Consider the following 125340-nt stretch of genomic DNA (forward strand, 5'->3'; position numbering starts at 1 on the left):
ACACACTTGTTCCGACAAGCATATGCGCTACCTTAGGCCACTTCCCTTTGTACTAAGACCAAATTGCACTCCTATTAGGTATCCTAAAACACAAAGCTTCTATATATTTGTTGCATACGACCCCTCCTCCTGTTCCCCCCCCCCCCCCCTATTCCCTTTAGATTGTAAGCTCGCAAGGGCAGGGCTCTCTCCCCCTTTTGTGTCTTGGTAACCATTATACATTTTATTCATCATGTTAATTTTATCACTGTCATTACCAATTCTATAATTTGTATTTTGTATCATTCTTTGTATTTTGTCACTAATTATGTATCTTGTATTTTGGTGTACACCATTGTCTGTATTATTATGTACCACATGTGTGTTTCTTACTTCTCCTGAGTACGGCGATACCACATGTGTGACACTTTTTTGCAGCCTAGGTGCGCTAAGGGGCCCAACGTCCTATTCACAGGTCATTTTGAGGCATTTGGTTTCTAGACTACTCCTCACGGTTTAGGGCCCCTAAAATGCGAGGGCAGTATAGGAACCCCACAAGTGACCCCATTTTACAAAGAAGACACCCCAAGGTATTCTGTTAGGAGTATGGTGAGTTCATAGAAGATTTGTTTTTGTCACAAGTTAGCGGAAATTGACACTTTGTGAAAAAAAAAAACAATAAAAATCAATTTCCGCTAACTTGTGACAAAAAATAAAATCTTCTATGAACTTTTCATACACCTAACGGAATACCTTGGGGTGTCTTCTTTCTAAAATGGGGTCACTTGTGGGGTTCCTATACTGCCCTGGCATTTTAGGGGCCCTAAACCGTGAGGAGTAGTCTTGAACCCAAATGTCTCAAAAGTGGCTGGATGGTGTAATGGTTAAGGGCTGTGCCTCTGACATGGGCGCCCAGGGTTCGAATCTCGGCTCTGCCTGTTCAGTGAGCCAGCACCTATTCAGTAGGAGACCTTAGGCTAGTCTCCCTAACACTGCTACTGCCTATAGAGCACGTCCTAGTGGCTGCAGCTCTGGCGCTTTGAGTCCGCCAGGAGAAAAGCGCGATATAAATGTTATTTGTCTTGTCTTGTCTCAAAATGACCTGTGAAATCCTAAAGGTACTCATTGGACTTTGGGCCCCTTAGCGCAGTTAGGCTGCAAAAAAGTGCCACACATGTGGTACCGCCGTACTCAGAAGTAGTAGTATAATGTGTTTTGTGGTGTATTTTTACATATAACCATGCTGAGTGGGAGAAATATCTCTGTAAATGACAAATTTTTGATTTTTTTTTACACACAATTGTCCATTTACAGAGAGATTTCTCCCACCCAGCATGGGTGTGTGTAAAAATACACCCCAAAAAACATTATACTACTTCTCCTGAGTACGGTGATACCACATGTGTGACACTTATTTGCAGCCTATGTGTGCTAAGGGGCCCAACGTCCTATTCACAGGTCATTTTGAGGCATTTGGTTTCTAGACTACTCCTCATGGTTTAGGGCCCCTAAAATGCCAGGGCAGTATAGGAACCCCACAAGTGACCCCATTTTAGAAAGAAGACACCCCAAGGTATTCCGTTAGATGTATGGTGAGTTCATAGAAGATTTTATTTTTTGTCACAAGTTAGTGGAAAATGACACTTTGTGAAAAAAACAATAAAAATCAATTTCTGCTAACTTGTGACAAAAAATAAAATCTTCTATGAACTTGTCATACACCTAACGGAATACCTTGGGGTGTCTTTTTTCTAAAATGGGGTCACTTGTGGGGTTCCTATACTGCCCTGGCATTTTATGGGCCCAAAACCGTGAGTAGTCTGGAAACCAAATGCCTCAAAATGACTTCAGTGGTATAAGCATCTGCAAATTTTGATGACAGGTGGTCTATGAGGGGGCGAATTTTGAGGAACCGGTCATAAGCAGGGTGGCCTCTTAGATGACAGGTTGTATTGGCACTGAAGTGCAGGAAGCGCAGGATGTTCTCAAATCATGACCTGGACATGGCAGCAGAGAACATGGGCATGTGATTGATGGGTGTCTCAGGGGGTGATTAGAGGGGAAAATAGATGCAATCAATGCACTGGGGAGGTGATCGGAAGGGGGTCTGAGGGGGAACTGAGGGTTTGACCGCGTGATCAGGAGCCCACACGGGGCAAATTAGGGCCTGATCTGATGGGTAGGTGTGCTAGGGGGTGACAGGAGGTGATTGATGGGTGTCTCAAGGTGTGATTAGAGGGGGGAATAGATGCAAGCAATGCACTGGCGAGGTGATCAGGGCTGGGGTCTGAGGGCGTTCTGAGGGTGTGGGTGGGTGATTGGGTGCCCAAGGGGCAGATTAGAGTCTTATCTGATGGGTAGCAGTGACAGGGGGTGATTGATGGGTGATCAGTGGGTGATTAGATGGCAGAACAGATGTAAACAATGCACTTTGGAGGTGATCTGAGGGTGGGTCTGCGGGCGATCTGATGGTGAGGGTGGGTGATCAGATGTCCGTAAGAGGCAGGTTAGGGTCTGATCTGATGGGAGGCAGTGACAGGTGGTGACGGGGTGATTGCCGGGTGATTGACAGGTGATTACAGGGGAGAATAGATGTATACAGTACACGGGGGGAGGTCTGGGGGGTCTGAGGTCGTTCTGAGGGTGTGGGTGGGTGATTGGGTGCCCTAGGGGCAGATAGTGGTCTGATCTGATGGGTAGCAGTGACAGGTGGTGATTGATGGGTGATCAGTGGGTGATTAGATGGCAGAACAGATGTAAACAATGCACTTTGGAGGTGATCTGAGGGTGGGTCTGCGGGCGATCTGATGGTGAGGGTGGGTGATCAGATGCCTGTAAGAGGCAGGTTAGGGTCTGATCTGATAGGTGGCAGTGGCAGGTGGTGATTGATGAGTGATTGACGGGTGATTGACAGTCGACTGACAGGTGATTACAGGGGAGGATAGATGTATACAGTACAGGGGGGGGGGTCTGGGGAGGATCTGAGAGTGTGGGGGGGGGTGATCAGGAGCCCCAAGGGCGCAGTTTAGGACCTAATAAAAAAAATAGCGCTGTCAGATAGTGACAGGGAGTGATTGATGGGTAATTAGGGGGGGTGATTGGGTGCAAACAGGGGACTGAGGGGTGGGCAGGGGGGGGTCTGAGGGGTGCTGTGGGCGATCAGGGGGCAGGGGGGGGGGAAATCGGTGTGCTTGGGTGCAGACTCGGGTGGCTGCAGCCTGCCCTGGTGGTCCCTCGGACACTGGGACCACCAGGGCAGGAGGCAGCCTGTATAATACACTTTGTATACATTACAGAGCGTATTATACCTTTGTATGCGGCAATCTGGGCGCTAGTAACCCGCCAGCGCTTCCGAACGGGGAGGGACATACAAGCTCCATCATAAATGCATTGTGTACAAGCCGTGCTAGGAAATGAAAGTCTTTCTCCCGTGTCTTCCCTCCACTGCCGGGTACTCCTAGGGAGTCTGTGTCATGTGACCAAATGCCAGAAGCCAGACACTAGGGGCACCGAGTGATTGGCATATGTGACGTGGCACAGGCACCCCAGGAGAAAGGACAGGGAGGAGGAATGCCAGTAGACAGGTGAGTGTAAGCTTTGCTGCCTACACATCGCTTGTCACAAAATGGAATGCGGCTAGCAAAGTGCTTCTGACTTGCAACCAATCGAGCAATATCTTCCATCCGGCACGATTCACCGAATCGATCGGGAAGCATTTGTGACATCAATTTCTAGCAGATTCCATCAAATGATCAAATTGGCCAGAAATCAAAGAAAACAATTGTATGGCGTGTTTTAGTAACCCGATTCCAGCTGACCTATCAGCAGATAGTGGCTTTAATTTGCAGGCACAGCTGAGATCTGATTCTCCACTATGAATAGCTGTGCTGTGCAGCCATTGTAGATCTCATGACAGAACTTTTACCCAGAAACCTTTGTCAGACTTCTTGTAAAGCCCTCAGTGTTGAATCCTTCGTGTTGTAATCCTGTTTTATGATAACCGGTCTGCAGCTGTGAGGGCAGAACTTGTTGTCCGTATTCTCGTTGCCATGGAATCCTCTATAAAGCAGAAAGTTCACAGGAGTTTAATGGGTGAAGCTTGTGTTGTTGAGAGGTGGGAACTAGTCGCAGTTTACATATCCTATACAATAATTTCCCTGTGTCTCTGCGTCCCCTGTCCCTGTGTCCGTGCTTTTTCACTGCTGCGCATGTGTAGCACGCGAGCGGACGTTGGGACAGGAGGAGCACGGGGCTAGGGGGGCGAGCGGCTGGGCGGCGGGCCGTGCAGCTGTGTATGTGTGCGGCGGGGAGCGCTGACCGGCAAGCAAGGCATGGAACGCCGACGTGCACCTTAGGGTTGCGTCACAGCCCTAGCGCCCGTTATTTAATGGGTGGGCTAAATAGCTAATACTGTATAATTAATGTATTGTATCTTTATATTCTTCAGCTGCAGAGAGCACTGTGGCCCAAACACTAGGAATCCAGCGCAGGAGATTTGGGTGCAGCCGGCGCCACCATAGATGGTAATAGGAATTACAGCTATAGCTGCCCACAGTGAGTAACATAGGCGCTGTCAGAAGATTACATATAAAACGCTGTAATTCGTCCGCCAGCAATAGCTGGAAGCGGAATTACATCATTCCCCTACTATCCATGTGGACCTGGAGGCAAGAACGGATCTAGACCAAGTTGCGCCTGGGGCAAGGTCAGGTTTTGGCGCCTAAACTGCCATTCCCCATCCAAATTTTGCCGCCTTTTTAAGAATTCAACAAACTGCGCCTGGGGCAAGATACCCGCTTGCCCCCACACCCCCCCCCTAGATCCGTCCCTGCCTGGAGAGGGAATAGTAACTAACACCACCAAGACTTGTGCAGGAGCTGGGTAAGCCGTCTATTCAGCACCCAAGTCTCCTGGTGGCGATTTCTCTCGTACGCCTGTGGCCTAGGGTTTATTTCCACTAGGAGCCGCGGCCGTTTCCAATTGGCAGGTGGTGGGCTTTTGGGCGTTCTGGATTGTGGTCCTAGAGTCATGCCTCCGGGTGTAGACCAATGTTCAGAGCAGACCGGAACCAGCCTGTGGGCCGTGCATGAACCAAGGAAACCCATTATTTATGCACTTTTAGTGCCCGTTTCCACTATCGCGAATCTGCATGCGTTTCCTGCATGCAGATTCGCACAGCCAATACAAGTGGATGGGCCTGTTTCCACTTGTCAGTTTTCCTGAGTGTTTTTCTGTGCAGGATTTTTCTACACGGCAGAGCCCTCAGAATTCGCCTGCGTGTGGAATGCATGCAAATCTCCGCTAATGTATTTAATAGGGAAATCGCCTGCGGCTTTGGTATGCGAATTTTCATGCGAATTCGCATGGAAATCAATGGAAAAGCACACCGGCACTGCCATGGTTAAATTTGCATACAGCGTCATCCATGCGAATTTTCATGCGAATTCGCACGAAAATTTGCATACAACCGCATGCGAAATTCGCATCCGCATGCACATTTTTACAGTGGCGATTACCACCGCACAAGTGGAAACGGGCCCTATTGTGTTATGTTATTATGAGTGGTGATCAATATATACAGTATGATCATTCTGCCCCCCCCCCCCCCCCCCCCCCACACACACACAAAGTGCTATTTTTTAAAACATACAATTTATTAGAATTCATGCTTAAAGTTACAAAATAAGGACAGCTGTGAAAGATACTGATGGTAACAAACTAATATAGTTTTTTCAGCCTGACACACATTTGCCTGGCACATGTCCTCTTCCCCAGAGCCAGAAGTATACTCACCTAAAAATAGCTAAATAGTTCAGCCATAGCAACTCAGACCAAGTCACACAGTCATGTAGACAAAAGGAGAAGTTACTGCTGGGAAGGAGTAATTACCTCAAAATCAAGAGGTTTCATGCAGGATACAGAGAACTTGGCCCATATGCAATTAGGGCAGGGGTCGGCAACCCGCGGCTCTTTTTCCCCTTTGCCGCGGCTCAGTCCCGGCTCCGGTGCTGCAGGGCTGCCCATTCTGACACTACACCGGTAGTGGGTGTCAGTGGTTGCGGCGCGCGTGTGACGTTTGCGCGTGTGACGTCACGTGTGCTGCCGCTGGCCGGCAGCCTATCAGAGAGGCCGCCAGACCAGTGCAGGGCTTTGGGCGGCCATTTTCCCGTAGCCCTGCAGTGTAGTGCAGGCAGGACGTGACGTCGGGAAGGAAGGAAGAGGAGCCGAGGGAGTTGCGCGCCACAAGGAGGTCGGGACCGGAGGTCGGGACAGGAGGAGATCGTGACAGGAGGTCTTCTTACTAGGTGAGTAAATGGGGTTTTCTTTTTAGATCTGCTGAAGGATTTGTGCATATTGGGGACATATCTGCTAACGATTTGTGCATATTGGGGACATATCTGCTAACGATTTGTGCATATTGGGGACATATCTGCTAACGATTTGTGCATATTGGGGACATATCTGCTAACGATTTGTGCATATTGGGGACATATCTGCTAACGATTTGTGCATATTGGGGACATATCTGCTAACGATTTGTGCATATTGGGGTCATATCTGCTAACGATTTGTGCATATTGGGGTCATATCTGCTAACGATTTGTGCATATTGGGGTCATATCTGCTAACGATTTGTGCCTATTGGGGTCATATCTGCTAATGATTTGTGCATATTGGGGTCATATCTGCTAACGATTTGTGCATATTGGGGACATATCTGATAACGATTTGTGCATATTGGGGACATATCTGCTAACGATTTGTGCGTATTGGGGACATATCTGATAACGATTTGTGCATATTGGGGACATATCTGCTAACGATTTGTGCATATTGGGGACATATCTGCTAACGATTTGTGCATATTGGGGTCATATCTGCTAACGATTTGTGCTTATTGGGGACATATCTGTTTTATAATGGTTTTGCGGCTCCCAGTTTTTTTTCTCTTTTCGGAAACGGGTCCAAGTGGCTCTTTCATTCTTAAAGGTTGCAGACCCCTGAATTAGAGTTTTCTCCCAGGAGATCATTTTCATCTTCTATTTAGAATACCTTTTCAGCCCTTTGCAATTGAAAAAGTACCATAAAGTAGGTGGAAAAATCTGTCAAAATTATTTTAGTCAAACACTCGTGTCCAGAGGACTATCCCCTATGGGTACAGTGATGTGAAAAACTATTTGCCCCCTTCCTGATTTCTTATTCTTTTGCATGTTTGTCACACTTAAATGTTTCTGCTCATCAAAAACCGTTAACTATTAGTCAGAGATAACATAATTGAACACAAAATGCAGTTTTAAATGATGGTTTTTATTATTTAGTGAGGAAAAAAAAACTCAAAACCTACATGGCCCTGTGTGAAAAAGAAATTGCCCCCTGAACCTAATAACTCTTTGGGCCACCCTTAGCAGCAATAACTGCAATCAAGCGTTTGCGATAACTTGCAACGAGTCTTTTACAGCGCTCTGGAGGAATTTTGGCCCACTCATCTTTGCAGAATTGTTGTAATTCAGCTTTATTTGAGGGGTTTTTAGCATGAACCGCCTTTTTAAGGTCATGCCACAACATCTCAATAGGATTCAGGTCAGGACTTTGACTAGGCCACTCCAAAGTCTTCATTTTGTTTTTCTTCAGCCATTCAGAGGTGGATTTGCTGGTGTGTTTTGGGTCATTGTCCTGCTGCAGCACCCAAGATCGCTTCAGCTTGAGTTGACAAACAGATGGCCGGACATTCTCCTTCAGGATTTTTTGGTAGACAGTAGAATTCATGGTTCCATCTATCACAGCAAGCCTTCCAGGTCCTGAAGCAGCAAAACAACCCCAGACCATCACACTACCACCACCATATTTTACTGTTGGTATGATGTTCTTTTGCTGAAATGCTGTGTTACTTCTATGCCAGATGTAACGGGACACGCACCTTCCAAAAAGTTCAATTTTTGTCTTGTCGGTCCACAAGGTATTTTCCCAAAAGTCTTGGCAATCATTGAGATGTTTTTTAGCAAAATTGAGACAAGCCTTAATGTTCTTTTTGCTTAAAAGTGGTTTGCGCCTTGGATATCTGCCATGCAGGCCGTTTTTGCCCATTCTCTTTCTTATGGTGGAGTTGTGAACACTGACCTTAATTGAGGCAAGTGAGGCCTGCAGTTCTTTAGATGTTGTCCTGGGGCCTTTTGTGGCCTCTCGGATGAGTTTTCTCTGCGCTCTTGGGGTAATTTTGGTAGGCCGGCCACTCCTGGGAAGGTTCATCACTGTTCCATGTTTTTGCCATTTGTGGATAATGGCTCTCACTGTGGTTCGCTGGAGTCCCAATGCTTTAGAAATGGCTTTATAACCTTTACCAGACTGATAGATCCCAATTACAGTACTTTTGTTCTCATTTGTTCCTGAATTTCTTTGGATCTTGGCATGATGTCTAGCTTTTGAGGTGCTTTTGGTCTACTTCTCTGTGTCAGATAGTTCCTATTTAAGTGATTTCTTGATTGAAACAGGTGTGGCAGTAATCAGGCCTGGGGGTGACTACAGAAATTGAACTCAGATGTGATAAAACACAGTTAAGTTATTTTTTAACAAGGGGGGCAATCACTTTTTCACACAGGGCCATGTAGATTTGGAGTGTTTTTTTCTCTCTAAATAATAAAAACCATCATTTAAAACTGCATTTTGTGTTCAATTTATGTTATCTTTGACTAATAGTTAACGGTTTTTGATGAGCAGAAACATTTAAGTGTGAGAAACATGCAAAAGAATAAGAAATCAGGAAGGGGGCAAATAGTTTTTCACATCACTGTATATAGAAAAGTAGTAACTTTTTCTTGTCAATACTAAAATAGTAGAGGAGGGGGGTTCCTGTGTATGAAAACACCACTGCGAAGGTCTGATAAATCAGACTACCAATCATAAGATGCCTGCAGGGGTCTTTGCTTATCCCCCTCCACTTAATGACATATATAAAGTGGGGTGTAGCTATCCCGCAGCAAACGATTAGTGTCCTCACACAGTATAAGGTATATGTTATATATAATATAGCAACTATTTTTGAAGTTGTATCTCGTGGGAGCCATATTTTTTCATTTTCTGTCTGCTGTGCACGATCTCATATCTGTATGTCTGTTAGAAGCCAGTCTGGCAGTAGGCTTTGGAAAGAATTGTCACCTGGATACTGGGTAAAGTAGGAAGCAATCTTGAAAGGGGAAAATCTGTGGCTTTCTGTGAATCTAATTTAAATTGACCAGCTAAGTTCAATAGCCACGGACACCTGGACATTGTGTCATATTTAGTCAGCCTAATTGAGTCAGCTTCTGGCTAATTGATAGTCGGGGCTTCTCTGGCTACCTATATAGGATGTCATAACTGGCCACTCACACTGGGAGGTGCCTTTGGCTACCTATATTGGAGTCAAGGGTTTTAATGGCCTCGTCAAATTCCAGACCTCAATCCAATAGAAAATCTGTGGTCAAAGTAGAAGATTGCTGGAGCACTTTTGCCATGAAGAATGGGCAAAAGTCCCACTAGCTCCTAAACACTTATTGTAAGCGAATTATTGCCTCATAATTGACTCAAAAGGCGGCTCCACAGATAGTTATGCATGCTGAAGTTTTCAGTTATTTTTTCCTATGTGTTGTTTGCTTCACAATAAGCCAAATAACAAATCTCCAAAGCTGTAGACAAGTTCTGCCAATAACATGGTGCAAACTCTCACACAGTCCATTATTTCCAGGTTGTGAGAAAACAAAACATGAGAAATGCAAAGGGGAGGGACGGGGAGGGAGGGAGGGGGTTGGGTGTGGTTTGAATACTTTTGCATAGTTAAGAAGATAACATTTCTTATTTTTAAATTGATTGGAACCGGCCATTGTTGAAGGGATTTCTTCTCCTCCGTGAGGCTTCTGAAGAGTTCGGTATTTCATCAGATGATCCCAGTTGCTTATTTGGCTGTTGAAATGTTGTTTCTCTGTAGACTGTGGTTTCCTACTTTCAGATTTCAGTGAAGTGTATGTTGATTTTATTGAAAGAGAAAACTTAGACAGACTGGTTTCAAGGACCACAATCGCAAAAAAAAACGTAGGCAGTTAAGATCTGACAGAACCGACAGGTTTTGAACCAGTCCATTTCCTCATGGGGGATTCTCAGGGTTTTCTTTGTTTTCAACAGCATTTCCCAAACAACAGTTTAAAGAGACTCTGAAGTCTCTGAAAAATTAGGTTTTTACTTTAAAAACCTCATTAACATTATTGCCCCTCTTAAAACACCCTAAATCACCCCAAATTCCCTGGGGTCCTTCCACATAGAGGCAGAGCATTTGGCTGCAGCTCTGCCTCTACACGTGTCCATCAGCACGGATCTCCGCCTCTCCCCGCCCCTCTCAGTCTTCCTTTACTGAGAGGGGCGGGGGAGAGGCGGAGATATGCTCTGAGTGACGCACATAGAGGCAGAGCATTTGGCTGCAGCTCTGCCTCTACACACGTCCATCAGCACTGATCTCCGCCTCTCCCCCGCCTCTCTCAGTCTTCCTTTACTGAGAGGGGCGGGGGAGAGGCAGAGATATGCTCTGAGTGACGCACATAGAGGCAGAGCATTTGGCTGCAGCTCTGCCTCTACACACGTCCATCAGCACTGATCTCCGCCTCTCCCCCGCCTCTCTCAGTCTTCCTTTACTGAGAGGGGCGGGGGAGAGGCGGAGATATGCTCTGAGTGACGCACATAGAGGCAGAGCATTTGGCTGCAGCTCTGCCTCTACACACGTCCATCAGCACTGATCTCCGCCTCTCCCCCGCCTCTCTCAGTCTTCCTTTACTGAGAGGGGCGGGGGAGAGGCGGAGATATGCTCTGAGTGACGCACATAGAGGCAGAGCATTTGGCTGCAGCTCTGCCTCTACACACGTCCATCAGCACTGATCTCCTCCTCTCCCCCGCCTCTCTCAGTCTTCCTTTACTGAGAGGGGTGGGGGAGAGGCGGAGATATGCTCTGAGTGACGCACATGGAGGCAGAGCATTTGGCTGCAGCTCCGCCTCTACACGTGTCCATCAGTGCGGATCTCCGCCTCTCCCCGCCTCTCTGTCTTCCTTTACTGAGAGGGGCGGGGGAGAGGCGGAGATACGCTCTGATTGACGCACATGGAGGCAGAGCATTTGGCTGCAGCTCCGCCTCTACACGTGTCCATCAGTGCGGATCTCCGCCTCTCCCCGCCTCTCTGTCTTCCTTTACTGAGAGGGGCGGGGGAGAGGCGGAGATACGCTCTGATTGACGCACATGGAGGCAGAGCATTTGGCTGCAGCTCTGCCTCTACACGTGTCCATCAGTGCGGATCTCCGCCTCTCCCCGCCTCTCTCAGTCTTCCTTTACTGAGAGGGGCGGGGGAGAGGCGGAGATATGCTCTGATTGACGCACATGGAGGCAGAGCATTTGGCTGCAGCTCCGCCTCTACACGTGTCCATCAGTGCGGATCTCCGCCTCTCCCCGCCTCTCTCAGTCTTCCTTTACTGAGAGGGGCGGGGGAGAGGCGGAGATATGCTCTGAGTGACGCACATGGAGGCAGAGCATTTGGCTGCAGCTCTGCCTCTACACGTGTCCATCAGTGCGGATCTCCGCCTCTCCCCGCCTCTCTCTGTCTTCCTTTACTGAGAGGGGCGGGGGAGAGGCGGAGATATGCTCTGATTGACGCACATGGAGGCAGAGCATTTGGCTGCAGCTCCGCCTCTACACGTGTCCATCAGTGCGGATCTCCGCCTCTCCCCGCCCCCTCTCAGTCTTCCTTCACTGAGAGGGGCGGGGGAGAGGCGGAGATACGCTCTGATTGACGCACATGGAGGCAGAGCATTTGGCTGCAGCTCCGCCTCTACACGTGTCCATCAGTGCGGATCTCCGCCTCTCCCCGCCTCTCTGTCTTCCTTCACTGAGAGGGGCGGGGGAGAGGCGGAGATACGCTCTGATTGATGCACATGGAGGCAGAGCATTTGGCTGCAGTTCCGCCTCTACACGTGTCCATCAGTGCGGATCTCCGCCTCTCCCCGCCTCTCTGTCTTCCTTCACTGAGAGGGGCGGGGGAGAGGCGGAGATACGCTCTGATTGACGCACATGGAGGCAGAGCATTTGGCTGCAGTTCCGCCTCTACACGTGTCCATCAGTGCGGATCTCCGCCTCTCCCCGCCCCCTCTCAGTCTTCCTTCACTGAGAGGGGCGGGGGAGAGGCGGAGATACGCTCTGATTGACGCACATGGAGGCAGAGCATTTGGCTGCAGCTCCGCCTCTACACGTGTCCATCAGTGCGGATCTCCGCCTCTCCCCGCCTCTCTGTCTTCCTTCACTGAGAGGGGCGGGGGAGAGGCGGAGATACGCTCTGATTGACGCACATGGAGGCAGAGCATTTGGCTGCAGTTCCGCCTCTACACGTGTCCATCAGTGCGGATCTCCGCCTCTCCCCGCCTCTCTGTCTTCCTTCACTGAGAGGGGCGGGGGAGAGGCGGAGATACGCTCTGATTGACGCACATGGAGGCAGAGCATTTGGCTGCAGCTCCGCCTCTACACGTGTCCATCAGTGCGGATCTCCGCCTCTCCCCGCCTCTCTCAGTCTTCCTTTACTGAGAGGGGCGGGGGAGAGGCGGAGATATGCTCTGAGTGACGCACATGGAGGCAGAGCATTTGGCTGCAGCTCTGCCTCTACACGTGTCCATCAGTGCGGATCTCCGCCTCTCCCCGCCTCTCTCTGTCTTCCTTTACTGAGAGGGGCGGGGGAGAGGCGGAGATATGCTCTGATTGACGCACATGGAGGCAGAGCATTTGGCTGCAGCTCCGCCTCTACACGTGTCCATCAGTGCGGATCTCCGCCTCTCCCCGCCTCTCTGTCTTCCTTCACTGAGAGGGGCGGGGGAGAGGCGGAGATACGCTCTGATTGACGCACATGGAGGCAGAGCATTTGGCTGCAGCTCCGCCTCTACACGTGTCCATCAGTGCGGATCTCCGCCTCTCCCCGCCTCTCTGTCTTCCTTCACTGAGAGGGGCGGGGGAGAGGCGGAGATACGCTCTGATTGACGCACATGGAGGCAGAGCATTTGGCTGCAGCTCCGCCTCTACACGTGTCCATCAGTGCGGATCTCCGCCTCTCCCCGCCTCTCTGTCTTCCTTTACTGAGAGGGGCGGGGGAGAGGCGGAGATACGCTCTGATTGACGCACATGGAGGCAGAGCATTTGGCTGCAGCTCTGCCTCTACACGTGTCCATCAGTGCGGATCTCCGCCTCTCCCCGCCTCTCTCTGTCTTCCTTTACTGAGAGGGGCGGGGGAGAGGCGGAGATATGCTCTGATTGACGCACATGGAGGCAGAGCATTTGGCTGCAGCTCCGCCTCTACACGTGTCCATCAGTGCGGATCTCCGCCTCTCCCCGCCTCTCTGTCTTCCTTCACTGAGAGGGGCGGGGGAGAGGCGGAGATACGCTCTGATTGACGCACATGGAGGCAGAGCATTTGGCTGCAGCTCCGCCTCTACACGTGTCCATCAGTGCGGATCTCCGCCTCTCCCCGCCTCTCTGTCTTCCTTTACTGAGAGGGGCGGGGGAGAGGCGGAGATACGCTCTGATTGACGCACATGGAGGCAGAGCATTTGGCTGCAGCTCCGCCTCTACACGTGTCCATCAGTGCGGATCTCTGCGGAGATACGCTCTGAGTGACGCACATAGAGGCGGCAGCAAAATCCACAACCAAGAAAGTCCTGGATTTTGCCGGGTGAGTCGGGTGATTTATGGCGTTGTCAGCCGCGGGGATGTGGCGATTTAAGAGAGGCAATAATGTTAATGAGGTTTTTAAAGTAAACAACTCATTTTTCAGAGACTTCAGAGTCCCTGTAACTGATACCAGCCGGCCTCCCTAATCGCTCACTCACTATGTGGTCAGTTAGACTTTGCAACGGCTGTTCAGGAAATGCTGTTGAAAACAAAGGAAACCCTGAGAATCCCCCATGAAGAGATGGACTGGCCTAAAACCTGTCAGTTTTGTCAGATTTTAACTGCCTACGTTTTTTCGTGATAGTGGCCCTCTCAGCCTTAGCATCATGACTTGGACAGGTTAGTGTTACACGGGAGATATTCTAGCAGTAAACAGTTGATAGGTGTGAGCCAGAGACAGTGGAGCATCTACTCCCGTCGTGCCTTCTGCCAAGACCAGACTAAGGGCTCGTTTCCACTACAAGCAAGCAAATTTGCATGCTATTTTCTGCACGTGAATTTGCATGCGTATGTGACTTTGCGTGCGCTTGCGACTTTTTTTCATGCAAATTCACATGCAGAAGCGCATTTTTTTTAATGCAAACCGTTTGAAACAAAAAAACCACAGCAAAAACACAAACAGTAGTGGTAGTGGTTCACTAGCGCCGGGGGGCTCAGGATAGGAGACAGCAGCTGAGCAGGAAAAAGGGCGCATGCGGCAAGTGGAGCAGAATAGTGGCATTTGGGCACCCACAATGCCTGATACATAGCGGGCGCTGAATCAGTGCCCGCTATATATTGGGCACCCAAATTTCCGCTCTGGCACCCAAAGACCGCTATTTTCTATTGGTGCCTATGGGGGCGCAAATTTAGTCCACTTGCCGCATGTGCCCTTTTTTTCCTGCTCAGCTGAAACGACCCAGAATGAATTCACACAGGAAGCTCACACAGGAAAGAATTCATGCAGGAAGCTCACACAGGAAAACATTCATGCAGGAAGCTCACAAAGGAATGAATTCATACATGAAGCTCACACAGGAAGCTCACACAGGAAGCTCACACAGGAAAGAATTCATGCAGGAAGCTCACACAGGAAAGAATTCATGCAGGAAGCTCACACAGGAAAGAATTGACACAGGAAGCTTACACAGGAGGCTCACACAGCAGGCTCACACAGGAAAGAATTGACACAGGAAGCTCACACAGGAATGAATTCACACAGGAAGCTCACACAGGAGGCTCACACAGGAAGGTCACACAGGAGGTTCACACAGGAATGAATTCACACAGGAAGCTCACACAGGAAGCTCACACAGGAGGCTCACACAGGAGGCTCACACAGGAGGCTCACACAGGGGGCTCACCCAGGAAGCTCACACAGGAGGCTCACACAGGAAGCTCACACAGTAAATTCACACAGGAGGCTCACACAGGAATGAATTCAAACAGGAGGCCCACACAGGAGGCTCACACAGGAGGCCCACACAGGAAGGTCACACAGGGGGCTCACACAGGAAGTTCACACAGGAGGCTCACACAGGAAGGTCACACAGGAAGGTCACGCAGGAGGTTCACACAGGAGGCTCACACAGAAAGGTCACACAGGAGGCTCACACAGGAGGCTCACAAAGGAAGCTCACACAGGAGGGCTCACTCAGGAGGCTCACACAGGAAGCTCATACACAGGAAGCTCACACAGGAGGCTCACACAGGAAGCTCATACACAGGAGGCTCACACAGGAGGCTCACACAGGAAGGTCACACAGGAAGGTCACACAGGAAGGTCACACAAGAGGCTCACACAGGAAGCTCACACAGAAAGCTCACACAGGAGGCTCACACAGGAATGAATTCACACAGGAGGCCCACACAGGAGGCTCACACAGGAAGGTCACACAGGAGGCTCACACAGGAGGGTCACACAGGAGGCTCACACAGGAGGCTCACACAGAAAGCTCACACAGTAAATTCACACAGGAGGCTCACACAGGAATGCATTCAAACAGGAAGCCCACACAGGAGGCCCACACAAGAGGCTCACACAGGAAGGTCACACAGGGGGCTCACACAGGAAGTTCACACAGGAGGCTCACACAGGAAGGTCACACAGGAAGGTCACACAGGAGGTTCACACAGGAAGGTCACACAGGAGGCTCACACAGAAAGGTCACACAGGAGGCTCACACAGGAGGCTCACAAAGGAGGCTCACACAGAATGCTCACACAGAAAGCTCATACACAGGAAGCTCACACAGGAGGCTCACACAGGAAGCTCACACAGGAGGGCTCACTCAGGAGGCTCACACAGGAAGCTCATACACAGGAAGCTCACACAGGAGGCTCACACAGGAAGCTCATACACAGGAGGCTCACACAGGAGGCTCACACAGGAGGCTCACACAGGAGGCTCACACAGGAGGCTCACACAGGAAGGTCACACAGGAAGGTCACACAGGAAGGTCACACAGGAAGGTCACACAAGAGGCTCACACAGGAAGCTCACACAGAAAGCTCACACAGGAGGCTCACACAGGAATGAATTCACACAGGAGGCTCACACAGGAAGGTCACACAGGAGGCTCACACAGGAGGGTCACACAGGAGGCTCACACAGGAGGCTCACACAGGAGGCTCACACAGGAAGGTCACACAGGAAGGTCACACAGGAAGGTCACACAGGAGGCTCACACAGGAAGGTCACACAGGAAGGTCACACAGGAAGGTCACGCAGGAGGTTCACACAGGAAGCTCACACAGGAGGCTCACACATGAGGCTCACACAGGAGGCTCACACAGGAGGCTCACACAGGAGGCTCACACAGGAATGAATTCAAACAGGAGGCTCACACAGGAGGCTCACACAGGAATGAATTCAAACAGGAGGCTCACACAGGGGGCTCACACAGGAAGCTCATACATAGGAAGCTCATACACAGGAAGCTCACACAGGAGGCTCACACAGGAGGCTCACACAGGAAGCTCATACACAGGAAGCTCACACAGTAGGCTTACACAGGAAGGTCACACAGGAAGGTCACACAGGAGGCTCACACAGGAAGGTCACACAGGAAGCTCACACAGGAAGCTCACACAGAAATGAATGCACACAGGAGGCCCACACAGGAGGCTCACACAGGAGGGTCACACAGGAAGCTCACACAGGAGGCTCACACAGGAGGCTCACACAGCAAGGTCACACAGGAGGCTCACACAGGAGGCCCACACAGGAGGCCCACACAGGAGGCCCACACAGGAGGCCCACACAGGAAGCTCACACAGGAAGGTCACACAGGAAGGTCACACAGGAAGTTCACACAGGAGGCTCACACAGGAAGGTCACACAGGAAGGTCACACAGGAAGGTCACACAGGAGGCTCACACAGAAAGGTCACACAGGAGGCTCACACAGGAGGCTCACAAAGGAGGCTCACACAGAATGCTCACACAGAAAGCTCATACACAGGAAGCTCACACAGGAGGCTCACACAGGAAGCTCACACAGGAGGGCTCACTCAGGAGGCTCACACAGGAAGCTCATACACAGGAAGCTCACACAGGAGGCTCACACAGGAAGCTCATACACAGGAGGCTCACACAGGAGGCTCACACAGGAGGCTCACACAGGAAGGTCACACAGGAAGGTCACACAGGAAGGTCACACAGGAAGGTCACACAAGAGGCTCACACAGGAAGCTCACACAGAAAGCTCACACAGGAGGCTCACACAGGAATGAATTCACACAGGAGGCTCACACAGGAAGGTCACACAGGAGGCTCACACAGGAGGCTCACACAGGAGGCTCACACAGGAGGCTCACACAGGAGGCTCACACAGGAAGGTCACACAGGAAGGTCACACAGGAGGCTCACACAGGAGGCTCACACAGGAAGGTCACACAGGAAGGTCACGCAGGAGGTTCACACAGGAAGCTCACACAGGAGGCTCACACATGAGGCTCACACAGGAGGCTCACACAGGAGGCTCACACAGGAGGCTCACACAGGAATGAATTCAAACAGGAGGCTCACACAGGAGGCTCACACAGGAATGAATTCAAACAGGAGGCTCACACAGGGGGCTCACACAGGAAGCTCATACACAGGAAGCTCATACACAGGAAGCTCACACAGGAGGCTCACACAGGAGGCTCACACAGGAAGCTCATACACAGGAAGCTCACACAGTAGGCTTACACAGGAAGGTCACACAGGAAGGTCACACAGGAGGCTCACACAGGAAGGTCACACAGGAAGGTCACACAGGAAGCTCACACAGGAAGCTCACACAGGAAGCTCACACAGAAATGAATGCACACAGGAGGCTCACACAGGAGGGTCACACAGGAAGCTCACACAGGAGGCTCACACAGCAAGGTCACACAGGAGGCTCACACAGGAGGCTCACACAGGAGGCTCACACAGGAGGCTCACACAGGAGGCCCACACAGGAGGCCCACACAGGAGGCCCACACAGGAAGCTCACACAGGAAGGTCACACAGGAAGTTCACACAGGAGGCTCACACAGGAAGGTCACACAGGAAGGTCACACAGGAAGGTCACACAGGAAGGTCACACAGGAGGCTCACACAGGAGGCTCACACAGGAAGGTCACACAGGAGGCTCACACAGGAGGCTCACAAAGGAGGCTCACACAGAATGCTCACACAGAATGCTCACACAGGAAGCTCATACACAGGAAGCTCACACAGGAGGCTCACACAGGAAGCTCACACAGGAGGGCTCACTCAGGAGGCTCACACAGGAGGCTCACACAGGAAGCTCATACACAGGAAGCTCACACAGGAGGCTCACACAGGAGGCTCACACAGGAAGGTCACACAGGAAGGTCACACAGGAAGGTCACACAGGAGGCCCACACAGGAGGCTCACACAGGAAGGTCACACAGGAGGCTCACACAGGAGGCTCACACAGGAGGCTCACACAGGAAGGTCACACAGGAAGGTCACACAGGAGGCTCACACAGGAAGGTCACACAGGAAGGTCACACAGGAGGCTCACACAGGAAGGTCACACAGGAAGGTCACACAGGAGGTTCACAAAGGAAGCTCACACAGGAGGCTCACACAGGAAGCTCACACATGAGGCTCACACAGGAATGAATTCAAACAGGAGGCTCACACAGGAGGCTCACACAGGAATGAATTCAAACAGGAGGCTCACACAGGGGGCTCACACAGGAAGCTCATACTCAGGAAGCTCATACACAGGAGGCTCACACACAGGAGGCTCACACAGGAGGCTCACACAGGAGGCTCACACAGGAAGGTCACACAGGAGGCTCACACAGGAAGGTCACACCGGAAGGTCACACCGGAAGGTCACACAGGAAGGTCACACAAGAGGCTCACACAGGAAGCTCACACAGGAAGCTCACACAGAAAGCTCACACAGAAAGCTCACACAGGAGGCTCACACAGGAGGCTCACACAGGAAGATCACACAGGAGGCTCACACAGGAGGCTCACACAGGAAGCTCACACAGGAGGCTCACACAGGAGGCTCACACAGCAAGGTCACACAGGAGGCTCACACAGTAGGCTCACACAGGAGGCTCACACAGGAGTCTCACACAGGAAGGTCACACAGGAGGCTCACACAAGAAGCTCACACTGGAGGCTCACACAGGAGGCTCACACAGGAAGCTCACACAGGAAGCTCACACAGGAAGCTCACACAGGAAGTTCACACAGGAGGCTCACACAGGAATGAATTCAAACAGGAGGCTCACACAGGAGGCTCACACAGGAATTAATTCACACAGGAAGCTCACACAGGAAGGTCACGCAGGAGGCTCACACAGGAAGGTCACACGGGAAGGTCACACAGGAGGCTCACACAGGAAGCTCATACACAGGAGGCTCACACAGGAAGCTCACACAGGAGGCTTACACAGGAGGCTCACACAGGAGGCTCACACAGGAAGCTCACACAGAAGCTCACACAGGAAGGTCACACAGGAAGGTCACACAGGAGGTTCACACAGGAGGCTCACACAGGAGGCTCACACAGGAAGGTCACACAGGAGGCTCACACAGAAAGTTCACACAGGAGGCTCACACAGGAAGGTCACACAGGAAGGTCACACAGGAGGCTCACACAGGAAGGTCACACAGGAGGCTCACACAGGAAGCTCACACAGGAAGCTCACACAGGAAGCTCACACAGGAGGCTCACACAGGAGGCTCATACACAGGAGGCTCACACAGGAGGCTCACACAGGAGGGCTCACACAGGAGGGCTCACACAGGAGGGCTCACACAGGAGGGCTCACACAGGAGGGCTCACACAGGAGGCTCTTACACAGGAGGCTCTTACACAGGAGGCTCACACAGGAAGGCCACACAGGAAGCTCACACAGGAGGCTCACACAGGAAGGTTACACAGGAGGCTCACACAGGAAGCTCACACAGGAGGCTCACACAGGAAGGTCACACAGGAGGCTCACACAGGAAGCTCACACAGGAGGCTCACACAGGAAGCTTACACAGGAAGCTCACACAGGAAGCTCACACAGGAGGCTCACACAGGAGGCTCACACAGGAGGCTCACACAGGAATAAATTCAAACAGGAGGCTCACACAGGAGGCTCACACAGGAAGGTCACACAGGAAGGTCACACAGGAGGCTCACACAGGAAGCTCATACACAGGAAGCTCACACAGGAAGCTCACACAGGAATCTTACACAGGAAGGTCACACAGGAGGTTCACACAGGAGGCTCACACAGGAAGGTCACACAGGAGGCTCACACAGGAAGCTCACACAGGAAGGTCACACAGGAAGGTCACACAGGAAGTTCACACATGAGGCTCACACAGGAGGCTCACACAGGAGGCTCACACAGGAATGAATTCAAACAGGAGGCTCACACAGGAAGCTCACACAGGAGGCTCACACAGGAAGCTCATACACAGGAAGCTCATTCACAGGAAGCTCATACACAGGAAGCTCACACAGGAAGCTCACACAGGAAGCTCACACAAGAGGTTCACACAGGAATGTTTTTCGAAGGGGGTAGGAGGCGCCCGTATAGTGTATTCAGTGTTCCCTTTATACAAAGAGACTCCACTTGATGAATGGTTAAGAGGGTTTATTTAGCACAATAGACAACGCGTTTCACTGTCCAAGCCGCTTCCTCAGGTCGATTACAGGTGCTTTTAAAACAAATAAGTGAAATCAATAAAAACAATAAAACATAGTAAAAAAACACTAAAAAAACACTAGAAAAAGGCGCTCAGAGTGTAAAACATAGGTACTGACATATGGTAATATAGATGTTCATAAAATAATAAATTAGGTTATAACAACAAACTATTAGAATCCATGGGAACCAGTACTAGGTCATAGTAGTATACATATAAAGGATACAGAGATTCATTGGTGTAAATAACTAAGACGCTATCCGTTGGTATGATAGGTGGTAGTAGAAAGGGGGTATATGTATAGCTTCTAGATGATGGTGGGACCTATATCGAGAGTAGGATGTGTATATGAGAGTATATGAAAAGATCTGGATGGTCCAGGTGAGGGGGGGCGGGGTTTAAGGTGTACTCGTATGCTCACTGATAATGTAGGGAAAGCTGTTCCCATTGTAGCTGAGTGGGTGGAAACGGGTCTGACCTGGTACAGTCATAGTAAGTAACTCCACAACTTCACACAGGAAGGTCACACAGGAGGCTCACACAGGAAAGTCACACAGGAGGCTCACACAGGAGGCTCACACAGGAAGGTCACACAGGAAGGTCACACAGGAGGCTCACACAGGAGGCTCACACAGGAAGCTCACACAGGAGGCTCACACAGGAGGCTCACACAGGAAGCTCACACAGGAGGCTCACACAGGAGGCTCACATAGGAGGCTCATACACAGGAAGCTCATACACAGGAAGCTCATACAGGAGGCTCACACAGGAGGCTCACACAGGAAGCTCATACACTGGAAGCTCACACAGGAGGCTTACACAGGAAGCTCACACAGGAAGGTCATACAGGAGGCTCACACAGGAAGCTCACACAGGAAGGTCACACAGGAAGCTCACACAGGGGGCTCACACAGGGGGCTCACCCAGGAAGCTCACACAGGAGGCTCACGCAGGAAGCTCACAGGAGGCTCACACAGGAGGCTCACACAGGAATGAATTCACACAGGAGGCTCACACAGGAAGCTCACACAGGAGGCTCACACAGGAGGCTCACACAGAGAGTGTGAAGATTAATTCCATTCATTTTTTTAAATAATGTCACAAAACTTCTGCATGTAAAACTGTAATTTTTTTGAGTGATAAGAAGACACCCCTTCCAAATCAAATATGTATGTTCATTGGTGTCATGGACCGCTTTGAACACAAGTGCTGTAGAGACCATCGTTCCCCAACGTTTCCCTATGTCTTTCTCACATACAAATGCTCCAGATTAACCACTTCAGCCATCAGTGTCGTTTCACCTTATGCATCCGAGCAACTTTCACCTCCCATTCATTCACCAATAACTTTAACACTACTTATCACAATGAATTGATCTATATATTGTTTATTCCGCCACCAATTAGGCTTTCTTTGGGGGGTACATTTTGCTAAGAATTATTTTATTATAAATCCATTTTAACAGGAACATTAAGAAAAAAAAATGGAAAAAATTCATTATTTCTCAGTTTTCGGCCATTATAGTTTTAAAATAATTCATGCTACCATAATTAAAACCCATGTATTTTAATTTCTAATTTGTCCCGGTTATTACACTGTTTAAATTATGTCCCTATCACAAAGTATGGCGCCAATATTTTCTTTGGAAATAAAGGTGTCAGCCTTTCATATGGGGACTTCGATCAATGCATAGGAAGTTTGTTCCCATTCACTGATCTCCAGGATAACAGAAGGCAGCGGGAGCGCGCGTGATCACAGCGGCAGCAGTGAAGCCTATCTGGACGGATATATCCGAGATGGGTTTAAGTGGTTAAGGTAAAACATAAAATATGAGAGTGGACTGGGGATCACTTCGCAAACATCCTTGGACAGCACTTTGAGAATTACCACTGCATACCATCTAGGACCAGAGCTTTCGTAGGGGCAACCTGCGCAATTGCCACCTGTTGACCCTTACAGGGGAGGGGGGAAAGTGAGTCAGAGAGGGTCCCATGCAATTTGTGCCCAGGGTTCAATAGTGGCTAGAATTGGCCCTGATACCATCAGCAAACCATCAAACCCTTCTGCTCGCTAAACTTCCCCTGTGCAAAAAGCTGTGCAGATGTTAGATCAAATTAGTATTACTTTTACCTGAAAGCCCTCATAGTAATTTACCACCATATATGTTTGTTACAGAAAGAGCGATCTATTTTCCTTATTCTTAATCCACAGAGTCCTCTGAAGCCTTTATGAGAACTCTCTGAGCATCCTCTACAGACTCCTTCAGGAACCCCTGGAGCATGGCGTTTGTGGTAGCAAAAGCAAGACCTCCGGCAGCCAAGGAACCAAGTAGTGGAATCTTGTTTAGGAAATGTTCAGCTAAAACGACTGTTCCCATGGTGCCTTTAGTGAGCATCTTAATGACAATCTCTTTGTTTATTTCTCCAACCACTAGAGGCGATTTGATGGAGGACTTTAGGTCTTCTATACTTTTCCCTGACGTTCTGGATAATCTGCCAAGTGATTCATCATCTAGACCAAAAACTCTCTGATATTCTCTCATAGCCTTCACCAAGATGGTGACATCACAAGCAAAGCCCAGACCTGGTATTGGAATCGCTGCAGCAGTGCAGGAAAGCAAGGCTTTCTTCCATATCTGTTGTTTCAAGGCTTCTCTCTTTCTTTCCAGCACGGACCTGGATATATTTGGTAGGGAGAGCAGGAAAACAGTTCTCTTGTGACTTGGCAATTCCTTCTCTAGAGACTCTTGTAAGAGGTCAAAGTCATACTTGTCCTTGTCCAAAAGGCTGAGAAGGAACAATTTGGGGTCATTAATATCTTCTTTAGCAAAATTCTCAGTGCAGTCGGCCCTTATTTTTTTCAGCAACGCCTCTTCATCAAAACTTTTGGGTTTTCGTTTTTTTGTTGAATAGATATCTTCGTCAACTTTTGATCGTACGAAATAAAACTTCTTCCCCATCTGCTGGATGGCAAGAGCTAGCTGGAGGTTGCACTCTTTGAATCTTTGAGATGAAATGATAATGAAGAAGTCATAGAAGGAGAAATTAACAGCCTCCAAGTAGTCTTCTGCCTTAAAATTGGGTGTTCCTATACCTGGGAGGTCCCACCACTTCACGTTTTCATAGTCTGGATGTGAGTAAGCAGTGGGCTCTGCTGTGGTCTCTACCACCCCAGTCTCAGCTGCACCTTCATCTTCATCACTCAGACCACGGATGACATTGACGAACGTGGATTTTCCGGTACCCGATTCTCCTGTTATGGCGATATTTAATGGAATGCTTCCTAATTCTTCTAAACGTTGTTTAATCTTCTCAACAGCTTTGCTGAAGTTGACTTCATCTATGGCTGACCTAATCTCTTGTATGTCTTTATCTTCAAGAAGAACCCATTCCTCATCAGGATCAATTTCCTCGGTATCAAAGCCCTGGTGAAATATAAAATAATAATAATGATAATATGATTAGAGAATCGCAACAAGAATTCACGTAGAGGAACATGATCATTTTATCAGGTGATTGATTTATAGTTCTCTGATTGGCTGGTATTGATCAACCAACACAGGAAGTAAAAGTGAAACCTACCTATTGAAATCTTTTTATGATATACATGTGATATATACTGAAGGTTTGTATGTATTAGCTACTGTTATAGAGACAAGCGCTCCATACAATCACTCATGTTGAGGTTTATAAATCTTGTGCACATTCGCATACTTTTAGTCATTTGAGTTGGTTAGATCACCTATGACACTTGTATAGCGGAACCATTTTTTATTTTTCTGTACACTACTGTGTAGAAGATGTTGTATGGTAGACCATGGTTTTATGTGGGTCCTGGGCGAAGTGTCCTCTGGCACTCTGTCCTCTGGCACTCTGTCCTCTGGCACGCTGTCCTCTGGCACTCTGTCCTCTGGCACGCTGTCACTCTGTCCTCTGGCACGCTGCCCTCTGGCACTCTGTCCGCTGGCACTCTGTCCGCTGGCACTCTGTCCGCTGGCACGCTGTCCTCTGGCACTCTGTCCTCTGGCACTCTGCCCTCTGGCACGCTGTCCTCTGGCACGCTGTCCTCTGGCACGCTGTCCTCTGGCACTCTGTCCTCTGGCACGCTGTCACTCTGTCCTCTGGCACGCTGTCCTCTGGCACTCTGTCCTCTGGCACTCTGTCCTCTGGCACTCTGTCCTCTGGCACGCTGTCCTCTGGCACTCTGTCCTCTGGCACTCTGTCCTCTGTCCTCTGGCACTCTGCCCTCTGGCACGCTGTCCTCTGGCACGCTGTCCTCTGGCACTCTGTCCTCTGGCACGCTGTCACTCTGTCCTCTGGCACGCTGCCCTCTGGCACGCTGTCCTCTGGCACTCTGTCCTCTGGCACTCTGTCCTCTGGCACGCTGTCCTCTGGCACTCTGTCCTCTGGCACTCTGTCCTCTGGCACTCTGTCCTCTGGCATTCTGTCCTCTGGCACTCTGTCCTCTGGCACGCTGTCCTCTGGCACGCTGTCCTCTGGCACGCTGTCCTCTGGCACTCTGTCCTCTGGCACGCTGTCCTCTGGCACGCTGTCCTCTGGCACGCTGTCCTCTGGCACGCTGTCCTCTGGCACTCTGCCCTCTGGCATTCTGTCCTCTGGCACTCTGCCCTCTGGCACTCTGTCCTCTGGCACTCTGTCCTCTGGCACGCTGTCCTCTGGCACTCTGTCCTCTGGCACGCTGTCCTCTGGCACGCTGTCACTCTGTCCTCTGGCACTCTGTCCTCTGGCACTCTGTCCTCTGGCACGCTGTCCTCTGGCACGCTGTCCTCTGGCACTCTGTCCTCTGGCACTCTGCCCTCTGGCATTCTGTCCTCTGGCACTCTGCCCTCTGGCACTCTGTCCTCTGGCACGCTGTCCTCTGGCACTCTGTCCTCTGGCACTCTGTCCTCTGGCACTCTGTCCTCTGGCACGCTGTCCTCTGGCATTCTGTCCTCTGGCACGCTGTCCTCTGGCACGCTGTCACTCTGTCCTCTGGCACTCTGTCCTCTGGCACTCTGTCCTCTGGCACTCTGTCCTCTGGCACGCTGTCCTCTGGCATTCTGTCCTCTGGCACGCTGTCCTCTGGCACGCTGTCACTCTGTCCTCTGGCACTCTGTCCTCTGGCACTCTGTCCTCTGGCACGCTGTCCTCTGGCACGCTGTCCTCTGGCACGCTGTCCTCTGGCACTCTGTCCTCTGGCACTCTGTCCTCTGGCACTCTGTCCTCTGGCACGCTGTCCTCTGGCACGCTGTCCTCTGGCACTCTGTCCTCTGGCACGCTGTCCTCTGGCATTCTGTCCTCTGGCGCTCTGTCCTCTGGCGCTCTGTCACTCTGTCCTCTGGCACTCTGTCCTCTGGCACTCTGTCCTCTGGCACTCTGTCCTCTGGCACTCTGTCCTCTGGCACTCTGTCCTCTGGCACTCTGTCCTCTGGCACTCTGTCCTCTGGCACTCTGTCCTCTGGCACTCTGTCCTCTGGCACTCTGCCCTCTGGCACTCTGTCCTCTGGCACTCTGTCCTCTGGCACTCTGTCCTCTGGCACGCTGTCCTCTGGCACGCTGTCACTCTGTCCTCTGGCACTCTGTCCTCTGGCACTCTGTCCTCTGGCACTCTGTCCTCTGGCACGCTGTCCTCTGGCATTCTGTCCTCTGGCACGCTGTCCTCTGGCACGCTGTCACTCTGTCCTCTGGCACTCTGTCCTCTGGCACTCTGTCCTCTGGCACGCTGTCCTCTGGCACGCTGTCCTCTGGCACGCTGTCCTCTGGCACGCTGTCCTCTGGCACGCTGTCCTCTGGCACTCTGTCCTCTGGCACGCTGTCCTCTGGCACGCTGTCCTCTGGCACGCTGTCCTCTGGCACTCTGTCCTCTGGCACGCTGTCCTCTGGCATTCTGTCCTCTGGCGCTCTGTCCTCTGGCACTCTGTCCTCTGGCGCTCTGTCACTCTGTCCTCTGGCACTCTGTCCTCTGGCACTCTGTCCTCTGGCACTCTGTCCTCTGGCACTCTGTCCTCTGGCACTCTGTCCTCTGGCACGCTGTCCTCTGGCACGCTGTCCTCTGGCACGCTGTCCTCTGGCACTCTGTCCTCTGGCACGCTGTCCTCTGGCACGCTGTCCTCTGGCACGCTGTCCTCTGGCACTCTGTCCTCTGGCACGCTGTCCTCTGGCATTCTGTCCTCTGGCACGCTGTCACTCTGTCCTCTGGCACGCTGCCCTCTGGCACGCTGTCCTCTGGCACTCTGTCCTCTGGCACTCTGTCCTCTGGCACTCTGTCCTCTGGCACTCTGTCCTCTGGCACTCTGTCCTCTGGCACTCTGTCCTCTGGCACTCTGTCCTCTGGCACGCTGTCCTCTGGCACGCTGTCCTCTGGCACGCTGTCCTCTGGCACTCTGTCCTCTGGCACGCTGTCCTCTGGCATTCTGTCCTCTGGCACGCTGTCACTCTGTCCTCTGGCACGCTGCCCTCTGGCACGCTGTCCTCTGGCACTCTGTCCTCTGGCACTCTGTCCTCTGGCACTCTGTCCTCTGGCACGCTGTCCTCTGGCACTCTGCCCTCTGGCACTCTGTCCTCTGGCACTCTGTCCTCTGGCACTCTGTCCTCTGGCACTCTGTCCTCTGGCACTCTGTCCTCTGGCACGCTGTCCTCTGGCACGCTGTCCTCTGGCACTCTGTCCTCTGGCACGCTGTCCTCTGGCATTCTGTCCTCTGGCACGCTGTCACTCTGTCCTCTGGCACGCTGTCCTCTGGCACTCTGTCCTCTGGCACGCTGTCCTCTGGCACGCTGTCCTCTGGCACGCTGTCCTCTGGCACTCTGTCCTCTGGCACTCTGTCCTCTGGCACTCTGTCCTCTGGCACGCTGTCCTCTGGCACTCTGCCCTCTGGCACTCTGTCCTCTGGCACTCTGTCCTCTGGCACTCTGTCCTCTGGCACTCTGTCCTCTGGCATTCTGTCCTCTAGCACGCTGTCACTCTGTCCTCTGGCACTCTGTCCTCTGGCACGCTGTCACTCTGTCCTCTGGCACGCTGCCCTCTGGCACGCTGTCCTCTGGCACTCTGCCCTCTGGCACGCTGTCCTCTGGCACGCTGTCCTCTGGCACGCTGTCCTCTGGCACTCTGTCCTCTGGCACTCTGTCCTCTGGCACTCTGTCCTCTGGCACGCTGTCACTCTGTCCTCTGGCATTCTGTGCTCTGGCACGCTGGCACTCTGTCCTCTGGCACTCTGTTCTCTGGCACTCTGTCCTCTGGCACTCTGTCCGCTGGCACTCTGTCCGCTGGCACTCTGTCCGCTGGCACTCTGTCCGCTGGCACTCTGTCCGCTGGCACTCTGTCCTCTGGCACTCTGTCCTCTGGCACTCTGTCCTCTGGCACGCTGGCATTCTGTCCTCTAGCACTCTGTCTGTCCTCTGGCACTCTGTCCTCTCTCCCTCAGCATTCTCCAATGTATTGCCTGATGAAGCAGGGCTGTGACCTGAGAAACGCGTTGCACGTTTGGAGTATCTAATAAACGTTACTGTGAACCATAGTAACGTCTCGCAGTCTGTTTTCTCTACGAGGGAGGTAAGTCCACCAAAACTTCCCCCTTTTAAACTGTTTTTAAACACTTTTATCCTTTTTTGGCGCCTCTGTTTACCAATTTGTAAAAGTGAAACCTGACCACATGATCCTACCTAGCCAATCAGACAAAAATAAAGCAGGATACATCCTAGGAGAATCAATGATCATAGATATTTTCCATAGTAGTGATCCTTTCAGTTGGATCAGTGTCATTTGATGCCTATTGTTTACTGAAAGACCTTCAAGCTAGTTTCCTGCAGTGCGAAGCTGCTCTCATGTCTCCCCTTCCCTCTCCATTCAGCAGTACATGATGCTCGGTTGGGAGGTGAACAGCATGTCTATACAATGTTCTTTCCCAAACTGTGATCTCCACAAATCACTTAAAGAGACAGACTCACTTGTCCAAGAGAATCCATTGCAATAGACTGATCTAAAGAATGGACTTGCATGAGATGATCCCACTGGTCTGTTCACACTGCAGGCTGGATGTAACAGCAGAGCCATATCCAGTGCTGTAGTTAAAGCGGATCCGAGATGAAAAACTAACTATAACAAGTACCTTGTCTATATATATCTTATCTAAAGTTTAGATAGTTTACACAGCAAATCTAGCTGCAAACAACTTCAATAGAATATGATTATTTCTTCCTGTGATACAATGACAGCAGCCATGTTGTTTGTAAATATTACACACAGGCAAGCTTATCTGCATCTTCAGCACTCAGTCTAATCCCCCCTCCTCCTCCCTCCTCTCCTCTGCCTCTGAAATCTCTGGCTAGTAATACCTCCCCCTCCTCCTGCCCAGACTGAGCTCCCATGAGCCCTTGCTACTGTCTGAAAATGCCAAGGCTCTCTGAAAAGCTGTGGGCGAGGCTTGTTTAGTTTATAGGGAATTAAAGTATTAAAACAAAAACAAAAAAAGTATTTGGCTTGAGGAATGCCCTATAAACAATAGGAAAGGAACACAATTATGCAATGAGTAAAAGTTCATCTCGGATCCACTTTAATGTACACTAACTGTTGACTTTGACTTCAGTATAATGACCGGGATAAATGATATCAAACTGAAGAATCATATTAAAGGCCACTGAGCACCCGCAACTGAAAATATATAAAATGAACCCACCCATAAAAGAAGTACATAATAGAGGGAAAGAAGGGTGCTGCTGTGGGGAAGGGGGGGATTGGGAGATCATTGGTGCTTAGCTACAGGGTGCAGCTCCTCTGGCCCCGCCCATATGAGATCCGCCATCTTCCCCAGGAGAGAACGTAGCTGTGCCGCATTTTAAAGTTAATTCCCCCTCCATGATCGCCGCAGCCCTGAATAGCAGCAATGTTATACTGCGCTGGGCACATAAGGGTATTCTGCGCCCCGCGCACGCACAGTATAACATTGCTGTTATAGTGGCCCTCCCCCCATCCCGCCGCACACTATTGCATTGTTCCCTTGGGTGCTTCATTTCATATATATTCAGTTACTGGTGCTCAGTTGTGGGCGGCTTCCAAGGTTTTATGAACATTTGCTCTCCCAGCACAATACTTAAAATAGTCCTTATTTTCTGAAATACTCTAATGTCCAAGTACCTTTTTGCAAAGTCCAAACTCACACCTCCCAACTTTTTGAGATGAGAAAGAGGGACACTTAAGCCACGCCCCTGCCACACCCCTGATCACGCCCCCATCACACCCCTAGTCACGCATACCATAAAGATTTCATAAGATAAAATATGTTTTATAATTCAAACCACACTGGTCCTCTCTATCCTGGGTCATTTTCCTTCATAGTAACATTTTACAATTAGTAATATATCAATTTAAAGGATGGGAATAAAGTTTACAGTCAAAAAATTTTTGCAGAGAAATATATATATATATATATATATATATATATATATATATATATATATATACAGAAAGAGGGACAAATGAGGGAGAAAGAGGGACAGAGGGACAGGGCTCCCAAAGAGGGACTGTCCCTCCGAAAGAGGGACAGTTGGGAGCTATGCAAACTACTGGCCAAAAGGCCTGTGTGCCAAATCTCCTTCCAGGACTTTCAGTTTCCGCCCTACACACCACAGCATCGTTCATCAACCGCCCCCCATGCTGGATATGGCACAGGGGAATGATGATGCAGCAACCTCACAGGAACCCCAATGTGACAATATTGGGGTTCCCAGTGGATATAATAGGGACGGCAGCTTAGACTTTGGGGGAACAAAAAGATACATTTGTAGATACGCTTTTTCCGTGACATAAAGAGTTTCTTACCGGAGTCTCCATATCCCGAGATGTCCCGGTATGATCCGGAAATAACTGGAAGAGAGAGAGAGAACAAAGTTTTGAGGGTGTTGTCACTTCCTGTTTGTAAAGTTAGGGCAATGTGTATTCTCTGTGTGGACAACCTCTTCCATATACAGCAGCCGCATGTTTTATGTACCCAACAATCCTCATTCCAAGTATAGCAGCCCCATGTAGCATTCTCCCATTTCATGTGCATCCCACCCATGTTCTGTTCAGCCCTGCCCATGTTCTGTTCAGCCCCGCCCATGTTCTGTTCAGCCCCGCCCATGTTCTGTTCAGCCCCGCCCATGTTCTGTTCAGCCCCGCCCATGTTCTGTGCAGCCCCGCTCATGTTCTGTGCAGCCCCGCTCATGTTCTGTGCAGCCCTGCTCATGTTCTGTGCAGCCCCGCTCATGTTCTGTGCAGCCCCCGTCATGTTCTGTGCAGCCCCCGTCATGTTCTGTGCAGCCCCCGTCATGTTCTGTGCAGCCCCCGTCATGTTCTGTGCAGCCCCCTTCGTTTGCACCATTCCCATCCCAGTGACAGTGCGGCTGGTCTTCCATGGCCACGCATTGTCCTCCTCTGTGTGCAGCCTCCTCTCTTAGCCTTGGCCTATGTTGCCTCTAGAGAAGACCTGCCCTGAGTAAGATCTCTCTTTCCTCGCATGCTACCTTGCTGACTGCAGGAGGTCTGATGAGAGTAGAGAGATCATCCCTGGAATCTCCGGCTGTTTATCTCTGAAAACAGAAGCTGGTTGATGATTTCCAGAGTTGCCTATAATATCCGGTCCGGCCTTCGTGGTCACAGCGACCAAAGTTCCTCAGTGAGACCTCTGAGCATTTCCTTCAACTTTAAGGAACAAAAGGAAAGAAAAACAAAACAGAAACAAGTTTGTAGAATCCTTTAAGGCTTACAGTATTCTACAAACTTGTTTCTGTTTTTTCCCCCCTATTTTTTTAAATACAGAGCGCAGCAGAAATAGATGTAACCCAGAGTGCTGCAGCATTACACGAGCTTCATTGTGGTGGCAGAATACAGATAGGTGCCCACCAGGGGGTGTTACTTAGAATCACTGCCCCCCCAGAAAACTTTCGCTAGGGTCTCCCCTAAAACTTGTAAGGCCTCATTCCCAGAGAACATACTGACTCATTCTGTGTTCAGTTCAGCACCAGATGATGCCAGTAATACATTATTTATTACTACACTAGTCGACCTAAGCCCATTTTAAAAACAGGCTCTAGGTCTGTCACCAACGCACGTCAGCGCGCATGGACACGCTCCCACCCACCGCGCACCTGCACACGCCTGGCGCACACGCCCGCCCAGCCCCCTGGCCTGTCCTCATCCTGTTCCAACGGCTGTCAGTGCAGCGCATGCGCAAAAGCACTGACACAGGGACAGGACGCAGAGACACTTGTATATTATTATATAGGATTTCTACTATTGACTTCCCTGTTACCTATGCCTAACACTAATCCCTCTACCTACAACTAACACTAACCGCACTAGTAATACCTTATACTAACCCCTATACCTAACACTAATCCCTCTACCTACAACTAACCGCACTAGTAATGCCTTATACTAACCCCTATACCTAACACTAATCCCTCTACCTACAACTAACACTAACCCCCACTAGTAATGCCTAATACTAACCCCTATACCTAACACTAATCCCTCTACCTACAACTAACACTAACCCCACTACTAATGCCTTATACTAACCCCTATGCCTAACACTAATCCCTCTACCTACAACTAACACTAACCCCCACTAGTAATGCCTAATACTAACCCCTATACCTAACACTAATCCCTCTATCTACAACTAACACTAACCCCACTACTAATGCCTTATACTAACCCCTATGCCTAACACTAATCCCTCTATCTACAACTAACACTAACCCCCACTAGTAATGCTTTATACTAACCCCTATACCTAATACTAATCCCTCTACCTACAACTAACACTAACCCCCACTAGTAATGCCTAATACTAACCCCTATACCTAACACTAATCCCTCTATCTACAACTAACACTAACCCCCACTAGTAATGCCTTATACTAACCCCTATACCTAACACTAATCCCTCTATCTACAACTAACACTAACCCCCACTAGTAATGCTTTATACTAACCCCTATACCTAACACTAATCCCTCTATCTACAACTAACACTAACCCCACTAGTAATGCCTAATACTAACCCCTATACCTAACACTAATCCCTCTACCTACAACTAACACTAACCCCCACTAGTAATGCCTAATACTAACCCCTATACCTAACACTAATCCCTCTATCTACAACTAACACTAACCCCACTAGTAATGCTTTATACTAACCCCTATACCTAACACTAATCCCTCTACCTACAACTAACACTAACCCCCACTAGTAATGCCTAATACTAACCCCTATACCTAACACTAATCCCTCTATCTACAACTAACACTAACCCCACTAGTAATGCCTAATACTAACCCCTATACCTAACACTAATCCCTCTATCTACAACTAACACTAACCCCACTAGTAATGCTTTATACTAACCCCTATACCTAACACTAATCCCTCTACCTACAACTAACACTAACCCCCACTAGTAATGCCTAATACTAACCCCTATACCTAACACTAATCCCTCTACCTACAACTAACACTAACCCCACTACTAATGCCTTATACTAACCCCTATGCCTAACACTAATCCCTCTATCTACAACTAACACTAACCCCCACTAGTAATGCCTAATACTAACCCCTATACCTAACACTAATCCCTCTACCTACAACTAACACTAACCCCACTACTAATGCCTTATACTAACCCCTATGCCTAACACTAATCCCTCTATCTACAACTAACACTAACCCCCACTAGTAATGCTTTATACTAACCCCTATACCTAATACTAATCCCTCTACCTACAACTAACACTAACCCCCACTAGTAATGCCTAATACTAACCCCTATACCTAACACTAATCCCTCTATCTACAACTAACACTAACCCCCACTAGTAATGCCTTATACTAACCCCTATACCTAACACTAATCCCTCTATCTACAACTAACACTAACCCCCACTAGTAATGCTTTATACTAACCCCTATACCTAACACTAATCCCTCTATCTACAACTAACACTAACCCCACTAGTAATGCCTAATACTAACCCCTATACCTAACACTAATCCCTCTACCTACAACTAACACTAACCCCACTAGTAATGCTTTATACTAACCCCTATACCTAACACTAATCCCTCTACCTACAACTAACACTAACCCCCACTAGTAATGCCTAATACTAACCCCTATACCTAACACTAATCCCTCTATCTACAACTAACACTAACCCCACTAGTAATGCCTAATACTAACCCCTATACCTAACACTAATCCCTCTATCTACAACTAACACTAACCCCACTAGTAATGCTTTATACTAACCCCTATACCTAACACTAATCCCTCTACCTACAACTAACACTAACCCCCACTAGTAATGCCTAATACTAACCCCTATACCTAACACTAATCCCTCTATCTACAACTAACACTAACCCCACTAGTAATGCCTAATACTAACCCCTATACCTAACACTAATCCCTCTACCTACAACTAACCGCACTAGTAATGCCTTATACTAACCCCTATACCTATGCCTAACACTAACCTCTATACCAGGGGTATAAAATACACATAATGAGGCGGTGTTTCCCCAAACAACACATAATGTGAAAGCGGTTTCCCCAAAATACACACAATGGGCCTGATTCACAAAGCGGTGATAACTCAGTTATCACACCTAAAAGACTTAAGACGTGATAAGCTTTGCACCACTGAGTTAACACTGCTTTGTGCTCTTTATCGCGCGCAATTGCGCAATTCCGCGCGCAGCGCCCATAGGGTTTAATGGGCGCATCGCGCGCACTGCACCGTGCGCCGCGGGATTTCGCGCGAGTTTCATTTTATCACGCCTAAACTGAGTTTAGGCATGATAAAGGGCTTTTCACAGGCGTGCAAACACTTTGCACCGCTTTGTGAATTAGGCCCAATGTGGCAGCATTTCCCATCAAATACACGTAATGCAGCAGCATATCTTTAGATTGTAAGCTGGCAAGGACAGAGCTCTCTCACCCTTTTGTGTCAGTTCAGGCTGCACATATGGGAGGTCAGAGCAGGCTGCACATATGAAAGGTCAGTCCAGGCTGCACATATGAAAGGTCAGTCCAGGCTGCACATATGGGAGGTTAGCGCAGGCTACACATATGAAAAGGTCAGTCCAGGCTGCACATATGAAAGGTCAGTCCAGGCTGCACATATGGGAGGTCAGTCCAGGCTGCACATATGGGAGGTCAGTCCAGGCTGCACATATCAGAGGTCAGTTCAGGCTGCACATATGGGAGGTTAGCGCAGGCTACACATATGGGAGGTCAGTCCAGGCTGCACATATGGGAGGTCAGTCCAGGCTGCACATATGGGAGGTTAGCGCAGGCTGAACATATGAATGGTCAGTCCAGGCTGCACATATGAAAGGTCAGTTCAGGCTGTACATATGAAAGGTCAGTCCAGGCTGCACATATGAAAGGTCAGTCCAGGCTGCACGTATGAAAGGTCAGTCCAGGCTGCACATATGGGAGGTCAGTCCAGGCTGCACATATGAATGGTCAGTCCAGGCTGCACATATGAATGGTCAGTCCAGGCTGCACATATGAATAGTCAGTTCAGGCTGCACATATGAAAGGTCAGTTCAGGCTGCACGTATGAAAGGTCAGTTCAGGCTGCACGTATGAAAGGTCAGTTCAGGCTGCACGTATGAAAGGTCAGTCCAGGCTGCACGTATGAAAGGTCAGTCCAGGCTGCACGTATGAAAGGTCAGTCCAGGCTGCACGTATGAAAGGTCAGTCCAGGCTGCACGTATGAAAGGTCAGTCCAGGCTGCACGTATGAAAGGTCAGTCCAGGCTGCACGTATGAACGGTCAGTCCAGGCTGCACGTATGAAAGGTCAGTCCAGGCTGCACGTATGAAAGGTCAGTTCAGGCTGCACGTATGAAAGGTCAGTTCAGGCTGCACGTATGAAAGGTCAGTTCAGGCTGCACATATGAAAGGTCAGTTCAGGCTGCACATATGAAAGGTCAGTCCAGGCTGCACATATGAAAGGTCAGTCCAGGCTGCACATATGAAAGGTCAGTCCAGGCTGCACATATGAAAGGTCAGTTCAGGCTGCACATATGAATGGTCAGTTCAGGCTGCACATATGAAAGGTCAGTCCAGGCTGCACATATGAAAGGTCAGTCCAGGCTGCACATATGAAAGGTCAGTCCAGGCTGCACATATGAAAGGTCAGTTCAGGCTGCACATATGGGAGGTTAGCGCAGGCTGCACATATGAAAGGTCAGTTCAGGCTGCACATATGAATGGTCAGTCCAGGCTGCACATATGAAAGGTCAGTCCAGGCTGCACGTATGAAAGGTCAGTCCAGGCTGCACGTATGAAAGGTCAGTCCAGGCTGCACGTATGAAAGGTCAGTCCAGGCTGCACGTATGAACGGTCAGTCCAGGCTGCACATATGAATGGTCAGTTCAGGCTGCACATATGGGAGGTTAGCGCAGGCTGCACATATGAAAGGTCAGTTCAGGCTGCACATATGAATGGTCAGTCCAGGCTGCACGTATGAAAGGTCAGTCCAGGCTGCACGTATGAAAGGTCAGTCCAGGCTGCACGTATGAAAGGTCAGTCCAGGCTGCACGTATGAACGGTCAGTCCAGGCTGCACGTATGAAAGGTCAGTCCAGGCTGCACGTATGAAAGGTCAGTTCAGGCTGCACGTATGAAAGGTCAGTTCAGGCTGCACATATGAAAGGTCAGTTCAGGCTGCACATATGAAAGGTCAGTTCAGGCTGCACATATGAAAGGTCAGTCCAGGCTGCACATATGAAAGGTCAGTCCAGGCTGCACATATGAAAGGTCAGTCCAGGCTGCACATATGAAAGGTCAGTCCAGGCTGCACATATGAAAGGTCAGTTCAGGCTGCACATATGAATGGTCAGTTCAGGCTGCACATATGAAAGGTCAGTCCAGGCTGCACATATGAAAGGTCAGTCCAGGCTGCACATATGAAAGGTCAGTCCAGGCTGCACATATGAAAGGTCAGTTCAGGCTGCACATATGGGAGGTTAGCGCAGGCTGCACATATGAAAGGTCAGTTCAGGCTGCACATATGAATGGTCAGTCCAGGCTGCACATATGAAAGGTCAGTCCAGGCTGCACATATGAATGGTCAGTCCAGGCTGCACATATGAATGGTCAGTCCAGGCTGCTCATATGAAAGGTCAGTCCAGGCTGCACATATGAATGGTCAGTCCAGGCTGCACATATGAATGGTCAGTCCAGGCTGCACATATGAAAGGTCAGTTCAGGCTGCACATATGAAAGGTCAGAGCAGGCTGCACATATGAAAGGTCAGAGCAGGCTGCACATATGAAAAGTCAGTTCAGGCTGCACATAAGTGATCTGCAATTAGCCTCTTGGATGATCTACAAGTCTCTGCAACAAGTAATCTGTGACTAGCCTTTGCGATGAGCTACGAGCTCTAAATAATGGACTCACTTTTTTCTGGAATCAGATCGGGTGATGCTGACGTTAGCCCCTATTTTTTGCAGAAACCGCAGCCACACTCAGGACAGCATCACGCGTGTCTCGGTGTGGCGTGTGCTCAGCAGACACAGCGGCTGCATCACGCGTGTCTCGGTGTGGCGTGTGCTCAGCAGACACAGCGGCTGCATCACGCGTGTCTCGGTGTGGCGTGTGCTCAGCAGACACAGCGGCTGCATCATGCGTGTCTCAGTGTGGCGTGTGCTCAGCAGACACAGCGGCTGCATCACGCGTGTCTCGGTGTGGCGTGTGCTCAGCAGACACAGCGGCTGCATCATGCGTGTCTCGGTGTGGCGTGTGCTCAGCAGACACAGCGGCTGCATCACGCGTGTCTCGGTGTGGCGTGTGCTCAGCAGACACAGCGGCTGCATCATGCGTGTCTCGGTGTGGCGTGTGCTCAGCAGACACAGCGGCTGCATCATGCGTGTCTCGGTGTGGCGTGTGCTCAGCAGACACAGCGGCTGCATCACGCGTGTCTCGGTGTGGCGTGTGCTCAGCAGACACAGCGGCTGCATCATGCGTGTCTCGGTGTGGCGTGTGCTCAGCAGACACAGCGGCTGCATCATGCGTGTCTCGGTGTGGCGTGTGCTCAGCAGACACAGCGGCTGCATCATGTGTGTCTCGGTGTGGCGTGTGCTCAGCAGACACAGCGGCTGCATCATGCGTGTCTCAGTGTGGCGTGTGCTCAGCAGAGCACTGCCTGGCCATCCTCACTCTCACACAGCTCTGCATTTGCCAAACAGGAAATTCCAGAATCTGTTTCAGGAGCTCACAGAGGCCTGTAATAGACCAGCCCCTCCCCCCTCTATTATTAACTGAAGAGGACCTGCATAATCATCTGACCAGTGGTTGAAACTGAAATGTGTGCAAATCTCCCAACTTTTTGAGATAACAAAGAGAGACATCTATAGAGAGGCCCTGTAGTGACATATAGCAGAATGCAGCTAAGAGGCCCTGTAGTGACATATAGCAGAATGCAGCTAAGAGGCCCTGTAGTGACATATAGCAGAATGCAATAAAGAGGCCCTGTAGTGACATATAGCAGAATACAGTAAAGAGGCCCTGCAGTGACATATAGCAGAATGCAGTAAAGAGGCCCTGTAGTGACATATAGCAGAATGCAGTAAAGAGGTCCTGTAGTGACATATAGCAGAATGCAGTATAGAGGCCCTGTAGTGACATATAGCAGAATGCAGTAAAGAGGCCCTGTAGTGACATATAGCAGAATGCAGTAAAGAGGCCCTGTAGTGACATATAGCAGAATGCAGTAAAGAGGCCCTGTGGTGACATATAGCAGAATGCAGTAAAGAGGCCCTGTAGTGACATATAGCAGAATGCAGTGAAAAGGCCCTGTAGTGCCATATAGCAGAATGCAGTAAAGAGGCCCTGTGGTGACATATAGCAGAGTGCAGTAAAGAGGCCCTGTAGTGACATATAGCAGAATGCAGTAAAGAGGCCCTGTAGTGACATATAGCAGAATGCAGTAAAGAGGCCCTGTAGTGACATATAGCAGAATGAAGTAAAGAGGCCCTGCAGTGACATATAGCAGAATGCAGTAAAGAGGTCCTGTAGTGACATATAGCAGAATGCAGTATAGAGGCCCTGTAGTGACATATAGCAGAATGCAGTAAAGAGGCCCTGTAGTGACATATAGCAGAATGCAGTAAAGAGGCCCTGCAGTGACATATAGCAGAATGCAGTAAAGAGGCCCTGTAGTGACATATAGCAGAATGTAGTAAAGAGGCCCTGTAGTGACATATAGCAGAATGCAGTAAAGAGGCCCTGCAGTGACATATAGCAGAATGCAGTAAAGAGGCCCTGTAGTGACATATAGCAGAATGCAGTAAAGAGGCCCTGTAGTGACATATAGCAGAATGCAGTAAAGAGGCCCTGTAGTGACATATAGCAGAATGCAGTAAAGAGGCCCTGTAGTGAAATATAGCAGAATGCAGTAAAGAGGCCCTGTAGTGACATATAGCAGAATGCAGTAAAGAGGCCCTGTAGTGAAATATAGCAGAATGCAGTATAGAGGCCCTGTAGTGACATATAGCAGAATGCAGTAAAGAGGCCCTGTAGTGACATATAGCAGTGCAGGCCAGTGATTGCGATTCAGGCAAAGAACAAATCCCACAAATTGATAAGGAGCACAGCAATGTACATGTAAATCCCAGTGCTGTTGTGATTGGCAAAACACAAGCCCTTTTTTGAGTGGATTGCAGCAAGTGGAAAAGCACCATAAGAGCTGACAGAAGAGTTCTCACATAGAAGAGACCAGTGAAGAGGGGGATCCCTGCTCCTCATAGCAGTCCTGCTGAAGGATGAGAAGCTTTCACATAATGAAAGTAGCATTTTTGAGGGTTTTTTTTTAAACACAAAATGTATTAAAAGATTTGATTCTACCTGCATGAAGAAGGACTATACGGGTAGCAGAATGTCAGAATTTTTTTATATAATGGTTTTGTTGTATTTTTGACAAATTTTAATTGAACAATAGTCAACCTAAATACAGAAATTGATCACCATAGGAGAAGCAATCAGGTAATACAGGACAAATGCAGGAGAAATTTAAACATGAACAGACATCACTTCCATAAAAGGACCCGCAATGGAGCAGGAATAATCCAAAAAACATCCAGAGGATAAATCACAGAAATCTAAGTGAAGATCTAGACAAAATCATGGATATGGATCAACCAGCTCAGACTTCAGCCAATAGTATGAATGAGTACCACAGAGCCACCTACATAAGTCCTGGGGGCGGAGCAATACGGGGTGCAGAGGTTGCGACCGCATCGAGGCCCATGGGCCAGAGGGACCCCAAAGGGCCCTCTCTCAACTGCAGTATTAGCTCTCTATTGGTCCTGTGCTGATCATAATCACTTCTATAGATACTTTGAAAAGTGGTAATCAATAACAAGCTGTTCCCATCCCCTTCTTGCACCATTGGCAGGTTTTGGTGCGCCGTATCAATTGTTATGTATAGAGTGCATGGGGGGCCCCAACGTAAAACTTGCATCGGGGCCCACAGCTCCTTAGCTACACCACTGATGAGTCCCCAAAAACTTTAAAGGGAACCAGAGAGGAACGGGGGGTTGAAAAAAGAAAATGATTTTATACATACCTGGGGCTTCTTCCAGCTCCATAAGCCTGAATCGCTCCCACGCCGCCGTCCTCAGCTTCCTGGATCCGCCGGTACCGGGCCCGTCACTTCCGGCGGACGCGGCCAATTGTCCGCATCACAGGGGCTCCCTCCATACATGTACGCATGCGGCAGCGCAGTAAGCAGCCACATGCGTATCTGTATGGAGAGAGAGCACCCTGTAATGCGGAGAATTGGCCGCGTCCGCCGGCCGACTTGCCGACTCGTGGCAATGACGGGACCCGGTGGTGGCGGATCCAGGCAGCGGAGGACGGCGGCGTGGGAGCGATCCGTGCGTATGGGGCTGGAGGAATCACTGAGCTTATCACTGTGTACAGCCCTTGGTCCAGCAGCACTGCAGCACAGTCTCTAACTGTCACACTATGAGACACCAATCAAGCTAATTAACGATTACTATAGAGTAGTGAAGGGGTTAATCACTGAGCTTATCACTGTGTACAGCCCTTGGCCCAGCAACAGCACTGCAGCTGTACAGCACACACTCTAACTGTCACACTATGAGACATCAGTGAAGCTAAATAACGATTACTATAGAGTAGTGAAGGGGTTAATCACTGAACCGCTTTAGGTTTATCACTGTGTACAGGCGGCACTTGCTAGGCCAGCAGCACTGGAGCAAGTCTCTCAGTGACCAGCCAGCCAGCCACACAAGCAAGGACGATCTGTCTCATCATGGCAGCCCTCCTTATTGCACAGGGGGGCTGGCCAGGGTTCCCTTCTGTGATTGGGTGCCAGGGTTTAGGCTGGGAGCCCTCTGATTGGCTCAATGAGGGCAGGTGGGGCTGGCCAGGGTTCCCCACTGTGATTGGTTGCTAGGGCTTCTGCTGGGAGCCCTCTGATTGGCTCCAGGACCTCATCTCCTTAGTTACAGTATTTCGAATCCGGATATCCGCAATATCCGCGTTATGCGCCCAAATATCTGCCGATAGCTATCTATAGAATATTGAATCTGATCCAGATAGCATAAAAATGGTTGGATATCCGGAATCCGGATGAGCACCACTGTGTACCGGCGGATCCAGGCAGCGGAGGACGGCGGCGTGGGAGCGATCCGTGCGTATGGGGCTGGAGGAAGCCCCAGGTATGTATATTGAATCCTCTCTGGTTCCCTTTAAAGGGACTCCAAGGAGTAGTTAAAAACAGTGGTGCTCATCCGGATTCCGGATATCCAACCATTTTTATGCTATCTGGATCAGATTCAATATTCTATAGATAGCTATCGGCAGATATTTGGGCGCATAACGCGGATATTGCGGATATCCGGATTCGAAATACTGTAACTAAGGAGATGAGGTCCTGGAGCCAATCAGAGGGCTCCCAGCAGAAGCCCTAGCAACCAATCACAGTGGGGAACCCTGGCCAGCCCCACCTGCCCTCATTGAGCCAATCAGAGGGCTCCCAGCCTAAACCCTGGCACCCAATCACAGAAGGGAACCCTGGCCAGCCCCCCTGTGCAATAAGGAGGGCTGCCATGATGAGACAGATCGTCCTTGCTTGTGTGGCTGGCTGGCTGGTCACTGAGAGACTTGCTCCAGTGCTGCTGGCCTAGCAAGTGCCGCCTGTACACAGTGATAAACCTAAAGCGGTTCAGTGATTAACCCCTTCACTACTCTATAGTAATCGTTATTTAGCTTCACTGATGTCTCATAGTGTGACAGTTAGAGTGTGTGCTGTACAGCTGCAGTGCTGTTGCTGGGCCAAGGGCTGTACACAGTGATAAGCTCAGTGATTAACCCCTTCACTACTCTATAGTAATCGTTAATTAGCTTGATTGGTGTCTCATAGTGTGACAGTTAGAGACTGTGCTGCAGTGCTGCTGGACCAAGGGCTGTACACAGTGATAAGCTCAGTGATTAACCCCTTCACTATCACTCCACTATTGTTAACTCATTAATGTGTTAGTGTGCACTAGTGTCTTCTCCTCTGCTGTCTGACTGTCACTCGGCACTCGGCACATGTCACTTGGCACGTCCCATATCTGGGTATCCGGATCAATTCGGATTTTAAAAAGTAGTATCCGTGCATCCCTGGTTAAAAACAAAATGGGAACTTACCTGTGGCTTTCTCCAGCCCAGAGATGAAACCAGCTCAGCGGAGGTCATAGCCAAAGAAATGGTGATCAAACCTTAATGACTAAAGGGGCCCATACCCTAGTCGATTTCAGCCATCGATCGATCGACTCTACAGAATTGATCAGTCGATCAGAAATCGATTCTATTAAATTCCTCATTCGATCGATTTGAGGTTGATTTGATCTATCTGACAGGATGGAACATCTAGGTGGATCGGCTGCTGGCAGCAGATCGATGGCCCATGGAGTTGCATTAGATCTAATGGTCCAATAATGCATTAGATCGATTTTCAATAGATTTCCAATGGATTTCATTCTGAAATATATTGTAAATCTGTTCCTAGTGTGTGGCCCACATCAGATAGATTCCTGTCATATTGGACTTGACAGGCATCTGCCAGGAATCTATCTGATGGTCGAATCTGCTGCAAATCTATAAATGTATGGCCACCTTAAAATGTGTGAAGAGCATAATTGAGACTTGTTTTCTAAGCGCAGTATCCAGGAACCCCAGGTGGCAAAAAATCCCATCAGATTTTCCTGAAGTTCTGTAGATAAATGCTCCGCCAGCATAGTTTCTGTAGAGGCGTAACTAGAAATCACTGCGGAACTTTGGATGCCCCCCCCCCTTCCCCCGCTTTCTGCACAGGTGAACTGAGAAGTGTTATTCAGTTGGCTAGTGCACACTGTAATGAGTTTGTCAATGTGTTTTTGCAGATAAAAACAGACAGTGTCTTCTCTGTTGGGAGGTGTGGTGTGTGGCATTCGGAAAGGTAAGTAATGAAGAGTCATTTGAATGGGAACCCATAATCAAGTCATTTGGCGTCACCTTTTATTTAATAAACAGAGATTTGTTGTTCCTAATCGTTATCAACAGAATCTCCAGTAGCCTTTACAAGAACCCTTTGAATGTCTTCTACAGATTCTTTCAGGAAACCCTGTAGCATCCTATATGTGGTGGCAAAGGCAAGTCCCCCGGCACCCAAAGAGCCGATCACTGGAATATAGTTTAGAAAATGTTCTGCTAATATCACGGCCCCTGTGGCACCCTTAGTGAGCATTTTAATCACAATTTCCTTGCTTATTTCTCCAACCACTAATGGGGATTTTATCACCGATTTCAAATCTTCAATGCTTCTCCCGGATGTTTTTGATAATCTGTGAAGTGACTGCTCGTCCAGACCGAACACTCTCTGATATTCTCTCATAGCCGTCACCAAGATAGCGACGTCACAAGCAAAGCCCAGACCAGGGATTGGAATGATGGCCGCACTGCAGGAAACCATGGCCTTCTTCCATATGTCTTGTTTCAAAGCATCTCTTTTCTTTTCCAGCACGGATAGGGATAGATCTGGCAGAGAGAGCAGGAAGGTCTTTCCCTTGTGACGTGGAAGCTCTTCCCCTAGAGTCTGTTGTAAGATTTGAAAGTCATATTTATTGATCTCCAGTGACTCAATAAGAAAAACTTTTGGGTCCTCAATGCCTAACTTAACGAGGTTGTTAGTGCAATCCTCCTTTATCTCTTGCAGTAACACTTCTTCATCAAAGTCGTTGGGTGTTTGTCTTCTCATTGAACTTATGTCTACATCAATTTTTGATCGCACAAAATAAAACTTCTTTTTCATATCTTGGATAGCAAGAGCCAGCTGAGCATGGGACTCCCGGAACCTTCCAGATGCAATGATAATAAAAAAGTCATAGCGGAAAAAACAAATTGTTTTCACGTAGCTCTCTGCCTTGAAGTTGAGTGTTCCTATACCTGGAAGGTCCCACCACTTCACGTTTTCATAGTGTGGATGTGGATAAGGAGTGGGATCCATAGTGGTCTCCACAGCCCCGACCTTAGCAGCACCTTCGTCTTGAGCGGTGAGGCCACGTATGGCATTGATGAACGTGGACTTTCCACTCCCCGATTCACCGGTTACAGCTATGTTTGTTGGAGTCCTTGCTAATTCTTCTAAACGTTGTTTTATTTTTTGAACTGCTCTACTGAAGTCAACGTCTTCTATGGCAGATCTGATCTCTTCAATTTCTTCCATTTCAATTTCATTACATTCATCATTCAGGTCGAAAGTGTCATCAACCTGGTGAAATGTAAAGTAATAGCAATCATGATAATATCATCTAATTACCGATGTGAGCTTTCTAAAAATCGTTATTCATTTATGACAGCCGAAGAGTGGACAATACTACAGTAAAACAATGCGTCTAATTTACTAACTAATTTATTCTGACTTGAAGAACATAGGAGACCATTAAAGTGGGATTATACCCCCAAACTAACTTTTCAGTAACTACTCTTAGTTACAGATAATCAGTAAGATGCAAATACATCATATTAAACCTTGGTGGGACTTGATTGGTTCATTTTAAAAGGGAAGGTTCAAGGTTCAACGTGCGCCCATGAGGCGCACGTTGGAGCGCAGAAGAAGCCCGACCTGGCAGCCGGCCTGGCCAGGTCGGGTCGGCCACCGAAGAAGACTGGGAGCCTGCGGGGCCACGGCTAGGGCACGTCCTGGCTGCCACGGGCTGGAGGAAGCCCCATGTAAGAGGATGTGGATTTTTATTTTTTTTAGGTCGTGCCTGAACCTTCCCTTTAACCGCTTCCGGCCCTTGATAATTGAAATCTATGCCGTGTTTGGGACCTGTTATCCTGGCCAGGGTATAGATATCAATTACCGTGCCGGACCCTCCCGCCGCTGCAGCCCTCTCTGCTGTCGCTATGACAACAGAGCTCTGTGAGCCAGTCAGGAGCCGATTGTAATCATTGCGATTGGCTCACATTGATCACAGGGTCAGAAGCCAATGACCGGCTCATGGAGCTCAAATGGGCTGCAGCGACAGGACAGCGGCATGAACGGCAAGAGAGATGGGTCCGTGTGTGGCATGAGGTCAGTGAGCCCCACCAGGCGAACACATGGCGTGTTTGATTCGCCCTCTATACATTATAATGGAGCAACACTTTGACCCCTTTTTGTTTTTCTTGCTATTGTATTGCTGTTCTGTGTTCAGTGCACAAGTTAGCTGTTGGAGACAGGTCTGCTGGTCCTAGTAGTGCACCGACCATAACCCAATAATCCTTCACCACCACTACTGGCATCTAGTATCCACTACTGCCCCCTGTATAAGGCCTCGGTGCAGAATAATTGTTGCTTTGGTCTCTTTACTGTCATTGAACTACCTCCGCCTGACCGTAGGGGCTGGAAAACCGTGATCGCCTGCACTCCTGCGAACGTGCGCACAAACACGGTGGTCGCTACACATCAATATATAAAAACTGCCATTGAGAGGACTAACATTTATGTCCTGGAGGTGTCAACTAGTGAAAACAATGGATTTGCTCACCTGACATAATCACTAAAGGTCTTTGCGTTTGTTTGTGGTGCGTTCAACGCAGCTTTTCGTCTGTCAGTGTGAACCAGGCACAACCTTTACACTACCTTATCGCACTGTATGCACGCCGGACGTTTTAAAGCACTTAACTTGGAAATGTACTGTGATTTCTGCCCTTTAGAGATTAAAACACGACTCTGTGTCAAATACGTAATTTTTGGTGGGCCTTTTGCCCTGGATCCCCCTCCGGCATGCCACGGTCCAGGTGTTAACAACTTTTCCATCATTTTTGTGACCAGAAACAGTCCCTGTAGGTTTTAGATTTCGCCTGCCCATTGACGTCTATGGCGGTTCGCCAGATTCGCCTGTTCGCTAACATTTGCGGAAATTCGCGTTTGAAGTTCGTGAACCGAAAATTTGATGTTCGGACCATCACTAATCTAAGGAGGAGGACTAAGAAGGACCATTGCTCTATTGTCTATATCTATCGTATAAAACTATTACGCTGTATTGGGGTCTCATCGGCCCTGTGTGTAATTTCTTTTCTCTTCTGGAAGGTAACTGGTCAGTGTTTTATAGGTTTGTGATGAGGGGTTTGTCATCAGAACAGTAACTGGAGAGGGGGGGCAGGAGACATCTGTTATGAGTGTTATAAGCTTTATCTGTTACTGGGGTCCACCATGGGATCTTTTTTTTAACTGGCTAGTTGTTATTTTGGGATATGTATAAGCTGACCTATTGCCATCCTTTCTTCTTACAGGCTATGCAGCTTCAGCTTGGACACAACCGATTCCACGTGAGACAACCCCTTATTTCTGGAGGTCCCAACATTGGTGGAATGTCAGTGTTTGCCAGAGGCGCTGGTTTCCGTGGATCCACCTCTGCAGAGATGAGAAGACGTGTGAGAGTCTTACCTGTGTGGACATTCTGTCTGGTCTCTGAATAATAACAGCGGTGGATGATAACCCTTCTTGTCTTCAGCAGAAAACACTGGAAAAGAGAAGAAACAATGGACTGTCACTCACCTGGCCTGACTGAAGAGAAAGTCATTGTGAGCAGCGCTCATGCAGGAAAAACCAACCACCAGAGTCCATATACTATGCAAAGTATGCAAAGATGCAAATCCAGGGCTGCAGGCTGTGGGCCTAATGCCTCCACCAAGTCAGCAGGAATGGAACCTCTCCTTCTCCCCCCCCCCCCATCAGTTTGCACCTCATCGATGTAGCGCCCCTGATTGGACGTGAATTGCTTGTGGCGTATACACCACCCCTCACCACTCCGTCAATCCTTCACCCTCCATGTCGCTCTGTAGCATGGCCAGCACACCTCCACCAAGTGAGTGACGAGACGGATACCTCCATATAGCATAAACCTCACCTATAACACCACTAATGCTACAACCACGAGGCTTAGCTCACAGGAGCCATACAACCCCCACACGACCCCCATACAACCTCCATACAACCTCCATACAACTCCCACACAACCCCCACACGACCCCCACACGACCCCCATACAACCCCCATACAACCCCCATACAACCTCCATACAACCCCCATACAACCTCCATACAACCCCCATACAACCTCCATACAACCCACATACAACCTCCATACAACCCCCATACAACCTCCATACAACCCACATACAACCTCCATACAACCCCCACACAACCCCCATACAACCTTCATACAACCTCCATACAACCTCCATACAACCCCCATACAACCCCCATACAACCCACATACAACCTCCATACAACCTCCATACAACCTCCATACAACCCCCACACAACCTTCATACAACCCACATACAACCTCCACACAACCAACATACAACCCCCATACAACCTCCATACAACCCCCACACAACCTACATACAACCCACATACAACCCCCATACAACCTCCACACAACCCCCACACAACCCACATACAACCCCCATACAACCTCCATACAACTTCCATACAACTTCCATACAACCCCCACACAACCTACATACAACCCCCATACAACCCCCACACAACCTCCATACAACCCCCACACAACCCACATACAACCTCCATGCAACCCCCACACAACCCACATACAACCTCCATACAACCTCCATACAACCCCCATACAACCCCCACACAACCTACATACAACCCACATACAACCCCCACACAACCCCCACACAACCCACATACAACCCCCACACAACCCCCACACAACCCACATACAACCCCCATACAACCTCCATACAACTTCCATACAACTTCCATACAACCCCCACACAACCTACATACAACCTCCATACAACCCCCACACAACCCACATACAACCTCCATGCAACCCCCACACAACCCACATACAACCTCCATACAACCTCCATACAACCCCCATACAACCCCCACACAACCCCCACACAACCCCCATAGAACCTCCATACAACCCCCATACATCCCCCACACAACCCACATACAACCCCCATACAACCTCCATACAACTTCCATACAACTTCCATACAACCCCCACACAACCCACATACAACCTCCATGCAACCCCCACACAACCCACATACAACCCCCATACAACCTCCATACAACCCCCACACAACCCACATACATCCCCCACATGGCCCCCATACAACCCCCACACAACTGGACTAAGTCTGGGTTCTCATTGATAACAGTCCATGCGGCACAGAGCAGAGTGAACCAGCTCACAGTCCATTGTGATGTAACGTTCACGTCCAGGGCGGATGCGCAGCAGCGTTGGTGGCTATGGGCAGCACATCCTCCTCCTCCTGAACACTGCAGCCAGTCAAGACTCTGCGTTCTGTTTTTTTATTAAAGAGAACCTGTAACAAAAAAAAACCCTCTTGGGGAAACTTACCTCTGGAGGGAGGAGCCTCAGGGTCCCAATGAGGCTTTCCCGACCTCTGAAGCTTGGAGGAATCCAGCGCTGGCTCCCCAGAAACCTCCCCCAACAAGCCTGACAAGCGGTGATATATTTACCTCTCCGGGATCTGGCGCAGGCTCAGTAGCGGCTCTTCCTTCAGGAAATGCGGAAATAACCGAGTCTGATCTCATCCGCTCTACTGTGCAGGTGCAAAGGACTCACTTGTGCACAGTAGAGTCAATCTGATCAGGTTCGGCTATTTCCATCTTACCTGAACGAAGAGCAGCTACTGCGCCTGCGCTGGATCCCGGAGAGGTGAATATTTCCCTCGCCGCACTTCGGGGGGTCCCGGCGCTTGAACGGAGGGACGGAGGAGGACGGGGGAAGCCTTCGCTACGATCCAGAGACTTCCCCCTCCTGAGGTCAGTATCCCCCAGAGAGGTTTTTTTTTACATTACAGATTCTCTTTAAGAAGTGGAAGCAAATCCTTTTTTTTAACAAAAAGATCCACTTCCTGCCTTCCTCAGAGTTGCAAAAAAAACTACCCAATCGGTGCGTTGTCCCAGCAAGTAGAAACAGAGCCTAAAGCTCTCCGACAGGTCAGATGTTAGAGACTTACAGTAACTGACTCAGGAGCAATCTGTGTCTTTCAGTCTAAGGCCTCTTTCAGTGGGACGTTAAAGTCGCACATTAGAAAATGTTCCAACGCAGACTAACGGACAGCAATAGGAAGTCTATCCGACATTCACAGTGCACACGTTGTGTTTGTGTGTAACGTGTAGCAATATTTAGAAAGTGCTCCATGCTGTGCGTTTAGCAATACATTTGCTGCGTTACGCGTGTTGCACATGCTTAGTAATGTGTTTTGTTTTTTTGTTTTTAAATGTAACGCATGCACCGTTTTCGTTCCATCAGTATGCGATGAAAACGGCGCACCAAGAGACGTAGTACAAAATAACGTGCAATTTTATAACCTACACGCGCTGCGTTAGGGACACGTTGTGCGACCTTAACGTCGCATCAAACGCAACATCTTCGTGTAAAAGAGGCCTTAAGGTTTCCTCTTTCCTGAGACAATTGGTGAAACTTTTGAAAGGAAAAAAAAAAACGTAACAACACATATAAGAGAAACCATTGCAGGGTCCCTCTCACAAGAGATCTGCTGGCCGGACGGACACCAAGGTTTGGCATCATTCCATATACAGGAAATTACTGGAGTTCTATTGGTCATGATTATAAACACAGCAGGCCACACACTACAGCTACATACCCACTGAAAGTAAAATTGTGTAAATCACTCGAGGAACGATTGCTCCATGACCTATCCTTCATGATATCTATACGACGTGTTGACTGGCGATACGGTAAACAATCTGCTCGTTAAGCTATGCGGAATGTGTGACAAACACTGCAGACTTCCCAGACACATCGTTTAGTAATTGTTCATAGCTCTGTTCACACTGCTGACTATGAACGAAGATCCACCAAAGCGTCTCATAATTATAAAAACAGGGAACACCAAGAGCCCCAATAGTGTAATTCGTACTGGACAAGGTGGCAATAAGTTTGTATTGCTAAATACTCACAAGTCAGGGTCACCAGCAGGCAACCACTGTAAAGGCAGGTGGGGAGATTGTCCTGACCCCACTCAGGATTAAGAAGTCGCTCTCTGTAGACAGGAAGAAAGGGTAGCAACCCTCCACCAAGGGTGGACTCAAAATTGTATACAATGAACAGAGGCGCCAAAAGTATAAGATTAGATTAAATGAGCTTAAAAACCAACTTAAATGGCAAAATTGAAGGAGGAAGTGGTGGTCTTACCTCCCTCAAGCAGACACGACAACGACTGCGATTCAGACAGTCAAACACATTTATTAGGAACTCCAAAAAGAAATGCAACGCGTTTCGCAGGTTCAACCCCGCTTCATCAGGCAATATAGGGAGGAGTATCAAACAATCTGCACAAGGATTCAAATTAAGAATGACAGAGGCGCTTAATTTGAATCCTTGTGCAGATTGTTTGATACTCCTCCCTATATTGTCTCATAATTATGGTGATTTGAATCGCACGAGAATCATCGTAGATTGTTTGTCTTGACACGTCGTTTGCTCGTTTTCGCTCTGAACTATTCGCCTTTCGTTTTGCTCTATTTTCCCCAATGAATACGAGGCATTATAGATTCTTGGCAGATCAGGTGAACAATTGATCTCTATAAACACCAATTGTTTTAGTTAGCTGTTAGAACACACTTTTACACAATTTTTATGTCTACCCACATACGAAAGAGAAGCCCCCCTTTCTTTGCTGGGAGCATCGCCCCCAATACTGACATTAATGGTCAGCTCAGGCAGTCGTCCTGACAAGTTACATTTAGCTGGCCGCCGATCGCGTTCCTGTTTCCGGTAGCATTCTACGCATACGCAGTTCCCCAAGACTGAAACGGTTCTTGCACAGAGCGCACGTTATTGATAAGATCGACAAACTGAAGTCAAATGTCAACTGATATGGTTATTTTAAGGAAGGATATAGTTGCTTTGACACATGACTTAAAGGACAACTGAAGTGAGAGCTATATGGACGCTGCCATATTTATTTACCCTTAAAAAATGCAGATTGCCTGGCTGTCATGTTGATCCTCTGCCTCTAATACATTTAGCCATAACCCCTGAACAAGCATGCAGAGCAGGTGCTCTGAGTGAAGTGTGGCTAGATTAGCTGCATGCTTGTTTCAGGTGTGGTTCTGACACTACCTCAGGTAAAGAGTTGTTTAAATGGAAATAAATATGGCAGCCTCCATAACCCTCTCACTTCGGTTGTCCGTTAACAGCTTGAAGAAGGGCTAGTATGCTTGAAATGGCGTGCTGTCACTGGGGCCGGGCTTTACAGGCGGGATGTCATTTTTAACCATGTTCTCAATAAAGAGCCATGTTTTACAGAAGTTGTGCCTGCCTGAAATCATCCCGGAAAAAGGATCTGTGTAAACTGCAAAAAGTCAAAATCACAGCGCAATTTCCAGTCACAAAAGGCTCTAAGGTAAAGCTTAACTATGGAAATAATGCATAGCGACAGCAGAGACAGTCCCTACTTACACACGCCTATAGTTACAAATCAGACATACAGACAGTCCCTACTTACACACGACTATAGTTACAAATCAGACATACAGACAGTCCCTACTTACACACGACTATAGTTACAGATCAGACATACAGGCAGTCCCTACTTACACACGACTATAGTTACAAATCAGACATACAGGCAGTCCCTACTTACACACGACTATAGTTACAGATCAGACATACAGACAGTCCCTACTTACACACGACTATAGTTACAGATCAGACATACAGGCAGTCCCTACTTACACACGACTATAGTTACAAATCAGACATACAGGCAGTCCCTACTTACACACGACTATAGTTACAGATCAGACATACAGGCAGTCCCTACTTACACACGACTATAGTTACAAATCAGACATACAGACAGTCTCTACTTACACACGCCTATAGTTACAAATCAGACATACAGACAGTCCCCACTTACACACGACTATAGTTACAAATCAGACATACAGGCAGTCCCTACTTACACACGACTATAGTTACAAATCAGACATACAGACAGTCCCTACTTACACACGACTATAGTTACAAATCAGACATACAGACAGTCTCTACTTACACACGACTATAGTTACAGATCAGACATACAGACAGTCCCTACTTACACACGACTATAGTTACAGATCAGACATACAGGCAGTCCCTACTTACACATGACTATAGTTACAAATCAGACATACAGACAGTCCCTACTTACACACGACTATAGTTACAGATCAGACATACAGGCAGTCCCTACTTACACACGACTATAGTTACAAATCAGACATACAGACAGTCCCTACTTACACACGACTATAGTTACAGATCAGACATACAGGCAGTCCCTACTTACACACGACTATAGTTACAAATCAGACATACAGACAGTCCCTACTTACACACGACTATAGTTACAAATCAGACATACATACAGTCCCTACTTACACACGACTATAGTTACAAATCAGACATACAGACAGTCCCTACTTACACACGACTATAGTTACAAATCAGACAAACAGACAGTCCCTACTTACACACGACTATAGTTACAAATCAGACATACAGACAGTCCCTACTTACACACGACTATAGTTACAAATCAGACATACAGGCAGTCCCTACTTACAGACGACTATAGTTACAAATCAGACATATAGGCAGTCCCTACTTACACACGACTATAGTTACAAATCAGACATACAGGCAGTCCCTACTTACACACGACTATAGTTACAAATCAGACATACAGACAGTCCCTACTTACACACGACTATAGTTACAAATCAGACATACAGGCAGTCCCTACTTACACACGACTATAGTTACAAATCAGACATACAGGCAGTCCCTACTTACACACGACTATAGTTACAAATCAGACATACAGGCAGTCCCTACTTACACACAACTATAGTTACAAATCAGACATACAGGCAGTCCCTACTTACACACAACTATAGTTACAAATCAGACATACAGGCAGTCCCTACTTACAAACGACTATAGTTACAAATCAGACATACAGGCAGTCCCTACTTACACACGACTATAGTTACAAATCAGACATACAGACAGTCTCTACTTACACACGACTATAGTTACAAATCAGACATACAGACAGTCCCTACTTACACACGACTATAGTTACAAATCAGACATACAGGCAGTCCCTACTTACACACGACTATAGTTACAAATCAGACATACAGACAGTCTCTACTTACACACGACTATAGTTACAGATCAGACATACAGGCAGTCCCTACTTACACACGACTATAGTTACAGATCAGACATACAGGCAGTCCCTACTTACACACGACTATAGTTACAAATCAGACATACAGGCAGTCCCTACTTACAAACGACTATAGTTACAAATCAGACATACAGGCAGTCCCTACTTACACACGACTATAGTTACAAATCAGACATACAGGCAGTCCCTACTTACACACGACTATAGTTACAAATCAGACATACAGGCAGTCCCTACTTACACATGACTATAGTTACAAATCAGACATACAGGCAGTCCCTACTTACACAAGACTATAGTTACAAATCAGACATACAGACAGTCTCTACTTACACACGACTATAGTTACAAATCAGACATACAGACAGTCCCTACTTACACACGACTATAGTTACAAATCAGACATACAGGCAGTCCCTACTTACACACAACTATAGTTACAAATCAGACATACAGGCAGTCCCTACTTACACACGACTATAGTTACAAATCAGACATACAGGCAGTCCCTACTTACACACGACTATAGTTACAAATCAGACATACAGGCAGTCCCTACTTACAAACGACTATAGTTACAAATCAGACATACAGGCAGTCCCTACTTACACACGACTATAGTTACAAATCAGACATACAGACAGTCTCTACTTACACACGACTATAGTTACAAATCAGACATACAGACAGTCCCTACTTACACACGACTATAGTTACAAATCAGACATACAGGCAGTCCCTACTTACACACGACTATAGTTACAAATCAGACATACAGACAGTCTCTACTTACACACGACTATAGTTACAGATCAGACATACAGGCAGTCCCTACTTACACATGACTATAGTTACAGATCAGACATACAGGCAGTCCCTACTTACACACGACTATAGTTACAAATCAGACATACAGGCAGTCCCCACTTACATACGACTATAGTTACAAATCAGACATACAGGCAGTCCCTACTTACACACGACTATAGTTACAGATCAGACATACAGACAGTCCCTACTTACACACGACTATAGTTACAAATCAGACATACAGGCAGTCCCTACTTACACACGACTATAGTTACAAATCAGACATACAGACAGTCTCTACTTACACACGACTATAGTTACAGATCAGACATACAGGCAGTCCCTACTTACACACGACTATAGTTACAGATCAGACATACAGGCAGTCCCTACTTACACACGACTATAGTTACAAATCAGACATACAGGCAGTCCCCACTTACACACGACTATAGTTACAAATCAGACATACAGACAGTCTCTACTTACACACGACTATAGTTACAGATCAGACATACAGGCAGTCCCTACTTACACACGACTATAGTTACAAATCAGACATACAGACAGTCTCTACTTACACACGACTATAGTTACAAATCAGACATACAGACAGTCCCTACTTACACACGACTATAGTTACAGATCAGACATACAGGCAGTCCCTACTTACACACGACTATAGTTACAAATCAGACATACAGACAGTCCCTACTTACACACGACTATAGTTACAAATCAGACATACAGGCAGTCCCTACTTACACACGACTATAGTTACAGATCAGACATACAGGCAGTCCCTACTTACACACGACTATAGTTACAAATCAGACATACAGACAGTCCCTACTTACACACGACTATAGTTACAAATCAGACATACAGACAGTCTCTACTTACACACGCCTATAGTTACAAATCAGACATACAGACAGTCCCTACTTACACACGACTATAGTTACAAATCAGACATACAGGCAGTCCCTACTTACACACGACTATAGTTACAAATCAGACATACAGACAGTCCCTACTTACACACGACTATAGTTACAAATCAGACATACAGACAGTCTCTACTTACACACGACTATAGTTACAGATCAGACATACAGACAGTCCCTACTTACACACGACTATAGTTACAGATCAGACATACAGGCAGTCCCTACTTACACATGACTATAGTTACAAATCAGACATACAGACAGTCCCTACTTACACACGACTATAGTTACAGATCAGACATACAGGCAGTCCCTACTTACACACGACTATAGTTACAAATCAGACATACAGACAGTCCCTACTTACACACGACTATAGTTACAGATCAGACATACAGGCAGTCCCTACTTACACACGACTATAGTTACAAATCAGACATACAGACAGTCCCTACTTACACACGACTATAGTTACAAATCAGACAAACAGACAGTCCCTACTTACACACGACTATAGTTACAAATCAGACATACAGACAGTCCCTACTTACACACGACTATTGTTACAAATCAGACATACAGGCAGTCCCTACTTACAGACGACTATAGTTACAAATCAGACATATAGGCAGTCCCTACTTACACACGACTATAGTTACAAATCAGACATACAGGCAGTCCCTACTTACACACGACTATAGTTACAAATCAGACATACAGACAGTCCCTACTTACACACGACTATAGTTACAAATCAGACATACAGGCAGTCCCTACTTACACACGACTATAGTTACAAATCAGACATACAGGCAGTCCCTACTTACACACGACTATAGTTACAAATCAGACATACAGGCAGTCCCTACTTACACACAACTATAGTTACAAATCAGACATACAGGCAGTCCCTACTTACACACAACTATAGTTACAAATCAGACATACAGGCAGTCCCTACTTACAAACGACTATAGTTACAAATCAGACATACAGGCAGTCCCTACTTACACACGACTATAGTTACAAATCAGACATACAGACAGTCTCTACTTACACACGACTATAGTTACAAATCAGACATACAGACAGTCCCTACTTACACACGACTATAGTTACAAATCAGACATACAGGCAGTCCCTACTTACACACGACTATAGTTACAAATCAGACATACAGACAGTCTCTACTTACACACGACTATAGTTACAGATCAGACATACAGGCAGTCCCTACTTACACACGACTATAGTTACAGATCAGACATACAGGCAGTCCCTACTTACACACGACTATAGTTACAAATCAGACATACAGGCAGTCCCCACTTACACACGACTATAGTTACAAATCAGACATACAGACAGTCTCTACTTACACACGACTATAGTTACAGATCAGACATACAGACAGTCCCTACTTACACACGACTATAGTTACAAATCAGACATACAGGCAGTCCCTACTTACACACGACTATAGTTACAAATCAGACATACAGACAGTCTCTACTTACACACGACTATAGTTACAGATCAGACATACAGGCAGTCCCTACTTACACACGACTATAGTTACAGATCAGACATACAGGCAGTCCCTACTTACACACGACTATAGTTACAAATCAGACATACAGGCAGTCCCCACTTACACACGACTATAGTTACAAATCAGACATACAGACAGTCTCTACTTACACACGACTATAGTTACAGATCAGACATACAGGCAGTCCCTACTTACACACGACTATAGTTACAAATCAGACATACAGACAGTCTCTACTTACACACGACTATAGTTACAAATCAGACATACAGACAGTCCCTACTTACACACGACTATAGTTACAGATCAGACATACAGGCAGTCCCTACTTACACACGACTATAGTTACAAATCAGACATACAGGCAGTCCCTACTTACACACGACTATAGTTACAGATCAGACATACAGACAGTCCCTACTTACACACGACTATAGTTACAGATCAGACATACAGGCAGTCCCTACTTACACACGACTATAGTTACAAATCAGACATACAGGCAGTCCCTACTTACACACGACTATAGTTACAGATCAGACATACAGGCAGTCCCTACTTACACACGACTATAGTTACAAATCAGACATACAGACAGTCTCTACTTACACACGCCTATAGTTACAAATCAGACATACAGACAGTCCCTACTTACACACGACTATAGTTACAAATCAGACATACAGGCAGTCCTTACTTACACACGACTATAGTTACAAATCAGACATACAGACAGTCCCTACTTACACACGACTATAGTTACAAATCAGACATACAGACAGTCTCTACTTACACACGACTATAGTTACAGATCAGACATACAGACAGTCCCTACTTACACACGACTATAGTTACAGATCAGACATACAGGCAGTCCCTACTTACACACGACTATAGTTACAAATCAGACATACAGACAGTCCCTACTTACACACGACTATAGTTACAGATCAGACATACAGGCAGTCCCTACTTACACACGACTATAGTTACAAATCAGACATACAGACAGTCCCTACTTACACACGACTATAGTTACAGATCAGACATACAGGCAGTCCCTACTTACACACGACTATAGTTACAAATCAGACATACAGACAGTCCCTACTTACACACGACTATAGTTACAAATCAGACATACATACAGTCCCTACTTACACACGACTATAGTTACAAATCAGACATACAGACAGTCCCTACTTACACACGACTATAGTTACAAATCAGACAAACAGACAGTCCCTACTTACACACGACTATAGTTACAAATCAGACATACAGACAGTCCCTACTTACACACGACTATAGTTACAAATCAGACATACAGGCAGTCCCTACTTACAGACGACTATAGTTACAAATCAGACATATAGGCAGTCCATACTTACACACGACTATAGTTACAAATCAGACATACAGGCAGTCCCTACTTACACACGACTATAGTTACAAATCAGACATACAGACAGTCCCTACTTACACACGACTATAGTTACAAATCAGACATACAGGCAGTCCCTACTTACACACGACTATAGTTACAAATCAGACATACAGGCAGTCCCTACTTACACACGACTATAGTTACAAATCAGACATACAGGCAGTCCCTACTTACACACAACTATAGTTACAAATCAGACATACAGGCAGTCCCTACTTACACACAACTATAGTTACAAATCAGACATACAGGCAGTCCCTACTTACAAACGACTATAGTTACAAATCAGACATACAGGCAGTCCCTACTTACACACGACTATAGTTACTGATCAGACATACAGGCAGTCCCTACTTACACACGACTATAGTTACAAATCAGACATACAGGCAGTCCCTACTTACAAACGACTATAGTTACAAATCAGACATACAGGCAGTCCCTACTTACACACGATTATAGTTACAAATCAGACATACAGGCAGTCCCTACTTACACACGACTATAGTTACAAATCAGACATACAGACAGTCCCTACTTACACACGCCTATAGTTACAAATCAGACATACAGACAGTCTCTACTTACACACGACTATAGTTACAAATCAGACATACAGACAGTCTCTACTTACACACGACTATAGTTACAAATCAGACATACAGACAGTCCCTACTTACACACGACTTTAGTTACAAATCAGACATACAGGCAGTCCCTACTTACACACGACTATAGTTACAGATCAGACATACAGACAGTCCCTACTTACACACGATTATAGTTACAAATCAGACATACAGACAGTCTCTACTTACACACGACTATAGTTACAAATCAGACATACAGGCAGTCCCTACTTACACACGACTATAGTTACAAATCAGACATACAGACAGTCCCTACTTACACACGACTATAGTTACAAATCAGACATACAGACAGTCTCTACTTACACACGACTATAGTTACAGATCAGACATACAGACAGTCCCTACTTACACACGACTATAGTTACAGATCAGACATACAGGCAGTCCCTACTTACACACGACTATAGTTACAAATCAGACATACAGACAGTCCCTACTTACACACGACTATAGTTACAGATCAGACATACAGGCAGTCCCTACTTACACACGACTATAGTTACAAATCAGACATACAGACAGTCCCTACTTACACACGACTATAGTTACAGATCAGACATACAGGCAGTCCCTACTTACACACGACTATAGTTACAAATCAGACATACAGACAGTCCCTACTTACACACGACTATAGTTACAAATCAGACATGCATACAGTCCCTACTTACACACGACTATAGTTACAAATCAGACATACAGACAGTCCCTACTTACACACGACTATAGTTACAAATCAGACAAACAGACAGTCCCTACTTACACACGACTATAGTTACAAATCAGACATACAGACAGTCCCTACTTACACACGACTATAGTTACAAATCAGACATACAGGCAGTCCCTACTTACAGACGACTATAGTTACAAATCAGACATATAGGCAGTCCCTACTTACACACGACTATAGTTACAAATCAGACATACAGGCAGTCCCTACTTACACACGACTATAGTTACAAATCAGACATACAGACAGTCCCTACTTACACACGACTATAGTTACAAATCAGACATACAGGCAGTCCCTACTTACACACGACTATAGTTACAAATCAGACATACAGGCAGTCCCTACTTACACACGACTATAGTTACAAATCAGACATACAGGCAGTCCCTACTTACACACAACTATAGTTACAAATCAGACATACAGGCAGTCCCTACTTACACACAACTATAGTTACAAATCAGACATACAGGCAGTCCCTACTTACAAACGACTATAGTTACAAATCAGACATACAGGCAGTCCCTACTTACACACGACTATAGTTACAGATCAGACATACAGGCAGTCCCTACTTACACACGACTATAGTTACAAATCAGACATACAGGCAGTCCCTACTTACAAACGACTATAGTTACAAATCAGACATACAGGCAGTCCCTACTTACACACGATTATAGTTACAAATCAGACATACAGACAGTCTCTACTTACACACGACTATAGTTACAAATCAGACATACAGACAGTCCCTACTTACACACGACTTTAGTTACAAATCAGACATACAGGCAGTCCCTACTTACACACGACTATAGTTACAGATCAGACATACAGACAGTCCCTACTTACACACGATTATAGTTACAAATCAGACATACAGACAGTCTCTACTTACACACGACTATAGTTACAAATCAGACATACAGGCAGTCCCTACTTACACACGACTATAGTTACAAATCAGACATACAGACAGTCTCTACTTACACACGACTATAGTTACAAATCAGACATACAGACAGTCCCTACTTACACACGACTATAGTTACAGATCAGACATACAGACAGTCCCTACTTACACACGACTATAGTTACAAATCAGACATACAGACAGTCTCTACTTACACACGACTATAGTTACAAATCAGACATACAGGCAGTCCCTACTTACACACGACTATAGTAACAGATAAGTAGAGACTGTCTGTATGTCTGATTTGTAACTATAGTCGTGTGTAAGTAGGGACTGTCTGTATGTCTGATTTGTAACTATAGTCGTGTGTAAGTAGGGACTGTCTGTATGTCTAATTTGTAACTATAGTCGTGTGTAAGTAGGGACTGCCTGTATGTCTGATTTGTTACTATAGTCGTGTGTAAGTAGAGACTGTCTGTATGTCTGATTTGTAACTATAATCGTGTGTAAGTAGGGACTGTCTGTATGTCTGATTTGTAACTATAGTCGTGTGTAAGTAGGGACTGCCTGTATGTCTGATTTGTAACTATAGTCGTGTGTAAGTAGGGACTGCCTGTATGTCTGATCTGTAACTATAGTCGTGTGTAAGTAGGGACTGCCTGTATGTCTGATTTGTAACTATAATCGTGTGTAAGTAGGGACTGTCTGTATGTCTGATTTGTAACTATAGTCGTGTGTAAGTAGGGACTGTCTGTATGTCTGATTTGTAACTATAATCGTGTGTAAGTAGGGACTGTCTGTATGTCTGATTTGTAACTATAGTCGTAGACTATAGTTACAAATCAGACATACAGACAGTCCCTACTTACACACGATTATAGTTACAAATCAGACATACAGACAGTCTCTACTTACACACGACTATAGTAACAAATCAGACATACAGGCAGTCCCTACTTACACACGACTATAGTTACAAATTAGACATACAGACAGTCCCTACTTACACACGACTATAGTTACAAATCAGACATACAGACAGTCCCTACTTACACACGACTATAGTTACAAATCAGACATACAGACAGTCTCTACTTACACACGACTATAGTTACAAATCAGACATACAGACAGTCCCTACTTACACACGACTATAGTTACAAATTAGACATACAGACAGTCCCTACTTACACACGACTATAGTTACAAATCAGACATACAGGCAGTCCCTACTTACACACGACTATAGTTACAAATCAGACATACAGACAGTCCCTACTTACACACGACTATAGTTACAAATCAGACATACAGACAGTCTCTACTTACACACGACTATAGTTACAGATCAGACATACAGACAGTCCCTACTTACACACGACTATAGTTACAGATCAGACATACAGGCAGTCCCTACTTACACACGACTATAGTTACAAATCAGACATACAGACAGTCCCTACTTACACACGACTATAGTTACAGATCAGACATACAGGCAGTCCCTACTTACACACGACTATAGTTACAAATCAGACATACAGACAGTCCCTACTTACACACGACTATAGTTACAGATCAGACATACAGGCAGTCCCTACTTACACACGACTATAGTTACAAATCAGACATACAGACAGTCCCTACTTACACACGACTATAGTTACAAATCAGACATACAGACAGTCTCTACTTACACACGACTATAGTAACAAATCAGACATACAGGCAGTCCCTACTTACACACGACTATAGTTACAAATCAGACATACAGACAGTCCCTACTTACACACGACTATAGTTACAAATCAGACATACAGACAGTCCCTACTTACACACGACTATAGTTACAGATCAGACATACAGGCAGTCCCTACTTACACACGATTATAGTTACAAATCAGACATACAGACAGTCTCTACTTACACACGACTATAGTTACAAATTAGACATACAGACAGTCCCTACTTACACACGACTATAGTTACAAATCAGACATACAGACAGTCCCTACTTACACACGATTATAGTTACAAATCAGACATACAGGCAGTCCCTACTTACACACGACTATAGTTACAAATCAGACATACAGACAGTCCCTACTTACACACGATTATAGTTACAAATCAGACATACAGACAGTCCCTACTTGCACACGACTATAGTTACAAATCAGACATACAGACAGTCCCTACTTACACACGATTATAGTTACAAATCAGACATACAGACAGTCTCTACTTACACACGACTATAGTAACAAATCAGACATACAGGCAGTCCCTACTTACACACGACTATAGTTACAAATTAGACATACAGACAGTCCCTACTTACACACGACTATAGTTACAAATCAGACATACAGACAGTCCCTACTTACACACGACTATAGTTACAAATCAGACATACAGACAGTCCCTACTTACACACGACTATAGTTACAAATTAGACATACAGACAGTCCCTACTTACACACGACTAAGGTTACAAATCAGACATACAGACAGTCCCTACTTACACACGACTAAGGTTACAAATCAGACATACAGACAGTCCCTACTTACACACGACTATAGTTACAAATTAGACATACAGACAGTCCCTACTTACACACGACTATAGTTACAAATCAGACATACAGACAGTCTCTACTTACACACGACTATAGTTACAGATCAGACATACAGGCAGTCCCTACTTACACACGACTATAGTTACAAATTAGACATACAGACAGTCCCTACTTACACACGACTAAGGTTACAAATCAGACATACAGAGTTGTCTTCATGCACAAAATATACAATATTGGTGTTATTACTTGTTGTTGTTACACGTTGCAATATTTTATAAACGGTATAAGTAGTTTACAACCGATTAAAAGCATGTGGAAAACCCCATAAAACATAATTTATACTGTAGGTCCAAATCCAGAGGTGTTTGAAATAAAATACAGGAGCTGTATGTAAGTAGGGGACCATCAATTTACACCCAATCTCCAAGTACAGAAGCTGTGTGTAAGTAGGGGACCATCAATTTACACCCAATCTCCCAGTACAGGAGCTGTATGCAAGTAGGGGACCATACACTTACACACGATCTCCCGCAGACGTCCTGTGCCCGCGCCGGTCCGCACCGATCCTCCGTTTCCCCGCCACCTGCGCTGCCCTCGCCGCACGTGTCCCTACTTACAAACGACTATAGTTACAAATCAGACATACAGGCAGTCCCTACTTACACACGACTATAGTTACAAATCAGACATACAGGCAGTCCCTACTTACACACGACTATAGTTACAAATCAGACATACAGGCAGTCCCTACTTACACATGACTATAGTTACAAATCAGACATACAGGCAGTCCCTACTTACACAAGACTATAGTTACAAATCAGACATACAGACAGTCTCTACTTACACACGACTATAGTTACAAATCAGACATACAGACAGTCCCTACTTACACACGACTATAGTTACAAATTAGACATACAGACAGTCCCTACTTACACACGACTATAGTTACAAATCAGACATACAGGCAGTCCCTACTTACACACGACTATAGTTACAAATCAGACATACAGACAGTCCCTACTTACACACGACTATAGTTACAAATCAGACATACAGACAGTCTCTACTTACACACGACTATAGTTACAGATCAGACATACAGACAGTCCCTACTTACACACGACTATAGTTACAGATCAGACATACAGGCAGTCCCTACTTACACACGACTATAGTTACAAATCAGACATACAGACAGTCCCTACTTACACACGACTATAGTTACAGATCAGACATACAGGCAGTCCCTACTTACACACGACTATAGTTACAAATCAGACATACAGACAGTCCCTACTTACACACGACTATAGTTACAGATCAGACATACAGGCAGTCCCTACTTACACACGACTATAGTTACAAATCAGACATACAGACAGTCCCTACTTACACACGACTATAGTTACAAATCAGACATACAGACAGTCTCTACTTACACACGACTATAGTAACAAATCAGACATACAGGCAGTCCCTACTTACACACGACTATAGTTACAAATCAGACATACAGACAGTCCCTACTTACACACGACTATAGTTACAAATCAGACATACAGACAGTCCCTACTTACACACGACTATAGTTACAGATCAGACATACAGGCAGTCCCTACTTACACACGATTATAGTTACAAATCAGACATACAGACAGTCTCTACTTACACACGACTATAGTTACAAATTAGACATACAGACAGTCCCTACTTACACACGACTATAGTTACAAATCAGACATACAGACAGTCCCTACTTACACACGATTATAGTTACAAATCAGACATACAGGCAGTCCCTACTTACACACGACTATAGTTACAAATCAGACATACAGACAGTCCCTACTTACACACGATTATAGTTACAAATCAGACATACAGACAGTCCCTACTTACACACGACTATAGTTACAAATCAGACATACAGACAGTCCCTACTTACACACGATTATAGTTACAAATCAGACATACAGGCAGTCCCTACTTACACACGACTATAGTTACAGATCAGACATACAGGCAGTCCCTACTTACACACGACTATAGTTACAAATCAGACATACAGGCAGTCCCTACTTGCACACGACTATAGTTACAAATCAGACATACAGACAGTCCCTACTTACACACGATTATAGTTACAAATCAGACATACAGACAGTCTCTACTTACACACGACTATAGTAACAAATCAGACATACAGGCAGTCCCTACTTACACACGACTATAGTTACAAATTAGACATACAGACAGTCCCTACTTACACACGACTATAGTTACAAATCAGACATACAGACAGTCCCTACTTACACACGACTATAGTTACAAATCAGACATACAGACAGTCCCTACTTACACACGACTATAGTTACAAATTAGACATACAGACAGTCCCTACTTACACACGACTAAGGTTACAAATCAGACATACAGACAGTCCCTACTTACACACGACTAAGGTTACAAATCAGACATACAGACAGTCCCTACTTACACACGACTATAGTTACAAATTAGACACACAGACAGTCCCTACTTACACACGACTAAGGTTACAAATCAGACATACAGAGTTGTCTTCATGCACAAAATATACAATATTGGTGTTATTACTTGTTGTTGTTACACGTTGCAATATTTTATAAACGGTATAAGTAGTTTACAACCGATTAAAAGCATGTGGAAAACCCCATAAAACATAATTTATACTGTAGGTCCAAATCCAGAGGTGTTTGAAATAAAATACAGGAGCTGTATGTAAGTAGGGGACCATCAATTTAAACCCAATCTCCAAGTACAGAAGCTGTGTGTAAGTAGGGGACCATCAATTTACACCCAATCTCCCAGTACAGGAGCTGTATGCAAGTAGGGGACCATACACTTACACACGATCTCCCGCAGACGTCCTGTGCCCGCGCCGGTCCGCACCGATCCTCCGTTTCCCCGCCACCTGCGCTGCCCTCGCCGCACGTGTCCTCTCTCCCGCTGATGTCACCTGCAGTGTACTGGACACATGGTGTCTGCGGGGGCCGTTAGAAGCCCCAAGTAAGTCAAACTTTTTTTTAGTGCCCCTACAGTACCCTGTAAGTCTTGCTTTACTGCACCCCTAAATCTGGAGAACCAACTGACTGCAGCCCATAGTGGGAGAGATTACCTCCTCCTGTGTGTCCTGATGCTGCTCCTGTCCTCGCTGTGCCACACAGGGACTGTCAGTTCTTTGTATGTTCCAGTGTTCAAAGTTTCGTTTCTGTATAAATTCCTCCCCTTTCCTCTCCTGCCTGGCAGTGAGCGTAATATATTACTGTATAATCATAAGGAGGCTGGCTGAGGTGGATGAGGTGGGTGAGGTAAACAGTGGGACACTGTCTGTCTTGTGCGTCAGGCAGGGAGATGTTACACGTATTTCCCATCACAGAGCACAAGTTCTGATCTTTTATCTCTGTCCCTATTGGTTCAGCAAAAACTTCATCACTACTTATAGCAACCAAGTGCTAAATATATAAAGTTGTTTTTTGTTGTGATTTTTTTTCCACGGCAAACTAAACCTTCTTTAACCGCTTCCTGACCGCGCTGGTGAAATCTACGCCTTGATGGAACCTATTATTCCCGCAGGGCGTAGATTTCAATCCACCCCGCCGCACTCGCACTGACTGCCGCCATTCACCCGCCGCTGCTGCCCCCTCGCTCTGCCGTCGGTATGACAGCGGTAGTTCTTCACCTGTTAGGGTGAATGATCATTTCCAATCAATGGATCATTTCCAATCAATCATAACGATCGAGTTGAACGATTGGTCGCCTGTGGGATTGTATCGTTAATGGGCACATTTAAGCGTGTAATTTTATTTCTCGGTTTTCACCCATCGTCATCAATAATAATAATATCCCAGCCGGCCGCTGTGTGTCTGTAATTCCCTCCCCCATTTCTATCCGCTCTTCCTCATACAGGTTTAGGGGTACGAGCTCCAGACTTCCCACACTTATCTGCCTCTGGGTCATAGGGGACTAAGCTTTTATAGGCGACCCCCCCTTCCTGCGGCAGCCCCCCAAAGACCCCTTTTTCACCATTGACTTAGACAGGAACCATTTTCTAATCACTGCCAACTGTAGAATTTTAAACCAACAGTACCTAAAATTGGGCCAGATATTGCTGATGTTAATTAAAATAACCATATTATTATTATTATTATTATTATGTATTTATACAGCACTGACATCTTCTGCAGCACATTACAGAGTACATAGTCCTGTCACTGGCTGTCCTCAGAGGAGCTCACACTCTAATCCTACCATAGTCATATTCTAATGTCCTACTATATTATTATTATGTATTTATATAGCACTGACATCTTCTGCAGCACATTACAGAGTACATAGTCATGTCACTGACTGTCCTCAGAGGAGCTCACACTCTAATCCTACCATAGTCATAGTCTAATGTCCTACCATATTATTATTATGTATTTATATAGCACTGACATCTCCTGCAGCACATTACAGAGTACATAGTCATGTCACTGACTGTCCTCAGAGGAGCTCGCACTCTAATCCTACCATAGTCATAGTCTAATGTCCTACCATATTGTTATTATGTATTTATATAGCACTGACATCTTCTGCAGCACATTACAGAGTACATAGTCATGTCACTGACTGTCCTCAGAGGATCTCACACTCTAATCCTACCATAGTCATAGTCTAATGTCCTACCATATTATTATTATGTATTTATATAGCACTGACATCTCCTGCAGCACATTACAGAGTACATAGTCATGTCACTGACTGTCCTCAGAGGAGCTCACACTCTAATCCTACCATAGTCATAGTCTAATGTCCTACCATATTATTATTATGTATTTATATAGCACTGACATCTTCTGCAGCACATTACAGAGTACATAGTCATGTCACTGACTGTCCTCAGAGGAGCTCACACTCTAATCCTACCATAGTCATAGTCTAATGTCCTACCATATTATTATTATGTATTTATATAGCACTGACATCTCCTGCAGCACATTACAGAGTACATAGTCATGTCACTGACTGTCCTCAGAGGAGCTCGCACTCTAATCCTACCATAGTCATAGTCTAATGTCCTACCATATTGTTATTATGTATTTATATAGCACTGACATCTTCTGCAGCACATTACAGAGTACATAGTCATGTCACTGACTGTCCTCAGAGGATCTCACACTCTAATCCTACCATAGTCATAGTCTAATGTCCTACCATATTATTATTATGTATTTATATAGCACTGACATCTCCTGCAGCACATTACAGAGTACATAGTCATGTCACTGACTGTCCTCAGAGGAGCTCACACTCTAATCCTACCATAGTCATAGTCTAATGTCCTACCATATTATTATTATGTATTTATATAGCACTGACATCTCCTGCAGCACATTACAGAGTACATAGTCATGTCACTGACTGTCCTCAGAGGAGCTCACACTCTAATCCTACCATAGTCATAGTCTAATGTCCTACCATATTATTATTATGTATTTATATAGCACTGACATCTTCTGCAGCACATTACAGAGTACATAGTCATGTCACTGACTGTCCTCAGAGGATCTCACACTCTAATCCTACCATAGTCATAGTCTAATGTCCTACCATATTATTATTATGTATTTATATAGCACTGACATCTCCTGCAGCACATTACAGAGTACATAGTCATGTCACTGACTGTCCTCAGAGGAGCTCACACTCTAATCCTACCATAGTCATAGTCTAATGTCCTACCATATTATTATTATGTATTTATATAGCACTGACATCTTCTGCAGCACATTACAGAGTACATAGTCATGTCACTAACTGTCCTCAGAGGAGCTCACAATCTAATCCTACCATAGTCATAGTCTAATGTCCTACCATATTATTATTATGTATTTATATAGCACTGACATCTTCTGCAGCACATTACAGAGTACATAGTCATGTCACTAACTGTCCTCAGAGGAGCTCACAATCTAATCCTACCATAGTCATAGTCTAATGTCCTACCATATAATTATTATGTATTTATATAGCACTGACATCTTCTGCAGCACTTTACAGAGTACATAGTCATGTCACTGACTGTCCTCAGAGGATCTCACACTCTAATCCTACCATAGTCATAGTCTAATGTCCTACCATATTATTATTATGTATTTATATAGCACTGACATCTCCTGCAGCACATTACAGAGTACATAGTCATGTCACTGACTGTCCTCAGAGGAGCTCACACTCTAATCCTACCATAGTCATAGTGTAATGTCCTACCATATTATTATTATGTATTTATATAGCACTGACATCTCCTGCAGCACATTACAGAGTACATAGTCATGTCACTGACTGTCCTCAGAGGAGCTCACACTCTAATCCTACCATAGTCATAGTCTAATGTCCTACCATATTATTATTATGTATTTATATAGCACTGACATCTTTTGCAGCACATTACAGAGTACATAGTCATGTCACTGACTGTCCTCAGAGGAGCTCACAATCTAATCCTACCATAGTCATAGTCTAATGTCCTACCATATTATTATTATGTATTTATATTGCACTGACATCTTCTGCAGCACATTACAGAGTACATAGTCATGTCACTGACTGTCCTCAGAGGAGCTCACACTCTAATCCTACCATTGTCAGTCTAATGTCCTACCATATTATTATTATGTATTTATATAGCACTGACATCTTCTGCAGCACATTACAGAGTACATAGTCATGTCACTAACTGTCCTCAGAGGAGCTAACAATCTAATCCTACCATAGTCATAGTCTAATGTCCTACCATATTATTATTATGTATTTATATAGCACTGACATCTCCTGCAGCACATTACAGAGTACATAGTCATGTCACTGACTGTCCTCAGAGCTCACACTCTAATCCTACCATAGTCATAGTGTAATGTCCTACCATATTATTATTATGTATTTATATAGCACTGACATCTCCTGCAGCACTGTACAGAGTACATAGTCATATCACTGACTGTCCTCAGAGGAGCTCACAATCTAATCCTACCATAGTCCTAGTCTAATGTCCTACCATATTATTATTATGTATTTATATAGCACTGACATCTTCTGCAGCACATTACAGAGTACATAGTCATGTCACTAACTGTCCTCAGAGGAGCTCACACTCTAATCCTACCATAGTCATAGTGTAATGTCCTACCATATTATTATTATGTATTTATATAGCACTGACATCTTCTGCAGCACTTTACAGAGTACATAATCATGTCACTGACTTTCCCTTAGAGGAGCTCACACTCTAATCCTACCATAGTCATAGTCTAATGTCCTACCATATTATTATTATGTATTTATATAGCACTGACATCTCCTGCAGCACATTACAGAGTACATAGTCATGTCACTAACTGTCCTCAGAGGAGCTCACAATCTAATCCTACCATAGTCCTAGTCTAATGTCCTACCATATTATTATTATGTATTTATATAGCACTGACATCTTCTGCAGCACATTACAGAGTACATAGTCATGTCACTGACTGTCCTCAGAGGAGCTCACACTCTAATCCTACCATAGTCATAGTGTAATGTCCTACCATATTACTATTATGTATTTATATAGCACTGACATCTTCTGCAGCACATTACAGAGCACATAGTCATGTCACTGACTGTCCTCAGAGGAGCTCACACTCTAATCCTACCATAGTCATAGTGTAATGTCCTGCCATATTATTATTATGCATTTATATAGCACTGACATCTTCTGCAGCACATTACAGAGTACATAGTCATGTCACTGACTGTCCTCAGAGGAGCTCACACTCTAATCCTACCATAGTCATAGTCTAATGTCCTACCATATTATTATTATGTATTTATATAGCACTGACATCTTCTGCAGCACATTACAGAGTACATAGTCATGTCACTAACTGTCCTCAGAGGAGCTCACAATCTAATCCTACCATAGTCATAGTCTAATGTCCTACCATATAATTATTATGTATTTATATAGCACTGACATCTTCTGCAGCACTTTACAGAGTACATAGTCATGTCACTGACTGTCCTCAGAGGATCTCACACTCTAATCCTACCATAGTCATAGTCTAATGTCCTACCATATTATTATTATGTATTTATATAGCACTGACATCTCCTGCAGCACTTTACAGAGTACATAGTCATGTCACTGACTGTCCTCAGAGGAGCTCACACTCTAATCCTACCATAGTCATAGTGTAATGTCCTACCATATTATTATTATGTATTTATATAGCACTGACATCTCCTGCAGCACATTACAGAGTACATAGTCATGTCACTGACTGTCCTCAGAGGAGCTCACACTCTAATCCTACCATAGTCATAGTCTAATGTCCTACCATATTATTATTATATACTAGCTGATTGCCCGGCGTTGCACGGGTATGTATTTGGCTGGTGTTGGCTCCGCATACTTTTTCTAACCCTAACACACAATTACTCAATGACCAAGTTTGTGAGCTTTGCGGTCTTTGGTAAGAATAATTTGCATTGAAAGGAAAAAAATCTGAGTGGCTGTTTGTAGCTCCACCCCCTTTTCTGAATTTGAACTCCAGTCACCCAATAACCAACTGTACCAGGTTTGAGGCCTGTGCCATTGACAGTGCAAGAATGGCAGCAATTATATATTCCCCTTGAAAAGCAATAGGTGAAGTTTGATTCACTTTTGTAGGCTCCACCCACTTTTCTGAATATTAATCCCAGTCACCCAGTGACCAACTGTGCAAAGTTTAAGAACCCTACCATTAACAGTGTAAGAATGGCTGCAGTTTACATTTTCCCAGTGAAATTTGTATTTGTCTCCACCCATTGATGACCCGGCATTGCCCGGGAATGTATTTGACTGGTGTTGGCTCCGCCCACTATCTACCCCGAACGCACAAACACTAAATGATCAAGTTTGGGAGCTTTGGGGTCCTTGGCATCAATAATTTGTATATTCCAATAGAAATTAAACAAAACAGATTGGCTGTTTGTGGCTTCACCCCTTCTCCAGCATTTGAACCCCAGTCACCCAATGACCAACTGTAGCAGGTTTGAGGCCTCTGCAATTAAAATATTCCACTTGAAAATAAACAGGTGAATTTTGATTGGCTATTATAGGCTCCACCCACTTCCCTGAATATTAATCTGGACAAAGTTTGGGAACCCTGCCATAAACAGTAAAAATGGCTGCAGTTTACATTTTCCCAGTGAAATTTGGTTTTGGCTCCGCCCACTGTTTGTAATATGGACACACAGTCAATCAGTGACCAAGTTTGTGAGCTATCGGGTCCTTGGCATCAATAATTTGTATTTTCCCATGAAATGAAAGAAATCTGATTCACTGTTTGTGGCTCTGCCCCCTTTTCTAAATTTGAACCCCAGTGACCCAATTACCAACTGTACCAGGTCAGAGGCTTGTGCCATTAACAGTGCAAGAATTGCAGCAATTTTAATATTCTCCTTGAAAAGCGACATGTAATTTCTGATTGGCATTTTTAGGCTCCACCCACTTTTCTGAATATTAATCCCAGTCACCCAGTAACCAGCTGTGCAAAGTTTGGGAACCCTGCCATTAAAAGTGAAGAAAGGCTGCAGTTTACAATTTCCCAGAAAAATATGTTTTTAACTCCACCCACTTTTTGTAACCTTGACACACAGTCACTCAATGACCAAGTTTGTGAGCTTTTGGGTTCCTGGCATCAAAATTGTGTGAATGGAAGCAGTTTATCCAGCAAAGAAATCTGGCTGTTTGTGGCTCCACCCCTTTACTGAATTTGAACCCCAGTCACTTAACGACCAACTGTACCAGGTTTGAGGCCTCTGCCATTAACAGTGTAAGAATGACTGCAGTTTCAATATTCCCCTTGAAAATCAATAGGTGAATTTTGATTGGCTCTTGTAGGCCCCACCTACTTTTCCAAATATTAATCCTAGTCACCCAATGACCAACTGTGCAAAGTTTGAGAACCCTGCCAATAACAGTGTAAGAAAAGCAGTTTATCCAGCAAGGAAATCTGATTGGATGTTTGTGGCTCTGCCCATTTAGTGAATTTGAACCTCAGTCACCCAATGACCGACTGTAGCAAGTTTGAAGCCTCTGTCATTAAAAGTGTAAGAATGGCAGCAGTTTAAATATTCCCCTTGAAAATCAATAGGTGAATTTTGATTGGCTGTTGTAGGCTCCACCCACTTTCTTGAATCTTAATCGCATTCACCCAGTGACCAACTGTGGCAAGTTTGAGAACTCTGTGATTAACAGTCTAAGAATGGCTGCAGTTTATATTTTCCCATTTAAAATGAATGGCTGAAATTTGATTGGCTGTTTTATGCTCCGCCCACTTTTTCTGTATTTGTAACCTCGGTCACCAAGTGACCCACTGTGTCAAGTGTGGGGACTCTGGCTTGAATACTGCGAGAATGGCAGCCTTTTCCATTTTTTCCATTGACTTGAATGGGTGAAATCTGATTTGCTGTTTGTAGCTCCGCCCACGTGTTCAGGGGGGCCGCGAGACCCCCCAGAACATATCATCCCAGGTAGTAAGGGATCTGCATACCAAGTTTCGTTCAAATCGGTCAAGGCGTTTTCGAGTGATCGCGACACACACACACACACACACACACACGCACGCACGCACGCACGCACGCACGCACGCACGCACGCACGCACGCACGCACGCACGCACACACACACACACACACACACACACACACACACACACACACACACACACACACACACACACACACACACACACGATTTTATATATATAGATTTATATAGCACTGACATCTCCTGCAGCACATTACAGAGTACATAGTCATGTCACTGACTGTCCTCAGAGGAGCTCACACTCTAATCCTACCATAGTCATAGTATAATGTCTTACCATATTATTATTATGTATTTATATAGCACTGACATCTCCTGCAGCACATTATAGAGTACATAGTCATGTCACTGACTGTCCTCAGAGGAGCTCACACTCTAATCCTACCATAGTCATAGTCTAATGTCCTACCATATTATTATTATGTATTTATATAGCCCTGACATCCTCTGCAGCACATTACAGAGTACATAGTCATGTCACTGACTGTCCTCAGAGGAGCTCACACTCTAATCCTACCATAGTCATAGTCTAATGTCCTACCATATTATTATTATGTATTTATATAGCACTGACATCTTCTGCAGCACATTACAGAGTACATAGTCATGTCACTGACTGTCCTCAGAGGAGCTCACACTCTAATCCTACCATAGTCATAGTGTAATGTCCTACCATATTATTATTATGTATTTATATAGCACTGACATCTTCTGCAGCACATTACAGAGTACATAGTCATGTCACTGACTGTCCTCAGAGGAGCTCACACTCTAATCCTACCATAGTCATAGTATAATGTCTTACCATATTATTATTATGTATTTATATAGCACTGACATCTCCTGCAGCACATTATAGAGTACATAGTCATGTCACTGACTGTCCTCAGAGGAGCTCACACTCTAATCCTACCATAGTCATAGTCTAATGTCCTACCATATTATTATTATGTATTTATATAGCCCTGACATCCTCTGCAGCACATTACAGAGTACATAGTCATGTCACTGACTGTCCTCAGAGGAGCTCACACTCTAATCCTACCATAGTCATAGTCTAATGTCCTACCATATTATTATTATGTATTTATATAGCACTGACATCTTCTGCAGCACATTACAGAGTACATAGTCATGTCACTGACTGTCCTCAGAGGAGCTCACACTCTAATCCTACCATAGTCATAGTGTAATGTCCTACCATATTATTATTATGTATTTATATAGCACTGACATCTTCTGCAGCACATTACAGAGTACATAGTCATGTCACTGACTGTCCTCAGAGGAGCTCACACTCTAATCCTACCATAGTCATAGTCTAATGTCCTACCATATTATTATTATGTATTTATATAGCCCTGACATCCTCTGCAGCACATTACAGAGTACATAGTCATGTCACTGACTGTCCTCAGAGGAGCTCATACTCTAATCCTACCATAGTCATAGTCTAATGTCCTACCATATTATTATTATGTATTTATATAGCACTGACATCTTCTGCAGCACATTACAGAGTACATAGTCATGTCACTGACTGTCCTCAGAGGAGCTCACACTCTAATCCTACCATAGTCATAGTGTAATGTCCTACCATATTATTATTATGTATTTATATAGCACTGACATCTTCTGCAGCACATTACAGAGTACATAGTCATGTCACTGACTGACTGTCTTTAGAGGAGCTCACACTCTAATCCCTACCATAGTCATAGTGTAATGTCCTACCATATTATTATTATGTATTTATATAGCACTGACATCTTCTGCAGCACATTACAGAGTACATAGTCATGTCACGGACTGTCCCTCCACATACAGTGAAACCCTCCCCCTGATTTTATGTCACCTGGAATAGTGTTGCCATTGTAGTACGTCATAGCCTTGGATATATTGCCACCCTGCATGGTGTCCTTTTTACTTTACCCCCATAAATTGTGAAAAACAGATTGATTCCTTTAATCTGATTGAATTGCATAGCAGCTGTCAGTTAGTGGGCTCAAATGATCGTTTCCGATTAATTGGAAAATCAATTCTTGTTCAATTTTTAGCTAGGAATCGCTCAAGCAATCAGATTACTGGGATTGGATTGGCAGAAATAAGCTCCGTTGGTGTCCCCAATCGAGTACACACAATTCTAATGGTGGCCACTAATGATACAATATTCTTCATGCAATCTTACTGTTTATATGTAATATAGGGACTGCCTAAATTATCCATTCAGTACATTCCCTCAGGTTACCCTTATTATACTACATAGATTTGGTGAAATTGGATGAAAATGATTGGATCATTAGTGACCATCTTATAAATGATCAATGTACTGCAATATTATCAATTAGAAAAACATTTTTCCAATTACTAGATGCAGAGGATCAGCAGGACTGCCAGGCAACTGGTATTGTTTAGAAGGAAATAAATATGGCTGCCTCCATATACCGCTCACTTCAGTTGACCTGTAAAGCACATGTGAAGTGAGAGTGATATGGGGGCTGCCATATTAATTTCCTGTTAAATAATACCGGTTGCCTGGCAGCCCTGCTGATCTGGAACCCACTACAAATCGCTAGCATTTTTAATGAGCGTTTTGTAAGTGATTTCATGAGCGTTTTCTGCGATTTTGGTAGTGATTTTAAAAGTGTAAGCTTTTTGTGATAGCGATGTGCAATAAGCGGTTTTAATTCTGACTGGTCCTTTCAATTTATTATAATTTTTTTAACAGTTCGCAGTCATTTAAAATCGCATACAAATCGCTATGAGCTATCCCTAGCGATTCATGAGCGATTAGCCAGCGCTTTAATACTTTACATTAAAGCACAAAATGTTCCCAAAATGCTGCATGTCCTGTAACTGCGATTTTGCTAATCGCAATCGCTACTGTGGTATCTGTTACATTTATTTATATTGGCAGAGCGTTTAGGGAAATCGCCTGTGATTTAAAGCGCTTCCTAAACGCTCAAAAAAATGCTCTAGTGGGTTGCAGGACTGACCCATGTTTAGATTACACACAAGGGTAAGCAGTAATGCTGACATGCAATAAAGGACGTCTCCCTCCAGCCTGCGCCATGCAGCCTGCCAGAGAGGATTCTGGGAGGAGGAGGGGGCCTGGCAGGTTGACAAGAGCTTTCTACGCGAAGCGTTCTGTGTAATCTGACCCTGCGAGGCTTCCGCAGCCGAGAAACGTCACGGTGTCCCCTCCTGGCTTCCGCAGTGTCCCCTCCAGGCTCCCGTCAGTGTCCCCTCCAGGCTTCCGCAGCAGTGGGGGACACCATATGACAGCTCCAGGAATAGTAACCAGGAGTAGTGCAGAGAGAGGAGTCTCTGTATGAGAGAAGCAACATTCAGAGCACAATAACACCAGCTGGGAGCCCGACAGGGGTAAGAGTCAGACTGTATCTGTGAGAGCATGGAAGGACACCTGGAGTGACAGGGACATGGAGGCTGCCATATTTATTTCCTGTTACACAATACCAGTTGCCTGGCAGCCCTGCTGGTGTCTCTGGCTGCAGCAGTGTCTGAATAACACCAGAAACAAGCATGCTGCTAGTCTACTAGTCAGAAACACTAGTTTCTACTAGTCTAGTCTACAGTCAGAAACACCTGATCTGCATGCTTGTGAAAGTATTAGAGGCAGAGGATCAGCAGGACAGCCAGGCAACTGGTATTGGTTAAAGGGGAACTGAAGTAAGAGGTATACGGAGGCTGCCATATTTATTTCCTTTTAATCAATACCAGTTGCCTGGCAGCCCTGCTGGTCTATTTCTCTGCAGTAGTGTCTGAATAACACCAGAAACAAGCATGCAGCTAGTCTTGTCAGATCTGACTTTAAAGTCAGAAACACCTGATCTGCTGCATGCTTGTTCAGGGGCTATGGCTAATAGTATTAGAGGCAGAGGATCAGCAGGGCTGCCAGGCAACTGGTATTGCTTAAAAGGAAATAAACATGGCAGCCTCCATATACCTCTCTCTCTTCAGTTCCCCTTTAAGGCTGCTTTCACAGTGTGGCGTTAAAGGAAAACTTAAGTCAAATAAAAAAAATGACATTTACTCACCTGGGGCATCCCTCAGCACCCCGAAGCTGGATGGTGCCCTCGCAGCCCTGCTCCGATCGTCCTGTCCCCGCCGGCGGCTACTTCCGGTTCGGCGACAGCCGCCGACAGGCTGGGAACGCGGCTGATTTTATACGCTATAGCAGCATAGAGGGTGATAGCAGCGGCTGGGAACGCGGAAAATCAGCCGCGTTCCCAGCCTGTCGGCGGCTGTCGCCGAACCGGAAGTAGCCGCCGGCGGGGACAGGACGATCGGAGCAGGGCTGCGAGGGCACCATCCAGCTTCGGGGTGCTAAGGGATGCCCCAGGTGAGTAAATGTCATTTTTTTTATTTGACTTAAGTTTTCCTTTAAAGTTATAAAAAGTAATAAGGCAGAGTAACGCACAGCAATACAAAGTGTGTGCGACACTCACAGTGCACACGTTGCGTTGTGTGTAACGTGTCGCGTTATTAGAAAGTGCTGCACGCTGTGCGTTATACACGTTATTAGCTGCGGTGGACTGTTTGCACATGCTCAGTAATGTTTTTTATTTTTTTTAAAATGTGACGCATGCGTCGTTTTCGTTCCATCAGTATGCAACAAAAGCGGCGCATCACGAGACGCATAACGCAGTTCAATATAACGTCCAACTTCAAATCTAACATGCGCTGCCTTAGGGGCACGTTGTGCGAACTTAACGTCGCATCAAACGCAACGTCTTAGTGTGATAGAGGCCTAAAAGGAAATCAATATGGCAGCCTCCATATCCTTCTCATCTCGGGTTCCCTTTAAAAGACACCTGAAGTAAGAGCGATGTGGAGGCTGCCATATTTATTTCCTGTTAAATAATACTAGTTGCCTGGCAGACCTGCTGGTCTATTTGGCTGCAGTAGTGTCTGAATCACACACCTGAAACAAGCATGCAGATAATCCTGTCACACTTCAGTCAGAACACCTGATCTGCTGCATGCTTGTTCAGGGGCTATGGCTACAAGTATCAGCAGGGAAGCCAGGCAACTGGTATTGTTTAATAGGAAATAAATATGGCAGCCTCCATATAGCTATCACCTGGGGTTCCTTTTAAAGGACACCTGAAGTGTGAGGGATATGGATCTCTCTGGCTGCAGTAGTGTCTGAATCACACACCTGAAACAAGCATGCAGCTAATCCAACCACACTTCAGTCACCTGATCTGCTGCATGCTTGTTCCGGGGCTGTGGCTAAAAGTATTAGGCTGGGAGCACAATAGGCAGAAATGCTGGCGTTCCAGAAAAAGCGTTTTTGCCACTAATGCAGGTCTATGAGCCGCATGTAAAAATGAATATATGTGTGCTTTACAAAATGCACAACTTGCTGCATAATGTTGAAAACCGCTTTATGTAAAATGCACAGAATGTATCTCTATGGAGGAGGCGCAGAGGAATGTGTTATTACATGTGATTTTTCTTTTAAAATATGACACTAACGCAGAACGGAAACGCATGCAAAGCGCACTGAATCATTGTAAAAAAATGAACAGTGCAGAAAACAGTCATTTCTGCACTGCAGGGGGTGCTTCCAGCCTTAGAGGCAGAAGATAGGCAGGGCTGCCGGGTAACCTGCATTATTTAAAAGGAAATACATATGGCAGCCTCCATATCCCTCTCACTTCGGGTCCCCTTTTATTGTGTGGAGGTGTTGGGGGAGGGATCAGCTGATTCCCGCCCACATCCTCCGAGTATCATATGATGTATGATAAATGAGAGTTGTAGCCATTGAGATGACTCTACCACTCCATCTAACCTACAAAGGCTGCATGTAGTGGTGATTCTGATGATCACAATAAGGTTCCAGAATAAGACGTAGATTCAGTTAATAATGTATGAACAACTTACCTCTCAATCTGACCTACAAAGGTCTCCTGTATCAGGTGAAGTCATTGTAAAGATCATAAGATTCCAGCGTAAGACGGAGGTTCAATGCACATCGTATGAACTATTCTACATAAGCTTCATGTATAGTGCGGTGTACCCCTTTATTAATGGCGGCATTGCCCAAGTACTCCCTACTGGGGGTGACAGCTTTCAAGTACCCCATGAGGTGTATATAGTCTTTACAAGTGCTCAATAATTATTTATGAATATTGTTCACGTAATCTTAGATGTTTTAAACTAACTATCCCCCCCTGTACATTTATTATTATTATTATTATTATTATACATATATTAAAGCAAATCAAGTGGGAAGTGTTGAATGCAAAAGCGTGGCCTTGGAGGTTGACTTCTTATGATGTCATATCCTCCCCCTCAGCTGTCCACATCCTGTGGGCGTTTCTACACGTCAGAGCGCCCACTTTGTGGGCATGGCCACTAATCTACACACTTCCCCCTTACACAGCTTACACCACACTAACACTTAGGCCTCTTTTCCACGGACTTTTCAACTGTGTGCTCAGCAAGCAGTTACCAGGCAGCAGTGGGCTGTTACTAGGCAGCAGCGAGCAGTTGCCAGGCAGCAGCGAGCAGTTGCCAGGCAGCAGCGAGCAGTTGCCAGGCAGCAGCGAGCAGTTGCCAGGCAGCAGCGAGCAGTTGCCAGGCAGCAGCGAGCAGTTGCCAGGCAGCAGCGAGCAGTTGCCAGGCAGCAGCGAGCAGTTGCCAGGCAGCAGCGAGCAGTTGTCAGGCAGCAGCGAGCAGTTGTCAGGCAGCAGCGAGCAGTTGCCAGGCAGCAGCGAGCAGTTGCCAGGCAGCAGCGAGCAGTTGTCAGGCAGCAGCGAGCAGTTGTCAGGCAGCAGCGAGCAGTTGTCAGGCAGCAGCGAGCAGTTAGCAGGCAGCAGCGAGCAGTTATATAGGGGGAAAGGGCAATGAGGTATTCCCTAGGCACTTGTCTACCTTACCCGTGTTAAAGATAATGGGCAGGGCCAACCCCAAAACAACAGGATTCAAATATACAGTAAATACGGGTTACCAGCCACCTTAATATGCCAAGTGTCAAATTTATTAATCAAAAAAGGGAAAACATTAAAAATCTCCAAAAATACACATGTGGATGGAGCACTTGTGATTCAATAATTAAAATTGCATAGGCAAAGGCTTTATAGCTATCAATTCAGCAATGAATAGTATATTTTCCAATTAGATATTGCACATGGATGGTTTCACACATTAGATATTGCACATAAATAATTTCAAACATGCACACTTCAATCATCCCGCGCTTACATACTGGTGCCTTGTGTATCAGCACAATTTTTGGTGGGGGCCCCCCTTAAATTATGTCTGCAGACCGACTAGGCTCCAGGTGTTGGCCACAGATAGTGGAACTCAATTCGTGACCCCATTCAATGTCCATATAGCTGGGGCTGACAGACCAAATCCCTGGAGAAATCACAGATCATGTATCCATGTAGACAGTAAAGGGTGGGTCTCACCAAACGTGGATGCTGGCGTCTCATTAACTTCTCCAAGGTGTAACATGCGACTTCTTGTAGTGCTTTATGGAGCAGCTTGGGAGAGTATGGGGCCGTCTTACTCGTCTGCTCACCCCGACAATCAAGTCACCTGGTCACCTGGCTATAGACATCAACCGGTAAACTTTGTTCATCCAGAGAAGCCAGTGACGGGGGAGACCGGCCGGCAGCAGCAAGCAGTTACCAGGCAGCAAGTAGTTACCAGGCAGCAGCGAGCAGTTACCAGGCAGCAGCGAGCAGCAGCAGCGAGCAGTTACCAGGCAGCAGCGAGCAGTCAGCAGGCAGCAGCGAGCAGTCAGCAGGCAGCAGCGAGCAGGCAGCAGCGAGCAGTCAGCAGGCAGCAGCGAGCAGTTAGCAGGCAGCAGCGAGCAGTTAGCAGGCAGCAGAGAGCAGTTATCAGGCAGCAGCGAGCAGTTACCAGGCAGCAGCGAGCAGTTAGCAGGCAGCAGCGAGCAGTTAGCAGGCAGCAGCGAGCAGTTAGCAGGCAGCAGCGAGCAGGCAGCAGTGAGCAGTTAGCAGGCAGCAGCGAGCAGGCAGCAGTGAGCAGTTAGCAGGCAGCAGTGAGCAGGCAGCAGTGAGCAGTTACTAGGCAGCAGCGAGCAGTTACCAGGCAGCAGCGAGCAGTTACCAGGCAGCAGCGAGCAGTTACCAGGCAGCAGCGAGCAGTTAGCAGGCAGTAGCGAGCAGGCAGCAGTTAGCAGGCAGCAGCGAGCAGTTAGCAGGCAGCAGCGAGCAGTTAGCAGGCAGCAGTTACCAGGCAGCAGAGAGCAGTTACCAGGCAGCAGAGAGCAGTTACCAGGCAGCAGAGAGCAGTTACCAGGCAGCAGAGAGCAGTTAGCAGGCAGCAGCGAGCAGTTAGCAGGCAGCAGCGAGCAGTCACCAGGGAGCAGTTAGCAGGCAGCAGCGAGCAGTTAGCAGGCAGCAGTGAGCAGGCAGCAGAGAGCAGTAAGCAGGCAGCAGAGAGCAGTAAGCAGGCAGCAGAGAGCAGTTAGCAGGCAGCAGAGAGCAGGTGCCAGGCAGCAGTGAGCAGTTGTGAGAGTCTGAGTGGCGTTTCACTGCCTATGAACAGTCTGTGGAAAGGAGCCCTTATTCCTGCTGCAAGGAAAGCAGGCGACACTCGCTAGGTAAGTGTACCTGGACACCAGCGTACATGCTGTTTGTACCGAGTCTGTTACTGGCCGACCTGCTCAGTAATAGCGTCCAGCCGCAGCATCCTCGCCTGTCCATTTTACAATAGAAAACGGATTAAAAAAAGCTCCCTCTGTAATGGAGAATGGTTCAGATTTTACTGGATCAATGTTTTTGTCAGCGGTGTGAAGCAAGCGTTACAGATACACATTGCTTCACACGGCACACGTGCAAGGCATGCAGACTGTATGTGCGCACAGCCCCCAACTGCACACTGTACTTCCACTGATATAACGGGGGCTGTCCGCACATACAGGCTGCATGCATGCCTTGCGCAGTCTCCCTTTATATAGATTTCCCCTTTTGCTTGGTTGGTGGACATCTCTGTGTGGCCCATTGACTAACATGATGTGTAAATCTATGTAAACCACATACCATTCTGCTACTGGTGCCTCTTGCCTCAAGCTGATACCCTGCTTTCCACTTAAAGGGAACTTGTGGTGACAGGGATATGGAGGCTGCCATATTTATTTCCTTTTAAAGGGAACCAGAGAGGAAGCACCCTTGTGTATTTTACCATATATATCAGCAAGAACATTTAGAGAAAACACTTACCATGCTCTCTGTTTCATCCTCACTGCTAAAAGTGTCTGTTATCAGCTGTGATAAGAATCCTGGACTGAGCATTCAGTCTGGCTTTGCAGGGAATAATTATAGCTGAGTCATTATAGCAGAGCCACAAGGGGGCAGGCTTGGGCTTGAAAAGACACCAGAGAAGACAGACTCAGCTATAATCTTTCCGTAGCAAAGCTAGACTGAGTGCTCAGTCGGGGATTCTTATCAGAGGTGATAACAGTCAGATTAAACAGAGAACAATGAAACAAAGAGCAGATTATGTGTTTACTGTCATGTTCCCACTGATTTATAAGGTAAAATACATGCGGGTGCTTCATCTCTGGTTCTCTTTAACCTCCCTGCCGTTATAAAAAAATGCTGCGCACGGCAGGGAGGGTGTTTTTTCGCATTTTTTTTTTTTTGTAGCATGTAGCTAGCCTAGCGCTAGCTACATGCTTCCCCCCTCCCTGCGGCGTCCCCCCGAATGCGCCGATCGCCGCCGGCGCATATACCCATCCGGAAATCCCGTTCTGAACGGGATTTCCAGGAGGGCTTCCCCCGTCGCCATGGCGACGGGCGCGATGACGTCACCGACGTCATCGACGTCGTGACGTCAGAGGGAGTCCCGAACCACCCCTCGACGCTGCCTGGCACTGATTGGCCAGGCAGCGCACGGGTCTCGGGGGGGGGGACACCCTCTGTCGCGGCGGGTTGCGGCGAATCGGCGGGGAGCGGCGGCGAATCGGCGGGGAGCGGCGGCGATCGTAAGTTACACGCAGCTAGCAAAGTGCTAGCTGCGTGTAACAAAAAAAAAATTATGCAAATCGGCCCAGCAGGGCCTGAGGAATCCTCCGCGGCAGGTTACCCCGAGCTGAGCTCGGGATAACCGGCAGGGAGGTTAAACAATACCAGTTGCCTGACAGTCCTGCTGAGCTCTCTGGCTGCAGTAGTGTCTAAATCACACACCTGAAACAAGCATGCAGCTAATCCAGTTTGACTTCAGTCAGAGCACCTGATCTACTGCATGCTTGTTCAGGGGCTGTGGCTAAACATATCAGAGACACAGGATCAGCAGGATAGCCAGGTAACTGGTAATAAATATGGCATCCTCCACTTCCTTCTCACTTAAGTTGTCCTTTAAGCAATGCAGATTGCCTGGCTGTCCTACTGAACCTCTGCCTCTAATACTATTAGCCACAGCCCCTGAACCAGCATGCAGCAGATCAGGTGCTCTGAGTGAAGTGTGACTGGATTAGCTACATGCATGTTCCAGGGTTGTAGCACACTAGGCATGGTGCCTTTGCTGTACTGCACGTTTGTATTTTATTTTATTGCAGTGATTTGTGTGTATTTGCTGTTGTGTTCCCTAATCAATAACCGTAACCCAGGATTGAACTACATCCCACTCAGTAGCTGAAACCCCTTTTACATGAGAAATCTATTCCTTTTCCCAAACAGACCATCAGGGGGCGCTGTATGACTGATATTGGGGTGAAACCCCTCCCACAGTGTGATGTCATGACCATGGTCCTGGCAGTTTCCTCGTTGCATTGTGGGAAATAACAGATTCTTCCAATTGCCAAGCAAGCAGCATCTCCCACTGTGCATAGAACTCTCAGTATTGAACATTCCGTACAGATCACCTGGCAGGACTAAATATGTAACCACCAGTGATAAATGTCAGAATGTAAACCAGGGAGAGAATATTGTAAAAAAAAAAAAAGTTTATTCACTGTTATTTACTACAGGTTCTCTTTAAAACCAACTTTATTTACAACGGACAGTAACACCGAGAGACATCTGAAAATGTTGCTCAATTTCACACACAGTTAATGTTTCACACACCACAGAAGCAATGTATACATGTATTACACAGTAATAGGGGCCGAGGCATATGGTTGTGTTGGTCTGACATGTTGTGTATGTTGCATTTTGCCTGCAATTGCCCATGTGGGACTGAAATCACATAATAACAGAGGTGCAGGGGGCGTAGCAATACGGGTTGCAGAGGTAGCGACTGCATCTGGGCCCTTGGGCCAGAGGGGCCCTCTCTCAATTACACTATTAGCTCTCTATTGGTCCTGTGCTCATAATAATCACTTCTATAGATACTTTGAATAGTGGTAATCATTAACAAACTGTTCCCTTCTTGCACCTCTGACACTGTAGTTGCCATTGGGGGGGGGGCATGTAAAACTTGCACCGGGGCCCACAGCTCCTTAGCTATGCCACTGCAGAGGCGCTAAAATAGGATAAAAATGTTTAAATCCATTTAAAAAGGAGATAGTGGTGGACTTACCTACGCAGTAAGGGGGCCCACACACGGGTCGATTTTAGCCATCAGTCAATCGATTCTATAGAATCGGTCGAACGACCAGAAATCGGTTCTATCAAATTCCCCATTCGATCGATTTGTGGCCGATTTGGATTAATTTGATCTATCTGACAGGATGTATGATCTAGGTTGATCGGTTGCTGGCAGCAGATCGATGGCCCACAGAGTTGCATTGGATCTAATGGTCCAATAATGCATTTAGATCGGTTTCCAATAGATTTGTTCCTAGTGTGTGGCAAACATCAGATAGATTTCTGTCAGATTGGACTTGACAGGCATCTGCCACAGATCTATCTGAAGGTCAAATCTGCTGCAAATCTATAAGTGTATGGCCACCTTAAGTAGACACTGTTGCTAATCGGTCTACAATAGAATTTATTTGAAAACTCCACAATGCAACGCGTTTCACAGGCACAATCCTGCTTCATCAGGGAGTAACGGAGCACCAAAACTCTGTAGATCAATATCTGGGCCAAGCGCCTCTCTGACAGATCTTGTGTCTACTTACTGTGCAGGTAAGTCCATTACTACCTCCTTTTTAAACAGATTTTAAATGATTTTATCCTATTTTGTTGCCTGTGTTACTACATTCCACTGCATCGGATAGTCCTCCCTTGGTGGAAGGGTGCTACCCCCTATTGTTTCCTGTCTACAGAGAGTGTCTTTTTAACCTGAGTGAGGTTAGGTCTAATCTCCCCACCCGCCTATACAGCGGTTGCCTGTGTGGTAATCCATGTTTGTGAGTATAACATTATACAGTGTACCTGCTCTACCTCGTCTGCAGTATAGCCTACTACACCATATTGGGCTCTCGGCGCCCCCTTGTGTTTCCTTTTGAAATCACAAAGTGCAGTTGTTGGAAAAATCGTAACTATGCATTGCAAAAACGCAATCACATTCTGTTTTTGAGGTCTTTGGACAGTTTCACACTAGCAACCAACGTTTTGACTTTGGTGTGATCAGATCGCACTGAAACGCTAACAATAGGCTTTGGCTATTGCGGCGGTAACGCGCGGTAATTATATGTTTAGCAGCAAGCCAAACTATAAGTAAGGCATTCTAGTACTCTTATCCTATGGCCGAAATACAGATTTCAGGGAAGGGTATTGAAAAAATACGCTTCTGCGCATGCGCACTGCAACGCGAATACAAAACAGCAGCGCCATTGACTTACACGACTTTCAGTCACCGCACCTCACTGCAGACGCTGACTCGTAACACGCGGATGGGTTCACGTTAGATGCGGTACTTCTGACGCAGCGCGCCTGGTATGAAATGTCACGTAGACTTTCATTGCTTTAGCCTTACCCTGCGATAAAAACAGGTCACACAACGCAATCAAAACGCAGCAGTGTGAAATGGCCCAAAAGGTGCCCATACACTATGAGACATTCCTTGGCAGATTGTGCAGAAGGTTGTTGCCCCCACGTGCTGCCCGATAGTACTTTTGATTGCATGCTTTCAGACCTGATTGTTTTTGCTGGTCGATCGGGGCTGTGGCAGTATCTATGGGGAGGAGCTACGTCTGATGACAGGTCCCCCTGCTGCTGCTGCTCTCCCCGGTGCCCTGTGCAGACTATTGGCACAGCAAAGCTCTCTCACTCCACAAGCAAGACCTGTCATGTCCGATCAGTAATGTTGGCACCTAGTCTTCAGGCACCTTTACACAGCAAGACCTCCTGACCTCTGCCACCACCAAACTCCTCCATGCCCTCATAATTTCCCGCCTTGACTACTGCAATACCCTTCTGTCTGGTCTCTCTATGACCCGAACAGCCCCGCTGCAGTCCATCATGAATGCGGCAGCCAGAATTATCCACTCCTCCCATCGCTCCACCACAGCGGATCCCCTCCTTGAATCCCTCCACTGGCTTCCTATCCAGTCCAGAATCAGATTCAGATACTGTGTCTGACCTACAAATCTGTCCACAAAACCTGTCCAACCTACATTTCCCATCCATCTTACTCAGAGGTACACACCTAGCCGCTCACTCCGTTCCTCCAATGAACTTCGCCTGACCGTCATCACCCAGTCCCATGCACGCCTCCAGGACTTCTCAAGAGCAGCTCCAACATTATGGAACACCCTACCTCCACCCATTAGGGCAGCCCCCTCCTTCAACATCTTCAAGAAGGCCCTCAAAACTCACCTTTTCACTCTGGCCTACCACCCCTCACAAGTGCTCTAAACCCACAACGGAACTCTAGTCCCCTACCTTTCGTGTCCTTACCTCTCCCTCTAGATTGTAAGCCTTCAGCAAATACAATTAGTTAATAAGATGCCATGCGACTGTGTTTTTGTCATGTAATTTTTCTTGCTTGTAGGTTTCCTATAGTCAGCAATAGGCCAGGATCGGCCCCAGGCTTCAGTGTATGATCTGTTCATTAGATCCTCTGTCTTCTCTTTCCCAGGGAAGTGATTGGTCTGCAGCATGCTGTGTACAGCGTTTGGGGCCCTGCGCACTGGGCTCGGGGCGGGCCATTCATTATCGCGTACGATGGGCACGCTGGCTGTGAAGATGGCAGAATACAGAAAGATGTGGAAGCCCAGCACGCCCAGAGACTGGACGGACCAATACCAGGAGAGATATATCCCTTTGTCCCGGAGTCAGCTGGTGGAGAGTCTGGCGCAGGTGAGTGTTACTGAAAGGAAACCGGCGACAGTAAGGGGAGGAGAATCAGATACTCACCTCGGATCCTCCAGAGGCCGCCCACGTGCTCCTGCAGAGCACTGCCTGGGACCCTCTGAAAACTCACAGCCTTGTATAGGAGGTTTGCGGCCATGCGCCCATCTGTGAATGAGTGCAGCTGCACTGTACAGGCACACTGACACCGCGCCATACAGGTGACACAGTAGCATACAGGTGACACCGCGCCATCCAGGTGACAGCAGCATACAGGTGACACCGCGCCATACAGGTGACACCGCAGCATACAGGTGACACAACAGCATACAGGTGACACAGCAGCATACAGGTGACACCGCGCCATACAGGTGACACCGCGCCATACAGGTGACACAGCAGCATACAGGTGACACAGCAGCATACAGGTGACACAGCAGCATACAGGTGACACAGCAGCACACAGGTGACACCGCAGCATACAGGTGACACCGCAGCATACAGGTGACACCGCAGCATACAGGTGACACCGCAGCATACAGGTGACACAGCAGCGTACAGGTGACACAGCAGCGTACAGGTGACACCGCAGCATACAGGTGACACAACAACATACAGGTGACACAGCAGCAAACAGGTGACACAGCAGCATACAGGTGACACAGCAGCATACAGGTGACACAGCAGCATACAGGTGACACAGCAGAATACAGGTGACACCGCAGCATACAGGTGACACAGCAGCATACAGGTGACACAGCAGCATACAGGTGACACAGCAGCATACAGGTGACACCGCAGCATACAGGTGACACAGCAGCATACAGGTGACACAGCAGCATACAGGTGACACAGCAGAATACAGGTGACACCGCAGCATACAGGTGACACCGCGCCATACAGGTGACACCGCGCCATACAGGTGACACAGCAGCATACAGGTGACACCGCACCATACAGGTGACACAGCAGAATACAGGTGACACCGCAGCATACAGGTGACACCGCGCCATACAGGTGACACCGCGCCATACAGGTGACACAGCAGCATACAGGTGACACCGCACCATACAGGTGACACAGCAGCATACAGGTGACACCGCGCCATACAGGTGACACCACGCCATACAGGTGACACCGCAGCATACAGGTGACACCGCGCCATACAGGTGACACCGCAGCATACAGGTGACACCGCAGCATACAGGTGACACCGCAGCATACAGGTGACACAGCAGCATACAGGTGACACAGCGCCATACAGGTGACACAGCGGCATACAGGTGACACAGCGCCATACAGGTGACACAGCAGCATACAGGTGACACAGTGCCATACAGGTGACACCGCGCCATACAGGTGACACCACGCCATACAGGTGACACCACGCCATACAGGTGACACCGCGCCATACAGGTGACACCACGCCATACAGGTGACACCGCGCCATACAGGTGACACAGCAGCATACAGGTGACACCGCGCCATACAGGTGACACCGCGCCATACAGGTGACACCACGCCATACAGGTGACACCGCGCCATACAGGTGACACCGCGCCATACAGGTGACACAGCAGCATACAGGTGATACAGCAGCATACAGGTGACACCGTGCCATACAGGTGACACCGTGCCATACAGGTGACACCGTGCCATACAGGTGACACCGCAGCATACAGGTGACACCGCAGCATACAGGTGACACCGCAGCATACAGGTGACACAGCGCCATACAGGTGACACAGCAGTATACAGGTGACACCACGCCATACAGGTGACACCGCGCCATACAGGTGACACCGCGCCATACAGGTGACACCGCGCCATACAGGTGACACAGCAGCATACAGGTGACACAGCAGCATACAGGTGACACAGCAGCATACAGGTGACACAGCAGCATACAGGTGACACTGCACCATACAGGTGACACAGCAGCATACAGGTGACACCGCGCCATACAGGTGACACCACGCCATACAGGTGACACCGCAGCATACAGGTGACACCGCGCCATACAGGTGACACCGCAGCATACAGGTGACACCGCAGCATACAGGTGACACCGCAGCATACAGGTGACACAGCAGCATACAGGTGACACAGCGCCATACAGGTGACACAGCGCCATACAGGTGAAACAGTGGCATACAGGTGACACAGCGCCATACAGGTGACACAGCAGCATACAGGTGACACAGTGCCATACAGGTGACACCGCGCCATACAGGTGACACCACGCCATACAGGTGACACCACGCCATACAGGTGACACCACGCCATACAGGTGACACCGCGCCATACAGGTGACACCACGCCATACAGGTGACACCGCGCCATACAGGTGACACAGCAGCATACAGGTGACACCACGCCATACAGGTGACACCGCGCCATACAGGTGACACCGCGCCATACAGGTGACACAGCAGCATACAGGTGATACAGCAGCATACAGGTGACACCGTGCCATACAGGTGACACCGTGCCATACAGGTGACACCACGCCATACAGGTGACACCGCAGCATACAGGTGACACCGCAGCATACAGGTGACACAGCAGCATACAGGTGACACAGCGCCATACAGGTGACACAGCGCCATACAGGTGACACAGCGCCATACAGGTGACACAGCGCCATACAGGTGACACAGCAGCATACAGGTGACACCACGCCATACAGGTGACACCGCGCCATACAGGTGACACCGCGCCATACAGGTGACACAGCAGCATACAGGTGACACAGCAGCATACAGGTGACACAGCAGCATACAGGTGACACAGCAGCATACAGGTGACACAGCAGCATACAGGTGACACTGCACCATACAGGTGACACAGCAGCATACAGGTGACACCGCACCATACAGGTGACACAGCAGCATACAGGTGACTCAGCAGCATACAGGTGACACAGCGCCATACAGGTGACACAGCAGCATACAGGTGAAACAGTGCCATACAGGTGAAACAGTGCCATACAGGTGACACAGCGCCATACAGGTGACACAGCAGCATACAGGTGACACAGTGCCATCCAGGTGACACAGCAGCATACAGGTGACACAGCAGCATACAGGTGACACCGTGCCATACAGGTGACACAGCGCCATACAGGTGACACAGCAGCATACAGGTGACACCGCGCCATACAGGTGACACCACGCCATACAGGTGACACCACGCCATACAGGTGACACCACGGCATACAGGTGACACCGCGCCATACAGGTGACACAGCAGCATACAGGTGACACCACGCCATACAGGTGACACCGCGCCATACAGGTGACACAGCAGCATACAGGTGACACAGCAGCATACAGGTGACACAGCAGCATACAGGTGACACAGCAGCATACAGGTGACAGCGCACCATACAGGTGACACCACGCCATACAGGTGACACAGCAGCATACAGGTGACACAGCAGCATACAGGTGACACCGCAGCATACAGGTGACACCGCAGCATACAGGTGACACCGCAGCATACAGGTGACACCGCAGCATACAGGTGACACAGCAGCATACAGGTGACCCCGCAGCATACAGGTGACACCGCGCCATACAGGTGACACCGCGCCATACAGGTGACACCGCGCCATACAGGTGACACCACGCCATACAGGTGACACCGCGCCATACAGGTGACACAGCAGCATACAGGTGACACCGCGCCATACAGGTGACACCACGCCATACAGGTGACACCGCGCCATACAGGTGACACAGCAGCATACAGGTGACACAGCAGCATACAGGTGACACCGCAGCATACAGGTGACACCGCAGCATACAGGTGACACCGCAGCATACAGGTGACACAGCGCCATACAGGTGACACAGCGCCATACAGGTGACACAGCAGCATACAGGTGACACAGTAGCATACAGGTGACACAGCGCCATACAGGTGACACAGCGCCATACAGGTGACACAGCGCCATACAGGTGACACCGCAGCATACAGGTGACACCGCAGCATACAGGTGACACCGCAGCATACAGGTGACACCGCACCATACAGGTGACACTGCAGCATACAGGTGACACAGCAGCATACAGGTGACACAGCAGCATACAGGTGACACCGCGCCATACAGGTGACACCGTGCCATACAGGTGACACCGCGCCATACAGGTGACACCACGCCATACAGGTGACACCGCGCCATACAGGTGACACAGCAGCATACAGGTGACACAGCAGCATACAGGTGACACCGCGCCATACAGGTGACACCGCAGCATACAGGTGACACCGCGCCATACAGGTGACACAGCAGCATACAGGTGACACCGCGCCATACAGGTGACACCGCGCCATACAGGTGACACAGCAGCATACAGGTGACACAGCAGCATACAGGTGACACCGCAGCATACAGGTGACCCCGCAGCATACAGGTGACCCCGCAGCATACAGGTGACCCCGCAGCATACAGGTGACACAGCAGCATACAGGTGACACAGCGCCATACAGGTGACACAGCAGAATACAGCTATTTGTGCCAAAGTCCATAAATTTCAGTAATTCAACCTAAAGGTGAAACTAATTTAGGGAATAGACTCCTTACATGCAAAGCGAGATATCCCAAGCCTTTTGTTATAATGTTGATGATTTATGAGCTTACAGCTTATGAGATCCCCAAAATCAGAATCTCAGCCCATTAGGATATTGTGAAAATGTTCAATATTCTCGGCTCAGAGTGTCCGACTCTGATCAGCTCATTCACCACAAACTCCTGCAGGGGGTTCCCATTTCATATAGGCTACGTCAGGCACGGGCAAACGTGGCCCTCCAGCTGTTACGTAACTACAGGTCCCACAATGCAGTGCAGGAGTCTGACAGCCACAGTCATGACTCATAAAGGCAAATGCATTGTGGGACTTGTAGTTCCGTAACAGCTGGAGGGCCAATGCCTGGACTAGATGCACACTTAGGGGTGTGCCGTGTCCCTCTCTATCATGTCAGACAGTTGGGAGGCATTGTGTGGTCCGGCCACTAGGGGCACTGTAACATGCCTTAGTGCCTCCTTTGCCTCGTCTATATCATGGCGGCGGTATGCGGGAGATGAAATTCCATCCAGAAATGTCTGCATCTGATTTCAGATGTAAAATGAGAAATTCTGCAGCGAAATTCGCATTTTCGCATCGTAATCGTAATGCGAAATTTCAGGGAAAATCGTAATTGATTTCATATGTAATAGTAGTATGTCATACTTTTGCGTAATTTTTCTCATAATTTTTCTCATAATTTGTGCGCAATTTCACGATATTTTGTGCTGACTCTGGCAGTTGATATATAATACATGCTATTGCTACCACAATTGGTGCATATGTTTAAGGAGAATATTGGGTACAAGGAAAAAAAAATATTTTTCAAAAAGACCATGTAGTTTTTGAGAAAATCGATTTTAAAAATGCAAAGAAAAATTCATTTTTCCAAGGTGAAAAAACATTTTTTCATTGCTTTTTTAAATCAATTTTCTTAAAAACTATATGGTCTATTTGGAAAATTCTTTTTTTTCCCTTGTACTCACTATTCCCTTTAACATAGGTAGTAATTTTGGTGTTAATAGCATGTATGGGGACTTTGCTATTAACTGCCAAAGTTGGCACAAAATTAAGCGAAATTTCACGAAAATTACGCAAATATTTATGCGAAATTACGAATGACCACAAAATCAATTTAGTTTGCAAATCGTAATTATGTATAGGCGTAATTGCAAAAATTACGCGAAATTTAGCAAAATCGTAATTATGCTGATTTCGATCATCGCTGTGAGAACCATGTTAGCCTGCTGTTAACGTTTTTTTGTCTTTTTATCACCTTTTAGGAATTCCACTCTTCTGATAAAATGGAGAAGGAGGAGTTCCTGTCCTTTGTGAAGCAGCTGGAAGCATCTCTCCTGCAGCCATACCACGCCATCATCAGAGATCTGCAGGTGAGTATACTGGGGGCGTGGCTAATACTGGAAAAACTATACTCACCTATATACAGGGAAGGCACTAAATCCCTTAGAGCACAGATCAGGTGTCAAAGTCAAGGCCCGCAGGCTAAATGCGGCCCTCATTCCCATTCTATGTGGCCCCTGAGATTATTAAAGAGAACCTGTAAAAAAAAGTCTACTTACCTTGGGAGGGGAAGCCTCAGGATCCTAATGAGGCTTCCCCGCCCTCTACTGCCTCAGGGGTTCAGCACTGGCAGCCCCAGGAAATCCACAGACAGGCACAGTAGGGGCTTCAGCACACAGCAATATTTCCCAATCCTTGCTCTTGTGCAGTTAAGTGGACGTGTTCGGGCTCGCCTATTTGCGCCGGAGCCTGAGGGGATCTGGTACTGCGGCTGTGCAGGAGCTCAGATAGGTAAGTATTGCCGCATCCTTGTCAGATCGATCTCCTCTTCCTGCATGAGTGCAGTGCCACAGAGCTGCTTGTGCAGGTGTAGCAGGGCTGTGCTTGTGCATGACGAGGGGCGGGGCCCAGATCTGAAATCCCACAATCTCTTGACTAGCAGCAATGGTGGTCCGCAGGAGAGAGGTGGGAAACTCCTAGAGCAGGGATGTCAAACCGATCCTGCGAGGGCCGAGGTTCTCACACATTTTTGTGCGGTCCATCAGGTAGATCACATCCCTCTCTTCCTCAGTCCATCCTAAACACTGGCATGGATCTGGCCCTCCAGGCCTGGAGTTCCACACCTGCGCTCTAGAGCATCCAGACAGAGGCGGGTGATGGATCAGTGATCACCAACGATCGATCATTTCCCTGATCCATCTGGCTACATCTGCAATCGTTGTTTGTAGGGGAAATGAACTATGCGATCGCCGCAAACGTGTGCAAGTCAGTGGGGATTAGAACGATCTTCATCAACTTGATCAGACCTGGCAGTTGTCCAAAAACGAATGATCATGGTGGGTGTCGTGCGTTGGTCAACATCGTTTAACAAAATTTCGATCAATGATGTTGAGCAATGTCGCCATAAAAAAAAAATTATAGTTTGTCACACAAAAACATTCAAAAATTGTTTAGTGGGAATGGGCCTTTAGACAAGCATCTGAGATATAACTGACGTGGTGTGGGGTCCATGCCTTGCAGTGCTGCTGTATGTCTATTTCCTCATTCGATCACCTGGGAATGTCATGACTGCTTGTGTCTCTCTCAGGCCCTCTATGACCCCATCAATCCAGACCGGGATGCCGTGCTGGACCCCAGCAGCCTCAGCGACTCAGAGAAGCTGTCCAGGGAGGAGCAGGTTCTGGACCATCTGCAGCCTATTCTGGACCAGGCCAACTTCAATGTGCTGTCTGAGGATGCTCTGGCGTATGCACTGGTTGTGCACCACCCTCAGGACGGAGTCCAGGTAATGCTGAGGCGGGGGGTGTCTTTTTGTAATGGGTAAAACTGAAAAACAGACATTCCCATTGTGACAAAAATATACATCCTGTAATTGGAGGTAGTGTCCAGGGGGGTTGCATGTCTGTGTGATACAGTCAGATGAATTCTCTCGGATGATATGAGAGTGAATTCATGACGTTCACAAGATGTAGCCCACAGCACATGTGAGGATATAGATACTCGGGGTTCTGGGTGCTTCCAAAGACAATTGGCTCTGTACGGTGAATGCGCACATATGCCCAGGCCAGTACAGAGCACGACTTCCTCGGGGCAAGTGCTTTTGAAGACTTCAGAGTCCTGAAGGCACCAGTCGGTCAAACAGCTTCCAACGGTGGGATAGCCAACAGTGGTGGACTGAGGGCTCGGAGGAAGGACCAATGGGATCCCTCAAAATAGGTGTACACGTGTCTCAGGAACACCCGGCCCCATGCTGAGGTGTGTGCAGTACAGAGGGGTGACAGCAGGGCGGGTGTCCGGCGATAAGCAGAGCAGCCAACAGCTCGTTCACAACTGCGCCAACCAGCATCCTGCTGACATGAAACAGATGTTAGCTGCCCTGCTTATCACCGGACGCCCACCCCGCTCTCACCCCTCCCAGCTGGACACGCCTCGCCTTCCTTGTACCAATGACAAGCAATGAAAGGTTTGACTTCTATCCTTCTAGTCTTCACCTGTTCCAGCAGAGGGGGGATCAGCTGACCCCGCCCTCCTCCTCCATATCTCCCCTCTTATGCAGCACAGAGAGGAAGTGGGCGGGGCCAGTTGTGGCTCTCAGGGAAAGACTGGCTGGTGGGATGGGGAGGAGCTTGGGCAGATCTCAGGCTGCATATGATTGCATAAAATTAGCAGAACATTTCCATTGGTTTGGAACGACTAGCATGTAGTTGACCATCTCATATAGCGTGTGGTGTTAGTGGTCTCTGAATGCCTTTATTTATTATGTGTATTTTTGCCCACACATTCCTTTTATTCTTGATGCAGCTTTGCTCTGTGAAGGTTGTGAAGTTCCCGGAGTCGGTGGATCGTTCCGGTTGGTTCACCGATGAACGTTCTTTAGCGTGAAGCTGTGATCGCTCTCACATTAGCGCTTGTTGTGCCCCTACAGGTGTACGTGAATCTGGACAAGTATGAATATATCCGGTATTGGGCCCTCGGCCAGAGAGTGGGGCCCCTCAGCCAACAGACCAGCTCCCAGCAGAAGGACTCTCTGTTCTCCCGGGACCCCCGCCCCCCACCAGAAAGGCAAGACTTGTTTCTGGGTGGTCGTCATGTACAATGTAAATATAGCGCAATGTGATAACCGGCATACACGGTGCAATGTATAATCACACACAATCATTGTATTATGATTATTAATGTTATATAGAATTATACAATACAGGAACCAATGGTTGGATTTCAGAAACATAACTGAACAGCATTGAAGCAAAACAGCAAAGTCGTGACAGCAAAGGAGCCCAGGAGGCAATGAGGGGGAATGAGCGGGACAATAGTTGCCTGTTGTGACATAAGCTTTTTAAAGTTACTGGTTTTCTTTAAAGCGAATCCGAGATGAAAAACTAAGTATAACAAGTAACTTGTCTATATATCTTATCTAAAGTTTACTCAGCAAATCTGGCTGCATACAGCTTCAACAGTTTATGATTATTTCTTCCTGTGATACAACTGCTTCTGAAATCTCTGGCTGGTACCCTGCTCCTCCTCCTCCTGCCCAGACTGAGCTCCCATAAGCCATTGCTGCATGAATCTGAGAGTGCCAGGGCTCTCTCAAGAAGCTGTGGGCGAGGCTTGTTTAGTTTATAGGGAATTAGAGTATTAAAACAAAAACAAAAGTATTTGGCTTGAGGAATGCCCCATAAACAATACTGTATGTAAGGAGCACAATTATGCAATGAGTAAAAGTTTATCTCGGATCCACGTTAAAAGAATCCAAAATCCTATAGCGCCACAAAAACCCCACAATCCTCGCCTACAACGCGTACGCCGTGAGCTCCCTCCCCGCCCTCCTCGGGCCACTCCTTTCTCCTGCAGTCAGCTCCAGTAAAGTCCCCGATTGAACAAGTTGGGTACTACTGCGCATGCATGACCATGGTCCAATTCCACGCCTTAACTCAGGGCGCAGGCGCAGAATTCTCCTAACAACGAGAGCGCGATGGGGCATGCGTCAGCCTGGGGTCGCACATTCGCAGTGCAGCCCAAATGGTGCAAATGGGACTTAATTACTCCCGAAGACTGAAAAAGAATGGAGCTACCCGGAAGGACGGCAATGTAGGCCACTGAGCACACGGGGCTGGAGGAAGCCCAGGTAAGTATACATATTGCACATGACTTTATCTCAGGTTTCCTTTAACTAACTGCTCAGACACAGAATGTTCCCGGCCATGGGGGTGCTACTAAGGAGGCGTGCGACCAGGGCCACACATCTACAGATGTCAGCAACTACCGGAGCTGACTGCAAGAGAACAGAATGCCCCGGGGTGACTGTGAGGGAGCCCACGGCCTACAGGGGGCTGGAGAAAGACCCAGGTGAGTATAAATCGCCTGAACTTGTTTCCTATAACTCTCTGCACTCACAACACACTGACAGCCAGCTGGAACTGTACTACCAGCCAGGGTACAGAACAGGAGGATCTTTGCTCCCAGAATGCACTGCAGCGGCATTTCGTACTAAACCACAATTAGCAGCATGTCTTTTACGTCCGCCGTGGCCGAGTGTCACCCAGGAGCCACTGATCTCCCGAAGCTAAAAGCCTAATCTTACAGTAAGCTGATGCACTGTATGCTTGCACTATGCATGTTACAGGGCCAAAGGTAGGACACAAACTCTGGGGAGCCTCCACATGGCGTATGTGACTGCACAAGAGAATGTATTCTTTTGCGAAGTGAAGATCCTGTTTTTTTTGTAACTTAGCTGGAGGGATCAGAGCAGTTCCTGGATGATTGGTTTGCATGAAAGCATTTGCATGTGAGTGTGCAAAGGGTTAACCGATTTTGCTGTTTTGGCCACACCCCTTTAGCACCTCCACTATACCTTATGTAAATGTCCTACCTTGAGGTGCTGAGCCTGGATCCTGTGTTTTCTCTTGTAACTGACCCTGTGGCCGGGGTATACTCCAGTGTCCCTCTTACCCTGTCTGAGGCCATTGTCCGTATGCACACCGCTTATGCTGCTGGTGTGTGCATGGTGGACATCCATATAATTGTGTTAGCTCCCTACCCTGATGGGATCAGTGAATAAAGGCGCACAGCGCCTATGCATAAAAATGGCGCCGCATTAAAAAGATACGCTTATCGCTATTTATCGTTAGTACTGCATAATAATGGCGCACAGGGAAAAAAGAAGAGAAACGGCACACACTAACGTTATTTATCAATAGTGGCACACAGTAACGTTATTTATCAATAGTGGCACACACTAACGTTATTTATCAATAGTGGCACACACTAACGTTATTTATCAATAGTGGCACACAGTAACGTTATTTATCAATAGTGGCACACACTAACGTTATTTATCAATAGCGGCACACACTAACGTTATTTATCAATAGTGGCACACACTAACGTTATTTATCAATAGTGGCACACACTAACGTTATTTATCAATAGTGGCACACACTAACGTTATTTATCATAGTGGCGCACACTAATGTTATTTATCAATAGCGCCCTACATAAGCCAAACTGCAGATGTTATTTAACTGCAAAACGGTGAATGGATTTGATGTAACACTGTCAAGGTTAGGGTTAGGCACTGGGGGGGTCTTAAGGTTAGGCACCACTAGGGGGGGTGTGTCTTAGGGTTAGGCACCACCAGGGGGGTGGTTAGGGTTAGGCACCACCAGGGGGGTGGTTAAGGTTAGGCACCACCAGGGGGGTGGTTAGGGTTAGGCACCACCAGGGGGTGGTTAAGGTTAGGCACCACCAGGGGGTGGTTAAGGTTAGGCACCACCAGGGGGTGGTTAGGGTTAGGCACCATCAGGGGGGTGGTTAGGGTTAGGCACCACCAGGGGGGTGGTTAGGGTTAGGCACCACCTGGGGGTCTTAGGGTTAGGCACCACCAGGGGGTGGTTAAGGTTAGGCACCACCAGGGGGTGGTTAGGGTTAGGCACCACCAGGTGGGTGGTTAGGGTTAGGGACCACCAGGGGGGTGGTTAAGGTTAGGCACCACCAGGGGGGTGGTTAGGGTTAGGCACCACCTGGGGGTCTTAGGGTTAGGCACCACCAGGGGGTGGTTAAGGTTAGGCACCACCAGGGGGTGGTTAGGGTTAGGCACCACCAGGTGGGTGGTTAGGGTTAGGGACCACCAGGGGGGTGGTTAAGGTTAGGCACCACCAGGGGGTGGTTAGGGTTAGGCACCACCTGGGGGTCTTAGGGTTAGGCACCACCAGGGGGTGGTTAAGGTTAGGCACCACCAGGGGGTGGTTAGGGTTAGGCACCACCAGGTGGGTGGTTAGGGTTAGGGACCACCAGGGGGGTGGTTAGGGTTAGGCACCACCAGGGGGGTGGTTAGGGTTAGGCACCACCAGGGGGGTGGTTAGGGTTAGGCACCACCAGGGGGGTGGTTAGGGTTAGGCACCACCAGGGGGGTGGTTAGGTTTAGGCACCACCAGGGGGTGGTTAGGGTCAGGCACCACCAGGGGGGTTTAGGGGATAGGTACAGAGAGGGTTCTGTGTGTTAACGGTAAATAACAATAAGGCTTTAACGTTAAATAGCGATAAGCGGCAAACGGATTAGCGGCAACACCGTGCGCCATTATTCGCAGGCGCCATTTTCAGATGGATGCTCTCTGATGCACTGTCTGTCCCAGTAGAGGGCACCAGGATGCATGCTCCTAATCTTTAGATAGGTTGATGTGCTGTATCCTGGCATGCTTGCACTATGCAAAGTGTTCACTGAGTTTGCTCTGTTTGACTGAAAATTGGAATACTGTGCCTCAAAGTGAAATGACAGTTGGCATGACCTACAATTACACTTGCTTTCCTGCTTTCACTGTCCATAGAGTTATACTGATGTCATAGTAATGTCATCTGTGTAAAAACCACAAGTCTCCTCAGCTCAGAGAACAGCTGTCATCATTACATGAATAAGGTAGATCATCAAATGTACTCCAGTCTCTTTGGTGAGGAGAAATGTTGTCTATGTTTACAGAGATGCTCCAGTCACTGAATCCTGCAGAAATATACAGTGTTATGTTTACTCAGTTTTAGCAAGTGCAATTAGTGCAATTAGAGCAATCTGGGAAGCTTCCACCTGCTGCATGTAACTGATGGCCTGGTCAGCAAAGTAAAACAGAGGCCCACATGCAATTCACTTTTTCGCCTGAGTTTTTCCCCAGTTGATCACACCTTGTCATATAATGCCTTTCAAACCACCAGCAAGAGAGAAAATACTCAGAATAACTTTAATAGTTCTTTTTCACCAACTTTTTGGTACTTTTTCAATGGCAAAATGCTGAAATTCATTTTAAAGAGATGAAAATTATCTCCTAGGAGATAACTCAGTAGAAAAGGGGAATTGCATATGGAGTACGGTCTGTTAAGCCAATAACTGTATGAAATAACTCTTTGTCATTACAGGTTATTGTGGTATGGTTTAACTTTCAGAGCACAGGGGGAATTTGAACTTAAAGAGACTCTGTAACAAATTTTTCAGCCTTATTTCTTCTATCCTATAAGTTCGTATGTTTGTTCTAATGTGCTCTGGCTTACTGCAGCCTTTCCTAATTGCACTGTCTCTGTAATAAATCTTATCTCCTTTCCTCTGTCGTGTCTGTCGGGCTAAGGCTTGAATGTGTGGAATGTGCAGGGCTGCTTGTGATTGGATAGAAGCGATACACACCCTCTGCAGGCCCCCTGCACACTCTGTATGACTCACACACTCTGCTTATGTGAGCCTATCACAAGCTGGTTAGTTTGTTTGTAATCACTGCCTAAAACTGGCAATTACAAGCCAGGATTGCAGCAGGGAGTGGCAGAAACAGCACAGAGGGGCCCAGGAGAACATAATGAATAGAATGGTATGCTTTTTATTGTAAGAATATTAGAGTACAGATTCTCTTTAAGTTCCACTGTTTTTTGTCCTTTCCTGTTTCGACTTCTTCTATTAGCTGTTATTTATTTTCCATTCTGCTTATAATCCAGGTATTTCTTTTCCAACAGGAGATATTTTAAGCGCGTTGTAATAGCAGCTCGCCCTAAGAACTCCCACATGGTGCTGAAATGCTTTAAGGACATCCCCCTGGAGGGTCTGGAGCAGCTTCTCCCGGTGGTGAAGGTCCGGACATCCCGCTTTGATCGGACTCTGCTGAACACGATGCTCCTGGTCAGTGGCGGCATCGTGTTTGTCAATGTAGGCATGGTGGTCCTCACAGACCTGAAGATTGGGACTTCTTTCCTGCTCTTCTTCTTTGCTGGATTCATGGCTTTCCGAACATGGAAGGCAAGTAGCCAAACAAGCCTTTTCATCCCACAAAATGAACAACCACAATGGCTTCCCTCTTGCTTATTCTAAAGGCTTCTAAAGTTTCGTGTTTCTATAATTGTTGCTGATAGACGGTGAGCATTCAGATCCTCTATGAGCAGATATGAAGACCCCTGTGTACACCAATAACAGCATTAAATCCACTGGCAGGCGAAGTCACACGTTATTAAAACCAGAGGCGTAGGGATCAGACATAGCTGGTGCTGTAGGACCTGTAGCCAAGGGTGGTCAGCTGTCATGGTTGGCAGCGATGAGGAGGTCTCACCAAGATTGATTAAAAGCGATCTGCTGTTGGGTGGCCAAGAACAGGTCCTGCCAGACCATACTGAAGGTTGCTGAAAAGGTAGCAGATTATCAGTTGTACTGTAACAATCCTGTGCGGACCTTGAGGGACCACTTTCATGTAAAGCCCTTCCTCAGCTTACATTTTTTATCTCATTGACCATCCCTAATCTCTGGCCCAAGCGAGCCTTGCTTATTTCTATGCGCCGTGTCTTGCTTTCATGCTGATGTTTTGGCTTTTGGGTATATTTTAGGTGTTTGCCCAGCGGAGGAAAGCCCACTCTCTGGAACTGGCTCATATGCTGTATTACAAGAGCACCTCCAATAACTCTGAGCTGCTGGGCGCCCTGACGCTTCGAGCCCAAGAGGAACATGCCAAAGAGGTCATCCTGGCCCACAGCTTCCTGAAGCAGCTCAATGGGACGAGTCCTGGACATGATATAGGTGTGTGTCTCTGTTATATACATTTATGTGTGTTATTGTGCTGTATTGGATGACAGCAGTGTCTTCCCATGCTAGGGTGCTGGTATTGGCCACATCAGGGCCGCACACACGCCATGGCTTGTACGCCCACCGGGTCCTCACACACAATTGTGACATCTTTACATGATGTCCGGTGTGTATGATGTCCGCTACATGAGGTTTATGAACAGCTGACATGAATTTCTCTCACTATTATGGGACATATTTATAAATGATTAAAACTAGCTTTATAAGTCTTTTAAGCTGGGAATTTACTCCTGAAGAAGTGAAAATGACCTGTGTCAGGTTCACGAAAAACACATGGAGTTCTGTTTGTATCTCAGCAGAAAAAAAGTATGACTGCTACGATATGATTATTCTATTCCTCCATTAGGAGTTACCAGCGGCTCTGTAACATGTATCAGCTATATGCTCACTATACGGCAGCAGTTCTGAATGTGAGGCTAGCTTTTAAAGGGAACCCGAAGTGAGAGAGATGTGGAGGCTGCCATATTTATTTCCTATTAAACAATGCACATTGCCTGGCTATCCTGCTGATCCTCTGCCTCTAATACTTTAAGTCCTAATCCCTGAACAAGCATGCAGCAGATCAGGTGTTTCTGACATTATTGTCATATCTGACAAGATTAGCTGCATGCTTGTTTCTGGTGTGAGTCAGACACTACTGCAGCCAAATAGATCAGCAGGACTGCCAGGCAACTGGTAATGTTTAACAGGAAATAATTATGGCAGCCTCCGTATTCTTCTCACTTCAGGTTCCCTTTAAAGGATACCAGAGCCTAAATGGATATGAGAAACAGTTGATGACACGGATTGGCAAAGCGGGAAGCGGACCTGATGATTTAAAGAGGAACTCCAGTGAAAATAATGTAATAAAAAAGTGCTTCATTTTTACAATAATTATGTATAAATGATTTAGTCCATGTTTGTTTATTGTAAAAGTTTTCATCTCCCTGATTTACATTCTGACATTTATTACATGGTGACATTTTTACTGCTGACAGGTGATGTAGCTGCTGCTAGCTGTTTTGGCAGTTGGAAACAGCTTTAAACAGCTATTTCCCACAATGCAACAAGGCTCACAGACAGGAAACTGCCAGGAGTACCACGGTCCTCAGAGTTTCTTGTGGGAGGGGTTTCACCACAATATCAGCCATACAGCGCCCCCTGATGGTCTGTTTGTGAAAAGGAATAGATTTCTCATGTAAAAGGGGGTATCAGCTACTGATTGGGATAAAGTTCAATTCTTAGTCGGAGTTTCTCTTTAAGGCCGAAGTCGTACAATAATAGAGCCGCCAGCTGGAACCGGGAGAGGAGCCAGGAGGACGCCGGAAGACCTAGCGGCCTACGGTGGGCTGGAGGAAGCCCCAGGTAAGTGGAAATTTTTATTTTAGCACCTGCTCAGGATCCCTTTAAGAAGGCAAATTTATATTCAGCTTTTCAGTTTGTGCTGTTCAAACATTCCTAACAGATGGGGACTATTTTCTAAGCCTGGAAGCCAGCGTCCATTCTGTACATTCTAATACTGCACGAATTCCTAACTACAAACGTGTGGCAAGGCTAACTCCTAACTTGCTGATATCTCTTTTCCTCCCTGCAGATGCTGAGACCGTCCTGAAGATGAAGCATCTGGTGGAGTCGTGGCTGCTTGAGAAATCGGGGGTGGAGATCACGTTCTGCGCTGAGCGAGCGTTTCGGAATCTGCAGAATCTGTCTAGTGGCCGATAAGAGAACTACCAAAGATCGCAGAAACGCACAGCTGAGGAACCTCACCTCTAGTGACTGACCTGTGTCTCCATAATGCCAAATTGCACTGCAGAGATCTTAGCGTGAGTGGCCTCTGTGCCAATCGTGCTCAGATAACGGTTTGCTGTGAGCTTAGAAGCATTGATTTTATGCTGCTCAGGTTTGTAGACGTGATCAGAGGCTGCATTTGTTGTGTATTTATTAAGGGACAGAGATTACATTACAGGTATATTATGCTTTACTCCATCCTGTGGCTTTTTAGGGAAACCACTGAGGTCTTAAAGGAAACTTTAAGTGAACATAAATGTGTCCAGTTACTTACCAGGGGTTTCCTCCAGCCCCCTGAAGTCCTCCTGATTCCTTGCAGTCATTCCACACCACTCCGTTCCTCTGCTGCCCCCTCAGAACGCTGCATGTGCAGCCCGTACCTCGCCCCTCCCCCATCCTGCTCCCCTCCCCCCTCAGAACGCTGCATGTGCAGCCCGTACCTCGCCACTCCCCCATCCCGCTCCCGTCTCTGCACATTAAGTAAACATTTCTACTGCGCCTGCACAGAATGCTCCCAGCTACCGGAGTGTGATCGAGGGGGCGTGCCCACAGCGTCGCACATGTGCTGAATCGTGCAGCTTACGGAGGGGGACACCAGGGAACAGAGCATCAAGGAATGACAGCAAGGGACCAGCAGGACTTTAGGGGCTGGAGGAATCCCCAGCTGGGTAACTGGACACTTTACTGTTCACTTCAGACTCCCTTTAAGAATGTCAGGAACAAGAACTGCCTCCGCTGCTCCAGATTCACACCTGCTCTGTCCATATCAGGGCAGCTATAATGAACCTCTATATATAGCTCATTTCTGCATGAAAAACGCAGTCACTCCAAAATCACAAACTCCAAAAATCCCTCCAACAGAAACCTCCACATCCCCCTCCTCGGCAGAGGACACTAAGGGACTGCAGGATCAACCAGGTGCAATACTCCTGAATGTAGAATTATTCTTTATTAGGGGAAGGGGGGGGGGGGTTATATAAATGTTTTTATCAATGAGGAATTGATAATTTTATGATCTGAAACTCATTGTTTATTGTCGCTTTAAGGAGGAATCCTCGTCAGAATTTCCACCTACCACAATAAGTTTGCCACACTTACTGAAATACTTGTTAGAAAAAAAAAACCTGGAATGGTTCTAACTCTTAAAATGGCCCTTTAGTAAGAGAGACTTTGGCCTTTATTCTATTCACTTTTCCTCCTGAGTTTTCTCCAAGAGATATTCTTTCATCTTCTGTTAACTTTTCAGCTCTCTGCAAATGTCAGAGTACCAAAAAGTAGGTGAAAAATACTCTCCAAATCCTTCTGAGCGTTTCTCGCTGGCTGGTGGCTGGAAGGGCATTTTATTGCCAAGGTGTAATAATATCACTTAGGAGAAAAATGAATTGCATCTGTGCCATTGATCCTTCCATATGTATTGCCTTTGTGTCTGGCTGTCCTGATGGTGGCTTCAGTAGGTGTTATTATCTCACCTGACCTGACACACCACTGTGCTCTGATTGTATGCTTGTTCCGGGGCACTGAAGTCTCAGCAGGACTGCCAGGCAATCTGCATTGTTTAAAAGGAAGTAAATATGTCAGCCTCCATATCCCTTTTGCTACCGGGTTGTTTTAAGCTAGCCATATCCAGTAGATGAAAACTAAAGAAAAAACCTTGCACATAATAAGATTGTGTGACTATTGGCATGTGTGTTCTACCTGACGATGTCCTGCATGTAGCTCTACCCATCGTTGGTGGTTGGTCAGAGATCTGACGCATGCATGAAGAGTTTTGTCTTTTGTAGTTTTTATTGTGTCATCTTCTGTTTTGTGTGACAGCATTGTCAGACATCAGTGTTCACATACACACTGGTGGACTAGTGAGGATGGATATATATTACTTGTTGCACGATTTTGCATTGGTTGTTTGTGGTGTGTCATTAGATGTCGGACGATTGGCTCGCACAATGCTGTCTTCATGGCTGGTGGTACAACTGAGCTTCTGAACAATGTTATGTGTGGCCAGCTTTACTTTCACTGTCCCCTGGAGCCTTATCACATGTGTGATGGCAAGAAGCTGTGCCCAATCCTCTTTCTCTGCTCTGCAAGAGATTCTTCTTTGATCTACTGACAGCAGCAGATAAGACTGTTTATACAAATCAATTACAGTGCGGGGCATTTCTGGATGACTGACGACAGCAGCACTGATTCGGAGCAGCAGACTGCTGTTTTTCTCACTACGCAACTCTCTGGATGACTCATATGACAGCGGAACTCTCTGACTGATCAGGAGGTGAACTAAGGATGCTGCGACTGTTGTCTGTCTGCACTAGCTTACCTCACCCATGTCTCACCTGTGTCGCCACCTCCTGCCGTTGCGCTGCATGCTGCTCTTCATCTTTCCAACACTTCTGCCTTCACAACCAGAAGTTCTGCTGTGAAGACGGAAGTGTCAGGAAGATGGAGAGCAGCATGCAGCACATCAGCGAGAGGAGATGACGTAGGTCAGTTAACGCTCTCTGCTGTGGCCACCAACACAATCCTGAATTTCATACTCGCCGGCTCTTCAGGACTGATGACCGAGCAGGGAACATGCGTCATCAGAGTGGCGAGGCCATCGGTGTGCACAGTCAGTAAGCTGGTGGCTACTTGAAGGCTGAGAGGACTGTTCAATACACATCTGATGTGCTTACGGTGGTAATCTTCCCTTCTCCTCTCAATGTCCTGCTATACAGGGGATGAAGCCGGTATAAATATGTATTCTCCCTGAACTGAAGCTGATCTGTAAAGGGAAGCCCAGGCAGCACACGGTCAGTTGAGAAGGGACAGTTAATGAGATGCTAATTATTCTGAGTTGATGCAAATGTATGCAGTTTGAAAATGGACCAACCAAATGCAGCAATCTGTTGGCTGAGGTGCTTCAGCTTCCAGTCTCATATCTTTATGTTTGTAATGAGGTGTGGTCTTGGGCGGCGGCATGTCACATCGCATAGTGATTGGCCACATGTTTAGGGCACGCCTCCCGTTTGCCAGTTTCCTGTGCACTTTATGAAATGCTGAGATATTGCCTCTAATGGGCAATGTCTGTCCTGTTTGTAAAATTTTACAGAACAGAATCAGGTTGGGGGTTATCTGTGGGCATTTCATGGGTTTTATCTGAACAGGAAACAGGTGGAGCGCTTCCAAATAACGTCCTCCATTTTAATTACAAAACATTGTGAAATTGAAGCGCTGGAATAAAGATTGAGGCCTTTGACTGGAAGTATTTCCACTGCTTGTTCTATACAAGTTACTGCAACTGGCTCATTACTCTCTACAGAGACTTCTGACTGGATTTGCTGAATTTCTTGTTGATGTCTTTTTTTGTGGTTTTGGCAGATCCCTCCTGATTGGCTGCTGTAGATATGAGGCTATGCATGTCGGCTGCTGTGTGGGACTGTCTGCCTGCTATAATGACATAGTCCGCTCTAGTGTTGTAATAAGAGAAGCTTTATTAACCCTTGGACTATCCTCTTGCTCGTGCAATTTACAGTTGTGCCCAACCAAAGATAATCTTTATGTTATGATGCATGCTGGCCTGGAACTTCATCTCTAGCTTGGAGCAGTGTCAGCCAATCACGGGATCAGAATTCTGGGAAACCCCATCTACAGAGCGAAGCTGCTATAGGTTATTGTTATTATGGGTTATTGTTATTATGGGTTATTGTTATTATGGGTTATTGTTATTATGGGTTATTGTTGTTATGGGTTATTGACAGCTTTAGAATCTTCACATCTGGCCACACATTTACATGAAAAATTAATTTTGATAAAATTAAAATAGAGAATGTCTTGTGTCGCAGAGATGTATTCTGATATCTCATGTACGGTTTCCAGGAATGTTTCATTGTCCGCTCCATTAGAATGCTCACACTGTTTTGGTAAAGAGAACCTGAGATGTCACAAAGTTTTAAACAAGCAAATACTTACCTAAGTAGACGGAAGTCTCTGGATCACCAGGTGTTCCCACACCATCCCACAATCCCCCACCACTTGCCCGGGCCCTCCTTACAATCGGCTGTGCTCGTGTCTGAAGAGGAGAGCAGCAGCGCTATGATCACTGATAAGCCCGTGTCAGTAATCTTCAGGGGGTCTGTGCTTGGTGCCGGGGGGGCCGGAGACCTCCCTTGTCTAACTGTGTGACGCCTCAGGTTCACCTTCATGTACAATACCTCTATTTTTTCCTGCAGGACTTTAACATTATTTACTGTAAATGTGTAATTGTGATGGTAACTTGTGCCTTGTACGTTGCCCTGTACACCGAGTATAGAATATAAGGTATAATTATATTTTAGTATTTATGGCTCTGAATGTGGTGTATGTCCCTTAAAGCAAAAGTGGGGAAAAAAAGTTATCAGTTTAACTGACCGGAGGCATCTGCCAGCCCCCTGCCTATCCCTAACCATAGCCCTCCCCCGCCGCAGAATCCACCGATATCTGCGCTACTTGTGCCACTATCACCCCCCCCCCCCCCCCGTGTCCAATTCCAAATGACAGTACCCGTAATTTAGTGCCCTTTGCCACCCGTAAGCCGACAATAGCGGCAATGTTTCCCTATCCGGCACCCAAATTTCCTGGTGGTGCTGGCATAGCTCAATTAGCATTGGTCTATGTGGTGCCGATTTTACCAGGCAGCTGCTGGCGTTACCCGCTTCACGTCAGGAGCTTGTCGCAAGTTTCCGGCATCAACTTTTCATAATACTTTGTTGTATAGTAAATACACAAGGAAAACACTCCACTGAACAGATTGCACAAGAACCCTGCATCCTGCATACTGCATGCTGGTGACCTAGGTGTGGGAAAACGGTGCCTGCCTCTATCCTCTCTGCCTCCTTCAGTGCTTTGTACTCCGCCCACAGTATAAGGTACTCCGCCCACCCAGCCTATCTCAAGAACCCGGCACGGGAGTACTATGGAGTAGTTTTGGAAGATTGTACATCATTATGCTCCTCCTGGAGGCTGGATCTGTGGACATTCATCCAAAATATAATGATGCCACACTGTACTTCCTGTAGGGACTATGCTTCTAATAGAAACAGGAAGTAAAGTGTGCACAGACTGGGGAGGGGGAATAGATCCAGCACGTGGAGGCGTGGCATAACTAGGCCACACTGTACTTCCTGTAGGGACTATGCTTCTAATAGAAATAGGAAGTGAGGTATGCACAGACTGGGGAGGGGGAATAGATCCAGCACATGGAGGCGTGGCATAACTAGGCCACACTGTACTTCCTGCAGGGACTATGCTTCTAATAGAAATAGGAAGTGAGGTATGCACAGACTGGGGAGGGGGAATAGATCCAGCACGTGGAGGCGTGGCATAACTAGGCCACACTGTACTATGCCACACTGTACTTCCTGTAGGGACTATGCTGCTAATAGAAACAGGAAGTGAGATATGCACAGACTGGGGAGGGGGAATAGATCCAGCACGTGGAGGCGTGGCATAACTAGGCCACACTGTACTTCCTGTAGAGACTATGCTTCTAATAGAAATAGGAAGTGAGGTATGCACAGACTGGGGAGGGGGAATAGATCCAGCACATGGAGGCGTGGCATAACTAGGCCACACTGTACTTCCTGCAGGGACTATGCTGCTAATAGAAACAGGAAGTGAGGTATGCACAGACTGGGGAGGGGGAATAGATCCAGCACGTGGAGGCGTGGCATAACTAGGCCACACTGTACTTCCTGTAGAGACTATGCTTCTAATAGAAATAGGAAGTGAGGTATGCACAGACTGAGGAGGGGGAATAGATCCAGCACATGGAGGCGTGGCATAACTAGGCCACACTGTACTATGCCACACTGTACTTCCTGTAGAGACTATGCTGCTAATACAAACAGGAAGTGAGGTGTGCATAGATGGGGAGGGGAGGTTGGTTGGGGGAGCCTCTGAGGAGGGTGCACAGTCATGTTTCCATGGTAACAGTAGTCACCTGGCTGTCTCTCACTTATCATAAACGATCATGTTGGGTGGCAGGAATGTAGATGGCTGTACGCAGGTTAATTCTGCTGCCAAGACTGACAAGCATGCTTTGCAAGGTGGCAATTTTTATTTGTAAAACATATTTATGTAAATATTATATTCTATTATAAATAAATATATAGCAGAATTCAATACACTGAAATGCAGTGTTGCATAACTGAGCATTTTGTATTTTCTGTATAATTATCTGCTTTTCTGCCTCATCCATTGTAATGTAAGCTAAAACTTTCTTACAGAGACGTCTATCTGAGGCAAATCAAAAAACAATCACAAATATGACTCCAGTTAAGAATATGCTGCAACGCACAATGGGGGGCGATGTCCCCCCAACATACAAGGGTTGTCCTGGAAGTACTTCACTTCATCAAATAAGGAAACATTTTTAAAGAAAAGATTAAAAATTATCTCCTAGGAGAAATCGGGAGAAAAAATGAATTGCATATTAACTCTATCTCCTAAGTTTTCCCAGAGGAGACATTTCCCACCTTGTTAATAAAATACCTTTTAAATCACCAGCAAGCCGGGAAATATTCAGAATAATTTTGAATATTTTTTCACTTTTTGGTACTTTTTCAATTACAAATTCCCGCAGTTATTTTAGAGGTGAAAAATTCTCTTCTAGGAGAGAGAACGCACCCCACCGCACAGTAATGAAAAATCAATGGGCTGTTCACGGTGCCCACGTTGCGTTACAGTGTAACGCTGCACGTCAGTTGAATGTGCCGCATGCTGTGCGTTCTAGCGGCTAAGCCGCGTTAGACTGTGCGCACATGCTCAGTAATGTTGGGGAGGAGGTTTAGCGCGGCTCAATGTAAGGTCCAGCTACAACCCCACTATGCTTTGCGTTAGGTGCGCGTTATGCGACCTTAACGTAGCACGTCTTAGTGGGAAAGTAGCCTAAAGGACACCCAAGGCAAAAATAAAGTAATGAAATAAACAATTGTATCTATCTTCCTTCTCCTAAAAATGACTTTTTAAGATATTCCACAGTTTCATTTTATGTTTAAATCTACTTTTTAAGTTTTAACTGTTTTATTGTTTTTGCTCAATGACACATTCATTGAAGTATGCCAGACCTAAAATCTATGACCTAATGACCCTTTTTATCTCTTTCCTACTCTCAGAAGCTGGGAAAGTGTTTTATAGTTGGAATATCTTATCTGTGAAGGTCACACTGTAGTCACTTCCTGTCTGAGTCAGGACTGAGTCAGTCACTTACATACCTGATATTTAACTCTTTCAGGCACAGAAAGAAAAAAAAGGAACACAGCCTAGTTATTTGTGTGCTCTGTACATACACATGTCTATGACATCATGTCACATGTTACATGTCACTTCGGGTATCCTTTAAATCACTTTTCAGCACTCTGTAGTTGCAAAAGTACCAAAAAGTAGGTGAAAAATTACTGTCAAAAAAGGAGGAATCGTCATAAAAATGTTCACCTACTACAATAAATTTGCCACACTTACTTACATACTTGTTAGAAAAAAACCCTGCAATGGTTATAAATGTTAAAATGACCCTTTAGTAAGAGACTTTGGCCCTTATTCCAATCACTTTTTCAGCTGAGTTTCCCCTTAGGGCCCGTTCACACTACACGCGTTTCCAGCCGCGTTTTGGAAACGCGTGCAGGTGGCCAAAACGCACGACATCAGACATTGCATAGAGTGCAATGTCTGATGTTCACACAGCATGCGTTCCGGACCTGTGCGGTCCGGGAACGCATGCTGCACGCAGATTTTACAAAAACGCGCGGCTGTCCCATTCACTTTTCAGTGATGGGATCAGCCACGCAACGCATACGAACGCGGACATGCGTGCGTTCGTACGCGTTGCGGTCCGCATGCGTTGCGGTCCGCATTTTGTAGTCTGAACGGGCCCTGGGAGATAGTTTTTCATCTTCTGTTTAAAATCACTTTTCAGCTCTCTGCAAATGACGGAGTACCAAAAAGTAGATGAAAAATACTCTCCGAATCATTCTGAGTGTTTCTTGCTGGCTGGTGGCTTAAAAGGCGTTTTATCGATAAGGTGTGAAAAAATATCACCTAGGAGAAAGAGTAAATGGCAGCCACTGTACCTTGTAAATATTTCTGCACACGATCGCCTTCTTTATATTTATCAGTACTTTTTACAATGGCCTCAATCCCTCTGTAGGATCACACTCCTCACCTTGGGATTGGAGGAATTAATGGGGGGAGGGGCTCATGTTAATGCTGCTGCACAAACAGTTGCCGGCGTTCTGCAGTCATGTGACAAGCGGTACAAGGAGAGGAGAGCACATGAAAGCAAACGTCTGGTACTTTCTGGACAACCCTTGTCATTTTTATACAGGCTGCTTATGTTGTGTGATGTCTGGTTTGGTACAATGAAATACTTTGTGAGCATGTGTGCAGTGATTGTGATTTAATAAAAATTCTTCTAATATGCTATAACTATGTACATTGTGTGAAAAGACGTGTAAAGTGATGCTTGCTGTTCAATAAAGCCTAAACATCTGAGATATTTTTGAAACATTTATTAAATTGGATTTTCCATTTTAAAACATGTTTAATGTGGTTGTTTGTCAATAACAATGATCAGTTGCGTATCGATGGAGCTGTGGGCCCTGAAACCTGCCAATGGCAACTACAGTGTCAGAGGTGCAAGAAGGGGATGGGGAGCAGCTTGTTACTGATTACCCCCAAGCACTCTATACATAGCAATCCCTGCCAATGGCAACTACAGTGTCAGAGGTGCAAGAAGGGGGGGGGAGCAGCTTGTTACTGATTACCCCCAAGCACTCTATACATAGCAATCCCTGCCAATGGCAACTACAGTGTCAGAGGAGCAAGAAGGGGATGGGAACAGCTTGTTACTGATTACCCCCAAGCACTCTATACATAGCAATCCCTGCCAATGGCAACTACAGTGTCAGAGGTGCAAGAGGGGGATGGGGAACAGCTTGTTACTGATTACCCCCAAGCACTCTATACATAGCAATCCCTGCCAATGGCAACTACAGTGTCAGAGGAGCAAGAAGGGGATGGGGAACAGCTTGTTACTGATTACCCCCAAGCACTCTATACATAGCAATCCCTGCCAATGGTAACTACAGTGTCAGAGGTGCAAGAAGGGGATGGGGAGCAGCTTGTTACCAATTACCCCCAAGCACTCTATACATAGCAATCCCTGCCAATGGCCACTACAGTGTCAGAGGTACAAGGAGGGGATGGGAAACAGCTTGTTACTGATTACCCCCAAGCACTCTATACATAGCAATCCCTGCCAATGGCAACTACAGTGTCAGAGGAGCAAGAAGGGGATGGGGAGCAGCTTGTTACTGATTACCCCCCAAGCACTCTATACATAGCAATCCCTGCCAATGGCAACTACAGTGTCAGAGGAGCAAGAAGGGGATGGGGAGCAGCTTGTTACTGATTACCCCCAAGCACTCTATACATAGCAATCCCTGCCAATGGCAACTACAGTGTCAGAGGTGCAAGAGGGGGATGGGGAGCAGCTTGTTACTGATTACCCCCAAGCACTCTATACATAGCAATCCCTGCCAATGGTAACTACAGTGTCAGAGGTGCAAGAAGGGGATGGGGAACAGCTTGTTACTGATTACCCCCAAGCACTCTATACATAGCAATCCCTGCCAATGGCAACTACAGTGTCAGAGGTACAAGAAGGGGATGGGGAACAGCTTGTTACTGATTACCCCCAAGCACTCTATACATAGCAATCCCTGCCAATGGCAACTACAATGTCAGAGGTGTAAGAAGGGGATGGGGAGCAGCTTGTTACTGATTACCCCCAAGCACTCTATACATAGCAATCCCTGCCAATGGCAACTACAGTGTCAGAGGTGCAAGAAGGGGATGGGGAGCAGCTTGTTACTGATTACCCCCAAGCACTCTATACATAGCAATCCCTGCCAATGGCAACTACAGTGTCAGAGGTGCAAGAAGGGGAGGGGAGCAGCTTGTTACTGATTACCCCCAAGCACTCTATACATAGCAATCCCTGCCAATGGCAACTACAGTGTCAGAGGTGCAAGAGGGGGATGGGGAGCAGCTTGTTACTGATTACCCCCAAGCACTCTATACATAGCAATCCCTGCCAATGGCAACTACAGTGTCAGAGGTGCAAGAAGGGGATGGGGAACAGCTTGTTAATGATTACTGAGTGGCAGGGAAGGCAGACAAAAAGGGAAAACCGGCACTGCTAAAATGCTGTATTTATTATCTTCAGGCATAAAAAGCATAAGCGTACATGCAATAACAAGGCAAACTTGCACAGTGGATATTGTAGATCAAAGTGGGGTACCTGGTGGTGCGGTGGGTGCGGGTTATAAGGAAGAGTTGATTCAAGAAGCGTTTAGGAGAGCTAATTCTCAAAACAGACAGACCCTTCTCCAAAGAAAGAGAACCAGGAGTGTCAGGAACCGGCCCGCGGCACGCCTGCGTATACGGTTCCCGACTGCGGGTTTGACCAGATTAAGCGAGGAACAGCCTTATTTAAGCTACAAACCAGGCTGGAACCCCTCAAACACTTCCCACTGCCACCACTAGCGGTTGCTAGACACGTCCCCTCAGCTGTCAAGGGCTCAACGCGCAATCTGCATTTTCGTATTCGGGTCAGCTTTGCGCTTAGGCCGAATACAAGAACGCCACGCACCCACACACACAGTACAGTTGTACAGTAACACAGCACAATCAGGCACTGATTTGTAATGCAAGTTACACTGTCGTGCAGCAAAACCACTAACAGTCGTTCCGAACGATACTGTTAGACTTCCCACTCGGCTGTCGAGCGCAGAAGTGCCCCATACACACAATGCAATTACAATCTCATACGGTAGTGTTGCTCAAGCGTACAATTAGGCATGAAACTTATACACGGTTACACTTCAGTCTCTTCTAGGCTATGAGTGTTAGTTTAGTACAGCAGAAGTCAGGCTTATTAAATAATAATTTAATATTACAGGGAAAAAAGTGGAACAATGCAGAACAGAATACCGTATTTTTCGGACCATAAGACGCTCCGGACCATAAGACGCACCTAGGTTTAGAGGGCAAAAATCAGGAAAAAAATATACATACTTATCCTGGTGCGTCCATGGCACAGGGGCGTCTTATGAACCTGTTCCTCCAATTCCCCCAAATTTGTATGTCTCCCTTGTACCTTCTGGGTACCCCTTTTACCTTTTGTGTCCCTCTGTGTCCTCCTCAGTGCTTTCTGTGTCCACCTATGTCCATTCTATGTCCCCCATGTCCTTCCTTTGTTAGTCCTGTGTCCCCTCTCTCTGTCCAGGTCGCTGTCCAGCGCATCACCTACTGTTCTTCAATATGTACCTTTCAGATGCCTGCCGGCCAATCACATGATGGCGCTGTCAATCATGGCCGTTGCAGCAGCCAGACACGCTAACTCCTGCCGTCCACCGCATCAGTTTTCTGCCTGGCCTCTGCCTCTATATGTTTTAATCAGATGCCCGCTGGTCAATAACCTGGGATGCTGTCAATCAGGGACGCTGCAGTGGCCAGACACGCTAACTTCCGACATCCACCACTTCCGACATCCACCGCATCACTTTACGCATCTGCTTCGTCTCTTATCTTCATATGTTAGTATCAGTTGCCCGGCCCGCCGTCTAATTACATGGGGACGCAGTCAATCATAGCCGCTGCACTGGCCAAACACGCTGACCCCACGCCGTCCATTACACCATCACTCGCTGTTCCTACTGTGTAATCTATTCAAACTACCGCTGGCCAATCAGGCGGGGGCCGATGGTCTTGAGGGCGGGACAAGGCTCTGCCATACTAGCCAATCACTGCACTCGCTCTGATCAGAACGAGTGCTGTGATTGGCTAGTATGGCAGAGCCTTGTCCCGCCCTCAAGACCATCGGCCCCCGCCTGATTGGCCAGCGGTAGTTTGAATAGATTACACAGTAGGAACAGCGAGTGATGGTGTAATGGACGGCGTGGGGTCAGCGTGTTTGGCCAGTGCAGCGGCTATGATTGACTGCGTCCCCATGTAATTAGACGGCGGGCCGGGCAACTGATACTAACATATGAAGATAAGAGACGAAGCAGATGCGTAAAGTGATGCGGTGGATGTCGGAAGTGGTGGATGTCGGAAGTTAGCGTGTCTGGCCACTGCAGCGTCCCTGATTGACAGCATCCCAGGTTATTGACCAGCTAGTGCGGTGGATGCAGGGGGTCAGCTGCTGTGTATGTGTGGGCGCCTGGGGGTGGTCTCAATTGTTACATTCGGACCATAAGACGCAGGTACTTTTCCCCCCAACTTTTGGGGAAGAAAAAGTGCGTCTTATGGTCCGAAAAATACGGTATATACATAAGATTACAAAAAAAAAACAAAATAAAAAGTTACAAAAGTAAAAGTTACAAAAATACACACCAAGCAATTTGCTTACCAAAATACAGGAATCCAGATAGAAGAACCTTGGACTTTTGTGGACGGACACAATTCTGGTTAGACCAGGAGTCCACTAGCTTGGGCCAGGAGACCAGCTGCCGCTACCGTCAGGAGGGGACTGATTTGAGGTAGCTGTCCCCTGGTTTTTATAATGAAATATTCGCCTCGAGGCTGTAAGCCTGTGTGGACGGCGTTGGGGACTAGATTTGATTACATCCACAGTCATAATTGGATTTCCAGAGATCTAACATCCATATGGGAAAAATGTACTATAGCCCACATACATGAAAAGATTTCCCTAGTCCAAGTTACAGGTGACAACCCCATTGTTGACAGTATTTCCTAGCTGATCAAAGATAAGGATATAGTTTGCACCTCCACCAATAATTTCCTCACAACGAAATAGTGTTTAACACACAGGAGGCTCTTCCTGGCTTGAGTTCTTGACAATGCTTTAGCAGCCTTCCTCAACAGGAGTGTAAACGTTTCAAGTGTCAATGACTTCAACACTTCACTTCTGCCATTGTCTGATTACCCAAGCTCTATTCACTGAAGTCCTCTTTAGATGCAAATGTAGTACAGCCAGATGACCATCGCTTCAAAGCAGAATACACATGTGAGATATAGCAGACAGAAAAATGACAGAGATATGTTCCTATATTCCCTAATATCATCAGCACCTTAATATATCACCACAAGGAGGACTGGGGATAGAAGAACCCCCTTTTCTTTTGAGTTCAGTGTGATGTCAGATGTCATAAAAGAGTCAGTAACTAACCACTGGGACATTCTAGTGAGGGATGCGAGTCTGAAGCCCTTGGTGGAGGAGGGGCCTTTGTTTTCATTTAAAAGATCTCCAACTATCGGATCCCTCATTAGTAGGAGCGAATTTAACTCCCCTGATGGAAGTGATTGGTTACGCAGGGGTCAACCACAGGGCAACCATCGATGTGGTCATTGCAAGTCGTGTAAGCAAATGGTCACAGGCATGAGCATGCAAATTGGGCCCGTTCGACGGAGCGTTCGTGCGTTTATCACCTGCAGGACCAAGTTTGTGGTTTATGCCCTGTGGTGCTCGTCCGGAAGGTTCTACATTGGGGAGACCACCAGAACTTTGGGAGAAAGGTTCCGAGAACACTACAACTCCATAGGTTCTGGGAGAGGCTCACCCAGAGTGGTGGAGCATATGAGAAGCAACCATAGAGGAGACCCTAATAAACGTACCTTTGCTGGCATACTTCAGGTCCCACCCCTCACTAGAGGAGGAGACCGTGAAAAGAAATTAAATTGCAAGGAACTCCTGTTGATCTTAAAGGGAAGGTTCAGGGAGGGTGGCTAAAAAATAAATAAATTTCCACTTACCTGGGGCTTCCTCCAGCCCGTGGCAGGCAGGAGGTGCCCTCGCCGCCGCTCCGCAGGCTCCCGTGGTCTCCGGTAGCCGACCCGACCTTGCCAGGCCGGCTGCCAGGTCGGGCTCTTCTGCGTCCCACGCCGGCGCGCTGACGTCATCGGACGTCCGCCGGGCTGTACTGCGCAGGGCGCAGAACTACTGCGCCTGCGCAGTACAGCCCGGAGGACGTCCGATGACGTCAGCGCGCCGGCGTGGGACGCAGAAGTGCCGGGCCTTGGAGCGCAGAAGAGCCCGACCTGGCAGCCGGCCTGGCCAGGTCGGGTCGGCCACCGGAGCCTGTGGAGCGGCGGCGAGGGCACCTCCTGCCTGCCACGGGCTGGAGGAAGCCCCAGGTAAGTGGAAATTGATTTTTATTTTTTAGCCACCCTCCCTGAACCTTCCCTTTAAGGACCAATGCAATGGGCCCTTTGGGCCTTAATGATTATACTGATCTTTCTTGTTTTCTGGATCCATAATCTGATTGTCCTTTTTCCACTGTATTACTATGTTCTCTGTTTTCTATCTCCTGCTGATAAGATAGGCGTTCTAAAAAATTCTTATAATGCGTAGTATCTGTCAGTATAACTAGTCCCTCATCCCTTTCCCTCGGCCTACCCAAGTGGATTGATCGATCTGCGTTTTAACCTCATGATAGAATTGTTCCTTATGGGAGTGGATTTACAGGTCGACCAATCTATTGATTATAATTACGTTTTTACTTCTCCCCACATTGAATATACTTGTGTCGTGCTTCACTCATTTCAATGGATATGTCACAGTACACTTTTTGCTGCTGAGACAGCATCTTATAATGTTGCATTATGGGCACTTTTTCTTGTAGCTGTCACTTTATGATTCGTCGTCACCCTCCTGTCCCTGTGTCATCCTCCTCCTGTCCCTGCGTCATCCTCCTCCTGTCCCTGCGTCATCCTCCTCCTGTCCCTGCGTCATCCTCCTCCTGTCCCTGCGTCATCCTCCTCCTGTCCCTGCGTCATCCTCCTCCTGTCCCTGCGTCATCCTCCTCCTGTCCCTGTGTCATCCTCCTCCTGTCCCTGCTTCACCCTCCTGTCCATGCGTCATCCTCCTGTCCCTGTGTCCGTGGGTTTTGACTGCTGCGCATGTGCAGCTGTTGGGACAGGAGGAGGATGGGGACAGGGAGGGGGGGCGGCCGTTGGTGCACGTGGCGGGGAGAGCAGCAAGGCGCGGGGTCGCGTCACAGCCCTATTGCCCGTTATGCAACGGGTGGGCTAAATAGCTAGTTACAGTAATAATTACATCACATTAGGCATACCTCCCAACATTTTGAGATGAGAAAGAGGGACACTTAAGCCACGCCCCTGTCACACCCCTAGTCACGCATACCATAAAGATTTCATAAGAAAAATATGTTCCTCTGGTCCTCTCTATCCTTGTTCATTTTCCTTCATATTAACATTTTACAACTAGTAATATATCAATTTAAAGAATGAGAATAAAGTTTAACGTCAAATCAAACATTTTTTTTAGTAGAGAAATATATATATTTACATAGAAAGAGGGAAAAATGAGGAGGAAAAAGGGACTGTACCCTCCAAAAGAGGGACAGTTGGGAGCTATGCATTATGAATGCAAATATAATGCCTGATGCAAGGCACCTGTGTGAGCTCCCCCTTCTTTCACCCCTCGCCTTCTCTCCCATCCGCTCTGAGCCTCCGCTCTCTCTCCCCTTCGCTCTCTCTCCCATCCGCTCTGAGCTTCCACTCTCTCTCTCCCCTTCCGCTCTGAGCCTCCGCTCTCTCTCCATCGCTCTGAGCCTCCGCGCGCTCTCTCCCATCCACTCTGAGCCTCCGCGCTCTCTCTCCCATCCGCTCTGAGCCTCCGCTCTCTCTCCCATCCGCTCTGAGCCTCCGCTCTCTTTCCCATCCGCTCTGAGCCTCCGCGCTCTCTCTCTCCCATCCGCTCTCTCTCCCATCCGCTCTGAGCCTCCGCGCTCTCTCTCCCATTCACTCTGAGCCTCCGCGCTCTCTCTCCCATCCGCTCTGAGCCTCCGCTCTCTCTCCGATCCGCTCTGAGCCTCCGCTCTCTTTCCCTTCCGCTCTGAGCCTCCGCTCTCTCTCCCATCCGTTCTGAGCCTCTGCTCTCTCTCCCATCCGCTCTGAGCCTCCGCTCTCGCTCCCCATCCGCTCTGAGCCTCCGCTCTCTCTCCCACCCGCTCTAAGCCTCCGCTCTCTCTCCCATCCGCTCTGAGCCTCCGCTCTCTCACTCCCTCTCCGCTCTCTCTCTCTCTCTCTCTCTCTCTCTCTCTCTCTCTCTCTCTCTCTCTCTCTCTCTCTCTCTCTCTCTCTCTCTCTCTCTCTCTCCATCATCTAAGCCTCCGCTCTCTCTCCCAATCCGCTGAGCCTCCGCTCTCTCTCCCATCCGCTCTGAGCCTCCGCTCTCTCTCCCATCCGCTCTGAGCCTCCGCTCTCTCTCCCATCCGCTCTGAGCCTCGCTCTCTCTCCCATCCGCTCTGAGCTTCTGCTCTCTCTCTCCCATCCGCTTTGAGTCTCCGCTCTCTATCCCATCCGCTCTGAGCATCCGCTCTGAGCCTCCGCTCTCTCTCCCATCCGCTCTGAGCCTCCGCTCTCTCTCCCATCCGCTCTGAGCCTCCGCTCTCTCTCCCATCCGCTCTGAGCCTCCGCTCTCTCTCCCATCCGCTCTGAGCCTCCGCTCTCTCTCCCATCTGCTCTGAGCCTCCGCTCTCTCCCATCCCCTCTGAGCCTCTGCTCTCTCTCCCATCCACTCTGACCCTCCTCTCTCTCTCTCTCTCTCTCCCATCATCTGAGCCTCCTCTCTCTCCCATCCGCTCTGAGCCTCCGCTCTCTCTCCCATCGCTCTGAGCCTCAGCTCTCTCTCCCATCCGCTCTGAGCCTCAGCTCTCTCTCCCATCCGCTCTGAGCCTCCCGCTCTCTCTCCCATCCGCTCTGAGCCTCCGCTCTCTCTCCCATCCGCTCTGAGCCTCCGCTCTCTCTCCCATCCGCTCTGAGCCTCCGCTCTCTCTCCCATCTGCTCTGAGCCTCTGCTCTCTCTCTCCCATCCGCTCTGAGCCTCCGCTCTCTCTCCCCATCCGCTCTGAGCCTCCGCTCTCTCTCCCATCCGCTCTGAGCCTCCGCTCTCTCTCTCCCATCCGCTCTGAGCCTCCGCTCTCTCTCCCATCCGCTCTGAGCCTCCGCTCTGAGCCTCCGCTCTCTCTCTCTCCCATCCCTCTGAGCCTCTGCTCTCTCTCCCATCCACTCTGAGCCTCCTCTCTCTCTCTCCCATCATCTGAGCCTCCACTCTCTCTCCCATCCGCTCTGAGCCTCCACTCTCTCTCCCATCCGCTCTGAGCCTCCACTTTCTCTCCCATCCGCTATGAGCCTCCGCTCTCTCTCTCCCATCCGTTCTGAGCCTCCGCTCTCTCTCCCATCCGTTCTGAGCCTCCGCTCTCTCTCCCATCCGTTCTGAGCCTCCGCTCTCTCTCCATCCGTTCTGCAGCCTCCGCTCTCTCTCCCATCCGTTCTGAGCCTCCGCTCTCCCTCCCATCCGTTCTGAGCCTCCGCTCTCTCTCCCATCCGTTCTGAGCCTCCGCTCTCTCTCTCCAATCCGCTCTGAGCCTCGCTCTCTCTCCCATCCGCTCTGAGCCTCCGCTCTCTCTCCCATCCATTCTGAGCCTCCGCTCTCTCTCCCATCAGCTCTGAGCCTCCGCTCTCTCTCCCATCCGCTCTGAGCCTCTGCTCTTTCTCCCATCCGCTGAGCCTCCGCTCTCTCTCTCCCATCCGCTGAGCCTCCGCTCTCTCTCTCCCATCCGCTGAGCCTCCGCTCTCTCTCTCCCATCCGCTGAGGCCTCCGCTCTCTCTCTCCCATCCGCTGAGCCTCCGCTCTCTCTCTCCATCCGCTCTGAGCCTCCGCTCTCTCTCTCCCATCCGCTCTCCCCTCTCCCATCCGCTCTGAGCCTCCGCTCTCTCTCCCATCCGCTCTGAGCCTCCGCTCTCTCTCCCATCCGCTCTGAGCCTCCGCTCTCTCTCCCATCCGCTCTGAGCCTCCGCTCTCTCTCCCCATCCGCTCTGAGCCTCCGCTCTCTCTCCCATCCGCTCTGAGCCTCCGCTCTCTCTCCCATCCGCTCTGAGCCTCCGCTCTCTCTCCCATCCGCTCTGAGCCTCCGCTCTCTCTCCCATTCGCTCTGAGCCTCCGCTCTCTCTCCCATCCGCTCTGAGCCTCCGCTCTCTCCCATCCGCTGTGAGCCTCCGCCGCTCTCTCTCTCTCCCATCATCTGAGCCTCCACTCTCTCTCCCATCCGTTCTGAACCTCCACTCTCTCTCCCATCCGCTCTGAGCCTCCACTCTCTCTCCCATCGCTCTCTGAGCCTCCACTCTCTCTCCCATCCGCTCTGAGCCTCCACTCTCTCTCCCCATCCGCTCTGAGCCTCTGCTCTCTCTTTCATCCGCTGAGCCTCCTCTCTCTCTCTCTCTCTCTCTCTCTCTCTCTCTCTCTCTCTCTCTCCTCTCTCTCTCTCTCTCTCCTCTCTCTCTCTCTCTCTCTCTCTCTCTCTCTCTCTCTCTCTCTCTCTCTCTCTCTCTCTCTCTCTCTCTCCCATCTGCTCTGAGCCTCCGCTCTCTCTCTCCCATCCGCTCTGAGCCTCCGCTCTCTCTCTCCCATCCGCTCTGAGCCTCTGCTCTCTCTCTCCCATCCGCTCTGAGCCTCTGCTCTCTCTCCCATCATCTGAGCCTCCAATCTCTCCCATCCGCTCTGAGCCTCCGCTCTCTCTCCCATCCGCTCTGAGCCTCCGCTCGCTCTCCCATCTGCTCTGAGCCTCTGCTCTCTCTCCATCATCTGAGCCTCCACTCTCTCTCCCATCCGCTCTGAGCCTCCACTCTCTCTCCCATCCGCTCTGAGCCTCCGCTCTCTCTCCCATCCGCTCTGAGCCTCCGCTCTCTCTCTCCCATCCGCTCTGAGCCTCCGCTCTCACTCTCTCCCCATCCGCTCTGAGCCTCCGCTCTCTCTCCCATCCGCTCTGAGCCTCCGCTCTGAGCCTCCACTCTCTCTCCCATCCGCTCTGAGCCTCCGCTAACTCTCCCATCCGCTCTGAGCCTCCGCTCTCTCTCCCATCCGCTCTGAGCCTCCGCTCTCTCTCTCTTCCATCCCCTCTGAGCCTCTGCTCTCTCTCCCATCCACTCTGAGCCTCCTCTCTCTCTCTCCCATCATCTGAGCCTCCACTCTCTCTCCCATCCGCTCTGAGCCTCCGCTCTCTCTCCCATCCGCTCTGAGCCTCCGCTCTCTCTCTCCCATCCGCTCTGAGCCTCCGCTCTTACTCTCTCCCATCCGCTCTGAGCCTCCGCTCTCTCTCCCATCCGCTCTGAGCCTCCGCTCTCTCTCCCATCCGCTCTGAGCCTCCGCTCTGAGCCTCCACTCTCTCTCCCATCCGCTCTGAGGCCTCCGCTAACTCTCCCATCCGCTCTGAGCCTCCGCTCTCTCTCCCATCCGCTCTGAGCCTCCGCTCTCTCTCTCTTCCATCCCCTCTGAGCCTCTGCTCTCTCTCCCATCCACTCTGAGCCTCCTCTCTCTCTCTCCCATCATCTGAGCCTCCACTCTCTCTCCCATCCGCTCTGAGCCTCCGCTCTCTCTCCCATCCGCTCTGAGCCTCCGCTCTCTCTCCCATCCGCTCTGAGCCTCCGCTCTCTCTCCATCCGCTCTGAGCCTCCGCTCTCTCTCCCATCCGCTCTGAGCCTCCGCTCTCTCTCCCATCCGCTCTGAGCCTCTGCTCTCTCTCTCCCATCCGCTCTGAGCCTCTGCTTTCTCTCCCATCATCTGAGCCTCCACTCTCTCTCCCATCCGCTCTGAGCCTCCGCTCTCTCTCCCATCCGCTCTGAGCCTCCGCTCGCTCTCCCATCCGCGCTCTCTCTCTCCCATCCGCTCTGAGCCTCCGCTCTCTCTCCCATTCGCTCTGAGCCTCCGCTCTCTCTCCCATCCGCTCTGAGCCTTCACTCTCTCTCCCATCCGTTCTGAGCCTCCACTCTCCTCTCCCATCCGTTCTGAGCCTCCACTCTCTCTCCCATCCGCTCTGAGCCTCCACTCTCTCTCCCATCCGCTCTGAGCCTCCACTCTCTCTCCCATCCGCTCTGAGCCTCCGCTCTCTCTCCCATCCGCTCTGAGCCTCTGCTCTCTCTTTCATCCGCTGAGCCTCCGCTCTCTCTCTCTCTCTCTCTCTCTCTCTCTCTCTCTCTCTCTCTCTCTCTCCTCTCTCTCTCTCTCTCTCTCTCTCTCCCATCTGCTCTGAGCCTCCGCTCTCTCTCTCCCATCCGCTCTGAGCCTCCGCTCTCTCTCCCATCCGCTCTGAGCCTCTGCTCTCTCTCTCCCATCCGCTCTGAGCCTCTGCTCTCTCTCCCATCATCTGAGCCTCCACTCTCTCTCCCATCCGCTCTGAGCCTCCGCTCTCTCTCCCATCCGCTCTGAGCCTCTGCTCTCTCTTTCATCCGCTGAGCCTCCGCTCTCTCTCTCTCTCTCCCATCTGCTCTGAGCCTCCGCTCTCTCTCTCCCATCCGCTCTGAGCCTCCGCTCTCTCTCTCTCCCATCCGCTCTGAGCCTCTGCTCTCTCTCTCCCATCCGCTCTGAGCCTCTGCTCTCTCTCCCATCATCTGAGCCTCCACTCTCTCTCCCATCCGCTCTGAGCCTCCGCTCTCTCTCCCATCCGCTCTGAGCCTCCGCTCGCTCTCTCCCATCCGCGCTCTCTCTCTCCCATCCGCTCTGAGCCTCCGCTCTCTCTCCATCCGCTCTGAGCCTCCGCTCTCTCTCCCATCCGCTCTGAGCCTCTGCTCTCTCTTTCATTCCGCTGAGCATCCGCTGAGCCTCCGCTCTCTCTCTCTCTCTCTCTCTCTCTTCTCTCTCTCTCTCTCTCTCTCTCTCTCTCTCTCTCTCTCTCTCCCAT

The 125340-nt window shown here is 47.6% G+C and overlaps 4 protein-coding genes across 7 annotated transcripts; 1 reads left to right on the plus strand and 3 right to left on the minus strand.

Moving 5' to 3' along the window:
- Window positions 1–22211: 22211 nt before the first annotated feature.
- Window positions 22212–73080, minus strand: LOC137522003 (interferon-inducible GTPase 5-like). 3 transcript variants are annotated; one of them, XM_068242008.1, is made up of 5 exons: window positions 72997–73080; window positions 46818–46893; window positions 43686–44654; window positions 30654–30698; window positions 22212–24264 (listed from the first exon to the last, which is right to left on the minus strand). In XM_068242008.1, exons 2-5 carry the CDS (start codon window positions 46827–46829, stop codon window positions 23041–23043), a joined length of 2250 nt encoding a protein of 749 aa, XP_068098109.1. In that variant the 5' UTR covers window positions 46830–46893; window positions 72997–73080; the 3' UTR covers window positions 22212–23040. The 3 variants fall into 3 exon arrangements, with proteins under 3 accessions (XP_068098109.1, XP_068098107.1, XP_068098108.1); XM_068242006.1 differs by lacking the exon at window positions 72997–73080 and adding an exon at window positions 66471–66528; XM_068242007.1 differs by lacking the exon at window positions 72997–73080 and adding an exon at window positions 46985–47127.
- A 99-nt stretch (window positions 73081–73179) lies between these two features.
- On the plus strand, window positions 73180–113113 carry TMEM143 (transmembrane protein 143). Of its 2 annotated transcripts, none has more exons than XM_068242011.1 (8): window positions 73180–73238; window positions 87942–88162; window positions 94005–94112; window positions 95330–95527; window positions 96668–96804; window positions 101725–102004; window positions 102583–102772; window positions 104412–113113. In XM_068242011.1, exons 2-8 carry the CDS (start codon window positions 87962–87964, stop codon window positions 104537–104539), a joined length of 1242 nt encoding a protein of 413 aa, XP_068098112.1. In that variant the 5' UTR covers window positions 73180–73238; window positions 87942–87961; the 3' UTR covers window positions 104540–113113. The 2 variants fall into 2 exon arrangements, with proteins under 2 accessions (XP_068098112.1, XP_068098111.1); XM_068242010.1 differs by lacking the exon at window positions 73180–73238 and adding an exon at window positions 77150–77354.
- Window positions 113114–120020: 6907 nt separating this feature from the next.
- On the minus strand, window positions 120021–120521 carry LOC137522312 (octapeptide-repeat protein T2-like). The gene has a single exon (XM_068242344.1). The coding sequence runs from the start codon at window positions 120519–120521 to the stop codon at window positions 120021–120023; it is 501 nt and encodes a 166-aa protein (XP_068098445.1).
- Window positions 120522–120762: 241 nt separating this feature from the next.
- LOC137522313 (octapeptide-repeat protein T2-like) lies at window positions 120763–121299 on the minus strand. The gene has a single exon (XM_068242345.1). The coding sequence runs from the start codon at window positions 121297–121299 to the stop codon at window positions 120763–120765; it is 537 nt and encodes a 178-aa protein (XP_068098446.1).
- Between the last annotated feature and the right edge of the window lie 4041 nt (window positions 121300–125340).

Source organism: Hyperolius riggenbachi, chromosome 6 (assembly GCF_040937935.1).
Source record: "Hyperolius riggenbachi isolate aHypRig1 chromosome 6, aHypRig1.pri, whole genome shotgun sequence".
NCBI lineage: Eukaryota > Metazoa > Chordata > Amphibia > Anura > Hyperoliidae > Hyperolius > Hyperolius riggenbachi.

Excerpts from the sequence above, each read along its gene's own strand:
- LOC137522003 (XM_068242008.1), bottom strand. Across the intron at positions 30,699-43,685 it reads GCATTGAAGATTTGAAATCG|TTATTTCCGGATCATACCGG; the intron begins GTGATAAAATCC and ends TCTCTCTTCCAG. Across the intron at positions 24,265-30,653 it reads CTCGGGATATGGAGACTCCG|GGCTTTGATACCGAGGAAAT; the intron begins GTAAGAAACTCT and ends ATATTTCACCAG.
- TMEM143 (XM_068242011.1), top strand. The coding sequence starts at position 87,962 with ATGCTGTGTACAGCGTTTGGGGCCCTGCGCACTGGGCTCGGGGCGGGC. Across the intron at positions 96,805-101,724 it reads CCCCGCCCCCCACCAGAAAG|GAGATATTTTAAGCGCGTTG; the intron begins GCAAGACTTGTT and ends CTTTTCCAACAG. Across the intron at positions 102,773-104,411 it reads GAGTCCTGGACATGATATAG|ATGCTGAGACCGTCCTGAAG; the intron begins GTGTGTGTCTCT and ends TCCTCCCTGCAG.
- LOC137522312 (XM_068242344.1), bottom strand. The coding sequence starts at position 120,521 with ATGGGAGAGAGAGCGGAGGCTCAGAGCGGAAGGGAAAGAGAGCGGAGG.
- LOC137522313 (XM_068242345.1), bottom strand. The coding sequence starts at position 121,299 with ATGGGAGAGAGAGCTGAGGCTCAGAGCGATGGGAGAGAGAGCGGAGGC.